This window comes from Rhinoderma darwinii, chromosome 2 (assembly GCF_050947455.1).
Source record: "Rhinoderma darwinii isolate aRhiDar2 chromosome 2, aRhiDar2.hap1, whole genome shotgun sequence".
NCBI lineage: Eukaryota > Metazoa > Chordata > Amphibia > Anura > Rhinodermatidae > Rhinoderma > Rhinoderma darwinii.
In genome coordinates, this window is record NC_134688.1 from 37,190,403 (window position 1) to 37,334,581 (window position 144,179).

The 144,179-nt window shown below is 43.3% G+C and overlaps 2 protein-coding genes across 2 annotated transcripts; both read right to left on the minus strand.

The window, feature by feature from the left end:
• Positions 1-10,949: 10,949 nt before the first annotated feature.
• LOC142741701 (interstitial collagenase-like) lies at positions 10,950-64,411 on the minus strand. The gene is given in 14 exon segments (XM_075851044.1): positions 10,950-11,050; positions 34,294-34,656; positions 35,272-35,431; positions 35,474-35,594; positions 41,555-41,589; positions 41,995-42,014; positions 42,017-42,115; positions 45,579-45,712; positions 46,833-46,959; positions 47,226-47,387; positions 47,478-47,603; positions 50,085-50,233; positions 51,647-51,891; positions 63,923-64,411. Coding segments are annotated over 14 exon segments (2,331 nt in total).
• A 32,836-nt stretch (positions 64,412-97,247) lies between these two features.
• On the minus strand, positions 97,248-103,014 carry LOC142741702 (matrix metalloproteinase-18-like). Its single transcript, XM_075851045.1, has 10 exons — positions 102,881-103,014; positions 101,655-101,896; positions 101,411-101,559; positions 101,197-101,322; positions 100,593-100,754; positions 100,019-100,154; positions 99,780-99,913; positions 99,387-99,546; positions 98,937-99,037; positions 97,248-97,390 (listed from the first exon to the last, which is right to left on the minus strand). Exons 1-10 carry the CDS (start codon positions 102,983-102,985, stop codon positions 97,248-97,250), a joined length of 1,458 nt encoding a protein of 485 aa, XP_075707160.1. The 5' UTR covers positions 102,986-103,014.
• Positions 103,015-144,179: the final 41,165 nt, after the last annotated feature.

Here is a 144,179-nt window from a genome sequence, read left to right on the forward strand (position 1 = left end):
TCCCGGCCGGGCATGAACACCACTTGTTCCAGATGGACTATGTCACAATCTGTGGGTATGTGGACCCACTAGGCTGCACCACCGTAGTGGGGAGGCAGCTGGCCAATTAACAGAGCACCCCAGCAATACAAAGTACCGCACTAGGGTACCTGAATAGTCCAGACAGTGGCCGAGGCTTTGGCATGGATGGAGGTGGGTGGAGCAGGTTATGCCAGATGTGGCGGATGACAGCAGGTGCAGCAGGTTGCGCCAGACGTGGCGGATCACACTGACGTGGAAGATGACACTGGATGTGACAGATGACACTGGACGTGGCAGACGACAGCAGATGCAGTGGGACACGGCTCCAACACTAACAGGCTCAGGAACAAGAACACAGAACGGGATACAGGTAACAGGGCACGGTTAACAACAGGAATCGGATGACACTAAGGGACCATTTGCAAGACTGACATGGGAATACTGACAACGCTCAGGCAAGGATCAGAAGGACAGGGTCCTTTTTATAGTCCAGGGAATCATGGGCAGTTGATGATGATGTTTCTATTTGTGTGCAAGCTCGTACCCGGCCTTAAACGGCCAGCACGCAAACAAATGGAGTCATCATCATCAACTGCCCATGATTCCCTGGACTATAAAAAGGACCCTGCCCTTCTGGTAGGGAGACAGACAGGTGAGCCCTAATCTACCCGCATCCCAGTCCCTGCCTACTTGCACGGCCCGTCCTAGGCGACGGCGTACAACTGGGCGACGGTCCCTACACTCAATATGTGCACTAGAATAAAGAGAGAAAAAACACGGCGCCACCTTGTGCAGATCAGTCGGTAAAAGGTGAGACAAGAGTGCAAGTATCGTGCTCACCTAGGTACGGAGTTAATAGGCGTGTAAATAGAACCACAGTGCTGCTGCCAGATCCGAGTCGGTATCCGGATGGACCGCTTAGGTAGAGAAAATTGCAGGAGAAAAGAGGATCATTCCAGAGGCGCTGCTGTGTGGTAGGAATAATAGGAACGAAATCCGGAGGTATTAATAAATTCAATTTATTCGAATGAGTGGCTACGCGTTTCAACGATGAACAATCGTCTTCATCAGGCCATGTGCACATTACATTGGACACGTCTTATATAACATCTAGGTTCAAAAATGACACGCGTGAGAAAACCGCCAAATCTGTAGGGGTCAAGGTGCGATCGTGACGTCACACCCGGCTTATTTCATTCATTATTCTCACTGCGGAGCAGAGAATAAATAAACATGTTTGATACACCAAATCATTCTCAGTAAATTGTTACACAACGAAAGGGTAATAAATAGGAAGTTTGGAGTGTTCATAAAAAAGCTTTTCTAAGCGGTGTCGGTGTACGACTATGAAAGCAAGGCATCAAACATTAGTCAATAGGTGATTGAATGGAAACAATAGCGGGGAGTTAAAATAGTAATTAAAACGTAGGGCTACACTAGAGACCAATAGGTTGCTAGGTAACAGTGAAGGACGCCAGGACGCGAACTTCGTCACCAAGGCAACCAAGCCGGGAACAGCGCAACAGAGCATAGGGAGATCTGCGTATGCTGTAAATAGATTATAAAGACTGCTTTAGAGCAAGTATAAAGTATAAATATATAAAATAGGATGTTAGACATATAATATTCTTTTTACACAGGTAAAGTCTATTTTGCAAGATTCTGTGCAGTTATAATTAAGGAGTTGCTGGGTTCGCGTCCCGGCGTCCTTCTCGTTTACCCAGCAACTCTCTAGTGTAGCCCTACGTTTTAATTACTATTTTAACTCCCCGCTATTGTTTCCATTCAATCACCTATTGACTAATGTTTGATGCCTTGCTTTCATAGTCGTACACCGACACCGCTTAGAAAAGCTTTTTTATGAACACTCCAAACTTCCTATTTATTACCCTTTCATTGTGTAACAATTTACTGAGAATGATTTGGTGTATCAAACATGTTTATTTATTCTCTGCTCCGCGGTGAGAATAATGAATGAAAAAAGCCGGGTGTGACGTCACGATCGCACCTTGACCCCTACAGATTTGGCGGTTTTCTCACTCGTGTCATTCTTGAACCTAGATGTTATATAAGACGTGTCCAATGTAATGTGCACATGGCCTGATGAAGACGATTGTTCATCGTTGAAACGCGTAGCCACTCATTCGAATAAATTGAATTTATTAATACCTCCGGATTTCGTTCCTATTATTCCTACCACACAGCAGCGCCTCTGGAATGATCATCTTTTCTCCTGCAATTTTCTCAATATGTGCACGACAGACAACACAGGGCAAGGGTACACTGAAGCAGGGAAATGGGGCAGTTGCCCACGGCAACACCGTGAGCAACAGGAGAGTAAACAGAAGAGTAAACAGAAGAAGGGGAAGACCAACGACGAGTTACTGACCCGGTTATTAAGGGAGAATTCGGCGAGGGGAATGAAGGAGAACCAATCATCTTGACAGTCTGAGATAAAACACCTTAAATATTGTTCTAGAGACTGATTAGTCCTCTCAGTTTGGCCATTAGTTTCAGGATGGAAGGCCGAGGAGAAGGACAGATCAATCTCCAACTTCTTACAGAAGGCTCTCCAAAACAATGAAACAAATTGTACAGCTCTGTCAGAAACAATATTGACAGGAACCCCATGGAGACGCAGGATGTGTTTGACAAACAAGGTAGCTAACGTCTTGGCATTGGGTAGTTTCTTGAGGGGTATAAAGTGGGACATCTTGCTGAAGTTGTCTACTACAACCCACACCACCGACTTGCCTTGGGGGGCACTACCAGGGTGGCATCACACTGGTTGCACCTCTGAGCCAGGTCTTGGACTTGAAGGGAGAGACCCTGCATTTGCTGAGCAAGGGCCTCAAGGGGGTCCATAGTTGTGTCAGGGACCAGGGTAGAAAAAGTATTAGGGCCTGTGATTATGTAATGGCGGGGTAGGGAGACAGACAGGTGAGCCCTAATCTACCCGCAACCCAGTCCCTGCCTACTTGCACGGCCCGTCCTAGGCGATGGCGTACAACTGGGCGACGGTCCCTACACTCAATATGTGCACGACAGACAACACAGGGCAAGGGTACACTGAAGCAGGGAAGTGGGCCAGTTGCCCACAGCAACACTGTGAGCAACAGGAGAGTGAACGAGCCGAGTCAAACCAGAAACCAGGAGAGTGCGTGGTAACAAAAGCAGAGCAGAAGAATAGTAGTCGGTCAAGCCAGGGTCGATATGAAGTAGAGGTCAATTGTATATAGCAGGAACAGCAGAGCCAGGAAACAGGAGAATCACAGGCAAAGGACAAGCAGCAAATGAAGGTATACATAGACCAAGGGCGGGAGCTAGAACCGTCTGGCAAGGCTGTGATAGGTCCTCCCACTTCTCAACCTACCAGCCTGAGTGGTAGCAGATCGAGTCACTCCAGCAGACCTAGGCACAGATGCAAGCTGATTAACCACGGGCGTCGACACAGAAGCTGTGTCTGGCAAATCCTTTACACACGCAAGTCTAATTTTTAAAAAATCCTGGATCCTCGTATACGGTCAAACAGTTCGGATATAAGTGGCAACGGGTATTTGTTCTTGACCGTGATCTGGTTGAGACCATGGTAGTCAATACAGGGTCGAAGAGATCCGTCTTTCTTTTTAACAAAGAAGAACCCGGCTCCGGTGGGGAGGAAGACTTTCGTATGAAACCCCTCTCCAAATTCTAATTGATATAGGCCGACATGGATAGAGTCTCTGGCAAGGAGAGATGATATACCCATCCATGGGGGAGAGAGGAATTTGGAACCAGTTCAATGGGGCAGTCATAAGTCCGATGTGGAGGCAGCGTCTCAGCCTCGCTTTTGCTGAAGACATCCGCAAACTGTGTAAAATGGGGGGGCAATGCCACCAATGACTGAGGCAGAGGAGGCTGCACAGGATGGATCTGCAACAGACAGTGACCGAAGCACTTGGAGCCCCATTGGAGAACCTCTCCGGAACTCCAGTCCAGGACTGGGGCATGCAGTTGAAGCCAAGGTAGGCCCAGCAGAACGGGATTGATGGCCTTGGGCAAAACAAGAAACTAAATTAGTTCCGAATGAAGGGCTCCTACTTGGAGCTTCAGCGGCTTGGTCTTAGATACAATCGGATCGGGCAGAGGCAGTCCATTCATTGAGGCAACAGTCAAAGATGTCTCCAGGGGAACTGTGGGCAACTGGAGATGATCTACTAGCTCCTTTTGGATGAAGTTTGCCGTGGACCCGGAGTCCAGATAGGCAGAAACCTGATGCGTCTTCTCGCCAGATGCTATGGTCACAGGAATGGTCAACTTGGAACTGAATGCTTTATTTGGTACTGTACCGCCTAGGGTTGTCTCTCCTACCAATCCTACAGCACACAAGAAAATGGCGACAGCACACTGCGAACACTAAGCCACTAAATATAAATAAATATGCATTACTGCTAAATCTACTTACAATAGGGAGGTTCTTAGCGCACATTTTGATCAAATTGTGTGTTTACCTGCCACGACAAGGCGATCTGTATGAGGTGGGAACCTACGCTGCACATACAACCAATCCTAGACAAATTCCAGAAGTATGTCTGCGTTGTCTCCCCAGGGTAGACAATTTGGCTCGTTCCATCTGCATAGGATCCTCTGGTAGGATGACTGGAGATGATAGTAGGGATTGCTGGAAAGTAGAAGCCAGCTTAGGAAATCCTCTCTCCCGGAGAACCTCTTGGGAATGCTCCCGGATCCTCATGTCAACCCGGGAGGCTAGTAGGATTAGATCGTCCTGGGTAGGTGGCAGATCGCGACCGGCCAGCTCATCTTTAATCTCAGAAGACCGTCCCTGCCAGAATGTGGCAACCAAAGCGTCATGGTTCCAAGTTAATTCAGCAGCCAGGGTACAGAACTGTATGGAAAACTCGCCCACGGAGAGGTCTCCCTGGTGTATGGTGAGCAAGGATGCAGCAGCAAAAGAAACTGTCCCAGGTCTGCCGATGTGCAATGGCATTCACCATCAGGAGCAGTTGGCCTTACCGTGACTGAAGGTCTTGCATCTCGGCCAGAGCATGGCTTGTTTCGTCAAGGTCTCAGGTTGATCAGCGGGGTCCATGGCCTGAGCGTACTGTCACGATCTGTGGGTATGTGAAGCCACTAGGCTGTACCGCCGTAGCGGGGAGGCAGCTGGCAAAACAACAGAGCACCCCAGCAATACAAGGTCCCGCACTAGGGTACCTGAATAGTCCAGACAGTGGCCGAGGCTTTAGCACGGATGGAGTGGGTGCAGCAGGTTACGCCAGGCATGGCGGATGACAGCAGGTGCAGCAGGTTGCGCCAGACGTGGCGGATCACACTGGACGTGGCAGATTACACTGGACGTGGCAGGAGACACTGGACTTGCCAGGAGACACAGGACTTTGCAGACGACAGCAGATGCAGTGGGACACAGCTCCAACACTAACAGGCTCAGGAACAAGAACACAGCACGGGATACAGGATACAGGTAACAGGGCATGGGTAACAACAGGAACGGGATAACACTAAGGCACCATTTGCAAGACTGACATGGGAATACTAACAATGCTCAGGCAAGGATTAGAAGGTCAGGGTCCTTTTTATAGTCCAGGGAATCATGAGCAGTTGATGATGATGATTCCATTTGTGCTACGGGACACAGCGGACAGGAGCGGAACTGAGCGCTGGAATCTCCTGGGAAGGAGATGTGAGCCAGCGCTCACAGATCCATGGCTGCGGCCGCCGGGGGGTGAGTAAACCCGACGGTCCGCGGCCATTGAGGCTACCGACTAGATTACGTAAATGCCTGTTCAATCTGTTAGCTAGTAATTTAGTGTCGATTTTGAGTTCTACATTGAGCAATGAGATGGGTAGATAACTGGAGCACAACTGGGGGTCTTTGCCTGGTTTGGGGAGTAGAGCGACATGCACCAAAGTAGAGCTAGATGGAAAGGGAACTTCAGGTGAAATGGAATTGAACGCCTTGAGCAGAAGGGGCGCCAGACAGTCAACTAACGATTTATAAAATTTGTCAGTGTAATCATCTGGTCCAAGACTCTTTCGCCCCGGAAGGTCTGTTATGACTACAGTGATCTCTGAAGTAGTGAAATCCTGCTACATCTGCACATAAGACTCTCTGGATAGATGGGTAAATGGGGAGGTGAAAGGGTCCTGGTTCGCACATGGTGGGGGGGGGGGGGGGGTTGGAGGCTAAAGGTTATAGAGGCCAGAGTAAAAATCATGAAAGCAGTCTGCGATTTCAGGTGTCGTATGAACTACAGGGCCAGTCGAGGATCTAATATTTGGTATATGAGATTGTGCAATCTGACTTTTTAGGGCTCTGGCTAACATACGTCCACTTTTGTTATCAAACTCATAGAATTTGCTACGGCAGACCTGCAAGGCACGCTTTTGGGCTAAGTCCAGTAAACCCCTGGCCTCTTGGTGGGCAATTTGCTGCTCCCGTTGTATCGAGTTAGAAAGCGCACGTTTATGAGCTAGTTCAAGAGATCTAATTTTTTGAAGGACATTTTTGAGGGAGTGCGTCCTCTCTCTTTTAAGATGAGCTCCTTGTTTTTTGAGGACCCCTCTGAGAAAACTTTTAAGTGCCTCCCACTGCGTCACAGTAGAGGTGGTATCATGGGCATGGTCAGTAGTGAAATGTTTCAATTATTTTTAGCAGGTCAGCGCTGCAGACCCCAACTTGGAGTAGGGACTCATTAAGTTTCCAGGACCAGGTGCCCTTAGTGAGAATGGGGAGATGTCTGGTGCAACATACATGGTCCAACCACAAAATATTACCAATGGATGTGGAGGCCACCCAGTGGAGAGCATGGTGTTGGAGAAGTATGAAGTGGAGGCGACTGTAGGTACCATGTGGATGGGGGTAAAAACTGTAATCTCTATCAGAAGGATGGTGAGGACGCCATGTGTCACAGAGCTGAAGCTGTAAAAGAGCGCGCTTTACTTTTTTGATAGCACTGTAAGCTATACTGGAGTGGCCAGTAGAATTGTCCACTGTCGAATCCAAAGTGAGGTTAAAGTCTCTACATAGCACTGCAGTCCCCCATGTCACAGGAAGGGCAGTGTCTATAAGTTGCAGGAGGAAGGGAACATGGCCTTAGTTGGGTGCATATGCTTTAATCACAGTGAACTCGTGTACACCAATATTTAGAACAAGAATAATATATCGAGCATCAGGGTCCATTGTACCACTTACAACCTGGTGAGTGAGGGATTTGTGGAGCACTATGGCAACTCCGCAAGACCATATTTATGTGCCAGTGTGTGTAAAATTTATGATTAATGGTAGGGGCATGACCCTCTTTAAAGTGTGTCTCTTGAAAACAGGCAATGTGTACCTTACGTTTGTGAAAGTGGTGTAGAATTTGCGCACGCTTTTTCGCATTGAAGGAGGCTATAGTGATGTCAGCCATGGGTATAGACTGAACCGCTTGCTAAAGTCCAGTCCAGGGTCACCACGAGTGGAAGATGGGAAGTTCTAGGAATAGAAATCACTGCATCATAAAAGACCAGATACACCAAAAATAAGGCAGTAAAAGGAAAACTGACGCACAGACTAAGTACAGGTGCGTGAGGGAGCAAGAGACACCTATGGCGCTCCAGATAGGTCCTTTACCTATTGGGGGGATGTGACAGATACGCTCAAGTGGTATCCGCGGTCCCTAGAACATGATATGGTAAATATGAACAGCTAACAATATAGTGTTTAAAACTAAAATAAGGGGAAAAAAGCAAATGTTAAATAGATTAAACACATCACTGATAACAGAAAGTCAGGGTAGTCATTCAAGATCCATCCAGACCATAGGAGGAATTTCAAATTGTCGACAGGACGTATATAGATTGCCGCATAGGTCCTGCGAGGTATACGTTAGACTTAGTGTATTACATCAAGCATATACCATCATGCAGAACGGGCCGTCTCCATGGGTGGTAGGGGGTCTTTTTCTTGTCAGTATCTATACCTTCTTCTGGAAACCCTTTGGGGAGGACCCCCATTAGGATCCAGGGGTAAGCGGGAAGGGCGACCCATTTGAGAGCCCCTGCCTGCAGAGGACAACAACGAGGGCCATTCCTGTAGTGAATTGTGAGGAAGGTCTAAGTCCCGAAGGAAGTCAGGCAGGTCAGTTGGTGATCGTAGAGGGTATGTTTAACAGTCTAACCAGTAGGGCAAAAGGGAAACCACATCTGTAGGAAAGGCCCCGGTCCCGAAGTATTTCCAGGAGTGGTTTAAGAGCTCACCTTTACGCCAAGATGTGCCTAGATAGGTCTGGCAGGACACGTAATAATGTGCCTTGGTGAAAGATAGTGGGTTGCCGTCTGGTCTTTTGTGAGATCGAGTCCTTAATAGCATAAAAGTGGATCCGGCATATAACATCTCGTGGACGATGTTCATCTAGACTTGGCGGAAGTAGGGCCCGATGAGCTCGGTCAAAATTATTATGGGTATTCGGTGGACGGCCCAATAGGTTATTGAAGATATTGGATATCGTAGAGAAGAGATCAGATGAAGGGACTGATTCAGGGAGTCCACTGGTGCTGTTGAAGAGTGAACAGTTGAGCAGAGTGTTGTTGTATAGTGGATTGCATAGATGCAAGGGTTACTCCATCAGCCTTGCAATTATGATCAAGGTTATCCAGCCTTGTAGAGAGTGAGGAAGTTCAGCTCAGAATTTGGTAAACTCCAGTTTACATTCGTCCACAATCTGTTTGACAAAGGAGGACATATCAGCTCTTGTGGGCAACATTTGAACCATCAAGCGAATATCAGAGAGAGTAGCCGGTCTGTTCTCCCCAGCATATGGCACGTCACATACAGACATAGATGCAGAATCCGGTTGACTTAATCTGAAAATGGCCGGAATGTCGTCTGGATGTTGGGAAAGATCCAGATTAGGAGGTCCGGCGGAGGAAATAGGAGGACCATAGTTCTGGGGGATTGATGTGGGTAAAGACCATTGAGAAAGAGGAGACCCTTGGTGGGGTGGTTGAAGGTGGATGTGGGGAGCTGCCCCATGAGGAACCAGAGGACCAGAAAGGGGATACCCCTAGTTGCATAGGACCTTGTTGGAACTGAAGGGGTGCTTGAATAGGCATTTGGGACGGCCCTGTAGAGGGAAGAGCTGGTGCGTGATGTTCACGGCCTCTGTACTCACAGTTCTGGATGTCCAGCTGTGGAGTTGCAGGTTGCAGGGCGATGGCTGGCGGGTCTGTTTGTACTGGCATCCTGGAGACAAGGGCCGCCTCATCTGCCCCGATCCTGCGGGCATTCAAGGAAGGCTTGCCAGGCCGTAGAGGGAGGTTGCTGGGGGGTGCAGCCTCTGGAGGGTTCGTTATGTGGGGACTTGCTTGCAATCTCGATGCAGGAGACCAACAGCCATTTTGTAATGCCACGTGGTGGGAGCTTCAACCTCAAGAGGAACCGAGGAGCCATCAGCGCTACTGCACTCATGAGGCCCCCAGTAGGTGAAGCCGGCAAAGGCTGTTGAAGGGCCTGTGAAGTCTCAGGGTCGGCCTCGGCATGATCTCGGCGGCCATCTTGAATGGTGGCAGCCTGCGTTACTTGGGAGTTGTCGCCAGCGGCGAGTGGATGGTGAGGTACGAGGCATACCAACACAGGAGCTGTTAAGCCAACGGCAGCAGGCTGTGTGGTAGTGCTGCCAGTCGGTTGTGCCATGGAGGGAAGAGAAGCCGAGCGGCCATCCTGGATTTGTGCCTCCGTCAAGAGAGAAGCCGGCGACTGTACAGGGTCCATCCTGCCAAAAAATGTCCCAATATCATCCTGGGGAGACGAGGGACGAGTAGAGGATCTGGTCTTGATCTTTTTAGATGCTTTCCCATAGTGTGAGCTGGATGCTAGATGATTTGAGTCAAGCTGATGGAAGGGCTCAGGAAGGCACGTCTTCACTCTTCCATAGCTGGCCACGCCCCAGCTACTGAGATATTCTGATGATAATATTTTCTCTTCCCAAAGTACAGCTGCAAGATATAAATCAGGCAAGGAAGGGCAAATTGCTCAATTCTCAATTGTTAGATCCAAAACAAACCAAGGATCAGATTATCTGCTACTAAAGGGGCTTTCCAGTCCTAAAATATTGATGGCCTATCCTAAGCCGATCAGCTGTTTTAAGGGTGCCACGTTGCTTATGCAGAGCTGCTTCTCCTTCATTACTGTCACTGCTCGTACTGTGAATCGCCGACACACTTGTAGTGGCGGTTCACAGTATTACAGCCTTCTCCCATTCACTTGATATAATATACCCTTGTATTAGTAAGTATGGCCCTTTTCTATGATTTTAAGTAAATTGGATCCCATTTTCAATGATTTGTTGGATTGGCTACTCCTTGCCAGGCCTGTCTAGGAATGTCAGCAACTACCACACCCACTTTTTACCTGTCTTAGGGTGTATTTATTTACATATACCAGTTTTGTGGTGTTTTTGACACAATTTTCCAAAAATTGCAGCAAACAATGCCACAAAATAGGCCAAAAACCTGGTCTGTATTTTTTGGTGTGAAAGGTGGCAACATCTATGTATCACCTATCAAAGGAATAGGCCATGAATATTAGTTCAATGGGGGTCAATCCACTGCAATATGTCACCAATTGAAGCACCAATGATAAGATGAACTTTTCAGGAAATAGTTTGTCTTATAACAGTGGAATTATAATGGTACAGCTTCTCTTTAATCGCCATGGAAAGTAATTACAACATATGCAAAAACATTTCAAAAACCTTAGGGTAATCTTTAAAAGAACAAGGTTATTGCTGCAATATTTTAGGTATTTACAAATTGGGGCTTTGCTTAAAATGCTTCCAGTTATGGGCATTTGCAATGTTACGGCTTTGCACAATTTTCAGAGCCACATTGGTAGTTTTTTTTTCTAAAGGATTCCGCAATGTTTTTTTTTCTTAACAGCCAATCCAGGTGCCTGATTTCACAACATTAACCACATCTTCTTTGTCTGGGTCGTATTTGTAAGCCTTTGGTCCTGAAAAAAAGTAAATTAATCCTAAAAGGGATAAAAATGACACGGCAGTTAATAAACCTCAAATCATCTGTATATCATGTTACTGATTACAATTAACACATAGTATTTTATTTATTTTTTAAAAACCCGAAAATGTATGTATTGTATTGATTGCAATTAAATATTCTAATATTTATTATGTTTATATTTTCATAAGCAATAGACCTTTTTTTTGTTTTACATATATATGTATATATATATATATATATATGTATATATATATATATATATATATATATATATATATATATATATATATATATGTATATATAAATATTGCATAACACGTACAGTACAGTACAGACAGATAGATAGTGTAACGGCAGATAGTGTAAGTGCATCGTTGGATGGCCGCAACCGCAGACTCTTGGCCTCCTGCCAGCATCCCCCTCCTTGGAGACGCCAGCTCACGCCCCGGACTGTGTGTTAGGGTGCCCACGTGCTCGTCCCCGGTCTTAAAGGGCCAGCCCGCATGCTTACTAAAAGTTACTATCCCTAGCTCACCCTGGACTATAAAATGGGCTCTGCCCTTCCACTCCTTGCCTGAGCGTTGTTGTTGTCTACCCATGTTCGTATTGCAAACAGTCCCTTAGTTGTACCCTGCTCCTCTCACGATCTGTGGGTATGTGGACCCACTAGGCCGCACCGCCGTAGCAGCTGGCCAAACAACAGTGTACCAAGTCTATACAAAGTCCAAGCAGAAGGGTACCTGCAATAGTCCAGACAGTACCAGCGGCTTAGGCACAGATGGTACTTTGACGTGGCAGGAGGTACCAGGCATGGCAGATGACACCAAACGTGGTGTAAGATAGCAGACGTAACAGAGGGGGCACAGGAACAAATACAGCAAGGGATACAGATAGCAGGGCACGGGAACAGGATACGACTAAGGGACCATTTGCAAGACTGACATAGGAATACAAACAACGCTCAGGCAAGGAGTGAAAGGTTTTATAGTTCAGGGTGACTAGATAATTCTTTACACACACAATCCAAAAGAAGAGGCAGCACTCCAGTGATAAAAAAATCCAAAATTTATTCACCCAGCGTATAGGCAACATTTCACCTTCCCACTGAAGGCATTTTCAAGCTTGAAAATGCCTTCAATGGGAAGGTGAAACGTTGCCTGTACGCTGGGTGAATACATTTTTTTTTATCACTGGAGTGCTGCCTCTTCTTTTGGATTGTGGTTGTACTTATTTGGGGTCTCACGTCAAGTTTCCCCTGAGGATAGCACCCACACTGTCAGGCTACGGTGCAGCTCCTATACTTTGTTTTTTCCTAGATAATTTTTTACATGTGTGCGCTTGGCCCTTTAAGGCCCGGGAACGAGCTTGCGCGTGCACCCTAGTGGCCACTGCAGGGCAGGACGGCCGGCAGGATGAGAGGGGTCTACAGTCGCGGCCGTCAGCAGGTATGGAGAGGCGGTGGTCCTCGACCACGGGCGTTACAGTAGCCCCCTCCTTATGCCCCCTCTTCTTGAGTCCAGAGAGAGAGAGGAATTTCTTAATGAGGGTAGGGACATTAAGATTTTCTTCTGGCTCCCAGGACCTCTCCTCAGGACCAAAGTCCTTCCTCCTACCCTCTTGCAGTCCAGGATCTCCTTTACTTCGAACACATCGGAAGAACCGCTGGGAGCAACCACAGGACTAGGAGTCTTACTGCAGCGGTTCAGCAGCACAGGTTTCAGGAGGGACACATGAAAGGAGTTGAGGATTTTGAGGGTAGGAAGCAGCCGAAGCTTATAGGAGACAGGGTTAATCTGTTGTAGGATCTCAAAAGGACCGAGGAACCTGGGAGCAAATTTGTATGAAGGAACCTTTAGGCGAATATTTCTTGAGGACAGCCAGACTTTGGTACCTGGAAGAAACTGAGGTGGCTCCCTACTTCTTGTATCTGCTTTTCGCTTCATGCGATCGACTGCCAGCAGAATAGAGGACCGGGTCTACTGCCAGATTTGTAAAAAGTCCCCAAATGCAGAGTCAGCTGCAGGTACCTGAGATGTAGCTGAAACAGGAAGAGGGATGCTTGGATGTTGATTGTACAAAATGTAGAATGGAGTGGAAGTAGTGTGTGGTTGTTATAAGAGAACAAGGCCCTTGGAAGAAGCTGTACCCAGTTATCATGCTGCATGGAAATTAAGTTACGAAGATAATCCTCCAAGATCTGGTTAATCCTCTCGACTTGGCCTTTGGACTGGGGCTGGTAGGCTGAGGAAAAGTCCAATTTCACTCCAGGAGGGCTTTCCAGAATTTTGAGGTGAACTGAGCTCCCCGATCAGACACAATACGAAGGGGCAAGCCATGCAAGCAGAAGATGTGCTGAATGAAGAGATTTGCCAGTCGAGGAGCAGAAGGTAGGCCGGTCAGTGGGATAAAATGTGCCATCTTCGAGAACCGGTCCACCATCACCCAGACAGTATGGCATACTGCTGAGGGAGAAATGTCCGTGACAAAGTCCATTGCAATGTGCTGCCAGGGGGCATTGGGTACAGGCAGAAGTTGGAGCAGACGGCAGGCTTGGAGTGAGCAACCTTGTTGGAAGCACACACAGTACAGGTATAGACCAAGTCCACAATATTTTTGGGCACCGTGGGTCACCAGAAATGATGAGTTATCAGGTCTCGAGTCTTACGAACACCAGCGTGCCCAGCCAGTTGGGAGCTGTGTCCCCAGTGAAGAATTCTTCTCCTGTCTGCCAACCGAACGAAAGTCCTTCCCGGAGGACTGTCTCTAGCATGCAGAGGATTGGCAGTGACAATGCAGGATGGGTCTATGACACATTGAGGGGTCTCCACAGTGTCCTCTGTTCTAAACGTCCTGGACAGGGCATCGGCCCTCACATTTTTGTCAGTGGGATGGTAGTGGAGCACAAATTGGAAACGAGTGAAGAACAGTGACTACCTGGCTTGACGGGGGTTTATCAGTTGAGCCGACTGGAAATAGGTAAGGTATTTGTGGTCGGTGTATATAAGGATGGGGTGAGATGCGCCCTCAAGCAAATATCTCCACTCCTCCAGAGACAATTTGATGGCCAATAACTCCTGATCCCCAATAGAGTAATTGCGCTCTGTGGAGGAAAAAAGGCTCGAGTATTAGCCACATACTTCCTTTCCTTTGAAGCTTCTCTGGAACAGTATTGCACCTGCACCAACAGAAGAAGCGTCCACCTCCAACGAGAATTGCCGAGACACGTCAGGATGATGGAGGATCGAGGCTGAAGTGAAGGCACTCTTGAAGCTATTAAATGCTGATTCTGCCTCTGGAGTTCACACCTTGGCGTTCATACCTTTCTTGGTAAGGGTAGAGATGGGAGCCGTCAGTGTCGAGAAGTTAAACTGCCGGTAGAAGTTAGCGAATCCCAAAAAACGCTGTATAGACCGCGGGCCCAGGGGACGTGGCCATTCCAGGACGGACTTTAGTTTCTCAGGATCCATCTTGAGACCCTGATCCGAGATGACGTAACACAGGAAGGGCAGAGAATTTTTTTCAAAAGTTCACTTCTCCAGCTTGGCATACAGACGAATCTCCCTTAATCGCAGCAGGACTTGACGAACATGGCCTCCAATGTGTCGTCGAATCTTGGGAGAAGATCAAAATGTCATCGAGATAGACAACCATAGAGACATAGAGGAGATCTCTGAAGATATCATTCACGAATTCTTGGAAAACTGCATTACACAGGCCGAAGTGTATCACCAGGTATTCATAGTGCCCGTCTCGAGTGTTAAATGCCGTCTTCTACTCGTCACCTCGACGGATACGGATTAAGTTGTAGGCCCCATGGAAGTCTAGTTTAGATAGGATGTTGGCTCCTTGTATACGATTAAATAATTCAGAGATCAGTGGCACAGGGTTTTTATTTTTGACCGTGATCTGGTTGAGTCCACGGTAGTCAATGCAGGGTCGAAGAGATCCGTCTTTTTTCTTTACAAAGAAGAACCCGGCACTGGCCGGGGAGGAGGATTTTCGTATGAAACCCCTCTCCAGATTCTCCTCGATATAGGCTGACAAAGATTGAATCTCTGGCAAGGAGAAGGGGTATACCCGTCTACGGAGAGGTGAAGCATTAGGAACCAGTTCAATCGGACAGTCGTACGCCCGGTGTGGGGGAAGCATCTCAGACTCCTTCTTGCCGAAGACATCTGCAAACTGCGCAAAATGGCCAAACAACAGAGCACCCCAGTAATACAAAGTCCCGCACTAGGGTACCTGGATAGTCTAGATAGTGGCCGCAGCTCTGGCACGGATGGAGTTGGGTGCAGCACGTTACGCCAAATATGGTGGATTACAGCAGGTGCCGCAGGTTGCGCCAGATGTGGCGAATCACACTGGACGTGGAAGATGACACTGGACGTGGCAGATGACACAGGATGTGACGGATGACACAGGACGTGGCAAACGACAGCAGGTGCAGTAGACACGACTCCAAAACTAGTAGGCACAGGAACAAGAACACAGCACGGGATACAGGAACAGGTAACAGGGCACGGGTAACAACTGGAACGGGAAAACACTAAGTGACCATTTGAAAGACAGACTTGGGAAACACTAATAATGCTCAGGCAAGGATCAGAAGGGCAGGGACCTTCTTATAGTCCCAAAAAATCATGTGAGTTGATGATGATGATTGTTTTCATGTGCGCGCGCTGGCCCTTTAAGACCGGGCACGAGCATGTGCGCGCACGCTACGGGACACAGCGGACCGGAGCAGAAGTCAGCGCCGGCGCCTCCTAGGAAGGAGATGGGGGCCAGCGCTCACTGATCCATGGCTGCGGGCGTCGGGAGGTGAGTAACCCGACGGCCCGCGGCCATGGACCTACAGTATCCCCCCACTTCTTGGGGCCAGAGCGAGAGAGGAACTTTATAACGAGAGCAGGGGCATCGAGGTTCTCTTCTGGCTCCCAGGACCTCTCCTCAGGACCAAACCTTCTCCAGTCAACCAAATAGAAAGTCCTTCCTCCTAACCTTTTGCAGTCCAGGATCTCCCTCATCTTGAACACATCAGAAGAACCCCTGGGAGCAACTGTGGAACTGGAAGTCTTGCTGTAGCAGTTCAGGACCACTGGTTTCAGGAGGGACACATGAAAGGAGTTGGGGATTCTGAGGGTAGGAGGCAGCCGCAGCTTATAGGAGACAGGGTTTATCTGTTGCAGAATCTCAAAAGGACTGAGGAACCTGGGAGCAAACTTGTATGAAAGCCCCTTCAAACAAATGTTCCCTGAGGATAGCCAGACTTTGGTACCTGGAAGATACTGAGGCAGCTCTCTTGTTTTTGTATCCTCTTTTGCTTCATGCGATCGTCTGCCAGCAAAATAGAGGGCCGGGTCTGTTGCCAGATTTGCAGAAAGTCCCCAAATGCAGAGTTAGCAGCGGGTACTTGAGATGTAGTTGACACTGGAAGAGGGACTCTAGGATGTTGACTTGTACGGAGTGGAAGTGGTGGACTCCCTTGTGTGGTTGTTGTACGAGAACTCGGCCCATGGAAGAAACTGTACCTAGTTATCATGCTGTAAGGAGATGAAGTGGCGGAGATAATTCTCCATGATCTGGTTGATCCTCTCGACTTGCCCATTGGACTGTGGGTGATAGGTGAGGAAAAGTCCAATCTCACATCCAGGAGTTTACAGAGGGCTCTGCAGAACTTTGAGGTAAACTAAACCCCCCGATCGGACACAATGTGAAGGGGCAAGCCATGCAAGCGAAAGATATGCTGAATGAACAGACTCAAGAAGGTAGGCCGGTCAGCGGTATAAAATGTGCCATCGTCGAGAACCGGTCCACCACCACATAGACAGTGTTGCATCCTGCTGAGGAGGAATGTCTGTGACAAAGTCCATTGCAATGTGCTGCCAGGGGGCATTGGGTACAGGCAGAGGTTGAAGCAGGCCGGCAGGCTTGGAGTGAGTAACCTTGTTAGACGCACACACCGTGCAAGAAGAGACACTGTGTCCACAGCGGAGAATTCTTCTCCTGTCTGCCAACCGAACAAAAGTCTTCCCTGGAGGGATGTCTCTAACCTGCAAAGGATTGGCAGTGACAATGCAGGACGGGTCTATGATACTTTGAAGGAACTCCAACGTATCATCCGTCTCAAATGACCTGGACAGGGCATCGGCCCTCATATTCTTGTCAGCGGGACGGTAGTAGATCACAAATTGGAAACTGGTGAAGAACAGCGACCACCTGGCTTGACGGGGATTTAGTCGTTGAAAGGACTGAAGGTGGGTGAGGTTCTTGTAGTCAGTGTAGATCAGGATGGGATGAGCTGCGCCCTCTAGAAGATGTCTCCACTCCTCCAGAGTGGCTCCCGATCCCCAATAGAGTAATTGCGCTCTGAAGAAAAAAGTCTTGAGAAGTAGCCACATACTACTGCCTTTCCTTTGGAGCTCCTCTGGAACAGAACAGAAGTGCACCTGCACCAACAGAAGAAGCGTCCACCTCCAATGAAAACTGCAGAGATACGTCAGGATGATCGTAGCCCAGGAAGGGCAGAGAACTCTTCTCAAAGACGCACTTCTCCAGCTTGGCATATAAACGATTCTCCCTTAATTGTAGTAGAACTTGACGGACATGTCTCCGATGAATCGTCGGATTTGGGGAGAAAATCAAAATATCATCGAGATAAACTACAATGCAGACATAGAGGAGATCTCGAAAGATATCATTAACGAATATCGGGAAGACCACGGGAGTGTTACACAGTCCGAATGGCATCACCAGGTATTCGTAGTGCCCATTTCGGCTGTTGAACGCAGTCTTCCACTCGTCCCCTTGATGGATTTGGATCAAATTATAAGCCCCACGCAAGTCTAGTTTAGAAAAAATTCTGGCTCCTCGTATACGGTCAAACAGTTCAGATATAAGTGGCAACGGGTATTTGTTCTTGATCGTGATCTGATTGATACCACAGTAGTCAATGCAGGGTTGAAGGAATCCGTCTTTCCTTTTAACGAAGAACCCAGCCCCGGCCGGGGAGGAAGACTTTCGTATGAAACCCCTCTCCAAATTATAGTTGATATAGGCCGACATGGATAGAGACTCTGTCAAGGAGAGAGGATATACCCGCCCACGGGGGAGAGGGGCTTTAAGAACCAGTTCAATGGGGCAGTCATAAATCCGATGTGGAGGCAGCGTCTCAGCCTCCCTTTTGCTGAAGACATATGCAAACTGAGTGAAATGGGGGGGGGGGGGGAGAGTCCCGCTAATGACTGAGGAGGCTGGACAGGATGAATCTGCAACAGACAATGACCGAGACACTTGGAGCCCCATTGGAGAATCTCTCCAGAACTCCAGTCCAGGACTGGGGCATGCAGTCGAAGCAAAGGCAGGCCCAGCAGAGCAGCATTGATGGCCTTTGGCAAAACAAGAAAATAAATTAGTTCAACGGCTTGGTTTTAGAAACGATGAGATCAGGCAGAGGCAGTTCATTCACTGAGGCAACAGCCAAAGATGTCCCCGGGGGAACTGTGGGCAACTAGAGATGATCCACTAGCTACTTTTGGTTGAAGTTTGCAGTGGACCCGGAGTCTAGATAGGCAGAAACCCGATGCGTCCTCTCGCCGGATACTAGGCTCACAGGAATAGTCAACTTGAAACAGAATGCTTTATTTGGTACCGTTCCACCTAGGCTTGTCTCTCCAACTAATCCTAGGCACTGGGGTCTCTCTGGCCTCTGGGGACACAGATGCACAATATGGCCTCCGAGGCCGCAATACAGACAAAGTCCAGAAGTACGTCTGCTCTGTCTCTCCTGGGTAGACTATTTGACACGGTTGATCTGCATAGGATCCTTTGGTGGGACGACTGAGGAGGATAGTAAGGATTGCTGGAAAGTAGAATCTAACTTAGGAAATCTCTCCCAGAGAACCTCTTGAGAATGCTCCTGGATCCTCACGTCAACCCGGGTGGCAAGTAGGATGAGATCTTCCAGGGTAGATGGCAGATATCAAGCGGCCAGCTCGTCCTTAATCCCCGAAGACAGTCCCTGCCAGAATGTGGCCACCAAAGCCTTGTTGTTCCAGGTTAATTCAGCAGCCAGGGTACGGAACTGAATGGCATACCCGCCCACGGAGAGGTCTCCCTGGTGTAGGGTCAGCAGGGATGCAGCAGCCGAAGAAACTCTCCCAGGTTCCTCAAACATAGAGCGGAAATTCCACAAGATGCACTGCAAGTCACGAGTGTCTGGTCCCTGATGTTCCCACAGAGGATTTGCCCATGCCAGGGCTTTGCCAGTAAGGAGAGAGATGATGAAGGCGATCCTGATGTCATCAGAAGAGAAGGCCCTGGCATGTAGTCTGGCACTGATTCAGAAATCCCCTGCAGGTCCTCGTGTCTCCGTCATATCGTGGAGGTAGCGTCAAGAAGCACAGGGGATCGGCCCTGGTACAGGAAGTGTAGCAGGAGGAACAGCACGAATGGGTGCGGTGACAACGGTGGTTGTAGCAACCAACCGGCAATGTGGACCCACTAGGCCGCACTGCCGTAGCAGAGTAGCAGCTGGCCAAACAACAGTGTACCACGTCGATACAAAGTCCAAGCATAAGGGTACCTGCAATAGTCCAGACAGTAGCAGAGGCTTAGGCACAGATGGTACTTTGACGACAGGTGATGGAAAACGTGGCAGGATGTACCAGGTGTGGCAGATGACACCAGACGTGGTGTAAGACAGCAGGCGGAGCAGATGGCACAACACGACTCCAACACTAGAGAGGGCACAAGAACAAATACAGCTTGGGATACAGGACACAGAACACTGGGAACAGGATACGACTAAGGGACTATTTTCAAGACTAACGTAGGAATACTAACAATGCTATGACAAGTAGTACGTAGGAGTACCTAGGTAAGGAATGAGCTTGCACATGCACCCTAGTGGTCACTGCAGGGCAGGATGGCCGCATGTGCTGGAGTCTCCGGGGAGGGAGACGTTGGCAGGAAGTAGAGGGGTCTGCGGTCGCGGCCGCCAGCAGGTAAGGGGAGGCAGTGGTCCGCAACCGCTGCCTTTACAGCTCCCTGTATCCTGTTGCTGTAGTGTTTCCTGTACCTAAGCCTTTAGTCTGAGTCGTGTGTATCATCTACCACACCTGATGTCATCTGCCACATCTGCTGTCATCTGCCACGCCTGGTGTCATCCGCCACGTCTGGTGTCATCCGCCGTGTCTGACTTCATCTGCCACGTCAAGCTCCACCCTTGCAAAGGCTCTGCTTCTGTCTGGACTCTTGCAGGTACTCTTGTGCTAGGACTTTACATAGACTTTATATAGACTGTTATTTAACCAGCTGCCATTCCGCTACCGAGAAGCGGCCTAGTGGATCCACATACCCCTAGATCGTAAAAGATAGATACTGTAGATAGATAGATTGATAGATAGATATGATATAGAGAAGGAATGAGGGATATAAATAGATAGATAAATAGACAGATAGCTATAAAAGGAAGAGATATGAGATAGATAGATAGATAGATAGATAGATAGATAGATAGATAGATAGATAGATAGATAAACAGACATGCCTCCAGCCGTCCCGGATCCAGCGGGACAGTCCTGCCTTCCGGGCAATGTCCCGCAGTCCTGGGAGGCCTGTGGCATTCTCCAGTTTCAACCGTATCTGCATCGCATTAGTTGTCCCTCTTTACGAACATTGAAAGGTGGTAGTTATGGATAGATAGATAGATAGATAGATAGATAGATAGATAGATAGATAGATAGATAGATAGATAGATAGATAGATAGATAGATGATGTCACATAACCACACCACTTTCTCTCCATGGCAGTACAGGAAAGCTTAAAACACCTGTATACATGTGTATGGAGAGGGGAAAGCATGTATAGGTTCATAGCATCCACAGGGAAGGAGGAAGGGCCATCTTGAGTTGGTACATTCCTCTTAATAGGCCACAGGGGCAAAATTCCAATTAATGATGTCCCATAGCAACCCAGCATATTAATCTCATATAATTTTGTTTCCTGCTAAGCAAATCATGCATGACTACCTAGTTAAGAACATATATTGGGGAATTTCCCTTGATATGTTTAAATACTTCTGTTAATAAGAATGATGATGTACTTTTAGTTAATAATTCATTTCATACGTCATTGTTAGTTAGTGATTTTGGTAAGGTATTAATCATACTGTAGTTAAAAGGGCTGTACAGCAGTATACTCAGATGTCTCCCCCTGCTCCAGCACTGAGGTCCTGTTCTCTGCTGCTCCCGTCCTGGCAGCTCAAGGCACGTGATCGCTGCATGAGCTTTCGAGACCAAAGCGTTGGAGAATGGAACCTCAGTGCTGGAGCAGGGGGCACTTCAGTCGGTGGGTATACTGCTCTCAATTTTGTAAAGTCCCAGCTAACCATTTATAGAAGCACTCTACCATTTTTTTTTGCCTAAAGTACAGCATAGGCTATTATTAAAGTATAATGTAGATGCTCCTTCTTGTACTTGTTTAAGTTGATGTGTCCTTTATGGGTTGTCTGCCATCTTAGCTCCTTTTTCATCTTTGATATGGTTCCTTTAATGCAACCTATATTTCCCATCATACTTCATCATACATACATCATCACGGTTATGCAGCTTCAGTCTGTCTCCTCTGCCTCCTACTTGTAATAGATCAGTGACATACTGTAGAACTGCTGTCCCCTAACTCACAATGCAGAGTCTTAGTGTATTCCTATGTGAAACAGCTCAAGCCTGTCTCCCCTGCCACCTGCTAGTAATGGGTTTATCCTTGCAAGCTGGAGGCAGGGAAGCGCAGTGAGCAGCTGCATGTTATAGAAATACACTTGAGATTCTGCACAGCACTCACAAATAGTGTAGACAGTTACTGTGGATCATAGAATATTTATGACTCTGCAGCTAATCATTGGACTCACATATTATATCACTGCAGTCCTGTTCCCATAGATAGGGCAGAAATGATACCTTCAGCAGCACTGTATGCATGGGGGACTTACAGAGGAAAAAGAGTTGAGATGGGTGGGGAAGGGGTCTCAGACCGGCCAAGGGGGACTTTATAGGTGACGATGTAATCCTTAAAGGATATAGGTAAGGAGAAAAGACAAATATCCAGCCAGCGTCTTCAGGCCTTAAGATGTCTCTTGCATTGTTAACTTTTTGGCCTGATGAAGAAACGTGTAGCCCCTAATAAATTGTTATTTTATACAATATCTTGCCTTGTCTTTAAAACAGCAGCGCCGACTTAGGCCCCATGCACGCTACCATACCTGTAATCACTACCCTGGTCTACATTGGTGGTCAGACTGAGATTACATAACCCAGCTGCCAATAATGAAATGGTTCAAAATGTGTAGATGCAACTGAGCTGGGAAGAAACAAATTACACTGCTAGAATATTGCTAGTGATTTAGCATAAGTGCAAAAAAAAATGTAACATTGAAATTGCTTTTGTCATCATCATTTCAGGGTTTGTCCACTTTGGACAACACCTGTTCATGTAACAGGTCTCCCAATGACAACTCACTATGACCAGCTCTTGTCACAACAGTCCTACAGACTTTGCAACTTTTTAATATACTTTGCATCTAAATTCCGCAAACATTTCTCTGATGGTAACATTCATCTTTACATTCAGAGGCTAAAAAAACAATGAAGTTCTATGGGTGTATTCACACGGCTGTTTTTTTTAATCCCTACCCGCACGAGTAAGTAACTATACGTCGTTGCGGGAGGTTACTTCCCGCACGAGGACGTATAGTTACTGAGTTGTTTCCGGTGCACACTGTTGGCGACAGTGTGCACCGGGAACCGGGAGGTCAACTGTCGTCGACAGCTGACACTCCACTCTTGCCGGCCAGCGGTCTTTTGCCGTTGAATTAACCCCTTAAATTCGGCGATCAGTTGCAATCGCTGAATTTTAGGGGTTTCTAGCATACCGGCAGACCCCGGTCCGAAATCGCGGGGTTTGCCGATAGTTAGCATGGCAAACGGAAGCCATACAATGGCTTGCGTGTCTGCCATGGACGGAAGCCCATCAGGACCAACCTTTGGCTGGTCCTGATAGGCTTCCTGTCAGAGTGACAGGAAGTCACTGCGTCGTTCCCGATGCACAATGTCGGCGACACGGTGTGCATCGGGAACTGGGAGATCAGCTGTCCCCGACAGCTGACACTCTAGTGTTGCCGATCAGCGGCTCATCGCCGCTGATTTTGGCAATTAACACGTTAAATGTGGTGCTCGATTGCGATCGTCACATTTAGGGGGTTTGTAGCACATCAGCAGCCCCCATGCAATTGTGGGGGTTGCTGATGCTTCTGCTGGCATCCGGAGGCCAGGCAACGGCCTCCGGGTCTGCCATGTATAGAAGCCTATGAGGACAGCCTCTGGCTGGTCCTCGTAGACTTACTGTCAGAGTGACTGTGACATCACACTGACAGTTGGAATACGTTACACTACCTAGGTAGTGTAATGTATTCTAGCAGAGATCAGAGCTGCAGGTAAAAAAATAAAGTGTAAAAAGTAAAAAAAAAGTTAATAAAAATGTTTTATAAAAGTGTAAAAATAAAAGTTTTTGTTTTCCTATAATAAGTCATTTATTATAAGAAAAAAATGAAAATATTTGGTATCACCGTGTTCGTAACGACCCAAACTATGAAACTATAATGTTATTTTATCCGCACAGTGAACGCCGCAAACAAAATAAATGGAAAACTATGTCAGCATCACTATTTTTTGGTCACCACCCCTCCCAAGATATAGAATAAAAAGTGATCAAAAAGTCGCATTTACCCCAAAATAGTACCAATAAAAACTACAACCCGTCCCACAAAAAACAAGACCTTCGACAGCTTTTTTGACCAAAAAAATAAAAAAGTTACGGCTCAGAATATGGTCTCAGAAAATAAAATATTTTATATAAACGTAATTTTATAGTGCAAACGCTGCAAAACATAAAAAACTATACACATATGGTATTGCCGTAATCGAACCGACCCGCAGAATAAAGTAAAACGTCATTTATTGCGCACGGTGAACGCTGTAAGAAATAAAGAATTTAAAGCGCCAAAATCGCTGTTTTTTGGTCGCCTTAGCCATGAAAATCGGCCATTTTTATTCTCTGTCGTGTGAATATAGCCTTACTTGTTCTCCTCACAAAGCTGCAGTATGTTACAATGTAATATAGAAACAGGGAGGAAACCTCCAGCTCACCGGTCTGCGTCTCCAACAGTCTCGCTCGGATCCCCGCGACGGCCCGCGGTGTAAATGGAAAAATTGGAGGAAAGAATGATCCAGCGCAGAAGTGATTCAAAGGGAAAAGCAGGTCCCATGTTTATTGAGGAAGACATTAAAATCAAATGGGAGACGCAGTCCCAAGGCGTGAGTAGTCAGGGTATATACCCGAGCTTACACGTTTCGAACGCAGTCTGCGTTCTTAATCATGGCAAGAAAGGTAATGAACGTGTGTCTCAGGCTCATCTATATGCTAAGTTGTCAGCTGTTAGAGCTGCTGTGTAGAAAACAATGATTGGAAGGATTCGCCACAAAAGGAGTGGCTAGCCGACCGAAAATAGGTGAGTTGGGATTACGTAAAGTTAGCATAATTTTATGTATTTACTTTGTAAACGATAATTATTGTAAAACAATTCAAAGTTGTAATATATGAGTGTGCATATTACAATAAGGTTGTAATATGCGTCTCTCTCCCAGGAAACGCCAACAATCGCGGCTGCAGTCTCTTGTCTCTAAGGTGCGCAGTTGGGCACGCTCAGCCCTGGCCTTAAAGGGCCAACGCACATACCAACAAAGTGTTTCCTAACCTATCCCCTTACATCCTGCACTATATAAAGGGCTCTTCCCTTCCACTCCTTGCCTGATAGTTGTTGTTATATTCCCATGTTAGTCTAAGCAAATGGTTTCTTAGTTGTATCCTGCTTCCTGTATCCTGTATCCCGTAACTGTGTTTGTTCCTGAGCTGTATCTAATGTTGGAGTCATGTTGTTCCATCTACCACATCCCGTGTCACCTGCCACGTCCCGTGTCACCTGCCACGTCCCGTGTCACCTGCCACGTCCAGTGTCACCTGCCACGTCCAGTGTCATATACCACTCCAAGGAGCAACTGTGCCAAGTGTCTGTTACTGACTGTTATTTGGCCAGCTGCTACTACGCTACGGTGGTGTGGCCTTGTGGGTCCACATAACCCACAGGCATGACAGTACGCTCAGGCCATGGATCCTGCTAGTCAACCTTAAAGAGGCTCTGTCACCACATTATAAGCGCCCTATCTCCCACATAATGTGATCGGCACTGTAATGTAGGTAACAGCAGTGTTTTTTATTTAGAAAAACTATCAATTTTCACCAAGTTATGACCTATTTTAGCTTTATGCTAATAACTTTCTTAAAGCCCAACTGGGCCTGTTTTTACTTTTGACCAAGTGGGCGTTGTAGAGAGAAGTGTATGACGCTGACAAATTAGTGTCATACACTTCTCTCCATTCATGTAATCAGCACAGCGTGTGCTGTCACTTACACCCACATAAACGTTACTAAAGTGTCTTGGGAGTAAATAGACATCGCTTCCAGCCAGAACGCATTGTCTATTAAACACTCCCGATGCTTTGGTAACGTTAATGTGTGTCACTTACTCGAGATCACGCTTGCTGTCATTATGTAGGAGATAGGTCACTTATAATGTGGTGACAGAGCCTCTTTAAGATGGCGATTCCGGTGATGCGAACGGACATGCAAGACCTGCGGGCACGTCAGGATCAGCTCCTACAGGCAATAAATTCGATAATCAACAGTTTGGATCATCCTATTGCACCTCCTCTGGATGCTTCCACTGTTCCAATACCTGTTATCCCTCCTGCCTCCCAAGGATCTACAATTTTGCTGTCCTATACGTCCTCGCTACGACGTGGATCGTAGGGCCTGTAGAAGCTTCATCAATCAATGTACGATCCACTTTAGGTTACGTGCCCATCTCTTACCTTCTGATGAGGCCAATGTAGCATTTATTATTTCTCTCCTCGCTGATAAAGCCCTGGCATGGGCGAACCCTCTCTAGGAACGAGAGGGCCCGGAATTCTTTGAACTATCCCTGTTCCTAGAGGCTTTCCACTGCTGACCCTCAAACAGGGGGAGTCAACTGTAGGGGAGTACGCTATCTCCTTCGGTACACTGGTGGCGGAGCTGGCTTGCAAAAATGAGGCCCTGGTGTCGACCTTTTGGCAGGGTTTTGCTCCTCATATTAAAGGATGAACTGGCGGCTCGAAAACCTCCTGTTACCTTGGATGCCTTAATACTTTTGGTTACCCGGATCAATATGCGGATACAAGAGCGCACTCTGGAAGTCCATCAGGAGAGGAGATCTTGTCAACTGGCACCAAAATGTAAAAGGCTGCTATTACCCTGTCCTATTACACCTTTGGGGGAGCCTATGCAGGTAAATAGAATCCTACCACTAAATTCTCTCCCAAATTGTCTATTCCCGTGTCAATTATCACAGGTGAAGGATTGCACTGTGTGCCTGCTTACTTGGATTCCGGAGCGGCTGCAAATATTGTCCAGCAGGACTTAGTTGATCATCTCCATTTAACCACAGTTCGTCTAGAGAAATCATTGGCGGTCGCCTCTGTAGATGGACAACCTCTGCCTGACCCGATTCTGTCTATCACGAAACCACTGAAGCTACAGATAGGACTCCTTCATTCTGAGCTGATTGCTTTCTATGTCTTGTTCAAAGCTATGAACCCCATCCTACTGGAATTATCCTGGCTTCGCCAACATGCACCACTCCTTGATTGGAACTGCGGAGAGGTCCTCCAGTGGGGACCAAGATGTCTGCACCGCTGCCTGCCTCAAGTTCGTCCCGTTCTTTCTTCACTCCCTAAGTCTCTCTCTGGATTACCCCCACAATATGCCAGCTAAGTGGTTGTCGTCAGCAGGAAGGAGGCAAGGGTCCTTCCTCCTCATCATCGATATGATGTTGCTTCCTGAAGCCTCTCTCACTCGTGGACGGGTCTACTCGCTTTCCTTGCCTGAAACCCAGGCCATGTCAGAGTATGTCAAGGAGAACCCGGTGAGGGGGTTCATCAGGAAGTCTACTTCACAAGCCAGAGATGGATTCTTCTTAGTGGAGAAAAGGGATGGGTCACTCCGACCGTGCATCGACTACCGTGGATTGAACCAAGTCACGGTAAAAAATAAGTACACCTTGCCGTTTATCTCTGAGCTTTTCGACAGGATTCATGGAGCTAACGTGTTCACTAAACTGGATCTACGCGGGGCCTATAACTTGAGTCGTATACGCAAGGGTGACGAATGGAAAACTGCATTTAACACCCGAGACGGTTACTACGAGTATCTTGTCATGCCCTTTGTACTGTGTAATGCTCCAGCGGTGTTCCAGGAGTTTGTGAACAATGTCTTCTGTGAAGTGTATGTCTGTGTGGTGGTATATCTGGAAGACATCTTGATCTACTCATCCGATCTGACGATGCATCGGAAGCATGTACGCCAAGTCTTGCTGCGGCTAAGGGCGAATAAATTTTACGCAAAACTGGACAAGTGCGTATTTGAAAAGCGGTCCTTGCCCTTCCTGGGCTATATTGTCGCTAATCGTGGTCTTCAAATAGACCCGGAGAGGGTGAAGGCCATCTTGGAGTGGCCACGTTCCTCAGGATCTCCGAGCTATACAAATAGTTCAAGATCCAAGTCCGCTATTCTTCAGGCAGTGGATCGCATGAAAACATATGCTGATAAGAAGAGAAGGGTTCTTCCTCAGATTCTCCCCGGAGACAAGGTCTGTCTTTCTTCTAAGAACATTCGTCTGAAGATCCCTTCCCACAAATTCACTCCAAGGTTTCTCGGTCCTTTCAAGGTGTTACAACAAATAAATCCTATCTCCTATTAGCTTCGGCTGCCTCCTACTCCCAAAATCTCCAACTCGTTCCATGTTTACCTCCTAAAGCCTATGGTCCTGAACAGCTACACTAAATCTCCTAGTTCTGCAGTTGCTCCCAGCGGTTCTTCTGATGTCTTTAAGGTGAAGTAGATCCTGGACTACAAGAGAGTAGGAGGAAAGACTTCCTATCTGTTGGACTGGAAAGGGTTTGGTCCTGAGGAGAGGTCCAGGAAGTCAGAAGAGAACATCATAAGGGTGTCATATGCCACGTCCGTCCAGTGTCATTTAGCACGCCAAACACCATCTGTGCCAAGTGTCTGCTACACCACATGCCTGCTTCTCTGAGTATCTGACAGATCATCTTCCCAGGTACTCTTACCCCAGAGACTGTTACTGACTTGTTCCGCTATGGCGGAGCAGCCCAGTGTGTCCACATACCCCACAGGCGTGACAAGGACAACTCACTGTGTAACTCACAAGATAAATGATAGTTACATAAGACCCCATTACTACACAGACCTGATTACAATAAGTAGTATATAAATGTAAAATGGCATGAATGAATGGCTATACAGTACAAAAATAGTTGGTGCATGAATAAAAGCAACAGTAAATTGAAAATTTTAACAAATACAAACGGACATAACATACCCATGACAAGTTCAGGAGTAACAACACAGGAAGCGTCCACCCAACTCATGTTTCAGCGCTAAAGGCCTTCGCATACCCCAAACGAAGGCATTTAGCAGTGAGTTGTCCTTTTTCTCTGTAGGTCCATGTATTCTATTTAATTGGATTTAACTTAGCTTTTATTGGTCATTTCAATAAAGATTTTTAAATTTTCTATACCTTTGCTTTTGGTAGCATAAATTCTTTGTAAATTGCATTGATGAAATTGATGCAGTTAGGGTTTGACCCTAGGAAATGTATTATGTTCTTCTGCACTTGTATTTGGGGTATTGCATCCTTGATGTTTTTTGGTCTGTAAATCCACACATTTTTAAGGACATCTGTTATTCAGTACCAGATCTAAACATCTGGATTTGTATCTGATTTGGCCACTCATTCGGTAATATGCGTTTAAAGCGATGGCATTGGCCTTTAAAGAACATTGCTCCTTTAACTCCTTCAAGGACACAGTCTGTTTTGGCCTTCAGGACGCAGCCAATTTTTTCAAATCTGCCATGTTTCACTTTATGTGGTAATAACTTCGGAATGCTTTTACCTATCCAAGCGATTCTGAGATTGTTTTCTCGTGACACATTGGACTTTATGTTACTGGCAAAATTTGCCCGATACATTAAGTATTTAATTGTGAAAAACACCAAAATGTAGCGAAAAATTGCAAAAATTAGCATTTTTCTAAATTTATATGTATCTGCTTGTAAGACAGATACTAATACCACACAAAATTGTTGCTAATTAACATCACCCATATGTCTACTTTAGATTGGCATCGTTTTTTGAACATCCTTTTATTTTTCTATGACATCACAAGGCTTAGAACTTTAGCAGCAATTTCTCACATTTTCAAGAAAATTTCAAAAGGCTATTTTTACATGGGCCAGTTCAGTTGTGAAGTGGATTTTTGGCCTTATATATTAGAAACCCTCGATAAGTCACCCCATTTTAAAAACTTCACCCCTCAAAGTATTCAAAACAGCATTTAGAAAGTTTCTTAACCCTTTAGATGTTTCACAGGAATTAAGGCAAAGTAGATGGGAAATGTTCAAATTTCTTTTTTGTTTTGCAGAAATTCATTTTTCATCTATTTTTTTTGTAACACAGAAAGTTTTACCAGAGAAATGCAAATCAATATCTATTGCCCAGATTCTGCAGTTTTTAGAAATACCCCACATGTGGCCCTAGTGCACTTATTGACTGAAGCACAGGCCTCAGAAACAAAGAAACACCTAGAGGACCCCATTTTGGAAACTATACCCCTTGAGGAAATTATCTAGGGGTATAGTGAGCATTTTGACCCCGCAGGTTTTTTGCAGAAATTATTGGAAGTAGGCTGTGAAAATGAAAATCTACATTCTTTCAAAGAAAATGTAGGTTTAGCTAATTTTTTCTAATTTCCATAAGGACTAAAAGGAGAAAATGCACCACTACTTTTGTAAAGCAATTTCTCCCGAGTAAAACAATACCCCACATGTGGTCATAAAAGGCTGTTTGGACACACAGCAGGGCTTAGAAGGGAAAGAGCGCCATTTGGCTTTTGGAGCTCAAATTTAGCAGGAATGGTTTGCGGAGACCACGTCGCATTTGCAAAGCCCCTGAGAGACCAAAACAGTGGAAACACCAAAAAAGTGACTCTATTTAGGAAACTACACCCCTTGAAGAATCCATATAGGGGTGTAGTGAGCATTTTGAACCCACAAGGGTTTCATAGATTTTATTAGAATTGGGCAGTGAAGATAAAAAAATCATTTTTTTTCCAATAAGACGTATTTTTAGCTCAAAATTTTTCATTTTCTCAACAAATAAAGGAATAAAAGAACCACAACATTTGTAAAGCAACTTCTCTGGAGTACGGCAATACCCCACACGTGGTCATAAACTGCTGTTTGGGCATACGGCAAGGATCAGAAGGGAAGGAGCGCCATTTGGCTTTTGGAGCACAGATTTTGCTGGATTGGTTTCTCTGCACCATGTCACTATTGCAAAGATCCTATGGTACCAGTACAGTGGAAACTCCCCAAAAGTGACTCGATTCACGAAACTACACCCCTTGAGGAATTCATCTAGGGGTGTAGTGAGCATTTTGACCCCACAGGTGTTTCATAGATTTTATTAGAATTGGGCAGTGTAAATAAAAAAAATCCTTTTTCTTCAATAAGACGTAGTTTTAGCTGAAAATGTTTCATTTTCTCAACAAATAAATGAAAAAAAAGCACCCCAACACTTGTAAAGCAACTTCTCCTGTGTACGGCAATACCTGATATGTGGTCATAAACTGCTGTTTGGGCACAGAGTAGGGCTCAGAAGGGAAGGAGCGCCACTTGGCTTTTGGAGTACAGATTTTGCTGGATTGGTTTCTGGGCGCTATGTCGCATTTGCAAAGTCCCTGTGGGACCAAAACAGTGCATCCCCCCCAGAAGTGACCCCATTTTGGAAACTACACCCCTCAAGGTATTCACCTAGGGGTGTAGTAAGCATATTAACCCTACAGGTGATTGGCAGAAATTGGTGTGCACTCGATGTTGCAGAGTGAAAATGGGAATTATTTCAATAGATATGCCAATATGTGGCGCCCAGCTTGTGCCACTGGAGACACACACCCCAAAAATTGTTAAAAGGGTTCTCCCGGGTATGGCGATGCCATATATGTGGAAGTAAACTGCTGTTTGGGCACACTGTAGGGTTCAGAAGGGAGGTAGCGCCATTTGGCTTTTGGGGAGCGGATTTTGCTTGGTAGTAGATTTGTTTGAGTCTTACTGGTGTTTCCGTTTATAATATGGGGGTACATGTAAGCCGGGCGAAGTATATAAGGGGCCTAGTCAGGTGGTATAATAATGGGGTAAAAAAAACAATAAAATAATCCATAGATGTGTGTCACACTAATAAATGGTCTTTACTTATTCCCCTTTTGGTCCACACTTCGCACCTTTGAAGCTTGGGGAATTTTGCTGGGAAAGTGTTGTCCTGGTATAATACGGGCGCCCTCGCTTCCAGCAGATATGTTTGGGCCCTCCCCTTCCTGGTTCCCTAATTTTAGGGGCCTTGATAATTCGCCACTTGAAACAGAAGAAATGTTCCCCTCGGGCCGGCACAACTGCATATTTTTATTTCCTGGCTTATTGGAGCCTTAACTTATTTTATTTTTTCATAGACGTAGTGGTATGAGGGCTGTTTTTTTTTTGTGGGACGAGCTGTAGTTATTATTGGTACCATTTTGGGGTACATACGACTTTTTGATCACTTGTTATCCTTTTTTTTTGGGAGGCAAGGTGACCTAAAACAGCAATTCTGGCATATTTTTTTAGTTCTTTTTATACAGCGTTCACCACGCATTATAAATTACATGTTACCTTTATTCTGCGGGTCAGTCCGATTCTGGCGATACCTAATTTATAGGACTTTTTATGTTTTACAACTTTTTGCACAATAAAATAACTTTTGTAAAGAGAATGGATTTTTTCTGTCGCCAAGTTGCGAGAGCCATAACGGTTTTACATTTTTCGTCGACGGAGCTGTATGAGGGCTTGTTTTTAGCGAGACGAGTTATAGTTTTTATAGGTTCCATTTTTAGGTACATGCGACTTTTTGAACACTTTTTATTTCAATTTTTGGAAGACAAAGTGACCAAAAAATAGCAATTATGTCAGTATTTTTTAGTTTTTTTTTTACGGTGTTCACTGCGTGGAATAAATAACATAATATTTTTATAGTAGAAAACAAGGGAAGAAGGTAGGATCCAGCGCTGAGGCGTTTAAAATGGAAAACGATTTTCCAAGTTTAATTGTTAAATTCTAAAAGGAAGTCCAGTGGTATGAAGTCCAGGGTGTATAAGAAATTGAGGGAGGGTATCCTCTGTAAGCCTACGCGTTTCGGACAACGCTATGTCCTTAGACTTGGCTGTGATAATTTTGAATAGAGCGTGCTGTCATTTATATCATGTGGGGGTTGAAACAGCTGATAGGGATATATTGATTGCGTGTCATGGTTCTGTTTGTTGTGGAACGCAACCTCGTAGTTAAATATCAGGTTAGCATGGTTTGTGTGAATATATAGAATAATCAAAAAACTTCTGCATACTGGTGTGTATCATGGAATTACCAGAGTTTAATGTGTATTTACTTAGCGATTTGTACGATTGTGTTTAAAACAAGTCTGTTTAACATATTGTCTGTTTTAATAAAGTTTTGTTTGCTTTGGTTGCATTCCAGGACTCGTTCTGAGATCAGCTTCGGAGGCGATTGTCTGCCTGATTCCCGTTCCTTTTAAAGTCTATCTTGAGATATAGGTAAGTATTATTGAATTATGTTGAATTCTAAATTCAAATATATCATACATAATAGTAAAGGAAATATTACTGACTAACTTTGATCAATCGAACGAGTATTTGTGTTTTATGGAAATGTCCGTTTTTCGTGACTTTTTTTTATTTTTAATTCTTAAAAACAATCACTTGGGGCTTTCCAACTTAGGTATTTCTGTAAGCAGTAGTTATTAGTATATCTCTCTTTTTTTTGTGTTTTTTTTTTGTGTAAAGAGTCTTATTGATAAACTTTTTTTACGCAGAAAATTTTGTTGTTTTTTCCCGATTTTGTCATTTGAACCATATTATCTGATTTGCTTATTGAACACAGCATGGCTCTATATTAAAGTTGTCGAGGATATAGTGTGGGGGGGGGGGGGGAAAGGTGTGGGTAGGACCACAACTGAACTGGTGAAGTGGGGAAAATTGACATTGACAACATTGAGATGGTGATGTGACAGTATTGTGTACAGGACAACTAACAAATATTGTGTCTGTACACAGCGTGAACAAGGATAAAAATTATGAATGCCTCAAATAAAGTTTGGAAATGTATTGGCTTAATCTCTTTATTGGTCATGAGACGTTTTATCATGATTTAAGGTCTTACATGATTGTGTATGGGTTAATATAAATACATTAGTTCTTTTCTTAAATTAAGACCTTCTGGAAATCTTGTATTAAGCCTATAAATCCAATACGCTTCTCTTAGATGGGTTTTGCGTTTAATGTCTCCACCTCGCTTTGGTGGTTGGATTTTTTCAATAGCATAACACCGGAAAGTTTTTGTAGATTTGTTATGGTGGGATATGAAGTGTTTGGCTGCATTTGATATGTTCAAGATATTGGTATTTCTTATATAACTAAGATGTTCTAGCATTCTTGTCTTGAATTTCCGATTAGTACAACCAACATATTTAAGATGACACTCTGTACATTCAATTATATAAATAACCGACTCTGAATTGCAGTTAATATAATTTTGGATTGTGAAATTATCCGTTCCTGTGGAGTTGCTGAAGTTTTTGGTTGGGTGTACGTAGGAACAGGTTTTGCAGGGATGCTGGCCACATCTATAAAAGCCTTTGGTCTCTAGCCATGTAGTTGTTATGTTATCATTGGATGTGTATAACGAAGGAGATAGAGTATTTCCTAAAGAGGGGGCTTTTTTTGCAACTATCCTGCAACCTCCTGACAGAATTGTACGAAGTGTGTCATCTTCCATAAGAATGGGTAGATAATTAGTCACTATATTTTTTATTTTTGTGAATTGATTACTTTGTTGTAAAATGAGTGTAGGTTGATTGGCAACAGGTAGTAATTTTTGTTTGTCATTTTTGTGTTGGCCAAGGAGCTGATTTCTTGATTTCTTACTTATGATGTTACTGGCTCTGGTCAACATCCATTTAGGATAACCTCTTTCTTGTAATCTTGTTTGTATTAAGTTGTGTTCAAGTTCAAACTGAGTTTGGTTAGTACAATTTCTTTTTGCTCTGTGCAATTCACCCAGAGGTATGGCTCTGATAGTATGTTTTGTGTGATCACTCTTTGCATGAAGAATATTGTTGGTAGCTGTAGGTTTACGATGGGTTTTAGTAGAGATGACGAGACCTTCATTTCCTTTTAATTCCAAGTCTAGGAATGTAATTTGTGACGAGTCATGATGGTGAGTGAATTTTAAATTACACTGGTTGTGATTGAGGGCTGTCACAAATTCAGGGATGATGTCCATTTTACCTTTCCAAATAATGAGAATATCGTCAATATATCTACCGTACCATTCTATGCAATTACTGTGGATGTTATCAGGCGAGAAAATGAAGAAATGTTCCCACCATGACATTACTATGTTGGCTATTGATGGGGAGAATTTTGCCCCCATGGACACACCTTTAAGTTGCAGATAATATTTTGTGTCAAATTGGAAATAATTATTGGTTAATAGAAACATGAGTACTTCTAGTATGAAGGCTTGGAAATTTGTATCATATGTACTGTATTTTGTTAGATGAAAATTGAGAGCAGTATATGCTATTTCATGCGGAATTGACGTATATAGTGATACTACATCGCATGTGAGCCAAGTAAAATGTTTTTCCCAAATTTTGTTATGAAATATGTTTAAAACATGTTTGGTGTCTTTGAGGAAGCCCGGTGTGTTTTGTGCCAAGGGCTGTAAAAGTGTGTCTAGCCATTCCGATAGCTTTTCCAGGACTGATCCTATGCCAGAGACTATTGGTCTCATTGGTGGAGGTATGGTCTGTTTGTGTATTTTCGGTAACGCATGGATTATGGGGGTAATTGGTTGTTCAATGTAGATATACTCTTTTTGTTTTTGAGTAATGTATCCACCTTGTAGTCCATCCTCCAATAGTTTCTTCATACGCTGTTTGATTGTATCCACAGGATTTTTGATCAAGATTTTGTAGGTGGTTGTGTCAGATAGCATATTGATGATTGATTGTTCATAATCTTTCTTATTTAGAACTGTGACATTTCCACCTTTGTCTGACTGTTTGATAATTATATTTTTATTTTCATGCAGGGATTTTACTGCTTTTTTTTGTTTGATGGACATATTTGTTTTAGGATGTTGTTTTTTGAGACTGTCTGCAAGACTATGAAGTTCTTTTTCTATAACAGTTTGTAAGCGATCCATCGAATCTGTACGAGAACTAATGGGGTAGAATTTCGGATTAGATGTTGTAAAATTGTCTGCTGTAGTGACAATTTGGTTTACAGTTTCATTGCGTAGATGGTCTAAGGAAACCATAGTCGATAATTCCAGGAAAGTGAAATCCGTTGGTATTGATGTAATTGTCGCTCCTGGTTTTATGTCATCTGGCAGTGTGGTTATTGAAGTAATTGTTGCTTCTGGTTTTATGTCGTCTGGCAGTATGGTTATTGATGTAGTCTCAGTAGATGTAATATCTGGATATACTTCATTATTGAAAAAATGTTTTTTAACCGTTAAGTTGCGGATAAATTTGTTAATGTCCAATAATGTATTGAATAAGTTGAAATTTTTCTTGGGAGCATAATTGAGACCTAACGTTAGTACTTCGTTTTGTTCTGGAGTCAGCACGGTAGAGGATATATTGGTTACATTTGTTAACGGTATTGTTGGTATTTTCTTGGGCGGAGGCGGCGGTTTTGTTCTTGATTTGCCCGACTTGTGTTTCCTGCCGCCCCTCCTTCCCCGTTTTTTGAAAAATAAGATAGGTTTTCTGATCTTTGGTTAAGACGGGGGCATGTTTGGTTATTATCATCTTCTGAGGTGCCATCCGCAGATTCTATTTCAGTCGAACTAAAACTGACTCTATTAGGTAGATCTCTGTAATGTTTAAATTGTGGATTCCTTTTCTTTAGGATAGGTCTTGGTCTAGTATAATTCCTTGTTTTGTTAAGGTCGTTACGGTCGCAGCGATACCAAATATGTATGGCTTTAATATTTTTTTTTAAATAATAAATTACTTGATAAGGGAAAAAGGGCAATTGTTTTTTGTGTTATTATTTGAAACTTTTATTGTATTTTTTACAACTTTTATTTTTACTTTTTTACACTTTTTTTCACACATTTCTTTAGTCCCACTAGGGGACTTGAAGGTCCAACTGTTTGTTTGATGTTGTAATACATTGCACTACCTATGTAGTGCAATGTATTAGAACTGTCAGTTGTTCACTGACAGCAAGCCGATCAGGCTCCGCCTCCGGGCGGGGCCTAATGGGCTAATGTAATGGCAAATAGGAAGCCATTGTTAGGCATCCTGTTGCCATAGTAACAGTCGCCAGCCTTGTCATCGCATGGCAGGCTGCCGATTTCCTACAAACCGCTTTGATGCAGCGATTGCATTGAATCGCTGCATTGAAGGGGTTAATGGCAGGAATCGGAGTTAGCTCCGGTTCCTGCCGATAGATCGGGGTGTCCGCTGTAACATACAGCGGACACCCACTGCTGATGACGCCGGCTCAGCATCTGAGCCGGAAGCTGAGCCGGCGCCATCTTGCCGATAGTACCGGAAGCCTCCTGGGCTCCGCCGACGACGGGGCATAGGAGGATTCCGTTACTGGCAGACCGGGGGGTAAGTATTAGCCCTCTGATCGCCTTTGCAGCCACTGGCATCCCAGCGATCACGTTGCTGGGGTGCCGGTGCCTATAAACTCCTCACATGCTGCGATCTCTATTGAACGCAGCATGTGAGAAGTTAATCGGTCGGATCGGAGGATAGCTCCGGTCCTGCCCTATAGCTGAGGGTGCCAGCTGTAACATAGAGCTGTCACCCGGCGGTGATGTCGCTGGCTCAGCTCCATCTGTTTCACGTACAGTTACGTGGAATTGCGGGAAAACACCAGCTCCCATCACGTAACTGTACGTGAAACGTGAAATTGCGGGAAGGGGTTAAGAGATCATTTCCTCTTTAAGAAAGATATTCCTGCTTTAAAAATAATATGCAATGTGTTATTTTCAGGACTCTGCCCCTGTAGGACAATGATGGACTGTTATGTGTGCTTTTAGCCCATCCTTTATTTTTAGCTGGCGACTGTTAGGGTATGTTCACACGGCCTATTTACGGACGTAAATCGGGCGTTTTTGCCCCGAATTACGCCCGAAAATAGCGCCTCAATAGCGCTGACAAACATCTGCCCATTGAAAGCAATGGGCAGACGTTTGTCTGTTCACACGAGGCGTATATTTACGCTCCGCTGTCAAAAGACTGCGCGTAAATAGACGCTCGCGTCAAAGAAGTGACCTGTCACTTCTTTGGCCGTAATTAGAGCCGTTATTCATTGACTCCAATGAATAGCAGCGCTAATTACGCCCGTAATTGACGCGGCGTTCAAGCGCCTGCACATGCCGGTACGGCTGAAATTACGGGGATGTTTTCAGGCTGAAACATCCCCGTAATTTCAGCCGTTACGGACGCCCTCGTGTGAACATACCCTTAGGTGTTGTTGCATTGCATGTATTGCATGTGTGTAGGACGTGTGATCACATGATTAGGTCCAGTGGCGTAGCTATAGGGGTCGCAACGGTCGCACTTGCAAGCGGGCCCCTAAGCCCCTGTTGCTACACAGCGCGGACCGCGCTGGTCGTGCTTCCAACTGTATTTGCGTCCTGAGGACCCACATTCAGTTGGATTCAATGCTGGCATTCACTGAGCCGTGAGCTGCTTGGCACAGGCAGGTGCGATGTAGTGACGTCATCGCGCCTGTTTGCGCCGAGTCACTCACAGCACAGTGCAGAGGAGTAGAAGGATCCTCCACACGTCGTGGGAACGGGGATAGGTAAGTAATTATGTTATTAGTTTTCTATTAGGAGCGTACATATGGGGGCATTATACTAGGTATGGGAGAGGGGCTCATATGGTAGCTGCTGAGGGGGCATTATACTGAATGGGGGGCATTATACTGTATAGGACAGCTAAGGGGGGCATTATACTGTATGGAGGGTATTATACTGTATGGGGGCATTATACTGTATAAGGGGGCATTATACTGTATGAGGGGAACTATACTGTATGGGGCAGCTATGGGGGCATTATACTGTATGGGACAGCTATGGGGGGCATTATACTGTATGGGGCATTATACTGTATGTGGCAGCTATGGAGGGCATTATACTGTATGAGGGACATTATACTGTATAGGGGCACTATACTGTATGGGAGCACTATACTGCATTGGGGGAACTGTGTGGAGCAGCTATAGGGGGCAAAATACTGTATGGGGGGATTATACTGTATGGGGCAGCTATGGGTGGCAATATACTGTGGGGGCAGCTATGGGTGCATTATACTGTGTAGGCAGCTATGGGGGTCATTATACTGTGTGGGGGCAGCTATGGGGCATTATACTGTGGAGGCATTCATGGGGTCTGTCGGGTGAGGCGGCTGGGCATAGCCGTGCGCACAGGTTTGGTAGTGTTGGGGAGGGGTAGGGGGGCCCAAGCTGAAGTCTTGCAGCAGTGCCCATGAGCCATTAGATACGCCCCTGATTTGGTCTATGCAGGTACTTAAGTCAGTGACATGTAATGCACATGGCAGGACACCTTGGACATCTTACATGCCTATTAGAGATTGATCACATGAATCTCCTTGTCAAAGTCGGGCAGGGTAAGGTTTCAGTAGTGCAATCATAATATCTTTGTCACTGTGGTAGTGAAGAACAAAGTGAGAAAAATGACCTAAGGACACCAGTGGCTTGGACATTAATGGTATATTCAGATGGAACTCTTGTACTGCGGTTGTTGCTGCGCATCCAACAACCACGCTGCAAAAACCGTGTGTGGTTTTATGGTTTTATTGAGCCTGTCCTGTGCTAGCTTTAAAACCACAATTTTGTCACGTGGCTCTTCTACACACAGCGACAACCGCAGTACAACCAACCCATCTGAATATACCCTAAAGGGGTTGTACAGGATCAGAAAAATATGTCTGCTTTGTTCCAAAACATCGTCACACCTCTACACAATTTGTGTCTGGTATTGCCACTAATCCCTATTAATTTCAATACAGGGTGGGCCATTTATATGGATACACCTAAATAAAATGGGAATGGTTGGTGATATTAACTTCCTGTTTGTGGCACATTAGTATATGGGAGGGGGGAAACTTTTCAAGCTGGGTGTTGACCATGGTGGCCATTTTGAAGTCGGCCATTTTGTATCCAACTTTAGTTTTTTCAATGGGAAGAGGGTCATGTGACACATCAAACTTATCGAGAATTTCACAAGCAAAACAATGGTATGCTTGATTTTAACGTTACTTTATTCTTTCATGAGTTATTTACATGTTTCTGACCACTTATAAAATGTGTTCAAAGTGCTGCCCATTGTGTTGGATTGTCAATGCAACCCTCTTCTCCCACTCTTCATACACTTATAGCAACACCGCAGAAGAAACGCTAGCACAGGCTTCCAGTATCCGTAGTTTCAGTTGCTGCACATCTTGTATCTTCACAGCATAGACATTTGCCTTCAGATGACCCCAAAGATAAAAGTCTAAGGGGGTCAGATCGGGAGACCTAGGGGGCCATTCAACTGGCCCACGACGACCAATCCACTTTCCAGGAAACTGTTCATCTAGGAATGCTCGGACCTGACACTCATAATGTGGTGGTGCACCATCTTGCTGGAAAAACTCAGGGAACGTGCCAGCTTCAGTGTATAAAGAGGGAAACACATCATCATGTGGCAATTTCAGATATCCCGTGGCCTTGAGGTTTCCATTGATGAAGAATGGCCCCACTATCTTTGTACCCCATATACCACACCATACCATCAATTTTTGTGTTCCAACAGTCTTGGAGGGATCTATCCAATGTGGGTTAGTGTCAGACCAATAGCGGTGGTTTTGTTTGTTAACTTCACCATTCACATAAACGTTTGCCTCATCACTGAACAAAATGTTCTGTGTAAACTGAGGGTCCTGTTCCAATTTTTGTTTTGCCCATTCTGCAAATTCAGTGCGCCGATCTGGGTCATCCTCGTTGAGATGCTGCAGCAGCTGGAGTTTGTAAGGGTGCAATTTGTGAGTAGCTAACATCCGCCGAAGGGATGTTCGACTGATTCCACTCTCCAGTGACATGCGGCGAGTGCTACGCTGTGGGCTCTTGCTGAATGAAGCTAGGACAGCCACTGATGTTTCTTCATTAGTGACAGTTTTCATGCGTCCACATTTGGGCAAATCCAACACTGAACCAGTTTCACGAAACTTGGCAAGCAGTTTGCAAACTGTAGCATGGGAGATGGGTGGTCTCGTAGGGTGTCTTGCATTGAAATCTTCTGTAATGACCCGGGTACTGCGTTCACCAGACATCAACACAATTTCTATCCGCTCCTCACGTGTTAACCTCTGCGACATGTCAATGGCTGTAAACAAAGAGAAGCTTGTAAATAACTCATGAAAGAATAAAGTAACGTTAAAACCAAGCACACCATTGTTTTTCTTGTGAAATTCTCGATAAGTTTGATGTGTCACATGACCCTCTTCCCATTGAAAAAACTAAAGTTGAATACAAAATGGCCGACTTCAAAATGGCCGCAATGGTCAACACCCAGCTTGAAAAGTTTCCCCCCTCCCATATACTAATGTACCACAAACAGGAAGTTAATATCACCAACCATGCCCATATAAATGGCCCACCCTGTAGAGTTGGGCTGCAATACCATACACATCCAATGGACCGTTGTGTTGCAGAAAATTTCCGCAGGAAATCCACAAAAATTCTTCAGGAAATCTGCAATGGCAAATCCACATCAAATCGTGCAGATTTTGGTGCGGATTTGTTGTGGATGTACTGCTGCAGATTTTTCTGCAGATTTTTAAAAGAAGAAAAAACACAATTGTGTATTTTACTACTATTCTGCATGTAATTTGCAGCAAAACTTGCAATAATAATTTTAATTGTGCATTTATCGCTGATTTTTACTTCCCCATTTAAGTCAGTGGGGAAAATCCACCGAAAATCTGTGACAAAGCTGCATCCTATATTTAAATGCTGCAAATTAACAAATCCACACTGCATATCAATTTCCGCACAGAAACATTCTGCAGAGTGTATTCCGCTGCAGAATTTCCATGCGGATTTCCTTGTGGAAATGTGCAGCAAATCCGTTCATTTACTCTAAGTCTACCTGTAGAAATCTTCCCCGACAAAGAACAACGTCTTCTTAGGGTATGTGCACAGGCTTTTACGGCTGAAATGACAGACTGTTTACAGGAGAAAACAGCTGCCTCGTTTCAGACGTAAATGTTCCTCCTTGCATTTTGCGAGACTTCTCTGACAGCCGTAAATTTTGAGCTGTGTTTCATTGAGTTCAATGAAGTACGGCTCAAATTACGTCTGAAAGAAGTGTCCTGCATATAATGTATATGTGTCCTGCACTTCTTTGACAAGGCTGTATTTTTACGCGTCGTCGTTTAACAGCTGTCAAACGACGACGCGTAAATGACAGGTTGTCTGCACAGTACGTCGGCAGCCCATTAAAATGAATGGGCAGATGTTTGCTGACGTATTGTAGCCCTATTTCCAGACGCCTCGTTTACGTCTGAAAATAGGTCGTGTGAACCCAGCCTTAGAGCTCTTCAGGTGACAGCAGCATCGATCTTCTGCACAGCGCTTGGTAGTCCAAATTCATAAATAAGACGGGGAGGTTCTTGAATCTGGAGACCTCTCGTTGCCCAGTAATGGGGACCTGTTAGAGAAACACAAATTCTGCTGAATATCATATCACCCTAGAATTGCAGAAAAGGGATTTCTTCTGTAAAACATGTTCACATCTTCTTTAGGCTGGGTTCACACAACCTATTTTCAGGCGTAAACGAGGCGTATTATGCCTCGTTTTACGCCTGAAAATAGGGCTACAATACGTCGGCAAACATCTTCCCATTCATTTGAATGGGTTTGCCGACGTACTGTGCAGACGTATTGTTGCATTTCTTGGGTAAAACCTTCTGTGTTACAGAAAAAATGTATTACAAATGAATTTTCGAAAAAAAATAAATGAAATTAGTAAATTTCACCTCTACTTTGCTTTCATTCCTGTGAAACGTCTAAAAGTTTAAAACACTTTCTGAATGCTGTTTTGAATACTTTGAGGGGTGCAGTTTTCAAAATGGGGTGATTTATGGGGAGTTTCTAATATATAAGGCCCTCAAAGCCACTTCAGAACTGAACTGGTCCCTGAAAAAATAGGCTTTTGAAATTTTCTTGAAAATATGAGAAATTGCTGCTAAAGTTCTAAGCCTTGTAACGTCCTATAAAAATAAAAGGATGTTCAAAAAACGATACAAACATAAAGTAGACATATGGGAAATATAAACTAGTAAGTATTTTGTGTGGTATTACTATCTGTCTTACAAGCAAATACATTTAAATTTAAAAAAATGCACATTTTTGCAAATTTTCTCTAAATCTTGGTGTTTTTTACAAATAAATATTGACTTTATCGACCAAATTTTTTCCCTAACATAAAGTACAATATGTCACGAGAAAACAATCTCAGAATCACTTGGATAGGTAAAAGCATTCCGGAGTTATTACCACATAAAGTGACACATGTCATATTTGAAAAATAGGCTTCGTCCTGAAGGCCAAAACAGGCTCAGTCCTGACGGGGTTAATACATGAAACTATATACATTTGCTAATGGTGATTATGACAACCTGGTCGATACCAGCCCTTGACGGCTTGTGCCCCGCATGGCAATCCAGCACTTAGGCTTAGTCAGCGGCTCCCGCCCCGCTTGGCAATCCAGCACTTAGGCCTATTCATATACACATATATATGATAAAAATATATAATGATAATGAAAAATAAAAATAAATAATAATGATAATAATAATAAAATGAAAAAATAATAAAAATAAATGAAAACAAAAACACAATATACCGATACTAATCTAATGCAGAATCAGTTATGTCATTCAAGCCATTGGGGTGCAGGGTCCCAAGTTTGCATATCCAGAAATTTTCCCTCTGTTTTAATCTGATTAATCTATTAGGTGTATCTTCAGGAATGCTTTCTATTGGAGTAACTAAAATGTTATCAAAATTACAACCATGTTTATACGCACAATGCCTGGAAACACTCTGCTTTAGGAATCCCGTCTTAACGTTGAATCTATGTTTGTTTAATCTGTTCCTTAATGTTTGGGTTTTTTCATTTTATTATTAGTATCATTATTATTTCTTTTTCATTATCATTATATATTTTTATCATATATGTGTGTATATATGTATATATATATATCTTTCATTTGTGCATTTATTTATTTCCCAATTTCATTTTTCATCATTACCATCATCATCACCTTCTATTTATTCTTTTGTGCAAATATGCATTATTCATTATTATTGTTTTCCATCATTATTTTTATCATTTTCATCAATTTCGCTGTCTCAGACCTCGTATATGTACATTTCCATTACAATCCTGTACAGTTTATTACTTTACCCCTTTATATAATTGATCCCCTCTTTACCTTTCCGAGTGGTCCGCCGCTTCTTTTTGATCATCATCTACACATCACGTTATCATACATGATTAGTCTCTTTATCTTTGTTTGCGGGTCCTCCCGCATCTGATGAGTCCTTTTGGCCCTTCTCGGCCAACGTAACTCTGCGGTTGCCATAACACCAGGGACGCCACTTTGAGTGGCTATGTACAGCGTGTTTTTGTCCCCTACCATTGCGATGAGTTTTTGAATGACTATATTACATCAGCATATATACTTTTCATGCATATACGTCTGTTTTACACTACTGTATTTAATGCTTTTAAGAATCGTTATCGTTGTTTAATTGCTACGAAAAATCTTTTTTTAATTCTTGATTCGCATCGATACTTTGAATTACATTTAGTTATATAATTTATGTCAGTGTTTTTTAAAAAAAGAATGTCAGTGGTTTTAAATATTTTTTTATCCATCCCCTTTTTTTCCCCAAGTGTAATCTCATTGTCTTTTGCCAGTGGTTGTGTGTCACCTAACCTTTGATCTTTGACCCGCCATTTTGGCAGTCTTTTTTTACGTTTTAGAAAAAATTTAATTGTATTAAGCTGTGTATATATATATATATATCCCTGTCATTTGCTTATATTTTATAAGCCTCATGAAGACGCCGGTCCGGCGTTGAAACGCGAAACTTGTATATCTATTTATATATTAAACCAGGCACATTGTTCATTCCAATCTACATTAACAGCAGCAACAGTGTGGTCATTTTTTCTACTCCCTTTTTCAATTAATTTTAGAGACTGACTCCTTTTAGCAAAATGTCCAAGCTGGCCACTCCTCCAGCCACTACGAGGGCTGACTGTTTCCCCTCTGGGGTCATGGACACAACCTCCACTGCTGTACTTGGGGCGCTTGGCAATATGGCTGTTTACAGCCCTTGATGGCTCCCGCCCTGTCTGGCATACAGTTCAAGCAGTACTCCGCGGCTTATGCCGTGTTTAGCAATCCGGGTATTTACCGTCCTTGGCAGCTCCCGCCCCACCTGGCATATCTAGGCACTGCACACACACCCGTATCCGTGATCCGGGTGGCCATCTATTGTGGTCACTTACTTCACTCGTGTCCTCAGGAGAACAGTCCTTGGCTATCAAAAGGGGAGGACAAGTCTTTACTGTGCATCATTCCATATGTTCCATAAACTGGCTTGAATCTCCGTGTCATTATTTGGACCTAGCGGTACAGCACCACTCAGTACTCAGGGTTTTCAGGTCCCTCACTCAAGCCCTTGCCAGGTGTGTCTATTACAGCTCACCCACTTACTCAATGATGTCAGTGTTTGGGCCTCCTTGCTCACACATTCAGGGCAGAGCCCTCTCAGTCTTTCTCCAGTCACAATCACCAACTGTCACTATAAAAAAAAAAAAATCGTTATTATTTTTTTTAAAGACTAGGCTCCTCAAATTTTTTTAAAGGCCTCTGACGCTAATGTACCTTCACAGAGTCCCGTCCATACAAAATATATAGTACTCTATGGAAAATAACCTTTTCTCCTAATAAAAATACAGTTGCATTACATAACATAACATTAGGTGCTTAACATATATACATGAGTGGGTTCGGGGCACACCCTACATATAGGCAGCTTTGCCAAAAACAAAATCTATTGCTACAAAAAATTTTTTATACAGTTTTATGTCTTACCTTTAAAAAAATATGCGGTCCCTCTTTCAGCAATCTCATAAGCAGCATCCACATTTGACATGAGCTGTGGGAAAGAAGCTGCAATGGAGCTGAGTCTTACAGTGGCAAGTTGGGTCTGTCTTCTCCAGAAAGATCTTTTTAAAAAAAAAAAAAAAAAACATATTTATAATGTTATATACATATCTGTATTTAGCACATACTACATAAAGACTGCGAGACTGACAAATTAAAGGAGACCTAACAAAATAATAAAAAGTGATCATAAAAATGTGAAAACTTTTAATATTTCACTTCTGTTTTGAGATATGCTTCAAATTACAGGTCAAAAGCAAGACATTCTGATAATAACCTTTCCAATTCGGATTTCTGTCTAGTGCATTCATTCTTACATTTGAATGTCTATTAGAAGGACATGTATAAGCCCCACCCCCCGAGGAGCCCAGAAACACGCACAAAACCTCCCAGAGCACTCACATTTGGGCAGTTTACATAAGCACTGACTCCTTTGATGTCTGTTACACCGGACAAACGAGAAAGTTAGTAGGTATAGTCGAGTGTAGTGTTGTCAAGAAGACCTTGTATGAATCCATATCACTAAATACATGGATGTCCCAACATACACTGTGTATACACATAACTATCACTATTCTTGACAGGTTGGAAGCAAATATTGTTGTATTGGATGATAACAATCCATACCAGGTCTCTATGAAAACATGTTGCCTGTATACATAGTGGTAGTGTTTCACCACGTTTCCAAGAACCACAAATTGTAGCGGTTTTATGAAGCAGTTTTTGAACAGCGAAAAAAAACCTCATCACAAAACCACCGCAATTTTCTGTACTTGGCAGCTCGCCTCACTACCAGCAGATGAACCCATATTACAGGCAGCCTAACCACATATTTCAACTTTTGCAAATAGTCGTGATTAAAAATTTCCTAACGTTTTTGTGCCTACAGCTCCTTTGCAGACCTACACAGTATTTCTCCATAGTTACAAACTAACGATAAAGCCTGTGTAGTCTTTCCTGAAACCCTACTGTCTCCTACCTGTCGTCTACTTCTTCCTAATCTGCTGAATGTATGTTAGTAAGAAGTAGGGGACAGATAGAAGAAAGTATAACTGAAGGATCAGACTACACAAAGCTTGTTTGTAGTCTGATACCATAGAGACACATATATCTGCGTAGCGCCTATAGACACAAAACAATACAAAATTTGGTTGCGATGGTAGACTGATAAATTATATTCACCTATCTTTGAAAAATAGAAGTTCATTCTCTAAAGCTGTAACAGCATCAAAAGACAGATTTGGATGACAATGATCTGGATTCGGTGCCCCAGGTATTACAGAAGTTTTTTGTCCAGAGTGTTTCGTCCCTAAAGCAAACAGAAAATGTAAAATACAAAATCACTCTCAGCAGTTTAGTTCTGCGGTAATATCGAAATATGCCTATTGCTGGTTTTGTCACTTATTGGCACAAGGTCGATATCTAGAGAAATACAGTCAATGAGTAGAGAAGCACACAGTAATCATAGGGCCTAATAGAAAAAGCCCAGAATGTGGAAAAAAAAGTGAAGAAGAAATTTTTTGGGGTGTGTGTATGTGAGATACGAAAATGCCTCATTATTTGAATATACTGTACCATATAGTGCTTGTATCCCTTTCACATCATCCTTGGGCAGGCGAAATCCAATAGGATGCTGATATTTGTATGTTGGATACATCAAAGCTGATGGGTCACTGGACTGTTCAAGCCCTAAGGCATGTCCAAATTTATGAGCAGCTACCGTGAAGAGGTTAAATCCTAAAACAAGATAAAAAAAAATCAAGTTATCTTACGTATCACTAGTATACACGGTGTATAGTGATATCCAGTTAGAAGCCGTACATTTACCATTTGCTCCTGTGATCCACCTTTCCGCATTGCCAAAGTGGGTATCTCCTCCCAGACCTTCGCCTGGTGCAAATGCATGAGCCAAAGTACCCCGAGGTCCATCAAATGGATACGAATCTCCATGGTCTAAATAACCCAACATTATATTAAATTATTTATCAATAGACAAGGACCTCATCAGATCCATACACACTGTGGAAATGGCTCCATACGGTATAACCCACTACTGTCTTTAAAACATCAAGCAGAATATTAAAAATGTTGTTCTAACACTAGAAAGATTAAAACATTTTCCTCAGGTGACCATTGCAATGGGAGATGAATACTTTACTACCCTTGAGTACCCTCAAGTCTACTTCCAATCAGACTACCCGAGTGTCAGGATGTCTTCTATCCAAGGTCTTTAATTGTAGAGTGATTTATATTCAAAGGGGTAAAATACTGAATGCCAAAATGTCACATGTTGTTGATACAGCCAGTTTAGCAATAATGGCCATACATTGTAAAGGAAAAATACAAAGGTCACAAAACCAAATGTATATATTTCTGTGTAGTGAAATTCATTACGAACTTGTCGTTGTATATGGACCTGATGATATGACAATAAATTATGAGCAGATTTACTAAGACTGGCGTTTTATTGTGCTAATATTTAAAAAATATATATTTTGTTGAAATGGGTGTGGCTTGCTTAATAGCTGAGGAATCAGTAGTCAAACATCGTCATTGCTGTGCATTAGTAGGGAAGGGAAACAATCTTTTAAGATGGTTCCTAGTACACAAAGTCAGGTTCCAGACAGGTTGCTTTTTGTGGCTGAAAAAAAAACCAAATACATAATTCCAATTTAAAGAGGTTTTCCTATCAGGGACATTTATGACATATCCACAGGATATGTCATAAATGTCAGATAGATGCAGGTCCCAACCCTGGGACCGGCACCTATCGCTAGAACGGGGCCCCGTTCTACCTTCTTCTGCTCTCGCTGCCTCCTGGCCACTACTTGACTATGGTCGGGAGTTCCGAAAACAGCGTAGCTCGCTGAGTCGCGCTGTTTCCATAAGTCCCATAGTAGTTAATGGCAGTTACGGAAGCCTGTAGTATGCGAGCTACGCTGTTTCCGTTACTACTATTCAGTTCTACGGGATTTACAGAAACAGCGTAGCTAAGCAAGCTACACTGTTTCCTTTTGTATGGTCGGAATTTATCAGCTTCAGCCGCAACACAGAGCGGCAGAACGAGGTTTAGGGAGCCCTGTTCTAGAGATAGGTGCAGGTCTCAGAGGTGGGATCCGCATCGATCTGACATTTATGACATATCCTGTGGATATGTCATAAATGTCTCTGATAGGAAAATCCCTATAACCCTCAGTCTCCTTTGTGAAGAGCTGACCTGTAGTACTGAACAACGGGGGAAGGAGTAGTCTGGCACCCATGAGTATTGGGAAAGGAACACTATGAGACAAAGCTGGGGGAGGAGCAGTACAGCATATAGGACAGCTGGGGAAGGAGTGGCCGGGCACACAGATAGGGAGCGGTCTAGCACTCACAGTTTTTATTACTATATGACCACATAGTAATAAAGCCTTTGACATAATGGCAACAACAGATTTGTGATTGTTGCACACCAAGTGTCCAGAGGTTGCAGGTGCTTGCATATCATAGAGCTTAGTGAAAAAAAAAAAAAAGAGACTGTAGATTGAGCTTACCTTCTGAACTTGCAGGGGTTTTCACAAGACTTTACATTAAAGGGGTAACCCGGGTTATAAAAATGTATGGCCTATCCTGAGGATAGGCCATCAATATTAGATCGGTGTGGGTGCGACTGTCGACACGCTCGCAGATCAGCTGTTTGAAGGGGCCATGGCGCTCATACAAGCGCCACAGCCTCTTTATTGTTTACATGTTTCTTCTTTCTGTTCGTACTTGCACGCGCCATTACATTTGTAGTGGCTGTGCAAGGTATTGCACCACTGTCCCATTCAGCACCACTGTCCCATTCTCATGGAAGGTATTGCCCGGCCGCTACTATCGTAACAGCGCGTCCAAGTACGAACAGAAAGATGAACCATGTAAACAATGAAGAGACTGCAGAGCTTGTACATGTGCAAGGTCCCCTTCAAACAGATAATTGGTGGGGGTACCAACAGTCGGACCCCCGCCGATCTAATATTAATAGCCTATCCTGAGTATAGGCCATGAATTTTTATAACCCGGATAACACCTATAATTCATTTATAGATCAATGTGTGATTGGTGGGGTTCACCTCCTGAGCCCCCACCCATAAGCAGAACAAGGGGGCAGAGGTGCTCAACGGAGCGCAGCTGTACCTTCATTGCAGTGCGTGCTGCAGCTGAGTTTATGTAAGTGGAGGGGTCTGAGCTGCAGTACCAGACACAGTGGCATAGATGCATGTGTCGCTGTGTTGGTACTGCAGTGAAGGGACTGCGGTGCCCAGGGAGCACTTATGCCTCTTCATTCTGATTATCGGTGGGGGTCCCAGGACTGTACTGTGTAACTTATCTTTGGCTGCCAACTATAAAGTATTAAGAGACAGTATTGTAACTAGTCAGCACACATAACATGTAGTTCTTTAACATCTCTAATACCTCCGGACTCAAAGGAAATCATAATGTCTGCTTCTTCTTGGTTTCTTTTCACAAAGGATAAAGGTGCAGCATCACTCCAAGCTTTCAGACGCATATCTACGGCTCTATCAACATCTAGCTTGTACATGCTGGTTGTATACTTCACAATCCTAAACTAGAAGTACACTTTAGTACTCAGCAAACCCAACTGATGGTCATCCACCACTTTGTATATTACAGTTTGAGTAAGTTTTCAACAATCACCTTCACAATAATTTCCATTTTGCAGATTTTTCTCCGAATTGCTTGCACAAATGTCGTCAGTTTAAAAATAGCAATTGTAGTAAAATAAATTTTTGCAAGCACGTTTGGTTAACACAAATTGACTTTGAGCATAGTTTCCTAAAGCAGCGTGTCCGTTCATGGAGTCATACAACCAGTTAGGATAAAGCTGGGGATATACAAGAAACAACTTTGTGTGTGCCAGTTGACTGTTAGTGTTGCCTGCACGGTCCGACTGGCCCACTGACAACCCGAGGACACTACTGTCGGCCCAGGTTCTGGAACAATGGCATCCAAAATGATGCCAGCTGCTACAGGAAGCATGAGGTTCAGCAGTGGACTACCATCCTGTATGTAGTATTCATAGAGCACATCTGCTCTTGCCTGAAGTGGGTCTGCCATTTACAATGACTTCAGGTGTTATATACCATAAAGTAAGTAGCCAAGTTAGCCAAAGCTGCTGTGTTTGTGTAATGTCAGGATAGGGAGACAGACAGGTGAGCCCTAATCTACCCGCCACTCAGTCCCTGCCTACTTGCACAGCCCGTCCTAGGCGAAGGCGTACAACTGGGCGACGGTCCCTACGCTCAATATGTGCACGACAGACAAAACATGACAGGGTACACAGAAGCAAGGGAAGTAGAGAGTCACTCTAGCAGACCTAGGAACAGATGCAGGCTGATTAACCACGGGCGTCGACACAGAAGCTGTGTCAGGCAAATCTTTTACAGTTTGTCTTCCAATACTGCCAAAATACTGCCAATCCACTGTTCCCCAATGGCCGATGCCACGGGAATAAGGCAAAAGGCATGTTTGATTTCACTGTTGTTCTCCACTCCCCATGGAAATTAAATATGTATTTTCCAAAACACCAAAGTGTAAGGCTAACTTAAGCTATGTCATTTAACATACTATTTTATCAAAATCCAACTCTAGCAAGACCATTCATATCAAGGCTGGGGATTGGGTATAATGGATAAGCAGGAGAAGAAATAATCCTGTCTTTCTTGCCTAGAAGGTGTATCATTACATGGTTTAGTGATGGCAGTACCTAGGTTTCATTGGAAGAGGGCATTCAGGAAATAGTGTGTGTTGTGTTTATGGCCTGGGATTGTCTAGAAGTTGAGATTATCATCAGAAGATTATTAAATAGTGAGATTAGGAATTTATGTCACAGGAACACCACCAAGATCTCTATATTGACATAAGCCCAAATTGTGTTACCATAAATTACCACAGATATCGTCCTGCTCTGTACAGTATGAACAGTATGCAAGTTGGCACTCACTTAAAATGGTCACCTGTAAGTTAATGTACTATTGTTCCATTTTGGCTCTCCTGGGAAGAGGTGGTAGTTAGCCACATCTGGCATGCCACAGCGTGGTTTATTCATCACAGCCATGGTCGAATAATTCAATTTTCCAGTAACTTGTAGACCAAAGAACTCTTGCATTTTCTTTATTTTCCGTGAAAATGATGTATCACTTGTCACCATTTCAGCCATATTCATCTGTCCTTTGCTACTGTAATATTTATCAAGATATTCCTACAAATGACATAATGACCGGAAAAGTCTTTCTTATGCAATACAGAAAATATGGTTATAATAGGATAAATAAAAATAGAGTGGAACAGTCTCCAAAATATTTTACTCCAATCTCATACTCAACATACTTAAGATGTTTAGACTTGTGTGTATTAAAAGTGAACTCAATAGGGAAAATCCCACAGATAGTGTAAGGAATAGTCAATCCATTGACCTTGTTATGCTTCGACTACAAAGATGATTATTGTCTGGTGCCTGTGGGAATATTTTGTTCTATGAAATTTATGACCCAGTGAAGTGATATGTTGGCAGGAAAAACTTAAAAGAAAATGTCCTGTAACAACAGTACAACACATTAGCATTGATTTCTATGAGAAGGAAACAAAGTAATGTAACAAAGTTGCATTGTTTAAGTTGGGTCACATGACCTGCTTGCATTTCCCAGCACGCAGACGTCTTAAAACAGTGTAAATTTCTTTAAAATTTTTGGCATTTCTTTGTCTTTCTCTGTAGCAATTTTTCACTTAGGCAATTCTGTCTGGAATTTTGAGGCAGATTTTCATCTGCCTGCATGCCGTTTGTCACGAAAAACGCGACAAAATACACTTTCTCTGCCTCCCATTGATGTCAATAGGAGGTCAGAGACGTAAACGCCCAAAGATAGGGCATGTTGCTTCTTTTTCCTGCAAAACGTTTTTTCCGCTCGCGGGAAAAAAACACCCCCACCTTCCATTGAAATCAATGGAAGGCATTTTCGTACATTTTTTGGCGCATTTTGTGACGCGGTTTGCGCTTTAAAAAATGTGTCAAAAAACTCTGTGCGAACTGGCCCTTACGCCAAGACAATAATGAATATTTAATCAAATCTCCACCCACAAGGGTGCTCCATCCATTAGGCGAGATCAGAACTTCTGCATAGAGGGACAAGTAGATAAGTAGTTTTTTGTTTGCACAATATGGTTCTTTATTTTACCATCAGACCTGTTATTTACCATTGAAAACTAAAGTCCAGAAGGATACATATTTATTCTTTAGTCAGTGGGAAATTACTGTGCCTTGGCCTCAACCATGCAAAAATCCTTAAGGTGGCCATACACATTAGATAAATGTTGGCCGAACCCGCCATTTTCGGTGGGACTGACCGACCATCTAAAGCATAGGTGGACATACCATAATGTATGTGCAATCTGTGCAGCTGCACTGGGGCCCAGTAGGTAAGGGTCATACTGCCCCCTTTAAAGTAGGTAGCAGCCACTTCTTTTGTTTTATTAGATTGCATGTAAGGGATTAAACTAATTGATTTCATTGGTCATAATTACTGGTGGAAATAAGGGTGCTTTATGATAAGGTATCAGTAAGCAAGGTTCCCATATACTTTCCTTAGGTGGGGACCCTCTGCTGTCTGTGTCCGCACCTAATCAAATGTGTTTGGTGGTCCACGACAGCAGATTTCAACATGCCCGATCATGTTGTTTTTAATGAAATAAGCGTTGTCTAGCAGTGTCTTACTCCCTTCTTCCTATTGAGCCGTACATGAATGTTTAAAGGGGAGTCGGGAGGAATAGCTATCTGCCAAACAAGCGTTCAACTGACAAGTATCTAAAGTGTATGGCCAGCTTTAGATTAGTCTACTTCAGTTCTCAAAATGGGAGGCAGGTCTTACTGTTGAGGACCCCCCGCCAGTTCTTAAGTTAGGTGTGGCATTACTTCCTAGCGCTCTGGAGTCAGCAGGACAGATCTATTGTGCCAGGACGTGATGCTTCTGTCCCAGCAGTAGTGATCTATCACAGATTGCTTTATACACATATCATTCCCGTGCATATTATCACTGGAACAGAAAGTTAAAAGTTAGCTTCCTTTAATACAGCAGAGGAGACAGAGACGGTAAGTGTTGTGTTCACTGTAATAACAGTGGCTTTTAATGGCAAATATCTAGTTGGTACTGTAGAATCTGAAGATGGTACTGGGGGCACTCGGGCCAGCACTGTTTTCAATATCTAATGTCTCTAATGTCCCTCTTTTGACATGCATGTTGACAGCTGGTGAGGCCCTGGAAGAGACCTGAACGAATTAAATGGAACTTGTCAAGTTGAAAAAATAGTCCTAACTCCGGGCAGCATGTAATAGAGCAGGAGGAGCCGAGCACATTGATATATAATTTAGTAGGAAAAGATTTTGTAGAACTTGTAATTTATTCATCTAAACTTCTGCTCATTCTAGGCTTGGGAGTCCAGTGGGCGGTCCTACTTAGTGATGGATAGTCTTCTCTGCATTCAGAGATAGCTGTCATCATTAAGTGAGGCCGCCCACTGGACTCCTGTCCAGAATAGGCAGAGGTTTAGATAAATAAATTACAAGTTCTAACAAATCTTTTCCCACAAATCTATATATCATTCTGCTCAGCTCTTCCTGCTCTATAACATGCTACCAGTAGATCAGACTGCATTTTCAATGTGTCAGGTTCCCTTTTAATTGTTGTATTTGGTTTACATAATATTGCATGCTGCTTATATACAATACATTAACACACAAATCAAAATAAGTTGACATGGGTTTGAAGTCAGACATTAACAGGGTTAATATAGTCGTGAGTCAATTTTGATCAACTCATCTAACCTCCTGAAGATTGTGAAGAACCTTGTGTTACTAACAATAGATTTTATTTCATAAACAGTTAGATATTAAATATATAGCTTCATACGTGCACACAGCCCCAAAGAATGACTAATGAGGACGTCTGCATTTTTAGTTCCGCTTTAGCTGCTCCAGACAGTATTTCCTCAAGTCCAAATGTTACCTCATATAGTTATATTAAATGGATTTGTATTAGATTAGACAAATAAAGGGTCAGGGTCTTTTTTTTTCCCCAGAAATATCTCCACCGATGGGCTGTGGCTGGTACTGCAATGCCACACACATTATGGACGAGAGTTGTGCTACAGATTCCTTTAACTTTTAGGGTATGTGCACACGGTAGCAGGCTTTTACGTCTGAAAAGACAGACTGTTTTCAGGAGAAAACAGCTGCCTCGTTTCAGCCGTAATTCCTCCTCCTCTAATTTTGCGAGGCTTCTCTGACAGCCGTAAATTTTGAGCTGTGCTTCATTGAGTTCAATGAAGAACGGCTCAAATTACGTCTGAAAGAAGTGTCCTGCACTTCTTTTGACGAGGCTGTATTTTTACGCGTCGTCGTTTGACAGCTGTCAAACGACGACGCGTAAATGACAGGTCGTCTGCACAGTACGTCGGCAAACCCATTCAAATGAATGGGCAGATGTTTGCCGACGTATTGTAGCCCTATTTTCAGACGTAAAACGAGGCATAATACGCCTCGTTTACGTCTGAAAATAGGTCGTGTGAACCCAGCCTAAGGCTCGTTGAGACATTTTTTAGATAAAGTATCGGGAAGGACAGTGAGCAGTCTATATCCTATTTTATAATATCATATCGTCTGCATCCTGATTGAGGATTATAGTCTTAAACAACTGCCTCAGAATCAATAATTGTAAAAAGTCAAAATGGGCCTAGCACTTATCTGACATTCCCTTCCATAGTCTGTATAGAGACCCTTCCCTTCTATAAACACTTGCCTCAACAAGATCAGCAGTGATCAGCTGCCCTGTCGGTTAAAAATGTTACCGATAAAAACTACAGCTCGTCCAACAAAAAATAAACCCTCACACCGTTCAAGTGTTAAAAAAAATGTAAAAAGTTCTGGCTCTCAGAATTTTTTTTTTCTTTAATAAAAAGTTTTTTTTAGCAATAAAAGTAGTAAAATATAAAAAAAACATTATAAACTTGGTATCACCGTAATCGTATTGAGCCACAAAATAAAGATCAGTTGTCGTTTTTACCGCATGGTGAAAGTTGTAAAAACCCAAAAGACAATTGAGGAATCACAGTTTTTTCCATCTTCAGCCCGCAAAGAATTTTTTTTCCGTTTCCCAGTACATTGTACGGAACGATATATGGTACCAAAAGAAACTACTACTCCTCTCGCAAAAAATACGTCCTCACACCACTCTATTGACGGAAAAATTAAAAAGTTATGGCTCTTAGAATGCGGGAAGTGAAAAACGAAAAACAAAAATAAAAACATGGCTCAGTCCCGAAGGGGTTAATGACCAAGCTATTTTTTACGTTTTTCCATCATCGCATTCCAAGAGCTATAACTTTTTTATTTTTGCGTTGGCATGGCTGTACAAGGACTTGTTTATTTGCGGGACAAGTTGCATTTTTTAATAGCACCATTTTGGGTTACATATAATTTATTGATTAACTTTTTTTGGCGGGTAATAGAAAGAAACCCAGCAATTTCTCCACTCTTTTTTTGCGTTCTTAATTTACGGCGTTTACCGTGTGGTATAAATAACATAATAACTTTATTCAGCTGGTCGTTAGGATTGTGACGCAAAAACATTTTTAGATAGATTTTGCATGTTTTAATACTCTTACACAGTAAAAACACAGTTTTTCCAAAATTATTTGTCTTTGTGTCTCTATATTTGAAGAGCCATAACTTTTTTGTTTTTCCGCCGATGCAGCTGTATGAGGACTTTTTTTTTGTGGGACAATTTGTTGTTATTATTGGTACCATTTTGGAGTACATGTGACTTTTTGATCACTTTTAATTCGTTTTTTACGGCAGGATGCACAGAAAACAGCAATTCTGGCATTGTTTTTTATTTTATTTTTTACAGCATTCGCTGGGCGGTTTAAATAACATAATAGCTTTATAGTTGGGGTCATTAAGGACGTGGCGATACCAAATATGTGTAACTTTTTTACTTTTTTTCCGTAATAAAGCATTTTGTAAGGGGAAAAGGTGTTTTTTTTTTCGTTTTCTTTCTTAGGGGTTTTTATTTATTTATTTAACTTTATTAACCTTTTTTATTAGTCCCACTAGGGGACTTTACTATGCGATCGATTTATCACTGTTATAATACACTGCAATACTTCTGTATTGCAGTGTATTATGCCTGTCAGTGTAAAACTGACATGCATCTGCTAGGTCATGTTTCTGGCATGGCCTAACAGGCATCCACTACAGGCAGACCTGGGGGCCTTTGTTAGGCCCCCGGCTGCCATAGAAAGCACTGACTCCCTGCGATCCCATTCAGGTTGCGGGTGGGGTGAGAGAGGGAGCCCTATCCCTCCAAAACGACTTAGATGCGGCGCTCACTATTGAGCGCCGCATCTAAGGGGTTAAATGGGCGGATTCCGTGAAAAGGCATATGCATCAGAATAAAGCCCGTTAGTGGCGACCGTGAAAAGGCGTATTGGCGGTCACTAACGGGTTAAAATCTCGAAGCAGTGCCAAAAGGTTTGGATACATTAGTGCTACACTTTGGTTTAGGAAGCCAAGATCTCAACCAATGTCACCTAATAAAAGACAAGTTCTCCATGTCTGCTCTCCTGGTGCTGTCAGCAGAATACAGGCACCATTTATAGCTCCTTATTATAGTTACATTGTTAATAGTAAAAATGTTTGCCTAAGGCAAAAAAGGTGAAAAATAAATAAATTATTAAATATTTTGCAAATTGTTCCCTTTTCCCTGGCTCTTCTCTTTGTTACTTTATATAGCTGTATTAATATAGAATTTATTATAATATATTGGGGATATCTATCTATCTATCTATCTATCTATCTATCTATCTATCTATCTATCTATCTATCTAATGTTCACACAGCTTATTTTCTGCCGTATTTTGGGCCGTAAACGGCCGAAAAATCGGAAGCAGGACGCCTCCAATCATCTGCCCATTGATTACAATGGGAAAACTGGCGTTCTGTTCCGACGGTAAAAAAAACTGCCGCGAAAAAGAAGTGCAGGTCACTTCTTGGGACGTTTTTGGAGCCGTTTTTCATAGACTATTGAAAACAGCTCCAAAAATGGCCGTAAAAAATGCAGTGAAAAAACGCAACGAAAAAAGCGAGAGGCTTAAAAAAAAGTCTGAAAATCAGGAGCTGTTTTCCCTTGCAAACAGCTCCGTATTTTCAGAAGTTTTTGAGTTTGCGTGTGAACATACCCTAAATGGTACTATGCGTAATTGACCATAATCCACACAGTCCTTTAGATACAGCAACAAAGAAATTATTGCAGCACTCCAGAAGTAGTTTCCTGCTGAGAGGACTGCAACTACTTTTGGACTGCTGCGATCATTTCTTTTTTGCTATATATATATATATATTTTGAAATTGAGATAACTCAAGTTAAGTTTTTATACATTTTAAATAATTTAAAAACATAATATTAGGCTAAATATATATATATATATATATATATTAATATATATAATTTCAAAATCATCGATGTTTCAAAGTGTGCTTAGATATATAACCTAGAAGAAATGGATGCTAAGAGACAACAAGATAATGAAAAATAGAAGAACACTTTATTACCATACATGATACAATACAATGTAATAAAAATGAAAAATCCATAGACCAACAGTAAAAAAGGGACACTGGGCTGTGTATCTACCAGATAATCACGAATTACAAATTTGAATTCTAACATTAAGCCCCGCCTTAGTAATGGAGGTTGTCAATCAGCCAGCGGCCATTACTAAGTCGGTGATAATAAAGTTTAAAAAAATACAAGCACATAGAAAAAATATTTTATTGAAATAAAAAAACACAACCCCCGTTAACCATTTTTTTTTTTTTTATAACATATTTTTATTACATTTTTCCAAAAAAAAACACAAATCATACAGTAATGCATTGCCATAATAATAAACATTACAACAAAAAAATTTTTACAAATGAACATGAGATAGTAAATGCTTCCTAGCAAAATAGGTTTCATCTTGGATGGTATTCCCCAGAGGCTATCAACCCTCCTTCATCTCCTCTGTCCTTCCCATCCTTTAACCCCTCATGTCGGGTAGTCCTATAAACATAGTTACATAACCGCTTGTAACTGCCTAACTAACACATCAAAACAATACTGAAAACAAATAAGAAATGAGAGCATACATAACATTTGGAGCTTCGTGAAGCAGTTCACCCACTCAGGCAGCTAGTCCGCAAGAAGAAAGAAATCCAAGAGGAGATATACGCTTTACTCCCGTGGTATTTTCAGTGCCCCTAAAGTGCCCTTGAGATCCTCAATCAAGTACCATGGCGTTCCCGTGAATGGGCCTATAATGTCCCTTCGTTCTGTATTGGTGAAATATTTTGTGAGGAAAAGCTTCCATTTCTCAAAGAATTTTTTACTCTGCGTGTCTTTATTCTGTAATATACCAATGCGGTCTAGATAAAACAGTTTCCTCAACCCCTGGACCACCATATTCTGGGTCGGTACTTCAGCTACAAGCCAGTTTTGGAGTATGCATCTCTTTGCCACTATCAGTGTGGCATGGGCCATGGGGGATAAATGTGTCGTTTCTGTCTCTTCTAATTCTCCATCATGTTGTATATGGAATAAGACCTCCATTGGCCCTACATTCCCGTGGAACCTGCCCACCTGCTGCAGTAAGGATGTTATCTCCCCCCAGAATGGCTGAATATGTGCACACGCCCAAAGGCCATGGTACATGTCCGTCTTTGAGATATTACATCTAGGGCATGACGTTTTCCTATCTGGTTGTGAGGGGGAGGGGGCCAGGGTAAATGCATATATTGCTTGGTGTATGATCTTCAATTGAGTTTCCCTCCAGTTTTCGTTGTGTACGTGCGCCCTGAAATCCACCAGCCCTTTTTCAATATGCCTTTCAATGCCTGGTAAATTAAACAGTTTTTCCCATCTCCCAAAGGCCTGCTCCGGGGGCCTTTTCAGTAGTAATGGTCTGAGTGTACTATATAATTGGGAAATGGAGTGTCTATGATTGTCTGTGAACCATGAGTCAAACAGGTTGGGGGGGACCTCATCCGCTACATCCGCAAGTTTAGTTTTACAGTGATTAACTATTTGCATGTACTGTAAGTGCTGATGCCGTGCAAAAACGTATTTAGTCTGGAGCTCTTGCAAGGTTAACCACCTCTTATCCTGTGCGTGAAACATATCCCCCAGTGTCGCTACCCCTTTCTCCCTCCATTCTGACATTAGTTTGTTAGATCTTCCTGCTGCAAACTCTGGGTGCTGCCATAAGGGCATATGTTTTGAAATGCGGTAAGAAAGATTATAATGTTTGCGCAGTACCTTCCAGGCAATGATGGTATCTCGTAACAGAGATGATTTCTTGACGATCTTTGGGAGACAAGTGAATGTTGTGTGTACCAGAGCCATGAGATCCCAAGGTTTTGCTAGCTGTCTCTCCAATCTAGTGTTGGAGTGGAACTCTGTGTTGTGTTTCCAGTCTAGCAGGTGTCTACTCAGACAGGCCAAGTTATAACCCCGGATGTTAGGGAAATTGACCCCTCCTTCCGCCTTCCGCATCATGAGTTTCGTGAGCGCTATTCTTGGTTTCTTTCCCCCCCATATGAATTTGGTAAATGATGAGTTGAGTATATTGATATCTGAGTGTTTGACCAGAAGAGGAATAGTCTGGAGTGGGTAGAGTAATTTCGCAAATCCTGACATTTTGACCAAACAGCTCCTTCCCATAAGTGATAGAGGTAGACCGTGCCATCTCAGAAGATCTGCTTGGATATCCTGTATAAGGGGAGGATAATTTAGATCATATAGGGATTTGGGTGCTCGACCCACCTTAATACCCAGATAAGTAATGTTTGGCTTTGCCATCTCAACATCTAGGGTGGCTAGGGACCGCCTATATGCTGGGTCCTGTGTTCCCAAATCTAATAACTGGCATTTTAACGTGTTAACTTTGTATCCTGAATAGCTCCCAAAGTCGTTCAATGCCTGGAAGATACTCGGAACATCTTTAAGGGGGTTTGCGAGAAATAACAAGATGTCATCTGCAAACAACGTTTCCTTGACCTCCATCTCCCCCACCCTTATGCCCGTATATAGATTGGATGACGCCAGATAACGTGCCAGCGGCTCCAAAGCCGGATTGAACAATAGTGGCGATAGCGGACACCCCTGCCTTGTACCTTTACACAGACGGAATGGTTTAGATAGAAAGCCTGGTGTGGAGATTCTAGCCTTAGGGTCTTTGTAAATGTGGTGTAATAAGATCCTGAATGCCCCCGTTATTTCCATCCTATCCAGGACTGCATCCAATCATTTCCATCGGACATTGTCAAAAGCTTTCTCCGCGTCTAGGAAAAGTAAAGCCGAATGTTCCTCCGGAAATGGGTAATGCTGTACTCTATCTAACACTGCCAGAACCGTCCTAATGTTAGTGACCGCCGACCTACCTTTAATAAAACCTACTTGTTCTGGGGCTATGAGGAACGGCATTATATTCGCTAACCTATCAGCTATGATTTTGGAAAGGAGTTTAGCGTCCACGTTTATGAGCGATATGGGCCTGTATGACCCTGGTAGTAGGGGATCCTTTCCAGGTTTTAGCAATAATTTCACATAAGATGTGTCTGCTGATGGTGGTAGTCCCTCCTCTCCCAGAGCATTATTAAACAAGGAGACCAAAGTCTCCGTAATCTGTTCCCGCATTACTTTAAAAAATTCGCCGGTCAGCCCATCTGGGCCAGGTGCCTTACTATTTTTTAGGTTTCTTATTGCCTCATCTACCTCCTCCCTTGTGACCCTGGCATTTAGAAGTTGCAACTGTTCCGCGGAAATGACCGGTAAAGTGACCTTGTCTAACAGTGTGTCTGTCAGCGGAAGGGAAGATGTATCAGAGTACAGCTCCTCATAGAATTTGGCCAGGATGGTGTTAATACTAGATGGATCGCATGTTTCTCGCCCATTATGATCCCTCAATTTCGCTATGTGTTGCACTGAGCGTTTTCCTCGAGCCATATTGGCCAAAAGTTTACCCGCCTTATTTCCAAACTTATGTAAAGTAGCTTCAAAGTCTCGAGTATGCAGTGTTTCTTTCTGAGCTGCCCACTCGTCAAAAGAGTGTTTTGCCTGAATCCAGGCCTGTCTAGCATCCAATGTAGGGTGTGCCAAGTATGCTGTATAGGTTGCCCTCAGTGTAGCACTAGAGGCATTAAATTTTTGCGTTATTTCCCGTTTTTTGCTGACGGTATATGCCATTATCCTCCCCCTCAGCACTGCCTTGGCCATATCCCAGAACAGTGAGGGGTCATCTCTGTGTCCTGAATTCGTCGACGTGTATTCTAACCACCACCCTCTTAGCTGTCTCACAAAGGTGTCATCAGTTGCTAAATGAGCCGGGAATCTCCATATGAAGTCTTATCCTCTGGGATATATTTCCTGGAAATCTACCCGTACCGGGGCGTGATCCGAGATCACTAGGTCCCCTATCTCGGCGACCCCCAGCCTCGGTTGTAATGTTGGGGATATTAAAAGGTAGTCTATCCTGGACCAGGACTGTTGAGCGTGGGAGTAATGCGTAAATTCCCGGGCATCCGGGTTACCCCTTCTCCAGGGATCTATTAAGTGTGTTCTTTCCATCAGGGGTCCTAACACTCGGTCCTGTTTTCTGGGGGCCCTTGTAGGAATGGATTCCGTGCTTTGTGAATTGTGTGTGCGTCTATCCTCCTTGTGATCAGAAACTGAATTAAAATCACCTCCCACTGTTTTGTGCTGGACATTATCTGACAGAAGGGCCCTCTCCAAACCATTGAAAAACGAAATATTATCACTGTTAGGTCCATACACGTTATAAATGCTTAATACCCCGCATGGTGTGCTTAGAGTAATATGGAACAGTCGCCCTTCCTTATCAGCATCAGTATGAATTACCTCATGTACCAGGTTTCTATTTATTAAAATAAGTACCCCCGCTTTACGGCCACAAGCTGAAGAGCCGTATACTTGGCCCACCCACAATTTTTTCATGCGGTGGAAGTCGCTCTCCTCCAAATGTGTCTCCTGACGAAGAGCGATGTCTGTATGGAGTTTTTTTAAGTGACGGAGTACCATCATTCTCTTGTTAGGGGACCTGAGCCCCTTTACATTCCATGAGGTCAGCTGCATAAATTGGGCGTTCCGAAAAGGTTCACTATTGACTGGTCATATATATCTATTTCTAGGCAAGAGTGCTTTGCTGCCTTGGTAGCCGCTCGGCGGCGTCTGCTCCAGATTGCTCCCAAAATTACAATAACAACATTTACATTTGGTGCCTGAGAATTGGCACAACCTTTAACAACAAAATGCCCATCCAGGAATGTCACCAGCATTTCCTGTGAGACAAACTTTAAATTGGCATACATAACTTCACTTTTTTCTGGTCTGTGACCCCTCCCCCCTCCCCTTCCCGCCATCTTTTCGTGACATACTGGATCTTCATATTTCAAATTTTAGAATATTAAAATAAGTTGGACTTCCTATACATCACGGGTACACGTGCTTATGCCTATTATAGCAGGAATTTTGTCGGAATAACATCCCACCAGAACCAATTGCCACATGAATATATAAGGCACAATCAAATGCGCTCATGGAGCCCCTATGAGATACTTATCAGTCCGGGATGGTTGCAAGCCGGTTTTCTGAGCGTTGTCGGTGTGGCGTCTTCGACGATTCTGCCCGTTGTTGCTTGGGTGAGGAAGTGGAATTGCGGGCGATATCTGACCATGTACAGTCCCTCGGTGGAGAAACTGGTGCACGGGGTCCTTCCCCTCCTGTACCTTGACTCGCCGTCTCCTCTCCCGATTTTCTAGGACCCCGAAGTCCAGGGATCTTGTCTACATATAATGCCGCCTCCTCAGGATTGTGGAATACCTTGGTGTCGCCATCCGTCTGCATGATCCTCAAGGTGGCCGGATATTGTAGCTGGAATTTGATTTTGCGTTTGTAAAGGGAGGTGCAGACCCCTCCAAATGCTCTCCGACGCCTTGTGACTTCTGCCGAATAATCTGCAAACAGGATGATTTTTGCACCCCTTATATGCAAAGGGGTATTATGGTTCCGGAAAGTGCGCAGAAGTTCCTCTTTATCATTGTAATCCAAGTAACGCATGATCACCTGGCGCGGTCTGCTTTGCGGCTCTCCTTTGGCGTTGGCGCTCGGACCAGGGGGGCCCACTCGGTGCGCCATTTCCACTCTGCAAGATCTGGTCAGGCCTAGCGCTTCTGGTAGCTCCGTCTCGCAGATGCCCTGGAGAAGCTGCGGTCTAATATGCTCAGGCAGTCCCACTATCCTTAGATTATTCCTTCTGGAACGATTCTCAAGATCTTCTAAGCGGTCCCTGAGTTTTGTGTTATCTCGCATTAGGTCTCTAATGCAGGTATGTGCCCCTGTGGATTCATCTTCCATGAGACCAACCCGCTGTTCCAATTCATCTAGTCGATTGCCATGAGATGTCACCTCATTTTGGAGTTTTTGGAGCGTTGTTGTGACTGTGGCTATTAGGGAGTCTCTGATGTCGGGGGCCAGTTGGGTAGCCACCTCAATTGCCAGCTTCCGATAATCAATCTGAGAGTCAGTCATTACCGACGGCGATAACATTTCCCTCTGTAATTCTGGGCTCTGAGACCGGCTCTGTGAAAGTGATGGCTGCAGCGGCGCCGCCATCTTGGATGGCGCCTCACCTCGTGCGCTGTGTTCGGCCGGGCAGGAGATCTCTCTGCTGCCGCTCCGGAGGAGATATCTCTCCATAAACCGCCCGGTTCTTGTCACCCAACTCTCCTCCAAACGCCGGGGTGGTTATATCCTGCGGGTGTGTGGCATCGATGGGTTAGGGGATCGGGGCTTCAGGAGCTCATGCAGCTCCGTCCTCACATCCCAGCACCGGAACCAGAAGTCCACCCCGTTAACCATTTTATTGAGAATAAAAAAACGCCGTCATTGAATTCCTCGTATCCAAAGTCCAACGACCGAACCTGTAAAAAAACACAAACACACAAAAATAATCAGTAACACATAAAGAAGCAAAATTATTCTTACCTTTCCTGGGTCCAGTGCTGGAGCCGCAATGTCAACGAGCTGACTCCTGTATCTAATCCGATCATGTGTGATACTGTCTGATGGGCCCTATATCTAATCCAATCATGTGTGATACTGTCTGCTGAGCCACTGTATCTAATCCTATCATGTGTGATACGGTCTGCTGAGCCACTGTATCTAATCCTATCATGTGTGATACTATCTGCTGGGCCATTGTATCTAATCCTATCATGTGTGATACTGTCTGCTGAGCCACTATATCTAATCCTATCATGTGTGATACTGTCTGCTGAGCCACTGTATCTAATCCTATCATGTGTGATACTGTCTATTGTACCTAATCCTATCCATAGTTTATAGGGTCGTAGTGCTATAGATATGCTATGCTGTCTCATATACACACATACATTTTTTTTTGGGCGGACATATATGTATTGGGGCTATTCCCCCTGACATTTTAAGTCCTTAGTGACGCCCCTGGCTGCTAGTGCTGCATTGTTGGGTCACTTAGGAGACCCAGCGATGCAGCTGAAAGCTGCGGGCCGTCGGCCATGAGAACTTTGCGGGGGGGGGGGGCCCAATAAGAACTTTTGCATCGGGGCCCATGAGCCTTTAGCTACGCCCCTGGATTCCTCTTTAAAAACATTAGAGATTTGTGACAGCCATGACTGTTCTCTGGCACGAAAATCCATAGTGGAATTGCTGACACTGTCTGTAATAAAACAGAAACAGAACAAATAACCAAACCGAAAAAGCAGCATGAATCAATATGGCCCAATTAATATAGAGAATGAAGAAATGTATTCAAATTACATGGGCTGATTCTAGGGTGTTAAACCCAAAAAGCATCACAACAGGCTTTGACAGCATTTTGCATACACTAACTGTGTCCATGTAGCTTAATGCTACATTTACATGTGGTGATTATACCACCTTTATACTATTTGATGGGCCATATTTGCATGTGCAAATTCATTATTAGATGACTATTAGCATGTTTTACACATCTATTGTGCTCATGTAACATACTGACACATCCACACATGGTCACTCACCATTTATACATATATTCTTTTCTGAAGGGCAAACATGAATTCAAATTTGTAATTCGTGATTATCTGGTAGATACACAGCCCAGTGTCCCTTTTTTACTGTTGGTCTATGGATTTTTCATTTTTAATCATTGTATTGTATCATGTATGGTAATAAAGTGTTTTTCTATTTTTCATTATCTTCTTGTCTCTTAGCATCCATTTCTTCTAGGTTATATATATTCAGTTGTGAGGCTTTTTGGGTTTAACACCCTAGGATCAGCCCATGTAATTTGAATACATTTCTTCATTCCCTATATTAATTGGGCCATATTGATTCATGCTGCTTTTTCGGTTTGGTTGTGTGCTTAGATATGCAGCATAGACAAGTAGGTGAATACACGAAGGCTTCACATGCCCCAGTATAATGACAGACCTTTATGGTGTGCACGTCACTCCAGGTGTCCGGTGTAAAGCATACGAAGCAGGAGCAGCTGATGAGCATGTCCATAAAATAATCCAGGAAAATAACATCCAAAAATGAAGGGAAAGTTATATCCTAAAGAACTACACTGGGCTCTTAGGCCTCATGCATACGAACGTATTTTTGTCCTCCCGTAAATACTGGCGTAAATACGGGTCCTTGGTCACACGTATTCGACCCGTATTGCACCAGTATTTACGGACCCGTGCCCGTAAATACGGGTCCGGTGTCACCAGTATTCCACCTGTATTTACGGGCATTTTTTCGCTGCAAAAATTGCACTGCACTAATCGGCAGCCCCTTCTCTCTATCAGTGCAGGATAGAGAGAAGGGGCAGCCCTTTCCGCAGTAAAAGTACAAGAAATTCATACTTACCCGGCCGTTGTCTTGGTGACGCGTCCCTCTTTCGACATCCAGCCCGACCTCCCTGGATGACGCGGCAGTCCATGTGACCGCTGCAGCCTGTGATTGGCCTGTGATTGGCTTCAGCGGTCACATGGATTGAAATGCCATCCCAGGAGGCTGGACTGGAGGAAGAAGCAGGGAGTTCTGGGTAAGTATGAACGTCTTTTTTTTTTTTTACAGGTTGATCTATATTGTGATCGGAAGTCACTGTCCAGGGTGCTGAAAGAGTTACTGCCGATCGTTTAACTCTTTCAGCACCCTGGACAGTGACTATCCCCTGACGTCGCCTAAAAATGCTCCCGTAATTATGGGTGCACACACGTAGCCACCCGTAATTACGGGAGCCCCACAGACTTCTATGGGCCTGCCCGTGCTGTAATTACGGCCTGAAATAGGACATGTTCTATATTTTTCAACGGCACGGGCACCTTCCCGTAAGCATACGGGGAGGTACCCGTAGCCAATAGAAGTCTATGGGCCCGTAATTACGGGCCGTAATTACGGGCGTTTTTACATTCGTGTGCGTAGGATTGAAAAAAAAGCAACAGCATCTTTCATACTACAGACATGTTTATGAAGACGCAGCCAAGATGATTCATGTCTGATAAAGCAGTATAATTATTGGGCTGTGATTGTGAGGGAGATATAAAAAAATTTATTGCATCAGGTAAAACGATAATGTGTTCTTAAGCGCAATTCCAGTCTTAGTTGACGTTAAGGGGGTATTCCCATCTCAGACATTATATATAACCACAGCTATAATCTACCAAGCATACCTATCTCTAGAATGGGAACCCCGTCCTTCCTTTTGCTGCTGTCGCTCGGTTCCTATGACTGAGGTACAAGGTCGTATTCCAAAAAAAACAAGCACATTTTGATATGTTGTTTTCGTAGGAACTGAATGGGAGTTCCGGAAAAAGCGTATCTCACTGTGCTATGCTGTTTCTGTAACTCCAACTAAATTCTGTATAGGTTCCGGAAACAGCCTAGCAAAACACGTGTGGCTGTTTCTGGAAAACCCTGTTACCTCTTAACTCAGTGGCTGGAGCTTAGCAACAACAGAAGGTTGGACTGAGGTTTGGGGGTCCAAATATAGAGATAGAGGCAGGTCCCGGAGATAGGACCTGCAGCTCTCGGACATTTATGGCATTTCCTGTGGCTATGCCATAATTGTCTGAGATGGGAATCCCTGTTTAAATAGGACCTATGAAATAAACATATAGGAGGATAAAGGTCTAGCAGCAGAGTGAGACTAGACTGTCTTAAACCCACCAGAAGAGACGTGACCACAATCCAGCTATACCGAATTGGTGTAAGACCCATTTAATTGCAGTATAAACTCATATCATTATTTGATTCACTCTTTAGAAAAAGGAATTTAAAGTTCCACAAGCTTTGTGTTAGTGTCTGGATTCAAATCTTGAAACTCCTGTGTTCCAGGCAGTGACTCTTCTCATCGAGCTACGGGTGCTACTGGACAGCTCCAATGCTGAATCTCTGCATTCTTGCTTCTTGAAATTCCTTGTCTTGATTAACTAATTGGTCTCACCCTTTTGGCTTCCTACATTAGTCTGGCACCCTGGCACTTCTTCCTTGCCAGACTATTAGGCTTCCAGTCCGTAGTCTAGGTGTAAAGGATTTGCCTGACACAGCTTATGTGTCGGCGCCGTGGTTAATCAGCCTGCATCTGTTCCTAGGTCTGCTAGAGTGACTCGATCTACTACCACTCAGGCTGGTAGGCTGAGGAGTGGGAGAGCCTATCGCAGCCTGGCCAGACGGTTCTAGCTCCTGCCCTTGGTATACTTATACCTTCATTTGCTGCTGGTCCTTTGCTTGTGATACTCTTGTTTCCTGGCTCTGCTGTTCCTGCTGTTACCACTGACCTCTGCTTCATATTGACCCTGGCTTGACTGACTATTCTCCTTCTCTGCATTTGTTTCCACGTACACTCCTGGTTTGACTCGGCTCGTCCACTACTCTGTTGCTCACAGTGTTGCCGTGGGCAACTGCCCCACTTCCCTTTGATTCTGTGTATCCTTGTCTTGTTTTGTCTGTCGTGCACATATTGAGCGTAGGGACCGTCGCCCAGTTGTACGCCGTCGCCTAGGAGGGACTGTGCAAGTAGGCAGGGACTGAGTGGCGGGTATATTAGGGCTCACCTGTCTTCTCCCTATCCTGATGTTACACTAGGTCCTTGCTGCGGCTTTGTTAACTGTTGCTGATAATTTGTATTCCGAAGGAATGTCTCCTGGCTACGTCTCTGCCTCACATTACAACCTGTTGCTGCTTATCTGTGTACTGAACTTGGATTATTTCCTAACCCCATCTCAGCCTCATGCAACAACCTGTTGCTGCTTATCTGAGTACTGTACCTGTACTTTTACTTGACTACTCTTGCATTTAGCACCCTCCTGCCTGATTTTTTCAGCCACTTGACCCCGAATCTGCTACAGACCTTGACATGTAGACTGTATTCTGTTAAAACACACCTCAGAGAGGTTGTTGCGATGCCCATCCGCACATCTAAACAACTCCATATCCTCTGACATGGCTTGCAGGGCAGCAGTAAATTAAATTCCCTGAAGTCCTGCAATGTTTGTGAATGAACTGCATTTAAAGAGAGTGATTTAATATTAAAAACTAACATTTTGTTGGAAAATTACCTAAACAATTCCCTGAGCCTCCACTAATTAAAATACTAAAAAAAAATATGCGTCTCGATATGGTCGTAACCCAGTAAAATAGTATTGGTGACCCACTGAAAAGTTCATAACTTTTTGAGATTTGGAGTGTAATTTCTGGTGACACCATAAAAAAATTATTTATTCCCTACTGAACCAATAATCCAACAGGTCGGCATTCAGTCCTTGGTAACCTGGTGGTGTTTTGTCCCCTCCCTGATGACTTTGTAATTAATGTCCTGTCATTAGTCTAGTGTAGTGGTCTCCAACCTCAGGCTCCCACTCATATCATGGCCTTTCAAGGCATACTGGGAGTTGTAGTTGCAATAGCTGAAGAGCCACTGGTTGGAGAGCACAAATCTTGTAAATAGTGCACAATTTCTAGGGAATGCTTACCTCTTTCCTGAGCCTCTAGTGTCATATAAGTTCTTGTCTTTCATTTATGCAATCAACTTTTTATAGGAATATCCCAGGATGACTTCTGTTTAACCAAGCATTGCCATAAATTGGTTGCTATACTAAGGCTACATTTACACGAAAGTGAAAAGAAATGGCCATAAAAAATTAATCAACTGTCAGTTTTTCATGGCCATTTTGCATCAGTGTCTCTAAATTCTCATCCATTTCCAGTCTGTCTGTCCATTTTTAATGAAAACACCCCAGTGCCCATGTAGATAGTGCCGCAATGTCCCTGTATATAGTGCCACAGTGCCCACTGTAGATAATGCCCACATTGGGCCAGGGCCCACATAGTACCACAGTGCCCACACGGTGCAACAGTGCCCACTGCAGATAGTGCCACAGTGCCCACATATAAAGTGACATAGTACCCACATACAAAGTGCCAGAGCCCACATAATGCCACGGTGCCCATGTAGATGGCGCCACAGTGTCCCCTGTATATAGTGCCACCCCCATATATTTCCACAGTGCCCATGTAGATAGCGCCAGTGTCCCCTGTAGTTAGTACCACACACCCATATAGCACCACCCCCCTGTAGATAGCACCCCCCTGTAGATAGCTCCCCCTGTCATGCCCATAGCCACGGGCCGTCATGCTCACTCAATTCCTGACGCCCGCAGCCATGGATCTGCGAGCGCTGGCCCCAGGCTCCTTCTCAGGAGACACCAGTGCTCACTTCCGCTCACGTCGGCCAGCTCCCATAGGGTGCGCGCGCACGCTCGTGCCCGCTCTTAAAGGGGCAGCGCGCGCACCAGACTTTTATGTTTAATTAGCCCATAGCACCCTGGACTATAAGAAGGGACCATCCCCTTCCTCCCACGCCTGAGCGTTGTTGTCGTACCCTAAGTTTGTCTATGCAAATGATCTCCTAGTGTTTCCCAGTTCCCAGTGTTCCCTGTTCCTGTATCCTGTTACCTGTATCCTGTGCTATCCTGGTCAATTGCCCTACTGAGCTGAAGTCGTGCTGTGCTGTATACCACGCCTGTCCTGCTACACCACGCCTGACGTCTACCTGCTGCCTAGTCCCAGCCGAGCCTGCCTTGCTACTGTCCGAGCTGCCACAGGTACCCTATACGAACTATAGACTGTAACTTGCGCCCTGTTGGCCAGCTGCCATACCGCCAAGGCAGTACGGCCCACTGGGTCCACAAACCCAACATGACACCCCCCTTGTAGATAGCACCACCCACCTCCCCTGTTTATAGGTCCACTGTAGATGGGGATTCCGCTCATAGACGGAGACCCTGGCGTCTATTTCCATATATGGACAGTGACGTCAGGAGAGCGGAATCCCATGCCAGAGCGGGACAGAGATTACGCTCCAGGAGTAACCCCTTGACGTCTCTGTCCATATATGGATAGTGACGCCGGGGCCTTCTCCAGGAGCGGAATCCGGCCAGAGCGGGGTCTCGCCGCTGGGGATTCTGCTCCTACAGGGAGCTACAATGGCGCTATCTACAGAGGATGGGAGTTGCTATCTACAGACAGGGGGTGTTATCTACCTGGAGGGGTGCTATCTACAAGACAGGAGTCCCCGGCCAGAGATCTTGCGATGGATTCCATTGTTGAAAGCCCTGACTTCACTATCCTCATATGGACAGTAATGTCATGGGCATCCCCCTGCTCAGAGGTCAAAGTAGCGCTGTGTGCTGGGAGTCCTCAACCAGGATCGGTTTTTACTGGCCGTTACAAGGATTGTTTCCTGAAAAACGGCCGGTAAAAACTGATCCATTGACTTCTACGGGAGACGTCTAGCCGTGACATGTCCTATTTTTTGACGGCCTGTGTTCATGGGCCATTAAAAAAAGGCCGTGTGAATTCACCCATAGAACTTCATTATTTTGAAAACAGCCATGTGATGGCAGTTAAAAATACGGCCATCACACAGCCGTTTTTCACTGTCGTGTGAATGTAGCCTAAATCTTTTTGCTCAAAGAGTACAACAAATATAACTTGAATCCAGATAAGTGTCTGCCACCTGTCTCAGGGCTGGTTCCTGAGAATTTATAGGATTTAATCCTAGGCATCTAATTTCAATGTATTTGATCAACTAGTGGCTGAATGCAAATTGGGGCACTTAAATTTACGCTCGTCTAAATGATTCCTAAGTCAACTAATAGGTGGTATAAGGAAGAGAAAAGTGTTTAGTATGTCAATCTAGTTGTGCCAAATTTATCACGGAGCATGCACCACGTTGATAAATTTGGTGCAGTTTCGGACTGCCTTGTCTTAAACTTAGACAGTATTAGTAAATCTGCCCCACTGTTTACTGTTCACATTATTTTCAGATTGCACCTATATATTAAAATGGACTTTAATTATAAAGTGCAGTAAAAATAAGGGTAAAGCAGTACATGATAACATGACTGAAAGTGCTGACATTACAAGTGTAAAACTCTGTAATTATACCAATGGATTTGTTACAGCCCACAGCAGCTATGCCTACTTAGACAGAATATACCGTATACTATGGTTTATTATAAATGTCTGTGTTTATGATTTGCATTATGTGGCCGAAGAGTGTAGACACCCCAGCATCACATCCATATGTACTTGCGAAACATCTTCTTCCAAAACCATGACACTGGGCATTAATATAGAGTTGGTTCCACATTTGTCTCTATAACATGCTCCGCTAGATTCTTGAACATGGTTGTGAGGATGGGCATCCATTGTGAGATCGGGCGCTTACGTTACATGTCCAGTCCATCATAAAGGCATTGGATTCAGGGCCGCCATCAGGGGGGTATTAGGGGTACTACTGTAGGGGGCCCGGCCAAACTTAATTGAAAGGGGGGCCCGGCAACTGCCGCGACTTGCCTTTGTTAGAAAAAAACAGGCCCCTGCAATGGGGCCTGTTCTTTTCACCAAAGCAATGTCGTGAGCTGCGGGCCCCCCTCTCATCAAACACCGCTGTGAGCTGCGGGCCCCCCTCTCATCTAACACTGCCGCGAAACACCGCGCGCGACCGCAAGCGCGAACGACCGCAAGCGCGCGCCGGCGCGCTCGTTACCGCAAACGCGAGCTCACGCGCGAACGACCTGGGGAAGGCTGGAAAGCAACCCGCTCGTGCCCGCCGCCGAGAGGGATGCGGTGCGCACGCACCAAAAGTACAGCGACCAATCAACTGGGAAGAACAGCGGCGCACAGTCTAATTACCTGCTGGCCCGCCTCCGACTCCTCGTCCTCCTCCTCCGCCTCCTCGTCCTCCTCCTCGGCCTCCTCGTCCAGCGCCTCCTCGTCCGACTCCGCCTCCGCCTCCTCCTTCTTCTCCTCCTCCAGAGCGTAGCTGCGTAAGGAGAGGGGGAGGAGTCCAGTTCTTGCGCGACGGCAGGAGTTCTTCGATCCCCGCAATTTTCTGGAGCCTGGAGGTGAAGGACGACATCTGGACCGAAGACATCGCCTGACGAGGACTGGAGAGGGAGCAGCTCTTCTGACACAGTGAGTAAAGTGTCTGAAAGTGCTGTTTATGTATGGCCCTGTTCACACAGAGTATTTTTGCAGGCCAAAAAAATCTGCCTCAAAATTCCTTAAAGAATTTTGAGGCAGATTTTGACCTGCCCACACTATCTTGCCGCGTTTTTTGCTGCGTTTTTTGCCCGCGGCGATTGAGGACAGCAGACAAAAAAGGCAGCGAAAAATGCATTTTCTGCCTCCCATTGATTTAGATGGCAGGTCAGAGGCAGAACCGCGGCAAGAAAGGACGTGCTGCTTTTTCTTTTTTCCGCGACTGGCTCCCATTGATTTCAGATTAAATCAATGGGAGGCGGTTTTGGAAGTTTTTTGGTGCTGATTCTGGCGCAGTGTCCGAGTCAATATCAAGGCCCAAAAACTCTGTGAACTGGGCCTTATTGTTAGGGCTTATTCAGACGAACGTGTAATACGTCCGTGCAACGTGTGTGATTTTCACGCGCCTCGCACGGACCTATGTTAGTCTATGGGGCCGTGCGGACTGCCAGTGATTTTCACGCAGCGTGTGTCCGCGTGTCCGCTGCGTAAAACTCACGACATGTCCTATATTGGTGCATTGTTCGCGCATCACGCACCCATTGAAGTCAATGGGTGCGTGAAAATCACGCCCAGCACTTCCGCAGCCGTATAAACTATGAATGAAAACAGAAAAGCACCGCGTGCTACAAACATCCAAACAGAGTGTCATAATGATGGCGGCTGCGCGAAAATCACGCAGCCACGCATCATACGCTGCTGCCACACGGAGCTGTTATGGACCTTTTGCATGCGCAAAACGCCACGTTTTTTGCGCACGCAAAAATCACACGCTCGTGTAAATCCGGCCTTAGGGTAGGAACACACTAGGCATGAACACTGCGGATTTTATGCAACACATTTTATTGTGGAAAATCCACAGTGTATCACAGTCACAGCCGAGTGGATGAGATTTGAACAAATCTCATCCACACGCTGCAAAAATAATGGACCTGCCGTGTGGCTTTTTAGGCCGCAGCATGTCAATTTATGCTGCAGAATCGCCACTCGTCTGGTGCGGAAATGCTGCGGTTCTGCCGCAAAAATCACAAAAGAGAAAAAAAAAAGGCACTTTTTTAAATTGATAAAAAAGTTTATACTTACCCCGGCCGTAGTCCTGGTGACGCGATCTTCTATTCTTAGCGCAGCTCCTGGAGCTGCTGCCGGTCTCTAAATAGGCAGTTGGTCCAGTAAAATTTGGAATTATTTTTTTTTGTGAACCAGCTTAAAAAAATACAAAACTTTTGTGTTAGGGCCTGTTCACATCACCGTTCGCTTCCGCTCCGGGGTTCCATCTGAGGTTTCTGTCGGGTGAACACCGCAACGGAAAGTGAAAGTGACAGCACAGCTTCCGTTTCAGTCACCATTGATCTCAATGGTGACGGAAACATCGCTAATGGTTTCCGTTCGTCACCATTCCGGCTGGTTTTCGGACGGAATCAATAGTGCAGTCGACTGCGCTAATTGTGACGGAAGCTGTGCTGTCACTTTCACTTTCCGTTGCGGGGTTCACCCGACGGAAACCTCAGATGGAACCCCGGAGCGGAAGCGAACGGTGATGTGAACAGGCCCTAACACAAAAGTTTTGTATTTTTTTAAGCTGGTTCACAAAAAAAAATAATTCCAAATTCTACTGAACCAACTGCCTATTTAGAGACCGGCAGCAGCTCCAGGAGCGACATCATAAGGGACACACTAGGCGGATATGCTGAGTAAAACTACACAGCTTATCCGCCCCGGTAGCCGCAGGGAATTCTGCCCGCAAAACCGCACCAAATAGTGGCGCAGGTTTCGTGAGGCGTGTCCGCTGCGGGAATCCTGCAGGGGAAAAAAAGTTTAGACTTGCCCCGGCCGTAGTCCTGGTGACGCATCTCTCTCTTCTGAACGTAGCCCCGCCTCCTGGGATGACGCTGTAGACCATGTGACCGCTGCAGCGGTCACATGGGATGAAACGTCATGACAGGAGGCGGGGCTGCGCTAAGACTAGAGGATCGCGTCACCAGGACTACGGCCGGGGCAAGTCTAAACTTTTTTATAAATTTAAAAAAGTGCCTTTTTATTTTTTCTCATGTGTGATTTTTGCGGCAGAACCGCAGCATTTCCACAACAGAGGAGCAGCGATTCCACAGAATACATTGACATGCTGCGGATTAAAAAGCCAAAAGCCACACTGCAGGTCAATTTTTTTTGCAGAGTGTGGATGAGATTTGTTCATATCTGACCCCCTCTGCTGCGACTGTGATACGCTGCGGATTATCCACAATAAAATGTGTTGCATAAAATCCGCAGTGTTCATGCCTAGTGTGTTCCTACCCTAAGGCCGGATTCACACGAGCGCGTGCTATTTGCGCGCGCAAAAACATGGCGTTTTGCGCATGCAAAAGGTCCATAACAGCTCCGTGTGTCAGCAGCGTATGATGCGCGGCTGCGTGATTTTCGCGCCATCATTATGACACTCTGTTTGTATGTTTGCACGTGGTGCTTTTCTGTTTTCATTCATAGTTTATACGGTTGCGGAAGTGCTGGGCGTGACTTTCACGCACCCATTGACTTCAATGGGTGCGTGATGCGCGAACAATGCACAAATATAGGACATGTCGTGAGTTTTACGCAGCGGACACACGCTGCGTGAAAATCACGGACAGTCTGCATGGCCCCATAGAGTAACATAGGTCCGTGTGAAAATCACGCGCGTTGCACGGATGTATTACACGTTCGTCTTAATAAGCCCTAACAATAAGGCCCAGTTCACAGAGTTTTTGGGCCTTGATATTGACTCGGACACTGCGTCAGAATCAGCACCAAAAAACTTCCAAAACCGCCTCCCATTGATTTAATCTGAAATCAATGGGAGCCAGTCGCGGAAAAAAGAAAAAGCAGCACGTCCTTTCTTGCCGCGGTTCTGCCTCTGACCTCCCATCGAAATCAATGGGAGGCAGAAAATGCATTTTTCCCTGCGTTTTTTGTCTGCTGTCCTCAATCGCAGCGGGCAAAAAACGCGGCAAGATAGTGTGGGCAGGTCAATATCTGCCTCAAAATTCGGTGCGCGGTTCCAGGCGGTCGCGGGTGCCCATGCGCAGGAGTTTGCGGGTGCGCGCGATCGGTCGCACGGGCGGCGGTGTTTGACGGCCCCATGACGACCCCCATGCTACCCAGGGCCGCCATCAGGGGGGGTATTATGGGTACTGATGTGAGAGGCCCGGCCAAACCTAATTGAAAGGGGGGCCCGCAGCTCACAACATTCTTTTGGTGAAAAAAACGGGCCCCATTGCAGGGGCCTGTTTTTTTTCTACCAAAGGCAAGTCGCGGCAGTTTGCCGGGCCCCCCTTTCAATTAGGTTTGGCCGGGCCTCTCACATCAGTACCCCTAATACCCCCCCTGATGGCCGCCCTGGCTACCATGATATAGTGCTGGACGGAGTACCGTTAACAGGCGGTGCCACGGTAGGGGGGCCCAAAAAATTTAGCTGTAGGGGGCCCTGAAATTCCTGATGGCGGCCCTGATTGGATTGGTTGGAGGTAATGTCTGGATGGATTATTGGCTCGCTGGTGGTATTGTTCTTCTGTATCTTCTAGATACTTTATAGGGATATGTGATGTCTGAGGTCACCAGGGCACATCAGCCATCCCTGCTTAAAGGGGGCACTACAGATGGCCTGACATTCAAGTCTTGAGTCACCCATGAATCTTAAAGGGGTTCTCGGAACACTTTTTATTGATGGCCTATCCTTAGGATAGGTAATCAATATCAGATCGGTGGCGGTCCAACTCCCAACACCCCCACCGATCAGCTGGCTGTGCCTGGGATTGCCGTTCCCTGCTCCGTTTAAGGGAATGGGGCTGAGCTGCAATCTCAGCCACAGCCACAACCGATGTGTATGACGTTGTGCCTAGTAAAGACTGAAGAAGCTGTGGCGATGAAGACTACAGCCCTTTCATTCAGCTGATCGGTGGGGGTACCGGGAGTCGGCTCCTTACTGATCTAATATTGATGACCTATCCTAAGGATAGGCCATCAATAAAAAATATCTGGAGAACCTTCTTTAATATTAATTTGATAGCAGTATTATTTAGCCATGGTATAGCAGTGTTATTAGATTACTTTATGTATGGAGCTGCTATTGGTCAACGTGTGTTAGTATTATTTAGACACTGTATGTTGGTATTATTTGAGCACTATATGGTGGTATCTTCTTAGGCTCTTTACAGTATATTATTTTTTGGCGGCAGAACACTGTATAGTATTGTTATTTCGGGAAGTGTATGGCACTGTTATATGGGCACCATACTGTATGACACTTATTATTGGGCACTGTATAGATGGCCAGATGTGCACTGCATGAGAAAACATTATATTAGGGGGGGGGGGGTTTGTGCCAACAGAAGGTACGGAACAAGGCACCAGCCAACGTAATGCTGGTCCTGGGTGATGGTGTCTGGATATAACCTGCAAGGACCTGGCAGCTTGCCTATTTGGAGAAGATCCCTTTTTTTATCATTTGTTTGGCTGTCATTACTAATTCTTACCTTTGTCGATAGCATTTAAAATGTTAATTCTGTTGTAGTAGCCGTTATAATATTTTGTTTTACTCAATTAGATCACTATTATTTCTTTTCCACTAGATGGCAGTGACGCATTGAAATTTTTCTGGAAAATGTCTAGTCAATAAATTTATGGTGTAGGAGTTTTACAGTATTTCTTTATTAAACTATCCCTTTGGCCCTTTATCACATCAATACAAGTATGTCTCATCTGTTAGGAAATGTATCGGACCATAAAATGTTAGTCTGAACACAGTAAATGGTGATTTTAGAGGCAACTTTGTTAAAGAAGTTGCATGAGATTAAAAAAACATGGCTGATTTTTTTTTTTTTTTTTACATTTTCATGTCATGATCTATAATGAAAAATTTTCCTAAAATCTAGCAGTTTTGACTCTGGCCACTCAGCCTCACAATAGACTGACCCTTCCTGTTCTGTACAGATGTTTTGGAAAAGGGTATGTGCACATGTAAACTGCATTTACATCTGAAATTACAGAGCTGTTTTTAGGAGAAAACAGCTCCGTAATTTCAGACGTAGTTGCTCGTACTCGCATTTTGCGAGGCGTCTTTGACGGCCGTAATTGTGAGCTGTTCTTCATTGGAATCAATGAAAAACGGCTCAAATTACGTCCAAAAAAAGTGTCCTGCACTTCTTTGACGAGGCTGTTATTTTACGCGTCGACGTTTGACAGCTGTCAAACGACGACGCGTAAATTACAGGTCGTTGGCACAGTACATCAGCAAACCCATTCAAATGGATGGGCAGATGTTTGCCGACGTATTGGAGCCGTATTTTCAGGCGTAAATCGAAGCATAATACGCCTCATTTACGCCTGAAAATAGGTTGTGTGAACCCAGCCAAAATGGGGAAGGGGAAAAAAGAGAAAAAGGAACTTCACTCCTCTAAGGTAATAACGTCGGGGTACGGTACAGATCAAAGGAACTTTACGTGCAGGATATTTATCTATGATAACTCACCTTTTTGAGTTGTGCAGGTTCATCGGCACAACTCAATTTTGATTTGTGATGAGTCTTTGAATCTATCGACCAGTTTTCTATTCCCTGGAGTTTATAACGGTTTTGGCTTGGCAGAGCTCCCCCGTCATCAAGATAGATCCAGTGGAAACAGAAAAAGGACTGCCTTTTGGTGCTCCTGTGTTCACATGCCTGATGAAGACCTTGTTGCAAGGTCAAAACGCATTGCATTCCTGAAAATAAAATAAAAAACCTTTTAAAACATAGTTTGTTTCCCATGAAGTACACACTCTTTTCCATCTTTCAAAGAAAAAAAACACACTGGATCATTGTGAACACAGGAGTGCCCAAAATGAGTCCTTATTTCTGTTTCCACTGGATCTGTGCTGTAGAGGTCACTTCACAGCAGTCATCGTATTTTCATCGCATGCAGGTTTACAATGAAAGCTAACACCTCTCTAAGATCCACCATTTCTAATAGTCTGACCCTTCCTGTTCTGTAGAGATCACTTCTCAGCAGTCATCATATCATCATCACAGGCTGGATTACAATGAGTGGTAACACCTCTATATATAGATAACACAGGATCCACCATTCATAATAGACTGACCCTTCCTGTTCTGTAGAGATCACTTCTCAGCAGTCATCATATCATCATCACAGGCTGGATTACAATGAGTGGTAACACCTCTATATATAGATAACACAGGATCCACCATTCATAATAGACTGACCCTTCCTGTTCTGTAGAGATCACTTCTCAGCAGTCATCATATCATCATCACAGGCTGGATTACAATGAGTGGTAACACCTCTATATAGATAACACAGGATCCACCATTCATAATAGACTGACCCTTCCTGTTCTGTAGAGATCAGGTATCACCAGTCATCTCATTATCATCACAGGCAGGATTACAATGATAGGTAACACCTCTATATAGATAACACAGGATCCACCATTCATAATAGACTGACCCTTCCTGTTCTGTAGAGATCACGTCCCACCAGTCATCTCATTATCATCACAGGCAGGATTACAATGACAGGTAACACCTCTATATAGATAACACAGGATCCACCAATGACAATAGGTGATGGACACATCTCCCCTCTACCCCTCCCTGCACAATGACCTCTGCACAGGTCACAGAGCATGCCTAGAAAACTCTCCCATAGATGGCAATGGGACCCCCTCCTGTTCACAGGTTCGTATGGTCCGCGTGGCTGGTCTAAATGCTGTTAACAGCAGCTAAGGCAAGATGGCTGCCCCCATAATCATGTACAGAAAAAGGAAAAATCTACAATAAAAAAAGATTATGTTTCACTATCTGGTCTTAATTTGTAAAAGAAAATTTAATATATAATACATTCATTTTAAGATATAAAAAAATAGTTCCAATCCTAATAAAATATCAACGAGTAAATGCAAGTTTAGCCAAACTGTCCTAATATTGCTAATCAGCTAATGGGAGACCAAAGTGTGTGTAAACAAGCCATACACATAAACTACCACTCCAATAATCGCTCCAACTCTCCAGTAAAAAAGAGATTTACATATAGGGGGAGGGGCATCTACTGCAAGATTACTATAGCAATCAGAATTATTTTCTTGATATGGAAAATCTCCCAATTCGTTACAAATATGGTTTATCTGCATTGCTGCAACAATTATTTTCACATCATATCACGATTGTAGAGATTGTAGAGATTCTCTATTCTTACTAGCAGCCATCACTAGGGGGAGCTTTAGAATTTTCTGAAGACAGATTAATTATTGAGTTCATTGGGAGCAGTGTAAGGTTATATGCAGTAAACTCCCCCTAGTGGCAGCTGTAGGCACACAGAATCTTATCATTCAAAATGGGTTTCCCACTTAGGATAACCACTGCCCATATGCTTTATTTAATGTGCAAGTGATCATTGGAGGTCCAGCAGCTAAAACCTCTATCAGTTGATCAGGGTCAGGTGTCTACATTTGGAAAGTGGGTTGTCCACGCAGGGAAACCTCTTATAATCTATGGCTGTGTGACAGGAAGACTTTGTATTGGAAGAAAGAAGCGCAAACCTATATAAAGATAAATGATTAAATTAATCAGCACATCATTTTGTTAAAATAAAGCAAAATGATCAGTTCCTTTTAAAGCAAACATGTCAATTATCCTATGCTGCAGTTGCAGCATCATATGTAGGTAATTTCTTACCGACATCCGCCATATATATAGGGCGGAAGTCGGGAGGGAAGGTATGGAACAGATACACAGGCTAATCCCTCTCCATAAGATGCGGGTACCGGCTGTATTTTACAGCCAACCTTTTACTGCGACGGGCAGGATCACATATTACTACAATCCCACTAGTTCAACCCCTTAGATGCTATTGAATGCGGCATCTAAGCTGTGAGAAAGAGGGGGCAGCACCCTCCGACAGTCCATCGTTCCCCAAGCCTACCATCTTTGTGCTCCTTTTAAGCTGTGTCATAGGAAAGAATTAATAGGAGCTGGTTAAAAACATGTCCCATAAAGAAAGTAATAAAAAAGTAAAAAAAGTTAAAAAAAAAGTTGTTTTTTTATAAATACAAAAACAATATTAAACGTTTCAAAAACCGCCCTTGTCCCATTTTCCCTCAAATGTATTAAAAAAAATTAACACAACTGCATCTGTAAAAGACCAAACTATCACAATATGATATTATTAAACCCGCATGGTAAACGTCGTAAAAATCACTGATTTTTGGTCACCTCGTCTCCCACAAAAAATGGAATAAAAAGAGCTCAATAAGTACCCAAAAATGATACCTATAGAAACTACAGCTCACCCCACTAATCAACGAAAAATGTAAAAGTTATGGCGATACAAACATATAAATATATATTATTTTTTTTTTAAAACAAAACAATTTTCTCCGAAAAATAGTGAAACCTAAAAAGAACGATATAAATGTTGTATTGCCATAATCGTATTGACCCGCAGAATACAGTTAACATGATGTTCTTACCACGCGGTAAGCGGCATAAAATCAAAATCTAAAACAATGTAGGAATCACCGTTTTTTTTAATTCAATCCACAAATATTTTTTTTTACAGTTTCCCAGGACATTATGCGCTACAATAAATGCTACCTTGAAGAACTACAACTTGTCCCGCATAAAATAATCCCTCATATGGCTATATCGATGGAAAAAGAAAAAAGTTATGGCTTTTGTAAAGTATAGAGGAAAACTCAAAAATGAAAAAAAGGAAAAATGGCTGTGGTGGGAAAGGGTTAAAAAGATAGGGCAACACAGAACCAGTAAGCCTTGTAAAGAAAAAAAGTTTCAGTTGTTATTAAACTTTCCGTTAGGTGGCAGAAGTGCACTTTATACATTTAATTACAAGTTCAATTGGAAGTTTACATGGCTTCAAGCTAAGCCAGAAACAAAATAACTAGCCAGTAGCTAATAATATATAGTTCTCAGTTAGGCCGTGTTCAGACGGGGTGGATACGTAAGAGAACTCAGCGTATCTGCCCTGTGCGCCGCAGGGAATTCCGGGTGAAAAAAACGCACCAGACATCAGCTCCAGCCGTGCCAGGATGATTATCCTCAGCAGCAGCAGTCCTAGCACGGCTGGAGGCGATGTCTGGTCATTCTCCCGTCGTTCCGGTGTAGGAACTGCGGGAGTAAGTGACATCACAGCGTGATCTCGCGAGATCACACTCTGCTGTAAATAAAGCTGGGAATGAATGAAGAGAAGTGTATGAGGCTGATTGGTCAGCCTCATACACCTTTCTTTACAACGCCCACTTGGTAAAACGAAAAAAAAAACAAACGCTCAGGCTTAGTTCACATCTGCGTTGGGGGTCCCGTCCTGACGTTCCGTCAGAGGTTTCCGTCAGAACGGGACCCTGAGCAGACACCTGACACCGACGGAAACCAGAGCTATTGCTTCCGGAAAAACGACGGATCCGGTGCACAAAGGAGACAAACGGAAACCACGGGGGCACCGGCTCCGTCACCATTGAAAACAAGAGTGATGGAAACGTCAACCTCTGGCTTCCGTCGGTGTCAGTTTGTGTCTGATCAGGGTCCCGTTCTGACGGAAACCTCCTACGGAACGTCAGAACGGGACCCCAACGCAGATGTGAACAGAGCCTTAAACTGGGTTCACATCAGCGTTGGTTTTCTGTTCATGGGTTCCTTTGCAACTTTCTGTTGGAGGAACCCATGAATGAAAAGCCGAACAGAATTTCAATGATAATGCTTCCAATTGCCTTGGTTTCCGTTTGTTTTCGATCCGTAAGATTTCCGTTTTTTTCACAGAAACAATAGAATAGTCGTCTGCGCTATTGTTTCAGTGAAAAAAACGGAAACCTTATGGAAAGGAAACAAACGGAACCAAGGCAAATGGAGGCATTACCATTGAAATCAATGGTAATGCAAACGGAAGCTTTAGTTTCCCTTTGGCTTTTCATTCATGGGTTCCTCCGACTGAAAGTTGCAACAGAACCCATGAACAGAAAACCAACTCTGATGTGAACAGGCCCTAAGGATTTGCGTTAGTTTTCGGGTATGTTCACATGGCAGAGTTTTTGCTTCGGAATCTGCTGTGGATTCCGACGCCAAATTCTGCATCTCATTCATTTCAATGGGAGCCAGATGCTTCTGTTTCCCGCTAGCTGTTGTTTTCAGCTAGCGGGAAAAATAATCTTCCTGTCCGATATTTGGGCAGATTCCGCCCAAACCTCCTATTGAAGTGAATGGGAGGAGAAATCTTCCTGCCGCCAAATAATTCTGTGGCGGATTTTCCGGCGGGACCCGCCAAGCAAAATCCGCTGTTTGAACTGACCCTTTCTATTCAATCACAGGAAATGAAAAACAAAAAAACAAAAACAAACTAAAACAAAACTAAAAAAATGCCGGATCCATTGCATGATTCCCACCAACAGTAACAACTTTAACCTGTTAGTGACCGCCAATACGCCTTTTCACGTCGGCCACTAATGGGCTTTATTCTGATGCATAAGCCTTTTTACAGCACTGCATCAGGATAAATAAACAGAGCAGGGAGCCGTCAAATCTCCCTGCTCTCAGCTGCCAGATGCCAAACGTCCCTGATTGAACGTGTGAGATCGATATAAGTATTGATCTCATCCGTTTAACCCTTCAGATGCGCCGCTCAATAGCTTGCACCGCATCTGAGTGGTTTTTGAGGGAGGGAGGGAGCTCCCTCTCTCCCCCACCGACACCCGGTCATAAGATCGCCGAGTCTCTGTGTCTCCAATGGCAGCCGGGGGCCTAATAAAGGCCCCCAGGTCTGTCTGTAATGAATGCCTGCTAGGTCATGCCGGAGGCATGACATAGCAGATGCCTGTCCGTTTTAAATGGACAGGCAGTAATACACTGCAATACAAAAGTATTGCAGTGTATTATAATAGCGATCGGATGATCTCATAATAAAGTCCCCTAGTGGGACTAGTAAAATAGTTTAAAAAAAGTTTAATAAAGTTAATAAAAAAAAATTTGAAAAAAAATGAAAAACCCAGCTTTTCCCCTTACAAAATGCTTTACTATTAAAAAACCAGAATAAAGTAAAAAAGTTACGCATATTTGGTATCACAGCATCCGTAATGACCCCGACTATAAAGGGAATCTATTACATTATTTAAACTGCACGGTGAACACCATGAAAAAATTAAATAAAAAACTATGGAAAAATTGCTGTTTTCTGTGAATCCTGACTTAACAAAATGTGATAAAAAGTGATCAAAAAGTCGCATCTACTCCAAAATGGTACATATAAAAACTACAAGTCTTCCCGCAATATAAAAGCCCTCATACAACCGCATCGGCGGAACAATAAAAAAGTTACAGCTCTTCAAATATGGAGACACAAAAACAAATAATTTTGAAAAAAAAGCGTTTTTACTGTGTAAAAGTAGTAAAACATACAAAAACTATACAAATTTGGTATCGTTGCAATCGTAACAACCCGCTGAATAAAGTTATTGTGTTATTTATACCACACAGTAAACAGCGTAGATTTAGGACGCAAAAAAGAGTGGCGAAATGTCAGTTTTTTTTCTATTCCCCCCCAAAAAAAGTTAATAAAAGTTAATCAATAAATAATATGTCCCCCAAAATGGTGCTATTAAATAATACAACTTGTCCCACAAAAAACAAGACCTTATACAGCTATGTCGACGCAAAAATAAAAAAAGTTATAGCTCTTGGAATGCGCCGATGGAAAAACGTAAAAAATAGCCTGGTCATTAAGGTTTAAAGTAGGCTGGTCATTAAGGGGTTAATGGACTCTGTCGGGTTTCCATGTTTTTTGTCGTTTCACAGGATAAAATACTGCAGCATGCTGCGCTACTTTGTATGGCATTTTTGACTGCACCTGCGACTGAGTCTCCCAAAGGATCATCCAACGCAGATATGAAAACAGTCTAAAGCTATGTTCATATCTGTGTCGTGCCTTCCATTTATAACGGAAACCGTTCCGGTGGCACAGCATGACAAATACCTGCAGCGCCTCATTGACCCGGTGGACTTACAATGGTTCCGTCGGGCACCGCCGGGGTGTCAGTCATTTGAGGGTAAAAATAGCGCTACATTTTCTATTTTTTCCCGTCAAATGTTACGGAATATGCGACTGAGGCTTTGAACGCAGCTTCTGATGCAGATGTGAACAGAGACAGTGTCTATCTTGTTGGGGTTTCTTTTCTATCAGAATTTGTATCCTTTATGACAGGTGATTCACATCGGAAGTAGGTTTGACTCCAATAAAAGATTCGGTGCTTTTCTCTGCACACATTATAAATGGAGGAATTATCTAGTGTATTATTTACACAGCATGAGTGAACACAAATCAAAAAATATTTACACAGCAAACTGTGACTTATCGGATGTGATAAAGTCTACGTTTTATTACAGTATTTCCGCTAGATATCACATCCAGACATTTAACCCCTAGTTCACTCACAAGCTAAGACGAGAGCGGTATAAACTTATAGCCAGCTGTGTATACAATTCAAATAGACGTTATATATAACCATTATGTCGTCTATGTGGGAGCAATAAGTGAGAATAGCTTTATAATATGACATCTGATGTCTCTATTTGAAATTGGTACAGTAGGGCTCCATAGACTTAGATAGGTACCATATAATGTCTCAGTACATTTCTGTAGTGATCAGATAAAGGCAATCCGTATCATTATTACCACAGTAAATCTATTATCTTTAATTATTTTAAAATAGTTTGGATCATATCTATAATTGTTATTTATGGCCAGCTTAAAGTTATTATCCACATTTAACACGTGCAAAGTTCTGAGCTGATTTATTTCTTTATCTCTTTTTTAAAGCTCCCCCTAGTGGTGACTGCAGGCAGACAGAATTTTATAATTTGCAGGCGCAAAAATCCACAGTATATTACAGTAGCAGCAAAGTGTATCAGACTTTAACAATCTCATCCACATGCTGCAGAAAATTTTCATGCAGAAATTTACCTGCAGTGCAAATTTTTAAATTCACAGCAAAAATCGCAGGTAGGAAAATACAAACTAAGATATTTCCTCTGTAAAATAAAAAAAAGACTATACTCCCCTTCCCTGGTCTCCCATTGTGATGCCTCACTGATTCCCCACCTGTTCTCTGTTCACCTGGCCTCCTGCGAGGTTGTAATAGCAGGGGGCCAGCAGCACAGAAACCAACCAAGAGAGCAGGTACGCTTTGCTAAGGAAGACCAGGGTAGGTGAGTATGGTCTTTTTTTTTATCCCCTCTTCTGTTGTCCCCAGCGGAAAATCCGTCTGGGAATCTGCACCAAATCAAAGACGATTTGTTGCAGTCTTTCGGTCAGAATTCCCAGTGGAATCTGGTCCAGATTTGCTGCGGAATTTTCTGCAGCAATGGGAAACCACATTGTGATAACACATGTAAAAAGAGGAATCGCACATCAAAACCCATAACATGCATTATCTGTAATGACACCTACACACAATCAAGACTATAGGGCGGCCCATATATGAAAACTAGTACAGACAACAACTAGAGGGGTTGCCCATAGCAACCTATCAGAATTTAGCATCTATTTTGTTTAAAGCAAGTCTGAAAATAAATGCAGTGATCAGATTGGTTGCTATGGGCCCCTGACAGCACACCTCCCTAGCAGCGGAGCAGAATTAGTGGTAGTACTAGACAGATGGAGGCCCTGTGCATCCTTATCTAACTTTAGCCTTAAAGGGTAATTAAACGATCAACAAACTACTGACATGTTGTAGTGACATGTCAGAAGTTTTGATTGGTGGAGGGTCCAAACACTGAGACCCCCACCAATAGCTAAAACGAAGCGGCAGAAGTGCTTGTGTGAGTGCTCAGCCACTGCGTTTCTTTTTGGCTGTTTCCGAAAATCAATGTATCGGAGTACGGGCTCAATAGAAAGTCTATGAGCCCATACACCACTACATTGGCTTTCCGGAAAAAGCCGAACAGAAACGAAGCAGCTGAGCACTCACACAAGCACTTCTGCCGCTTTGTTTCAGCGATTGGTGGGGGGTCTTAGTGCTCGGACCCCCACCAATCAAAACTTCTGACATGTCACTATGACATGTCAGAAGTTTGTTGAATGTTTAGTTACACTTTAACCACTTAAAGACGTGGCCTAGTTTGGGCCTTAAGACTCAGAGCCCATTTTTCAAATCTGACATGTGTTACTTTATGTGGTAATAACTTCGGAATGCTTACACCTATACAAGCGATTCTGAGATTGTTTTCTCGTGACAAATTGGACTTTATGTTAGTGGTCAAATTTGGTCGATATATTCAGTGTTTATTTATAAAAAAAATAGCACAATTTTGAGAAAATTTGGAAAAATTTGCATTTCTCTGAATTTAAACGTATCTGTTTGTAAGATAGATAGCAATACCACACAAAAGTTACTAGTTAATATTTCCCATATGTGTACTTTATGTTTGAATAATTTTTTTGAATATTCTTTTTCTTTTCCTACGTCGTTACAAGGCTTAGAACATAAGCATCAATTTCTCATATTTTGAATAAAATTTCAAAAGCCTTTTTTTTTAGGTACCAGTTCAGTTCTGAAGTGGTTTTGAGTGTCTTATATATTGGAAGCCCTCATAAAATACCCCATTTTAAAAAATAGACCCCTCAAAGTATTAAAAACAGCATTCATAAAGTTTCTTAACCCTTTAGGCGTTTCAGAGTAATTTAAAGCAAAGTAGAGGTGACATTTACAAATTTATTTTTTTTGGGCAGAAAATCCTATTTATTAAAAAAAATTCTGTAAAACAGAAGGTTTTACCAGAGAAATGCAACTCAATACTTATTGCCCAGATTCTGAAGTCTATAAAAATACCCCACATGTGGCCCTAGTGCGGTAATGAACTGAAGCACCAGCCTCAGAAGCAGGGGCGTAACTAGGAAAGACTGGGCCCCATAGCGAACTTTTGACTGGGGCCCCCCCTCTGCTGGGTATCACACAAACCCCCCCCTTGTAGATAGTGCCTCCCTATAGATTCCACCACACAGCGCCCCCCTATAGATAGCACCATACACAGCCCCCTGTAGATAACGGCATACAGACCCCCTCTGTAGATAACGCCATACAGACCCCCTGTAGATAACACCATACAGCCCCCTCTGTAGATAACACCATACAGACCCCCTCTGTAGATAACGCCATATAGCCCCCCCCCCCCAAAAAAAAAACGGCCTATAGTTTGTCCTACAAAAGACATGCATCCCCTATCCACAGGATAGGGGATACATGTGTGATCGCTGGCAGCGATAAGGAGAACGGGGGACCGAAAGTCCCCCGAAGTTCTCCATGACTAACCTCGGACTTTTGGCGTCTGCGCAATTCAATAAAAATGAAAGGAGCGCTGGTCACGCATGCGCACAAGCGCGACCGGCGCTCCATTCATTTCTACGGAGCTGCCGACACAGACCCCGGAAGTCCGAGGTTTGTCATGGAGAACTTAGGGGGGACTTTCGGTCCCCCGTTCTCCTCATCGCTGGGCGTCCCAGCGATCCCACATGTATCCCCTATCCTGTGGATAGGGGATGCATGTCTTTTGTAGGAACAACCCCTTCAGTGGCGTCGCGCTGTAGCAGCCATAGCGGCTGCAAGCAGCGCCTGCGGCCATGGGAGGGGGCCGTGCCGGCGGGTGCCACGGGCCCCCTCATGCTGCAGGCCCCGTAGAAGTCGCTACGGCTGCTATAGCGGTAGTTACGCCACTGCGTATAGGTTTGTACGGCGTAAAACTACAGCTCCCAGCATGGCCGGAACAATGGTAAGGATATGCTGGGAGATGCGGTTTCACAAAAAAAAATCATACCACCCATCATCTCGCTGCAGATCACACAGTGACTACAATACTGATTAGAGGCAGAATAAACATTTACATTAAGTGACTCACCGGTGACGTCTCAGATTCTAGTTCTTTTCTTCTCCCTCCGGTTCGGACATCTATGATGGATTTCTCCCGGCCATGACCCATTTCTGCAGTTTTCTGCTCAGATGTCTTCAGCTTCTCACTTTTAAAACATTTCTGCACCTATAAACAAAGTTAAAATTCTCAACACATCTAAATATAACTGTCACACACACACACACACACACACACACACACACACACACACACACACACACACACACACACACACCGTGCCCCCTGTAGATAGTGACCTACATAGAAGCCCCTGTAGATAGTGCCCACATATGGACTCCAGAGCTGCAAGGCAATAGTGATAACCACTGAGCCACCATGCTGCCCTACATATAGCTTCCCCTATAGTTAGTGCTCCACGTATAGCCCACCTCTGTAGATAGTGTCTCACATATAGCCCACCTCTGTAGATAGTGTCTCACATATAGCCCACCTCTGTAGATAGTGTCTCACATATAGCTCCCCCTGTATATAGTGTCCCACATATAGCCCACCCCTGTAGACTGTGCACTACATATAGCCACCCTGTTGCTAGTGCCCCACAGGTAACCCACCCCTGTATATAGTGTCCCACACATAGCCCACCCCTATAGAAAGTACCCTAAAAAATAGCTCCCCTATAGATAGTGCTCTACATATAACCCACCCTTGTATGGTGTCTCACATATACTGCCCCACATATAGACCCCCCTGTAGATAGTGGCCCACATCCCCACATACAGACCTCCCCTGTAGCTAGTGCCCCACATATAGACCCCCCCTGTATATAGTGCCCCACATATAGACCCCACCTGTATATAGTGGCCCACATATAGACCCCCCCCTGTATATAATGGCCCACATATAGAGCCCCCTGTATATAGTGGCCCACACCCCCACATATAAACCCCCCTGTAGCTACTGCCCCACATATAGACCCCCTATATATAATAGCCCACATAAAGACGACCCCCCCATTATAGATAATGCCATTCACATTTTTGAGGAAAAAAAATAATAAACTTGACATACTCACATGATCTTGTTCCCACGCTGTTCACTGGCGATGCAGACATGCTCTCTTCTGAGCATGTCTGCAGGAGCTGAACGAGCGTCCTCCAATGACGCTGATTGGCGGGGCAGAATGACTTGCCCCGCCAATCAGCACCTTCCAAGCATGGAAGCGGCGCGATGATGTCATCGCGCCGCTAGCCAATCAGTGTCATTGTAAGGCACTGGATGGTCAGGCACGGAACATGCCCGGCCATTCAGTGCTAATACATGTATTTGGCTGCCGCTAGCACTGGGGCCCCCTCCGGTGCTAGCGACACCTACAGGCATGATGAGAGGGCCTGTGTAAGGCTCGGCGGCGCGGGCCCCACAGTAGCGGCGCTACCGCTGTAGCAGCCATAACGGCTGCTAGCGCCGCCACCGGGCATTTGGGTGGGCGTGTCGGCTGGCGGCACGGGCCCCCTCAAGCCCCGGGCCCCGTAGCAGCCGCTACTGCTGCTACCGCGGTAGTTACGCCACTGCTCAGAAGCAAAAGAGCCCCTAATGGATTTTGGGGCCTCCTTTTTATTAGAATACATTTTAGGCACCATGTCAGGTTTGAAGAGGTCTTATGGTACCAAAACAGTGGAAAACCCCCAAAAGTGACCCCATTTGGCAAACTACACCCCTCATGGAATTTATTGAGGGCTATAGTGAGCATTTAGACCTCACAGGTTTTTTGCTGAATTTTGTGGAATTAGGCTGTGCAATTGAAAATCACATATTTTTCTGATAAAAGGTACAAATTTTACATTTTTACAAGGAATAAAGGAGAAAAAGCACCCCAACATTTTAAAAGCATTTTTTCCTGATTACGGTAATACCCCACATGTGGTCATACACTGTTGGTTGGACAAACGGCAGGGCTCCATGTAGATTTTGCGGGATTGGTTTCTTGGCGCCATGTCGCATTTGCAGAGGTTCTGAGGTACCAGAACAGGGGAAACCCCTTAAAAGTTACCCCATTTTGGAAACTAGATCCCTTGAGGAATTCATTGTAGTTTTCATGGGATGCATGTGACTTTTTGATCAGTTTTTATTCTATTTTCTATGAGCCGTGGTGACTAAAAAACAGCAATTCTACTATTGTTTTTTTTATTCCTTTTTTTTACAGTGTTCACCGTGCGCTATACATGATATATTCACTTTATTCTGCGGGGTGATACGATTACGGCGATACCATATATTTATAGTTTTTTTTATGTCTTATGCCGTTTGCACGATAAAAAACTTTTTATAAAAAAATCCTTTACTTTTTGTGTTGCCATATTCTAAGAGCCATAACTTAGTTATGATCAGAACCATTTTTAGGTACATGCGACTTTTTGATCTCTTTTTATTCTATTTTTTGGAGACGAAGTGACCAAAAAATTGTGATTCTGGTATGGTTTATTATTTTTTTCTTTTACGTTGTTCACCGTGCGGGATAAATAACAAAATAGTTTAGTAGTTCAGGCCGTTACAGATGCGGCGATACAAATTATGTGTAGTTTATTTTTATTTTTTTTAATAATAAAGGACTGATAAGGGAAAAAGGGGGATTTTTACTTTTATACTTGTATTTGTGTCTCACTAGGGAACTTGAGGGCAGGAGGCCCTGATCGCAATTCTAATACACTGCACAACATGCGTAGTGCAGTGTATTAGAGATGTCAGCCACTCACTGACAGCAAGCATAAAGTCAGGACCCACTAGGCTTCCGTAGATGGCTTAGCCGGAGGCCATTGTTAGGATTCCGGTTACCTTAGCGACCATCGGCACCCGAGATAATGTTGCGGGACGTCAATGATGCTTTAACCCCTAAAAAGCCGCGACCGCTATTGAACGCGTCTTATAAGGAGTTAATCGGAGGGGACCACCGCATCGGTCCCTGCACTCTGATATGTGATAGCCTGCTGTAGGAAACAGCAGGTATCACAGCTCAAACACATGCCGGGGAAAGATGGCGCTATGTGAAATCAGGTCTGTAATAGTACTGAGCTGAGCGGGAAGGGGTTTTAAGCTTGATCCACATATCGTGGTCAATTTGTGTTTTTTTTGCAGTGATTTTTGTGAAATCGCAGCAAAATGGCGTGGGTTTGACAGCAAAATGTGGACACAGCCTTAAGCAAGATAGCACCGGACATTACTAATGAGCAGTGTTTGCCATCATTTATGATATGGAAGTAGTGTAGTGAGCTTGCATTTCCTATGGGCTTCCTATACATGTGGGTTCCTTTCCTAGGTGCAAATACCACAGAAGTGATGGGCCCTTTTGCCTTTTGGGCCCTGTGCAGTTGAATATGCCGCCCTTGCCCTCCCATTCTTGTCTGTACTGGTTTTCGTACACGTGGTCTTATAATAATACTCCAGGCAAAATTGATAAGCTGTGTAATGCCCAGTCCAGGGCCTGAAGAACCGGTGCATGGCATTCGAGGAACATTTGAAGCGGTTCTCCAGGGGCTTTAAGATTGATGGCTTCTTCTTATGTTTGATTGTGGGAATATGACCCCCTGGGACACACCAACCAGCACAATGAAGGGGCCGCAGCACTCCTGCAAACCCCAAGGCCCTATATTTTATTCACAGGAATAACAGGCTTGGCCATACGAGCGGCTGTGTTTGGTATTTCAGCTCGTCCCATTTCATGCTCATACAGAAGAGCTGCTGTGCCAATCTAAACAATAAGGATACACGGTTCTGCACTAATCATAACACAGTGTATTCATTTTACCTGGGGTGTTCCTTTAATCTGCAGTTAATATGAACCATAAACGTACAATTTTGTACCAAAGCTTGACATCAGAACTGAACTTTTACTCCCCTGATCATCAATGTTTCTAAAAAAAAAAAAATAGCGGCTGTGGGATCCAGTAATTTCAGCATTTCCGGCAGTCTTGATGTCTGAACATGCTTAGAAATTCTGAGAAACCCATACAGTCTCATAGTTTGGAATAAATGTGACTCACGAAGCTTATGACCTTGGAGCAACAGGTAGAAATTGAGTGCAACATGCTGAGTTCTGGCCTGTCTGTTCCGAGAAGTGTCGCGATCAATTTCCAACTTGATGATCACTATTTATTGGAGAATTAGCGCTGGCATATTATACTGTTATTCATAGCTGGGATGTTTGCTTTACCTTTTCAGTGTTTCTTTACAGATTATAGGATATAATGCTATGATTACGAAATCTCTGCTTAATAATAACTGAGAATGTGGAAAACGCTTGGCTAGACCCATCTCTCTGAATCATAATTTCTTATGATGGGAAGGGAATACGTATGCTGTGACCCCATACCGACCAGCACCCAAAAACTGAGATGACAGAATGCCCTGGTGGAACAGCCACAACAGCCCACTTTAACTGAAAAAAAAAATCATCATTAATACACATATATAACTTCAACAAAATATATCTTTAATGTACATATATATATTAAGATTATCAACCATACCATCAACTATTTTAAAGCAAGGGGGTATTTGAAGATGCGACCCATTCTATTAACTGCAAACCCATTTTACAAGACTCAAACTTAGATCTCTCCTTTGTCCTCAGCTGTGACCACCTGAACCAAGAACAACGTCTGGAGGGACCAATATCCATTGTCCCCTGGGATTCTACCCAACAGGAACCCAATCACAATAGCTGAATTTGTGCCCCCCATCCTTTTAATACTGTTAATCAATTTTTGTTCAGCATTCAAAGACTCCCTTTCCTTTTACCTGCCCACTACGGTGATAACTTACCAACGACAAGTTTATTGTTTTGTCTTTAACTAAAAGAATGGCGGATGGGAAGATTAATCCTCAGTGCTTCCAGCTGGAATGTCTCTTGACTCCTATCCTCCTGACTCCTCCCACCCACCTAAACAAATCTATTGCCTAAACACCAACTACACTATATTACTTGTCATGGCGCCCCTACCCTATTCCTCTAGCTCGCTCTAGGACTTACTCGAGATTAAATTGTATAGTTAAAAATGGTTTCACATTCCCCACCAATAGCGACCACAGTATCTAAGCCGTTATAAAGAGTGGGGCGGACCTCTTGCGATGTGAACGGGGGAAACTGATGGTTGTCATTGCAGCCTGGGGGCCTAATGAAGAACCCACGGTCTGGCATCTTTGTAAAAATCACAATATACTGCAATACATTAGCTAAAGACTCCTAGGGGGACCCATAAATAAGTTAAATACTGTTGCATAAAGGTTATATATATATATATATATATATATATATATATATTAGAAAAATATATTTATATATATATATACACTACCGTTCAAAAGTTTAGGGTCACTTAGAAATTTCCTTATTTTTGCAAGAAAAGCACAGTTTTTTTCAATGAAGATAACATTCAATTAATCAGGAATACACTCTATACATTGCTAATGTGGTAAATGACTATTCTAGCTGCAAACGTCTGTTTTTTAATGCAATATCTACATAGGTGTATAGAGGCCCATTTCCAGCAACCATCACTCCAGTGTTCTAATGGTACATTGTGTTTGCTAACTGTGTTAGAAGGCTAATGGATGATTAGAAAACACTTGAAAACCCTTGTGCAATTATGTTAGCACCGCTGTAAACAGTTTAGAGGAGCTATAAAACTGACCTTCCTTTGAGCTAGTTGAGAATCTGGAGCATTACATTTGTGGGTTCGATTAAACTCTCAAAATGGCTAGAAAAAGAGACCTTTCATGTGAAACTCGACAGTCTATTCTTGTTCTTAGAAATTAAGGCTATTCCATGCGAGAAATTGCCAAGAAACTGAAGATTTCCTACAACGGTGTGTAATACTCCCTTCAGAGGACAGCACACACAGGCTCTAACCAGAGTAGAAAGAGAAGTGGGAGGCCCCGCTGCACAACTGAGCAACAAGACAAGTACATTAGAGTCTCTAGTTTGAGAAATAGACGCCTCACAGGTCCTCAACTGGCAGCTTCATTAAATAGTACCCGCAAAACGCCAGTCTCAACGTCTACAGTGAAGAGGAGACTCCGGGATGCTGGCCTTCAGGGCAGAGTGGCAAAGAAAAAGCCATATCTGAGACTGGCTAATAAAAGGAAAAGATTAATATGTGCAAAAGCACACAGACATTGGACAGAGGAAGACTGGAAAAAGGTGTTATGGACAGACGAATCGAAGTTTGAGGTGTTTGGATCACACAGAAGAACATTTTTGAGATGCAGAACAACTGAAAAGATGCTGGAAGAGTGCCTGACGCCATCTGTCAAGCATGGTGGAGGTAATGTGATGGTCTGGGGTTGCTTTGGTGCTGGTAAAGTGGGAGATTTGTACAAGGTAAAAGGGATTTTGAATAAGGAAGGCTACCACTCGATTTTGCAACGCCATGCCATACCCTGTGGACAGCGCTTGATTGGAGCAAATTCCATCCTACAACAGGACAATGACCCAAAGCACACCTCCAAAATATGCAAGAACTATTTAGGGAAGAAGCAGGCAGCTGGTATTCTATCTGTAATGGAGTGGCCAGCGCAGTCACCAGATCTCAACCCCATAGAGCTGTTGTGGGAGCAGCTTGACCGTATGGTACGCAAGAAGTGCCCATCAAGCCAATCCAACTTGTGGGAGGGGCTTCTGGAAGCATGGGGTGAAATTTCTCCCGATTACCTCAGCAAATTAACAGCTAGAATGCCAAAGGTCTGCAATGCTGTAATTGCTGCAAATGGAGCATTCTTTGACGAAAGCAAAGTTTGAACGAGAAAATTATAATTTCAAATAAAAATCATTATTTCTAACCTTGTCAATGTCTTATATATAGATAGACATACAGACAGACAGACAGACAGACAGACAGACAGACAGCTAGATAGATAGATCCTTAGGACCTTAAGGTGGTGGTAGCCTTGGACACATGTGTGTCCTCCCTATATTGTGGCCCAAATTAGCTAGAGGATCTTACGATATCCATGAATCCTAATGGATACTTGCTATAGCTTCTCTATTTTGCATCATTATGCTTGGAAATTCAGATAATATACAACCCATTACTTTTTACATGTTCCCTAATGATGAGCTTATCATGAGGGACCTAGTGCCAGGACTCCTCATAATCAGGGATGTTATGCCAGGGAGAAGCAGACAACATTATATAGCACCCATAAAATCAAGCAGGGATCTCCAGAAAGAGACACTTTTTGCATGTCCCTGTTATATCCATAGACCCTAATAAGGCATATAGAATAAAAAAGAAAATAGATTTAATGCTTAAAGCTCCAATTCAAAATCTGTGACTGGGCCCTAACCTGTCATGTGCCATTTATAATACTGGTTTCTTCTTATGTTAGCACCCATTGGGCACGCCCAGACGCACTGTCACCTAAGCAGCCCCTACAGTAACACCCCTGGGGCTTAGGCTTTATCTCTGACTGGGGGACAGGAGAAACCAGTCTGCAATGGAGACCAAGCAAAACAAAGCAGAAGAGTTACTTAGACTGGCATTTCTATCGCCAGTCTAAAACCAAAACACATTGGAGTTAGATGCGCCAAATCTTTCAGGCCGATGGTGGCGCTGCCCCTCCTGATAAACTCTGCCCCTTTTCTCACCACTTCTGAAATGTGGCAAGAGAAGCGTAATACAGCAAGAAGTCGCAAAGGTGGCATGCGTGATAATTGCAACTTTTTAACACATTGCAATAATAATTCCCCCCTAAGCCTTTTAGTTCGACCACACACCTTGCGAAAATCCCCCCAAAACACTTGCCATTCATTAGATTAGTGTCCCAGTAAAGCAGCGACTATGCTGTGTACAGTTCAATGCAAAACAATGTTTAATGTATTTCACAGATTCTGAACAACAGAAAATAAATATCACAATACAAAGTTTATTTATTTTTAAACAAATAATATATAATATATTAATAAAGATAGAAATATTTAAATTAAAAAAAATCTATGTAAACAATACTTTAAAATTTAAAAAGTTTTTTCAATTTATTGGCTTTATTACTGCCACATTTTATCCAGCTGTCATTCTTTAGTAGACGGGTGACTCTCTTTTTAGCGGTGCTGAATTCATATTGGCGATTTCCATCAAAGAGGTACAGAAAACCTAAACATGAGAAAATATGATATTAATAATACATATATTTTTATCCATTTTTTTTACAGAAATACCAATTTAAATATCACTATAATTTTTTGTCCCTTACAACCTCTAGGCTACTACTTATCCTTTTTAGCTCTGTTCCATTAGGGCACAACTATACCGTCATGCCACTGACATCTATGCGAGCATGCTTCCGTGGAGTACAGCAGAATACCTGCTGCTGAACTAAATATCGCTGGCATCCCTGGCCAGAGTGACCAAGCTACAGACCCCTGATGATGAGTATTGAAACGCGTTGGGTCGGTTGTGAATAGGAATTTTTTAGCATTGGGAACACTAGCATTGTTTGTATACCTCAACACTAGGAGCTTCCGGTGCGGTTATCACGGACTCTAGTGTGAATTAGGGTCAAGACTATTGTTATGCCCATTTTTCAAATGCTGATTCCGTATTGATATTCTTGTTGAACACTGAGCTATAGTAGGTTCACAATTGAATTAGAACTCAGAGTTTATTATTTAATACGTTTTTATACACACGGTGGGGCTTCTTCACAGTGGTGATTGTACCCCTGTTTTTAGAGAGTTATAAATAAATGTTATATTTTACTCATATATCACACCAGTGAATCCCACAACTATACCGTACTTTGTGACTGTAACGGTCTATTGGAATCTCAGATACTCTGAAATACACCACCTGCTGCTTTCTTCCTTCCCTATGCTTTACACTGCAGCTCTTCATGTTCAGATTGGCTACTATGTAATAACACAAGCCCTCCACAAGCTCACTAAGAAGTCAGTTCATGGAGAAATAATTTAAATTACAGCCAGGGCAGTGAAACAGTAAATATGGTGAAATAGATTTTCCAGGTTTGAGATTTGCAGTCAATCAGTGCAATTTACAGTTTTGGGAATCAATAAAAAACAAAGTTTTGAAAAAAATAAATGTTTCTGTAATTTTTTCAAAAAAGCACATCAAAACTGAAACAAAACACATAGAATGTGTGAATCAGTTCATATATGTGATCCAGCAACGGGAGAACAACTTTAAAGTTATTCCATATGAGTTATTTAAGCAGTTGTATAAATCTTTTGAGATAAGCCTGAAGGTAACTGGTACAAAAATTGTGAGTAATTAAAAAATGTAAGCTAGCCAGGCGATCAGCTGATAAGCCATTTATACATTTTATCGACTTTTTGTCAGTGGTTTTTAATTCTGGTTAATTGAAGGGGGTCTCAAGCAGCAAAGCCCTTTCTATGATGTCCATAAAGTTTAATAGGGCATGAGACAACCCCTTTAATTAAAAAACGTAAATGCTTATTAGTGGTTGTATTGTATATTCTTCTTCAAATTGATCTAACACTACAGCTTATATTACTACTACTGTTAATCATAAAATGGTTATTATTATTACTATTATTATTACTATTATTATTATTATTACTACTATTATTATTACTATTACTACTACTATTAGATATGTAATAATATAATGATAAACTGTCAAAATCACCTAAAATTCAAAAATATTTATTTTATGCCTTACCATCTTTCTGAAAAGCAGCAAGAACTTTGGTTAGTCCAGGAAAGTTGTCTACAATCTTTTTAGGGAATCCACTGTCCATGCTCTGTTTTTGCTCATCATAACTGCAGAAAAAAAAATTAGGATTAGGGTCAACATCATATAATGACTTGAAAAAAAAATCTCCATTCATATACAGAAGATGTAACTTGAAGCTCTTGGGACCCAATGCAAAATCTGTAACAGGGCCCCCCATCTACCATGTGCCATTTATGATACTGGTGTCTTCTTATGTGGTAGAGGATCCTTTGGACCCCGTCAGGAACAAGGGCCCAGGTGCCCCCCTATAGTGATGCCCCTTATTAAATGATAGCATTGCTAATATTACTATTATTCAATGGTTCTATAACATGGTTCTAGTATTACTATTATCCAATGGTTCTATAATAAAACAAGTGTTTTAGGACTGATTACCTCCAATATTTATCATTCACGAAGAAATATGTTTTTTTGGATTTTCCATCGTAGACAGCAGCATCAATTTTTCTGACAGTTCGTGGAAATCCCAACTCATAAATACTCTTAGGAGAATCTTGTGTGATTTCAAAACCACTCATGACCCAATATTTTGCACCTAGGAAAAATATATAAAGTGTTTCGTTATTATTAAGCATATTTAAGCATCTATCTATCTATCTATCTATCTATCTATCTATCTATCTATCTATCTATCTATCTATCTATCTATCTATCTATCTATCTATCTAGCTATCTATCTAGCTATCTATCAATTTATATGTCTATCGACCTAATGCAGATTTAACTGTAAAAAAATGTAAATCCTTATAAGTATAAAATAAGTAATACCTTTGAAGGCAAGAACTTGGTCCCTGCCCTGGTCCTCATAAGCAGCCTGAATGTGATTTGGCAGAGTTGGCCAGAAAGTGCTGATTAAATGATGCTCAACTTCAGAGTCCTGGGAAATTTGGCGCCAGAAAGCTCTATGAAAAAAAAAACATACATTGAAGCATTGGGATGACCCTCTTTATAATCTTTTCAACATTTAAGAGGTTAAATCAAACTGTTTAAATGCATAAATCACTTACTTCTCTTTAAAGAATAAGATTTCTCCACGCAGAGTTGTCACAGCATCGAAATTGATGTTTGGTACACAACTTGATGGGTTGATTGGTTTACTTGGCTCTTCAGGAACAGTTGGCTCTTCAGGGACCATATTTGCTCCTGTATAGATATAACAATATGTTATGAATTGGATATTGTTAATTGAATCACCCCTAAATGCTTTGCCAAGGTCTTCATTCTAAACACAAAATTCTCCTAGCTCTCCACTAAAACTTTCTAACGCCTATGCAGGTCTTCCTGGACCAGTTTTGGACCCACCAGTAAATGATTCTCCATCTGTACAGAACATGACCACTTTTAATAGCATTGTAAACTCTGCTGTTATTACTGTACACACAGGATATACAGTATTATCAATAAGGCCCATTTTAATGTCACAGCCTGGGCCCACTGAAGGTTCCTCTGGTACCGTGGTGGGAAACTGACCCTGTCCAAGAATATGAAATCTCTATTGCCTCCAACCTTCTAAAAATTCCAGATCTATATCTTAAATGTCCCCCCTGCCTGCCAGTGATAGTCATCGTCTGTTTGTCTTACCATAGAGAGATTGAATCCCAGTAACGTCATCTTCAGGAAGTCGGAATTCACTAGGCTCAATAAAATGATAGGTGGGATACATCAGAGCACTGGGGTCACTGGAATGTAAGAGACCAAGGGAATGGCCAAACTCATGAGCAGCCACAATGAATAAATTGTAACCTGCGAAGAAAGAGAGTCCATACATGAGAATATGTCTTTATTCATATGCTCTGGCAAGTAAGTCAATTAGGTGAAAAAGTTCTCCACTTTAATTTCTTCGCCAAAAAAACTGATTAGTGTGACCATAAATTATGGGGAAGTGACAAAGAGTGTGGTATGGGTAATGCTAAGCCTCCAATCTCCAACATGAGCTGAGTAAATTAGTAGTCTGAGATAGACTGGTTGCTAGGGAGATGACAACAGCCTCAAATAAAAGAGTTTGGTTGTTAGGCAGTGTATCCCTAGCAACTAGTTTGTCTCGAATTAGTCGGCTGCTCAGCCTAAAGCTGGATTAGCTCTGTTCTGGCAGCAGGGCAGGAGAAAATCTATTTGACAGCAGTCATTTCTTATCTTTACATTTAAATTTAGGTGGAAATTGGATAAAAAGAAAAAAGTGACCTACCATTAGAGCCACTTGTCCATGTTTCATCTTCATCAAAGTGGGCATCTCCACCAATTCCATTGGAAGGGGCAAAAGCATGAGCAAGTGTTCCATGTGGACCATCAAATGGATAAAAGTCATTATGAACTGTGGAAAGACAATAAAACACATTTTACTATATGAGACCATGTTTTTGGAGTCCACTCTATGATATGGAACATGTGTGGAATCCTACCTTGTGCAGCAAAGGAGATCTCAATATCAGAAATCCCATCATAGACTCTTGTAAAAGTCAAGGGTGTCACATCACTCCAAACCTTAAATGCTCTCTGAATAGCAGAGTCTACTTCAGACCTGGGCATATCCGGTGTATAATTTAATATTCTAGAAGCAAAGGAATGAGATCATTAGATTATTGATACTTAACTGTAAATATGTTGGGTGGACTAGAAGGAGGCCTTGAAGCCATTCAATTATACCTGTAAGTCAGTTCTTTCTTGTTCCATCCTTTGTTACCGGGAAATGTGCTGTATTCACCTACGTCAACAAACCCGCATCTGGGTTGGTGCATGACTTCCATGGTGTCTGTGTCCAGTTTTCCTGTCACTGTTAGGCCAAGAAACTGCTGCATTTCCTTGATTTTTCGGATCAATTGATTGTCGCCTTTTATTCTTGGCTGTCGTACATTTGTCTGAAGGTTATAGTATCTTTTCAAATATTCCTAAAATGCAAATAAAGGGATTTTTAAAAAAAAATAAATAAAAAGATCAAATCTCACCAGCTAGGCAATACAAATGTTATAAAGTGAGCATAAATGAATAATAGTGTAAACAAAATAAGTAAATTACATTTTTCCATGCTGATTGTGTGATTGAGTAAATAAAGGGACATACGTACTGCATCTCATAAGAAACATCCACCTTAGTACATCCTATTACATCTGAGATTTTAAAGGGGCTACAGCACTCCGTAAAATATTACACCCTTTCCAACTAGTTCAATGTTTCTATCACTTATATAAACCTTGTGCTATAATATCAGGCAGGTTTCGCCTTTAAATATATTAGTAAAGACTCTCTTAATGGTATTGTCCCCCTTGAAATGCAATATTATGTGAAGTCAGCTATTAAAGACAGTGCCAACCCATTGATCTTGCCATGCTTCATTGGCATTATAGAGAAAATTAACAGTAACATTGTTTGCCTTTGGCTATCAATTTATCTTTAAAGGGATTCTTCGTTTTGGATTTTCCATTTTTGTCACAGTGTGTCCTGCTCCAGGGACCCTCAGCGATCAGCTGTAATCTGCAAGTGTTTGCTTTCCCTACAGTGCCACCACAGGGGAAATGAATCATTACCAGGACTGAGGCTGTAGCCACTCCTCTCTCTGACTAATAGATGAGCCCTGAATAGGGGACCCCCTTCTTATAACCCAGAATTTCAGAATAATGAGGACAACCCCTTTAAGGCTCATAGCACCATCCATACTCCCAGTCCAATTTAAAGCAACAAGTAACACATTCTTATGTCAAGATCTGTTGTTATAAAGGGTAAACTTAAATCTGTTATATCTGTAGACCCTCTTTGTGGTGTTAAATATCTCTAATACTAGTACTAACTTCACAGCAATAACATAAACTCCTGCTAATACTATAAAAAGGTCAATAAACAGTCATGTTATAATTACCGGGATGTAATAAACTTACTTCAGCAAACTTGGCATCATTCTCCTCGTTCTCTCTGGCAGGTTCAGCAGGGAAAGCCGAGCAGTAGGCTACAGAAAGTAGCAGGACAAGAACCAAATTCTTCATGGCTTGATTTTCTTAGGTCTATAGGGCTTAAGACTTTCTCCTATTCTGAGTTTCTGAATGCAGAACAGGCCCCTTTTATACTGTACCTGGATGCCTCATCCAGACTGCAGAACGTGACTCACTGTTTACGACTTCCTACAATCACAGCAAAAAGTTTAAATGTTTTCTTTGCCAACATGTTATGACAAAGTGCGAACTAAGTAAAGCCCACACTTGTGCAACATTTTTTCATGATTAATGATCAGGAAGAGGTTTTCGAGAGAAATAAAAAAGACACTTTAATACCAAAAAACAAATGCCCTAATTAGTTTTCTTGAGATCATTTCTTCTTTGGCAAATTAAATAGGCTGAAAATAAATAAATAAATATGTAAAGTTATAGTAAGGAACTCCATATACTGTACAGCCATTCTCTTATATACTATAGGTGTATATTCAGAATTGAGTAGAAGCAATACAGTTACCGAGCATTCATTGCCCACCATCGCGCTGTGAGCCTTTCAGAAACCTTTAATGACAACCCTTTATGTTGTGCTCGTGGTCGCTGACCCCCGGCACGTCATACTCATCGGCAGCCGCTACCGCAGGACACTTGGAGCTTGCCAGCGTCTTCCTCCCCGGAGACGCCAGCACACGCGGCTGCAGTTCTCCGCTGGTTCGCCTAGGGTGCACGCACGCTCATTCCCGGCCTTAAAGGGCCAGCACGCATCAGTAAAATGGTCCCTATCCTATCCCAACGCACCCTGGACTATTAAAAGGACCCTGCCCTCTTCCGCCTTGCCTGAGCGTTGTTGTGTCTACCCATGATCGTTTTGAAAATGGTCCCTTAGCTGTATCCCGTATCCTGTGTTCCCCGTATCCTGTGTCCCGTTTCCAGTAATTGTGTTTGCTCCAGTGCATAATCTAGTGTCCGAGTCTAGTACACCATCTGTGACCGATGCACGTGCCGGACCATGGGCCCAGACAACTACTCTTCATCAGTGCCAAGTGTCTGCCACGCCAAGTGTCTGACAAGCCAAGTGTTCTAAAGACTATCATCGTTGGAGGGCGCGGTGTGTGGACACGGCAGGAGGCTCTTCTACAACATGACCAAATTGGGTCTGTATTATCTACTTTTTGTATAATATGTATTTTCAGATGCCTAGAAATTTTGGCCTAATACCATTTTCCCGAGATTTGGGATTATAAATACATGGATAGCGAGTGGTTTTAGCTTGTTTTTATATTTTTTTGTAATCCAGTTTTTCCACCTAGCACAGGAATCATGTATGTGGCTATTGGTATATTATGGATTAGTCCATGACCTATGGATTATTTATGTGCATTGCAATTTGATGTGCTACCTATAATTGATTGACCTAACCCTTTACATGTCAGTATTTACTGCTTATTTGTATTTTATTCTTATGTATTACATTGCTCATATGCACATTCACACCTCGCATCTGTAGCTATTGTGTTTTTTGCATATCATTTCCACCTGCTGTGTCCTCCATTGCTCAACCACACTTTGTTTTTAACATTTTATATGTCTTTTGGGTATATGTTGTATGTTTACAGTTGTGGTCAACTGTTTTTGTATGATATGGATTAATAAAGTCAATTTTGTATTTTCAACAATGATTATCTGTAATGGCAGGGGGTAGGGAGACGGACAAGTGAGCCCTAATCTACCCACCACTCTGTCCCTGCCTACTTGCAACGACCCGCCCTAGGCGACGGGGTACAACTGGGCGGCGGTCCCTGCGCTCAGTAAGTGCACGACAAACACACAAAGGAACACAAGCAAGGAAAAGGGGCCGTTGCCCACGGCAACACCGTGAGCAACCAGAGTGGTGAACGAGCCGAGTCAAGCCAGGAGTGTGCGAGGTACAAAACGAAAAGCAGAAGAGTAGTCGGTAAGCCAGTGTCTGTATGGAGCAGGATCAAAAATAGCAGGAGCTGTAGCTGGGCCAGGAAACCACAAAGAAAGAATCACAAGCACCGAGGGACAGGAAGTGCAGGCTTAAATAGACCGAGGGCGGGAGCTAGCTGAGTCTGGCCAGGTTACGATAGGCTCTCCCACTCCTAAGCCTGCCAGCCTGAATGGTGGAAGCAGGAGTCAGTCTCAGGGATGTATTCTCAGGTGCTGACTGATTAGTTCTGGGAGTTAACCCCGAAGCTGTGACTGGCAGATCCTTTACATTATCAATATATTATAGAAAATAGCTTACATTTTTTGTTTTATATTCTAATAGTGCCAGGTATTCAGCTTATTTGGTTGCTTAGTATTTCAGGGTATGTACCTTCTTATATTTATAGGTTGTCGCTATCATTTACTATTGTTTGGCCAGCTGTTACTCCGCTATGGTGAAGCTGCCTAGTCGGTCCACATACCCCACAGCAGTGACCGTACACTCAGGCCATGGATCCCGCTGGTCAACCCAAATCTTCGGCCCAATTAATTCAAGCAGACATGCTTGATCCACTCGCTGTTAATGCCATTGCTACCCATTTGGATACTCCACCCGTGGCTACTCCCTCTACCCCACCTCTTGTTAACCTGGCTGCCTGTCCTGGATCTGGAATTTTGCTGCCTCTAACGCTTCATTACGACGGGGATGCAAAGACCTGTAGGGGCTTCATTAATCAGTGCAAGATCCACTTCAAATTACGGATTCATCTTTTCCTCTCTGAGGAGGCCAAGGTCGCTTTGTTATCTCTCTCCTCTATGGCAAAGCCCTGGCATGGGCGAACCCCATTTTGGAACTAGAGGGTCCAGAATCCTTTAATTTATGGCTATTTCTAGGGACTTTCCGCACTGTGTTTGAGGAACCTGGCCGTACATCTTCTGCAGATGCCACACTATTGACTCGCAGTCAAGGGGAATCTACTGTAAGGGAGCACACCATCCACTTCCATACGTTGGCAGCGGAGCTAGCATGTAATAACAAGGCTCTAGTGGCAACTTTCTGGCAGGGACTAGCCTCACGTATAAAAGATGAGCTGGCAGCTCGAGAGCTTCCATCTACTTTGGATGCCTTAATACTCCTGGCAACCCGGATCGATAAGAGAAAACAAGAGCACACTCTGAAAGTTCGCCAGGACAAGAGATCTTAGTAATTGTTACTAAAATTTAAAAGACAACTACTGCCCTCTCCTGTTGTACCCCCGGAGGAGCCAATGCAAATAGACAGAATCAGACTGTCTGACCAAGAGCGGCAGCGCAGATGTACAACAAGGTTCTGTGTGTACTGTGGTCACAAGGGACATTTTGTGCTCGAATGCCCTCTGAAACTGAGAAACTCCAGCAGCTTGAGAGACAATCTTAGGTGAATCGACTTCGACTACTTAATTCTCTACCACACGTTCTATTCCTGTGTCTATCATCACCGGTGGAGGATCGCACTCTATTCCTGCTTATTTGGATTCGGGAGCGGCAGAAAACTTTATCTAGCAGGACTTAGTAGATCATCTCCACTTGGCCACGGTTCCTCTGGAGAAACTTCTGGTGTTCGCTTCTGTTAATGGACAACCTCTGCCGGACCCTATCCTGTCTATCAACAAAACTCTGGGACTACAGAGAGGAGTCCTCCATTCAGAACTAATAACTTTCTATGTCCTATCCAAAGCTATTAACCCCCTCCTGCTGGGATTGCCATGGCTTCGCGAGCACGCTCTAGTCCTTGATTGGAATTCCTCCAATGGGGACCCCAATGTCTTCACCGCTGTCTGCCCCAGGTTTGTCCTGTTCTTTCACCACTGCCTCAGTCTATCTCTGGACTGCCTCCACAATATGCTAGTTACACAGATGTTTTCAGATGTCCTTCCTCCTCACCGTCCCCATGACTGTCCTTTCAAGTTGCTCCCTGAACCCTCACCCCCTCGCAGACGGGTTTATCCTCTCTCCTTGCCGGAAACCCAGGCCATGTGGGGGTATGTCAAGGAGAACGTAGGGAGGGGATTCATCAGGAAGTCTACTTCGCCAGCCGGTGCCGGATTCTTCTTTGGGTAGAAAAAAGATGGATCACTTCAATCATGCATTGACTACCGTGGGTTAAACCAAATCACTGTCAAAAACAAGTATCCCATGCCGCTTATCTGCTCTTAAATGGGGCCAAGGATTCGTGGAGCCAAGGGTTTCACTAAGCTGGATCAACGCGGGGCCTATAACCTGATCCGCATCCGCAAAGTTGACGAATGAAAAACCGCATTTAACACCCGAGACAGTCACTACGAGTATCTCGTAATTCCCTTTAGACTGCGTAATGCTCCAGCAGTGTTTCAAGAATTTGTAAACGACATCTTCCGTAATCTTCTGTATGTCTGTGTGGTGGTTTATCTGGACGACATCTTGATCTGCTAACCTGATCTGACATCGCATCGGAACCATGTATGCCAAGTCTTGTTGCAGTTAAGGGGGAATAGCTTATACACGAAACTCGAGAAGTGCGTATTTGAAAATAAATCCTTGCCCTTCCTAGATTATATTATTTTTGATCGTGGTCTTCAAATTGATCTGGAAAAGGTGAAGTTCGTCTAGAAGTGGCCACGTCCTCAACGTCTCCGAGCTATACAGAGGTTTATTGGTTTATTGGATTCACAAATTTTTATCGAAAGTTCATCCCAAAATCTCGTCTCTTACTGCTCCCATCTCAGCTCTTACCAAGGGAGTGAGCGCTAAGGCCTGGACCCCTGAGGCAGAGTCGGCATTCTCCAACCTCAAGAGCGCCTTCACTTCTGCCTCTGTTCTTTATCATCCTGATGTGACTCAACAGTTTTCCTTGGAGGTTGATGCCTCTTCCATTGGTGCTGGAGCACTCCTGTTTCAAAAGAATTCCAAGGGTAAGGCAGTATCATGTGGATTTTTCTGCAAACTCTTCTCTCCTACTGAGCACAACTACTCCATTGGGGACCGAGTATTACTCCCTGTCAAGCTGGCCTTGGAAGAGTGGGGACACCTGCTGGAGGGGGCTGCTCATCTCATCATCAGCTACACAGATCACAAGAATCTTACATATTTGCTTTCTGCACAGTGACTAAATCCTCATCAAGCCAGATGGTCGCTTTTCTTCACCAGCTTTCGATTCCTTCTTCACTGCCGCCCTGCAGACAAAAACATTAAGGCCAATGCCCTGTCCCGGTCATTCGAGACAGAAGACTCTGAAGAAAATCCACAACACATTATTGATCCTTATTGATCCTCCTGGAAAAATTTTTGTCGGTCCTGCTGACAGGAAAATAATTCTCCGCTGGGGACATAATTCCAAACTGGTTGGGTACTCTGATGTCCATAATACATGGGAATTTATTGCTCATCACCTATGGTGGCCCAGGCTACCTAGAGATGTTTTGGACTATGTTTCCTCCTGTACTAACTGTGCCTTAAACAAATCTACCAATTACAAACCTTCTGGTCTGCTCTAACCTCTGGTAGGGCCTGATGCTCCCTGGAAACACATCGCCATGGATTTTGTTAAAGACCTTCCTCCTTCTGCTGGATGTATTACGGTCTGGGTAGTGGTGGTCCATTTATCCAACATGGCACATTTTATTCCTTTAACCGATCTTCCCTCAGCTCCTCGTCTAGGAAACCTGTTCATCCAGCACATTTTTTGTCTGCACGGATTACCCCTCCATATTGTGTGTGACCAAGGTGTACAGTTCATGTCTAAATTCTGGAGAGCCCTATGTAGTCTGTTAGATGTGAAACTGGACTTTTCTTCTGCTTATTACCCAGTCTAATGGTCAAGTGGAAAGGATCAACAAAATGCTAGAAAATTATCTTCATTATTTTGTTTCTGTTCAACATGACAATTTGGTACACCTTCTGCCATGGGCGGAATTCTCATACAATAACCATACAAGTGAGTCCACTGCTTCCTCTCCATTCTTCATTGTATACAGTCAGCATCTACGAGTTCCTCTTCCTGTGCCAGCTATGTCTCAAGTACCTGCAGACAATTCTTCCTTTGGGACTTTTCTTCACATCTGGCAGCAAACCAATTCTGCCATTTTTCAGGCGGATGAGCACATGAAAAAATATCCCGATAGGAAAAGAAAAGTTCCTCCTCAGTTTTCTCCCGGAGTTAAGGTCTGGCTGTCTTCAAAAAACATTCATCTTAAGATTCCTTCCCACAAATTCCCAAGTTCCTCTGACCCTTTGACGTTTTACAACAAATAAACCCTGTGTCCTATAAGCTTAGACTGCCTCCTACTTTCAAAATTCCCAACTCGTTCCATGTGTCCCTCCTAAAACCTGTGTCCTCAACCATTATCGCAAATACCCTGGTTCTACAGTTGCTCCCAGCGGGTCTTCTGACGTCTTTGAGGTAAAGGATATCCTGGACTACAAGAGGGAGGAGGGAAGACTTTATATCTGGTGGAATGGAAAGGGTTTGGTCCTGAGGAGAGGTCTTGGGAGCCAGAAGAGAACGTTAATGCCCCAACACTTATCAAGAAGTTCCTCCTACGCTCTGGACCTAAGAAGAGGGGGCTTAAGGGGGGTACTGTTTTGCCCGCGGTCAATGCCCGCCGGCATGTCATACTCACCTGCAGCCACTGCAGGACACTTGGAGCTTGCCGACGTCACTCTCCCCGGAGACACAAGCACACGCAGCTGCAGTGGTTTTCCCCATTGAATTAAAAACCCGGAACAAATAGCAGATGTTGAGATTTTTGCAGCGGAAAAGCTGCGATTCTGCCGCAAAAAATCACAACAAAAAAACTTACACTTACAAAAAATTCTGTGCTGCTTCGTCCGGGCCGGCCTCATGGAATGAGGTTTCATCCAATGTGACCGCTGCAGCCAATCACAAGTATGTGATTTATTTTACTTGCAGTTTGCCGCAGCGAACATTCCAGCCGAAAAACTGCACCACAATTTGGTGCGGTTTTTTGGCCGGAATTCTCTGCGACGACCAGAACGGATTGGCTGTGTGCTTTTTCGCAACGTATCCTCTCTGTGCAGAGACGTAGCTAGCAGGGGGGTAGGGAGTGGGTCCCAAGTGTGGGCTGGGACGGTACCCCAGCGGTGGCATGTCTTAGTTTCAACTGTATCTACATCCTCAGGACATAGATACAGTTGAATCCAAAGCAGGAGCAGGGAGCTGTCAGCTCACTGCTCGAGCATTCACTGTGTAGCACCGACCGTGAGCGGCTCGGCAGAGATAGGCGCGATGCAGTCACGTCATCGCGCCTGTTTGTGCTGAGCTAAACAGAGCACAGACCGAATTAGCTGATGGATCTCCTCCACTTGATGCGTGGATGGGGTTAGGTCAACATTTATTTTATAATTTTTATTAGGCACTGTGGGGGGCATTACGATTGCTGTAGGGGCATTATACTGGCTGTGGGGGCAGCTGTGGGGGCAGCTGTGGGGGCATTATACTGTGTGGGGGAAGCTTTGGTGGCATTATACTTGTGGGGGCAGTTATGGGGGCATTATACTGTGTGGGGGCATTATGGGGCATTATATTATGTTGGGCTGCTATAGGGGAATTATACTGTGTGGGGGACACTATGGGGGCATAATAGCCGCATTATATTGTGTGTGGAGAAGCAGTATAGGGGCATTATACTGTGTGTGGGCCACTGAGGGGGCATTATACTGTGTGGGGAGGCACTATAGGGGCATTATACTGTGTGGGGAGGCACTATACCGTGAATCGAAGTTATGTAAAAAGTGTAGACGTTACGGAAACACCCATTCACTTCTATAGAAGTTTACAGAAACAGTTACACAGAAAGCAACGCTGTTTACGTACGCCTCTGCAGTTGTAAACATGCGTTGGGGCCCACTGGGTGGGGGTCTACTCAAATGGGTTTAGTGTCAGCGGGTCACACAGGATCGAGCTGTTAACGACCACATCTAAGTTCATAACTTAGATGTGATCGATAATAGGACCTGCTGACACTGAACCCGTCAGTCCCGCTCACCTGATGGATACAGGTCTCAGCGCAAGATACAGCTGCAATGTATAGAGGATACAAAGCAGCTGTATCCCAAAAAGTAAAACATTTTTTTTTAAATAAAATGTAATTATAAAGTTGCACCAAATACACTAATACACATTTCTATATATAAAATAAATAAATAATGTTTTCAGAGGTGTACATAGCCTTTAAGTATTAAGCAATTCAAGAATTTTTCTTCCACTCCCAGGAACGTGCTGCTGTATTAGGTATATTAGTGCAGGCTGCCAGCTGTAACCCTACTGATCGTATAGTCACTAAAGTGTCAGCTGAGAAATCAGTGAGTCATTTGGTTAAGGAATCCTGTTCCCATGGATGTCGCTTTCCTTATTTTCTGAGTAAAGTTAGTGTTTGGTCTCTCTTAATTTCTCCTAATTTAGCCGATCAAAATTTCCTTCATCATTACACTTCAAAGGGATGGTAAAGTTAATGGGGTATTTTTAAATAACATTTTATTCAACTCTAAGTTAAGTGGGTCCCCCTTTCAGGACACTCATCTTTATCTAGAGTAGAGTGGCTAAAAATGAACATATGCATTAGATACATTATATGTAAAGTGGAGAGTAGCTAATAGATGATGGTATGTGCATTATACCAACAATGCAAGAATTTAAATCATAACTGTGTAATGCTTTATTTCCCCAGTGGTGGCGCTGCAGGGATATTGAACATTTGTTTCCTGGTTTCCCAACATATTACAACAGATCTCTGGGGGTTATCAGTTTATCGTCGGGAAAATATTCTGTCTCTGTTCTGAGCTGGCTGAATTAAGTGGCTTGTGATATAAGTGGAGTTATAAAACCGGATTGTGTTGCTGTGTTCCTGCGTGTGAATCTGTGCGAGATAACTGAATTGAGTGCTGTCTAAAAAATATGTTTATGTCAGATGTATCATAAAAATCACATTGGTGGAAATCCAACAGCTAGTTCCCCCACTACATCTGAAAACATCCCAGCACCAGCGTCAGCTATCAATGGAGAAGTTGACCACAGTCGTTTTCCATTACTTCCAATGGAATGAGTGGGGATTGCTGAAACATTTGAGTGCTCTCAGAGACAACTCCCATTCATTCAAGGGAGCAGCCAACACAACATTGAAAATAGGTCATGGGAACCACTTGTTCTTGAGATTGGTGGGGTGTCAGCGGCTGGACCACCATCAACATGACCTTTTATGACATTTCTTATTGATCTTTCAAAGAAGTGTTTTTGGGATAGTCCTATTAAAGAAAATCTCCAGTAACCTAATTCTACTAAGGCACATTCACATTTACCGATAATCTTGCTTTCACACTGATGGTTTATTAGTTTGTACTATATAAAATTTTGCCACCTGTCCTTTAACCCTTACCCGACATCCGCCGTATATATACGGCGCTGTCGGGCAAGGGTTCCCACAAAGTGCAGTACCATTATGTTGCGGTGAGCTGAGCCCGCACCATCACCGCCGGGTGCCAGCTGTATGTTACAATTGACCTCCGATCCCTGTCATTAACCCCTTAGATGCAGCGATCGGAAGCGATCGCTGCATCTTAGTGGTTTGTAGCAAATCGGCAGCCCTATTTTCACTGCCCTATTCTAATAAAAACTATGAAAAACCTGTGGGGTCAAAATGCTCACTACACCCCTAGATGAATTCTTCAAGGTGTGTAGTTTCCCAAATGGAGTCACTTTTGGGGAGTTTCCACTGTTTTGGTCCCACAGGGGCTTTGCAAAAGCGACATGGTGCGAAGAAACCAATCCAGCAAAATCTGCGCTCTGAAAGCAAAATGGCTCTCCTTCCCTTCTAAGCCTTGCTGTGTGCCCAAACAGCAGTTTATGACAACATATGTGGTATTCACATACTCTGGAGAAGTTGCTTTACAAATCTTGGGGGGACATTTTCTTCTTTATTCCTTGTAGAAATTTATACTTTTATTTTCACGTCCAAATTCTAATAAAATCTATGAAACACCGGTGGGGTCAAAATGCTCACTACACCCCTAGATTAATTCCTTGTGGGTGCAGTTTCAAAACTGGGGTATTTTTTGGGGTGTTTCATTTGTTTTGGCATCACAAGACCTCTTCAAACCTGATATGGGGCCTAAAATATAATCTAATAAAAAGAAGACTGCAAAATCCACTAGGTGCTCCTTTGCTTCGGAGGGTCGGTGCTTCTTTCCATTAACACACTAAGGCCACATGTAGGGTATTTTTTTTAAAAACTGCAGAATATGGGCAATAAAGTTGCGTTTCTCTGGTAAAACCTTCTGTCTTACAGAAAAAAAATTAAATTTGTAAATTTCACCTCTACTTTGCTTTAATTCCTGTGAAACATCTAAAGGATTAAGAAACTTTCTGAATGCTGTATTGAATACTTTGAGGTGTGCAATTTTTAAAATGGGGTGATTTATGTGGGTTTCTAATATATAAGGCCCTCAAAGACACTTCAGAACTGAACTGGTCCATAAAAAATAGCCTTTTAAAATTTTCTTGAAAATGTGAGAAATTGCTGCTTAAGTTCTAAGCCTTGTAACGTCTTAGAAAAATAAAAGGACGTTCAAAAAACTATGCCAACATAAAGTGGACATATGGGAAATGTTAACTATGCAAATATTTGCTAATTTTCTCAAAATGTTGGTGTTTTTCACAAATAAACATTGAATTTATCGACTAAATTTTTTCACTAACATAAAGTCCAATATGTCACAAGAAAACAATCTCAGAATCGCTTGGAAAGGTAAAAGCATTCCAAAGTTATTACCACATAAAGCGATACATGTCAGATTTGTAAAATAAGAGATTGTGATGGGCTTGTGTTACCCAGCAACCAATCTGATAAAGCAGAGCTGCAGTGAAGAGGGAAATAGCAGCAGGCGTAAACCAATGATGAGACAGGGGGTGTGTCTCAGACTACTACAGACTCAGACCTGTAGGCACTGTGACTAAACTGTAGCCACAGATTACAACTCTGCAGGTAAGCAGCACCCAGAGGTACTGACTTGCATATAAATCTCACAACTTTAAGTGTTATTACACCAAACTGTAGATGCACACAAGTATTGTATATTTTAGTAGTCATTGACCAATAGACAATTTTATGTATATTGCGGTGACAATCTTAGTAGTCACTCCTCTTCCGCTGATATAATATACCATATCCTCTTACCTCCTCTTACACAATCCACGTTATTCATGGTGTTTCATCATCTTCCCCCTCAAGCTGTTTAAAAAATGCTATTTTAATTGCGAGGCTTATTTGTTGTATATATTCTCAGTTCTGTTTTTTAGACGATGCCGGCATGACAAGACTCATTATTCATACAAGAGTATAAAGGAAGTCCGGTGTTAAAACCACAAAAAACGTTGCTTATAATAAATTTGTATTTATTTACAAAAGTGTCCATGAATTTATTCATTTTCCTATTATAGTAGATTTGTTACAAGCCATCAAAAACAAATCAATGCTATACTGTATGTTGATTTGATGTTCTCTTTTAACCCCTTAAAAACAACTTTTTTTTTTAGTTTCTGCTAAACCATTCTGACTGCCATAACTTTTATGATGATGTAGTTAAGTGAGGTTTTGTTTTTTTTGTTTTTTTGTGGAAGGAGTTGCATCTTTTATGCCATAATTTTTGTGATACATATAACTTAAAGGGGTATTCTAATTTCGAACATTTATGGCATATCCACAGGATATTCCATAAATGTCCAATAGATTCAGGTCTCAGCTCCAGAACCCGCATGTTAAGGAATTGCAAATTGAGCGATTCCCCCAAGGCTGCTGGAGACTGCCGGGAGAGAGTGCAAATAATACTGCAACCTCAAATCCGTCACAACTCTGATCGACAGAGTTTAAGGCTACACTAAGGTTTTCGCCAGAGCCGACCACAAGGTGGGATGGTCTTTGCTGCATAGAACCCAGGTTGTCTTAGCAGATTTCAGTGTTGGATAAGAGGTGCAATACAAGCAAACCAACATAGTCCAAAACAGAGCAAGTGGAAATCAGGTACAGCAGAGGTCAAAACCAGCCGGGAGCAGATAATAAAAATCGATAAACAAGGGCTTAACGAGAGACAAGCCGAGGTCAGTTTCCAAGAAGTCCAGAAGTCAGAAGTAGAGGGAGTGTCAGAGCTTGAGCAGAACATCAGAAGACTAGGAAAATCACAAGCAAAGACCGCAAAGACAGGTGGAGTTAGTAGATATAAATACAACCCCACACCTAATTGGCAGAAAGACAGAGAACAGAGATAGGCTCAAAATAAAACAGAACCACCAGAACAGTAGTAATAGTGATCTTAAGGGAACAGGCGTTTTCCTAACACTGCAACTATTTATAGAATGGGGCCCGGACCCCAGTCCTACCTTGTCCCTCTGTTGCTGATCTCCGACCACTTGGTTATGAGCTGGCCAGGAGTACGGAAACTGCCGAGCTTGCTGAGCAACGCTGTTTCTCTAACTCCCATAGAAGTTAATGGGAGTTTTGGAAACAGCATAGCACAGCAAGTTACACTGTTTCCGGAACTCAGGAGCGACAAAACCAGTGTAGCTCATTGTGGTATGCTGTTTCAGTAACTGGCATTCACTTCTATGGGAATTACGAAAACAGTGGTACTCCCGGCCACCTCATAACACAGTGGCCGGAGAGTGGTGACAAAGGGAAAAGGTAAGATGGGGGTCAGTGGGCCCTGTTCTAGAGATAGGTGTGCATGCCAAAGGTGTGACCCATCCCATAGATATGCTATAAACATTTGAAATGGAAATATCCATATAATGTGAGTCCAATGGTCCGGACAGCTGGCACCCAGAGTCAGGATACGGACCATAGTTCGCCAGTTAAGTACCCTTGTGTTAGAGCATATGCAAGTCATAGAGAGCAGTCCCCCGCCCGTGACTTCTCTCTGTGAGCCAGAATGGAGACTTGCTTTGTAAAACCAGCTCCCAGTCTAGCAGAAATGAGCTGCCCATATATTGCATAGACGACCTTCAAACTGAATGGCTGCCATGTAAGACAACATGTAGTGGCCACTGCAGGGAAAGGGGAATATTTTAGTGAATTTTATAGAAACATACATTTCTGGGCTCACATAGCATTGTGACGTAGGCAATCCCTTACCAGCAATAATAATAACAACAACAATATGTACTATATTTGGTTACCTGAAGCCTTAGTATAGAATTTGCAATGCTCAGTTCAAGGGCATATAAACCATAAGGGCAGCCCACACGGCTACTATGGGACTCCATTGTCAAAGGGACTTCACTCAGGTTTTACCCAATGTTTGTAGGGAACATAAATAGGGCTGACTCTCTTCAATGAATCTGCAACATTAGCAGACAACCTTCTAACCCACCAAACTTCTATCCTACAAAGGTAGAGTATTCGGATGGGTAAACAAACATTTGAAACTCTTGAGGGGCATGTTATGAGCCAACGCATAGAAAGGATTCCATTTTTATTTTTGCTATAGGCCCCTGTCTTCTCTATATACAGGACACCTCTGACTCAGGGTGTAAAGCCCATATGGAATCCCTTACCTTACACAAAATGGTGGTGTGCTAACAGTGACCTCAAACAGGAGATTGTCCCACATTTAAAAAATACACTTTTGTATTTTATAGCAGATAATACGTTCTAAGAATTTATATTTATTGTATGAACACAATAAAAAAATATGGAACATAATTCAATAAGGAACATATTCAATTTAGCAAATGTTTGTAATAAAAAAAATGGCAAAGGACATAATGGGAATAGCTACATCATAAAACTCTAAAACTTGTATTATTTATAAAAACGTAAAAGAACATTTTGTAAGTAAAAATTTGAAAAACTTGTGGGAATTTTTTGGTAAATGGTTTCCACTTTATCCTTCCCATTTTCTGCAAAATTCTGTGGTGTAGTGAAAGGATGTTGTATACCACACTCAGAATCATGATTTAAAGACTTTGGAGTGTTAACGTTATCTGAACTACTGTTTATATGAATGGAGGACGACTGATCTGAAAACAGAACTAGGACACAGGATACATTATATGGGTCGATACGTCAACAAAATAAGGGAAAAGCTGTTCTGTATAGGGGGCACCATCCATGAGGTAAGGTGAGAATAACACCTCACACAACACCCATCATTGACAGGGGAAGCATTTGAGTATATTTACAGTCCATCCCTTTACTTTCTCAGCTCGATTTTGCGATGGGGGAGGGGGGGGGGGTCATCGAGTTTTAATATCCAAACTAATGACCACGTTCAGCGTAGTAAATTCTATACTGATTCTAGGCTAATAGATCATGTAGTCTAATAGCCTGGAATTGCTCTTAAAGTGAGCCCAATCTGATGATTATATTATGGAATTGTATATATGGCAATAAGTGTAATAATCATGCAGTGCTATAGGGAATATCTAATTTTACACATTTGTCAGGTGAATACAGTCATAGTTTAAAGTCCCACTATGACCGCTGCTGCAGTGGCGTAACTATAGGGGCCGCAGCGGTCGCAATTGCGACCGGGACCCGAAGTCAGGGGTGCCCACGGCCCCCCGCACCACATCAATGAAAAGTTACTATAGTAACTGGGCCCATGTAATAAACTACACGGGGCCCCGTCACTATAGTAACTGACAGTACTTACATTCCTCCTTCCGGAGCGCAGCTGTGGTCCTGACATCACAGTGCTGTGCGCAGCGCATGACGTCACAACGCTATGCGCTGCACACAACATCCCGACCCTGGATGGAGTCAGGACCTTCGCTGCGGCCGAAGAGGAGGGTAAGATTAATGCCACTGTCTGCTGGAGCTGATGGGTCGGGGGTCCAACTCCCGGGACCCCCGCAGTCGACTGCGCTATTGATTCCGTCAAAACAACAGAACTCTGTCACAAGGGTGACAAGCGGAAACCTTTAGCAACGTTTCCTTCACCATGGAGATCAATGGCGAGGGAAACGGAAGCTGAGGTTTGCCTTTCCGTTGAGGAGATAGTGGAAGGGCAGCGATGATGTGAGCAGGCCCTTACTAATGTGTTTTTTTTTTGTGTTTGTGTCTTTTTAAAGGTTTGGTGGTTGGACTACGTCGGATTCGAGGACTACTTCGATGACGCCCTTTTTTTTATTATCAATAAAATGGTTAATGAGTGTTGTGTGAGGGGTTTTTATTTCAATAAACCAGTTTTTTCTATGTCTTTGTATTTTTTAAAAAAATGTGCTACTACCGCCTTAGTAATGGCCGCTGGCTGATTGACAGCATCCATTACTAAGGCAGGGCTTAGTGTTAGACGGTGCAGAGGCTAACACTAACCCTCATTATTAACTCGGTACCCACCGCCACCAGGGGTGCCGGGAAGAGCCGGGTACGATCCAGTACCCGGCCATCTGTAGTGATGGTCGGGCTCTGGAGCGGCCGCTGGCTGGTATTATTAGGCTGGGAAAGGCCAAACACAGTGGCCCTTCCCACCCTGGTGATGCTAGGCTGCTGCTGCTGTGTTGTATCTGGCTGATTATGAATAATGGGGGGGACCCCACGTCATTTAAAAAAAAATATATTTTTTTTGGAAAGAAGGAGGTGGGGTTCCCCCATTTTTATGACCAGCCAGACACAACATAGCAGCAGCTGGCCAGCATTAGCAGGGTGGGAAGGGCCACTGTTTTTGGGCTTTTCCAGCCTAATAATACCAGCCTGCGGCCGTTCACCCCTCAAGGTGGTGGGTACCGGGGTAATAATAGGGGTTAGTGTTAGCCTCTTTCTGTCTAACATTAAGTCTCGCCTTAGTAATGGATGTTGTCAATCACCCAGCGGACATTACTAAGGTGGTAGTATTAAAGTTTAGAAAAATACAAAGACATAGGAAAAATATTTTACTGAAATAAAAATCCCACACACAACCCTCGTTATCCATTCTATTGAGAATAAAAAAAAACGCTGTCATTGAAGTAGTCCTCGAATCCGAAGTAGTCCAACCTGTAAAAAGCACAAACATATAAAAATAATTAGTAACACATAAAAAAGCAAAACAATTATTATCTTACCTGGGTCCAGCTCTGAAGCCGCAATGTCAGTGAGCTGGGTCCTATATCTAATCCTATAATGTGTGATACTGTCTGCTGAGCCACTGTATCTAAGCCCATCATGTGTGATACTGTCTGCTCAACCAATGTATCTAATCCAATAATGTGTGATACTCTTCTGCTGAGCCACTGTATCTAATCCTATGATGTGTGATATTGTCTGCTGAGCTACTTTAGCTAATCCCATCATGTGGGGACCCAGAGATGCAGCTGAATGCTGCGGGCCGTCGGCCATGAGAAGTTTTGGGGGGGGGGCAAGAAGAACCTTTGCATCTTGACACATAAGCCTTTAGCTATGCCCCTGCGCTGCTGCCTTCCCAGGTTATTATCAAATCGTACCCACTACTGATTGGAGTAATTTCAATAATTATCTATTTTTATTTTCTATAGATTATATGCTACCAGAGCAGGACTGACCCACTAAAATCCAGAGGATCCTCCGTTGGGCCCAGGCTCTGACACAATAATGGGCCCAAAGGTCCAGCAGAAGACAACCCCATTTGGATGATACGTCCTGTGTGTACAATGATAACACCAAAAATTACAATGCTGTTAAAAGTGGATGTAGAGATAGAATGACGTCATTTTGTGGGCCCAAGGAGAGATAGCCCTACTATGAGCAGGGCTATCTCTCTCCCAATATATCCAGTTAACACACTAGCTTGACTTGTTCTGTTAGGCCTCATTCACACGGCAGGGTTTCCCGGCCGGGTGCCGGCCGTTCATAAATCGGCCGGCACTCGGCTGCATTAGGAATAATAGACCCCTAATGGGGCTATTCACACGACCAATTTTTTGACGGCCGGGAAAACCGGCCGTCAAAAAATAGGACGTGCTCTATTTTCGGCCGGGTGCCCGGCTCCCATAGAAGTCTATGGGGCCGGGTAATACACGGTCATCACCGCGATGTGTCCCGAGTGATGGCCGGGTTTTCCGGCGCTTGCGCTCTATCTCCTCCTCCTCACAGCGCAGAGTGCATGTGAGGAGGAGGAGTTGATGCCATTCGGACGAATGGCTGTACACTGTGTGGCAGGGCCGGGGTGTACAGCAGGTGGAAGGGAGCGCTGCGCTGGCTCCTTTCCCCTGCTTGTTTTAAAAGCGCCCTGGCCCGGCGACACCTTCGATGGCGCCGCTAGCAGCTGCTGCTGCTGCGGCTGCTACTACTGTAGCGACGCCACTATAGCAGAGCGGGGAGGTATCTCCCCGCTCTGCTATGTGCTAGCCGCACTTTAGCTCCTTGAAGGAGCGGAATCCCTGTGTTTTCGGGGATTCCGCTCCTGGACAGAGCGCTTGATGTCTCTGTCCATATCTGGGCAGTGACATCAGGGGAAACTCCTGAAGCGGAATCCCCGAACACATGGGGATTCCCCTTCAGGAGTTGCCGCTGATGTCACTGTCCAGATCTGCCCGGCCCGGAACGGATGCAAAACTTTATGCAAACCGGCCGGGCAAAATGGCCGATTTTACTGGCCGATTTTACTGGCCGACACTCGGGCTCGGGCGGGACCCGGTCGTGTGAATCCCGCCTTAGACTACTCACTTTATACTGCATTATTTTCAGGTGAGATTACATAGTACATAGCTCTATAGATGGTGCTACATAAATATAAACAGAATCACTAGTTAGAAAATTCTCCAATATAATTTCTACAGTATGTCTTGATGGGACAATTCCCTTTCCTAATGTAGCTTCCCTGGTGGAGCTGATCAACAAGTATCCAGCCGCTGGAAGCCCCCTGCGGTCAGGAAGAACAGCCAGTACCAGAAGAATAGCTATAGGAAGTGCAGATGTAGTAGTCACCTCCAGGCCCTAGTGCCTCGGGTGGGGGGGTGAGGGGGCAAAATGCCTCTCTGCCACATAAAAAGATACCAGGCTAATACATAGTACAATGGCGGTAGGGGGCCTGTTACAGGTTTTGCATTGGGGTTTCAAGTTATGCCCCTTCCCAACACTTACACATTCCCCCTCTACTATTACATGGAACCAGAGACTGACTGACAATTTGAGCATTAACCCCTTCCCGCCGCAGCCATTTTTCAGATTTTCAATTTCATTTTTTCCTCCCCACCTTCCAAAAGCCATAACTTTTTAATTTTTTCGTCGATATAGACCTATGAGGGCTTGATTTATGCGGGATGAGTTGTAATTTTTCGTAGCACCATTTATTGTAGCATATACTGTACTAGGAAACGGGAAAAAAACTATTTGTGGGGTAGAAAATGAAAAAAAACAGCGATTCCTCCAGAGGCAGGGCTTAATAGGTGCACAACTACATTAGGCCCCTAGGCTGCCATAGCAACCATCGCCACCCTTGCATCACAGGGGGGTGATGAGTTGTTTGAGGGGGTCATCCCCTCCTTTCTAACGATTTAAAAGCCGCGATCGCTATTGACTATGGCATATAATGGGTTAAAAGAGTGGGAACACGCTCGAGCATGATACCGCTCGTTACTGTGAAGTGTCGGCTGCAACATACAGCCGACATCCGCATTGTATGGAGTGGGCTCAGCCCGTGAGCCTACTTCAAACTACCCCTACCCAGCTATGACGTAACTATACGTAAAATGTCGGGAAGGGGTTAAGCACCAAAGGGGTCTCACAGACCCTTAATCAGTTATAACCTCCTTAGCTTTTAAGTACAGGACCTGAAAAAAAAATGCAAGTGGTAAGTGCTCCTCAAATGCAACTTATTAACCCAAACCCAATTTATCTAGGCTGTAGTAGTTGGTAAGGTGCCAATAAGCTGTAATGGCCAGGCCTAAATTACTCTAAGGGCCCTATTACACCGGCCCATTATTTTGCAGACGAGCGTTCTCAGATGAACGATCAGCCGATGAATGAGCAAACGCTTGCTCATCGGCTGATTGTATCGTTTTAAATGCCGAAAATATTAGCGTTGTCTACAGCACATCTCCCTGTGTAAACAGGGAGATGTGCTGCCAACATGATAGTAATGTTTGGGGACGAGCGATCGTAATAACGATCGCTCGTCCCCATACTAGCTCCTTGTGAAAGGAGCAAACGAGCGCCGATCAACGAGCTGTTAAGTGTACCTTAAGTCTGCTGCGGCATGGAACTTATTAAAATCAATGGGCCACCATGTTATACATAGTCATGCTGAGTCCTTCAGAACCAGAGCTGTTTTTTACAATGACTATACACTCCGGCTAACAGTGGGGGGTACTCCTTCCATGACGTTCATATCCCCTAGTAGAACATATGGATAGCAGTTGTTCTGATGGAGATAACCACATAAAGATGTCTCCAGAGTGGAGCTTCGCATTCGTTAGTGGTTTTGCCTTGAACGTATTTGCATGGATTTGTCTGTTTTAGGTGACTGAGTTTGTATATTTCATCATCATTTCCAATCTTCCATCACAAGTGTTAGTGTTTGCATCCTTTCCTGTTACAGTTGAGTAACTTGCAGTATATACAGTGACAAAGACAAGTCCAGAGGCTATATACTGACTAGATCCTTTCTACTCACCCTGTAGGGATTTCGTGGAGAACTTGTATACCTTCAAGCAAGAAATGGATAGTGTTACAGGCAATGAGTCTTAGCTATGAGGAAAGTGGGAAATTTCCCTACTAAAAGTTTACAGAAATGTCTCGCTTGCCATTGCCAAATACAATAGTGCGTTTTCTGCTGTGAATTAACAGCGTACATTACTGCTCATTTATCCACGGGAAACCACCACTGGAATTTACAAGGCAACTTAACAAAATTTAGGTTGTACAGAAAAGCATAGTTTTTTTTTTCTATATTCTGTAGATCAAAGCTCCAGTTGCACATTTTGGATGCTGAGAAATTTTGGAAATAGCAGAAGTGTAACTTGAAGTTCCTGGCCCCCAAATACAAAATCTGTAACATGGTGCCCTACACTTTATGTGTCAAATATAATACTGGTGTCTTGTTATGTGGCAGAGGGGTCAATGGGCCACCTCAGGCATCAGGGCCGAGGTGCGACTGCTACATCTGCACCCCCTGGAAATAACCAACTTCTATTTGGTTACTGGGTTTAGTAATCAGCAATGGTGTTCAATATTGAAAACTATTTTTGCACTTCTACCCTTTTTATAAAATATTTCATGTTGTTAAAGGCTATGTAAACCTTTTTGTATCACTGTTTTTTTTAATGTATGTAATTTCGGCTAAAAACATTTATCTAATAGATGTTCATTACAATTTTTGTTTTGTATTTGAGATGCAGCTTCTATGCATCCAGTATTACAATTCAAGTGTCTATATATACAGTGGATATAAAAAGTCTACACACCCCTATTAAAATGCCAGTTTTTGTCATGTTACAAAATCAGTACAAGATGAATCATTTCAGAACTTTTTCCAACTTTAATGTGACCCATAATCTGGGGTGGAAAAACAAATATAAAAAACAAAAATATTGTGGTTGCATAAATATGCACACCCTTAACCCCTTCCTGCTTTGGCCACTTTTGACCTTCCTGACAGAGCCTAATTTTTCAAATCTGACATGTTTCACTTTATGTGGTAATAATTTCGGAATGCTTTTACCTATCCAAGCGATTCTGAGATTGTTTTCTCATGACACATTGGACTTTAAGTTAGTGGTAAAATTTGGTCGATACATTCAGTATTTAATTGTGAAAAACACCAAAATTTATTGAAAAATTGCAAAAATTAGCATTTTTCTAAATTTAAATTTATCAGCTTCTAAGACAGATAGTAATACCACATAAAATAGTTACTATTTCCCATATCCCATATGTCTACTTTATGTTTGCATTGTTTTTTGAACATTGTTTTATTTTTCTAGGTTGTTACAAGGCTTAGAACTTTAGCAGCAATTTCTCACATTTTCAAGAAAATTTCAAAAGGCTATTTTTACAGGGGCAAGTTCAGTTGTGAAGTGGCTTTTAGAACCTTATGTATCAGAAACCCACAATAAATCACCCCATTTTAAAAACTGCACCCCTCAAACTATTCAAAACAGCATTTAGAAAGTTTCTTAACCCTTTAGACATTTCACAGGAATTAAAGCAAAGTACAGGTGAAATTTACAAAGTTAATTTTTTTTTGTTGCAGAAATTCATTTTGAATCCATTTTTTATGTACCACAGAATATTTTACCATAGAAACGCAACTCAATATTTATTGCCCAGGTTCTGCAGTTTTAGGAAATATCCCACATGTGGCTCTAGTGCACAACTGGACTGAAGCACAGGCCTCCGAAGCAAAGGAGCACCTAGTGGATTTTGGGGCCTCCTTTTTATTAGAATATATTTTAGGCACCATGTCAGCTTTGAAGAGGTCTTGTGGTACCAAAACAGTGGAAACCCCCCAAAGATGACCCCATTTAGGAAACTACACCCCTCGAGGAATTTATTTAGGGGTGTAGTAAGAATTTTGACCCAACAGTTTTTTTGCATACATTTTTGGAACTAGGCCATGAAAATGAAAATCTACATTTTTTCAAATAAAATGTAGGTTTAGTTAATTTTTTTTAATTTCCAAAAGGACTAAAGGAGAAAAAGCACCACAACATTTGTAGAGCAATTTCTCCCGAGTAAAACAATACCCCACATGTTATCATAAACAGCTGTTTGGACACATGGCGGGGCTGAGAAGGGAAAAAGCGCCATTTGGCTCGTGGAGCTCAAATTTAGCAGGAATGGTTTGCGGTTGCCATGTCGCATTTGCAAAGCCCCTGAGGGGACAAGACAGTGGAAACCCCCAACAAGTGACCCCATTTTGGAAACTATACCCCTTGAGGAAATTATCTAGGGGTATAGTAAGCATTTTGACCCCACAGTTTTTTTGCAGAAATTATTGGAATTAGGCTGTGAAAATGAAAATCTACATTTTTTCAAATAATAATGTAGATTTAGCTAATTTTTTTCATTTCCACAAGGACTAAAGGAGAAAAAGCACCATAAAATTTGTCAAAAAATTTCTCCCGAGTAAAACAATACCCCATATGTGGTCATAAACGGCTGTTTGGACACACGGCAGGGTTTAGAAGGGAAAGAGCGCCATTTTGCTTTTGGAACTTAAATTTAGCAGAAATGGTTTGTGGTGGCCATGTCGCATTTACAGAGCCCCTGAGCAGTGGCGGATCATCATTAGGACGGTTCGGGCGGCCGCCCGGGGCCCAATGTTCCCAGGGGGCCCATGGCCGCCCGAACCCCCTCATGCCCGGTGGCGTCGCTAGCACCGGAGGGAGCCCGGTGCCAGGACCGCACCTGTCATGAGGCGAGGTGAGCTTCTGTCCTACTTAGCAGCCGTGGTCTGTGCTGAAACGCCCCATCCAGCCCCCCTTCCCTGCACTACACATCTCTGCTCCTGCTGCTAGCAGTCGGGAAATGGGGACAAAACAGTGGAAACCCCCCAACCAGTTACCCCATTTTGTAAACTACACCCCTTGAGGAAATTATCTAGGGGGTATAGTGAGCATTTTGACCCCACAGGTGTTTTACAGAACTTATTGGAAGTAGGCCGTAAAAATGAAAATCTAAATTTTTTCAAAGAAAATGTAGGTTTAGCTAATTTTTTTTTATTTCCTCAAAGACTGAAGGAGAAAAAGCACCGCAACATATGTAAAGCAATTTCTCCCGAGTAAAACAATACCCGATATGTGGTCATAAACTGCTATTTGGACACACGGTAGGGCTCAGAACGGAAGGAGCACCATTTGGATTTTGGAATGGTTTCTGGGTGCCATGTCACATTTGCTGAGCCCCTGTAGTACTAGTACAGTGGAAATACCCCAAAAGTGACTCCATTTGGGAAACTGCACCCCCTGAGGAATCGAGCTAGGGGTATAATGAAAATTTTGATCCCAAAGGATTTTTGCTGAATTAATTAGAATTAAGCCATGAAAATGAAAAATATTTTTTTTTGCAATAAGATGTAGTTTTATATCAACATTTTTCATTTTTACAAGGAATAAAGAAGAAAAAGCACCCCAACATTTGTAAAGCAATTTGTCCCGAGTACAGTGACACCCCATATGTGGTTATAAACGGCTGTTTACATATATGGGAGCATTCAGAAGAAAAGGAGCGGTATTTAACTTTTGGTGCGTAGATTTTGCTGGAATGGATTGCGGACAGCATGTTGCATTTGCAAAACCCCTGATGTACCAAACAAAAGTGACCCCGTTTTAGAAACTACACCCCTAAAGGCATTTATCAAGAATTTAGACTCCACAGGTGTTTTTCAGAAATTAATACGCAGTGGATGGTGCAAAGTGAAAATTGCAATTTTTCCACTGATATGCCTATTCACCGCATAATATGTTGTGCCCAGCTTGTGCCACAGGAGAATTTTACCCCATAAATTGTTAAGCAGGTTCTTCTTGATTTGGCAATTGTTGCCCACTCTCTTTTGCAAAAGCGCTCCAGATCTGTCAGATTGCGAGGGCATCTCCTGTGTACAGGAGCCCTCTTCAGCTCACCCCACAGATTTTCAATGGGATTCAGGTCTGGGTTCTGGCTGGGCCATTCCAAATCTTTGATCTTCTTCTGGTGAAGCCATTCTTTTATTGATTTGGAGGTTCTGCTTTGGGTCATTGTCATGCTGAAAGGTGAAATTCCTCTTCGTCTTCAGCTTTTTAGCAGAGGCCTGCATGTTTTGTGCTAATATTGCCTGATATTTGGAACTGTTCATAATTCCCTTCACCTTGACTAAAGTCCCAGTTCCAGCTGCAGAAAACAGCCCCAAAGCATAATGCTGCCTCCACCATGCTCCATAATGCTGCCTCCACCATGCTCCATAATGCTGCCTCTACCATGCTCCATAATGCTGCTTCCATCATGCTCCATAATGCTGCCTCCACCATGCTTCACTGTGGGGATTGTGTTCTTTTGGTGATGTGCAGTGTTGGCTTTGAGCAAAACAAACCTTTTGGAATTATGGGCAAAAAGTTCAACCTTGGTCTCATCATACCATAACACGTTTTCCCACATGCTGTTGGGAGACTTTATGTAGGTCTTTGCAAAACATAGCCAGGCTTGGATGTTTCTCTTAGAAAGTGAAAGTGTTTTTCTTTGTTAGAAAACGCTTCCGTCTTGCCACCCTACCCCACAGCCCAGACATATGAAGAATACGGGAGATTGTTGTCACATGCACTACACAACCAGTACCTGCCAGAAAGTCCTTCAGCTCCTTTAATGTTGCTGTAGGCCTCTTGGTAGCCTCCCGGACCAATTTTTGTCTTGTCTTTTCATCAAGTTTTGAGGGACGTCCAGTTCTTGGTAATGTCACTGTTGTGCCAAATGTAATCCACTTCTTGATGACTGTCTCCACTGTGTTCCATGGTATATCTAATGCCTTGGAAATTCTTACGTACCCTTCTCCTGACTGATGCCTTTCAACAATCAGATCCCTTTGATATGTTGTAAGGTCTTTACTTACAATGGCTTTTGCTGTCACATGCAACAAAGAAAATGTCAGGAAAATCCTAATAGAACAGCTGAACTTTATATGGGGTTACTCAGAATCACTTTACATAATGGCAGCTGTGTAGTGACTACTATTTAACATGAGTTTAAATCTGATTGGCTAATTCTGTACACAACCACATCCCCAATTATAAAAGGGTTTCACACTTATGCAACCACATTATTTTTGTTTTTTATTTTTTATTTTCCCCTATAAGTGATTTCCGTTGGTTTTTCAATGGAATTGTACAGATTACGGGTCACATTAAAGGTGGAAAAAGTTTTGAAATGATTCATCTTGTACTGACTTTGTAACATGACAAAAAGTGGCGTGTAGACTTATTATATCCACTGTGTATATATATATATATATATATATATATATATATATATATATATATATATATATATATATATATATATAATATCCAGAAATGACGACAGCACTCTGAGAACACTGATGCCACCTAAACACTATAAATAAATGTGCATTGCTGCTGAAACTACTTATAATAGTTTGGTTCTTAGCGCACATTTTGATCAAATTGTGTGAGCCCAACTGCCACGACAAGGCGTCCTCTATAAGGTGGGTCCCTATGCTGCTTGTACCCCCAGAACTGGGACTAAGCCTACATATACCTTGGGATGGTAGGAATAGATATATTTCTTGAAAAAAAATTGCATTTCCTTTTTGCTACTACGTTTCTTTTTTTCTCTTTTTATGTCACATTGTTATTCTATTTATATGATGTGGTTTATACACTAGACACTTTACTCATAGCCCCGTAGGACTTGTTCACTTTTGAACGGTCTATATAAGTGACTCACTTTATTATACATATATATTTACATATTGCTTCTTTTACAGGGAAGATTGTTATTGTTTTTGATCACAAATATTTGGGTATATATTACTATATTGTCTATTGATATATTGTTAGGGTATATTTCTTGGATATATATTTCTATACATTTTATATTATAATACATATCTTCTATTTTTTTTCTTGACTCATTATTTTTTGACCCTTGCATATTGTATACCTTATCACCAATGTTCCCTCAAGTCTTGGCAGCTCCTGAGCGGGGCAGTTATGGAGCAGGGCAAGTCTCCATCAATGGTGGGCGATCTGATGACCAAAAGTAATACCCCCAGTAAAAGCTAAAATAGCGACTAAATAAGAGAATCAGAAAAATTATTTTAAATTAGTTTTAATGACTTTTTTAAATACTATAATATTACAAGTCCAGCAGTAAAATAGACAACTTATAAACACCAATTATAGGCATCAATGAAAGAATCCCTCATTACACCACTGTCCCTATAGATAGCGCCACACCGAACCCTATAGATAGCGCCACACAGACCCCCTGTAGATAGCGCCACACAGACCGCCGGTAGATAGCGATGCACACACACAAACACCGTGTAGATAGTGTCACAGACCCCATGTAGAGAGCGCCACACATCACACAGCCCACAGTAGACAGCGCTACTCCCTGTAGATAGCATCACACACAGCCCGCTGTAGATCGTGCCACACGCAGACCCCTTGTAGATACTGCCACACAGCCCCCTATAGATAGTGCCACACAGCCCCCTGTAGATAGTGCCACACAGACCCCCCTGTAGATACTGCCACACTGCCCCCCTATAAATTGTGACCACACAGCCCCCCTATAGATAGTGCCACACAGTCCCCTGTAGATAGTGCCACACAGCCCCTTGTAAATAATGCCACACAGACCCCTGTAGATAGTGCCACACAGAGCCCTGTAGATAGTGTCACACAGACCCCTGTAAATAGTGCCACACAGACCCCTGTAGATAGTGCCACACAGATCCCCTGTAGATAGTGCCACACAGACCCCCCCTGTAGATAGTGCCACACAGACCCCTGTAGATAGGGCCACACAGACCCCTGTAGATAGTGCCATACAGACCCCTGTAGATAGTGCCACACAGCAGTCCTCCCTGTATACAGTGCTACACAGCAATTCCCCCTGTATATAGTGCTACACAGCCCCCTTTCCCCTTGTATATAGTGCTACACAGCCCCTCTCCCCTTGCATATAGTGCTACACAGCCCCCCTCTCCCCTTGTATATAACGCTACACAGCCCCACTCCTCCACTTGTATATAGCGCTACATTGCCCCCCTCCCCCACAGCTCCTTAAAAAAAAAAACAACGTTTGTACTTACCGTGCCCCGTTCCCACGACAGACGGAGTGCTACACTGCCTCTCCAGCATGCGCAGACCGGCGTGAAGTGACGTCATCGCACTGGCCTCCGTGACTCCCAGCGCCTTATAGGCTGCAGGCCTAACGTGGCCTGCAGCCTATAGTATTCATTTGTATGTGTGTCCTGAGGATGCAGATACAAGTGAATGTGGCTGTCGCTAGCACCGGAGCTACCACTGCATCCACCCGCCGCCCGTGACAGTGCACGGGCTTTAAAATTTAGTGGGCGGGCGGACTGTGGAAGGTGCGTGGCCATGCAGCCGCGCACCTTATAGGGAAAACTGTTTATCATGGGTTTATACTGCAGCGGATCCATTTTGATTAATCATGGATTTTGAGACCGTGATAGTTTTTAAGTGTTTGTTAATTGTTTGTGAAATAATGCATCAAATAAAAGTCAAAATATCATGACATAGGGTGTGCACATTTTTCTAAATGTGTTCTTTACCTCCATTGGGATTTAGTAGTTTTCAAATTTTTTGCTGCACCCCAAGTCAGTTTTTCATTGAGCGGTGCCCGTTCAATACATATCTTTATTTATTAGAAGCTGCATCTCGGCAGTTCAGGGTTGAAGCGCCGAGATGCAGCTTCTAAGAAAAGTGGATGCATATTCCCATTTTCCTGTCCATAGTACATAGTGCATAACATGAACACTGATGCAAAGAAATGATCCTAACAAAGGATAAATTTAGTAATCAAGGGTCTTGGACTTCGCACCTAAATCAATAACGGCACCTATAGAGATTTTACGTGCTCGACCCAAATACGGTAACAAATATATGAACTTTATTGGTATACATTAAAAACATACAAAATGCTTAAAACTGAGAAGGTACAGACCACATAAAAACAGCGGGTGAGTATGATGGACAAATATCTGGTCACAAGAAAAAGTGGAAAAAATTTATTTTTGCAATCCACCAGACCTAAAGATCAAGCAATGAAAGTAGGGACAAGATGACTGAATAATAGAGCCTATGAAGTAAAAAGTTAAACAGTATCAAGGCAACACATGAAAATAGCCTGGAAATACTGCCAGCAAAACAGTGGTTTAAAAGGCGAATGCCTAGGACCAGTAACCATGCATACCCACCACACCCGACACACGTTTTGCTTAGAAAAGGAGGAGCCTCTGACGTCACTGTCCATTTTTGGACAGGGATGTCAGTGGCTCCCTCTAGGAGCGGAATACCCAGCCAAAGCATCGGCAACGCTCTGGTTAGGGATTCCTCTCCTGGAGGAGCTCCCGACGTCACTGTCCATATATGGATAGTGACGTCAGTGGCTTGTTCAGGAACGGAATTCCCGGCTAGAGCATCGGCAACCCCCTGGCCGGGCATTCCGATTTAATAGAAGCCCCTGACATCACTGTCCATATATGGCTTGAATTCACCACTCTTTTGTATTATCTTTACCCGTTAATCAATATTGGGAAATAAATGATTAATTAATTTTTCCTATTTCCTTAGCAATACGAAAAAAGGGCATTAGAAAGAAAAATCAAACTATTAATTTCCTTATTAAATAGAAATTAAAAAAAAATGGGTGACACATTCCCTTTAAGGGAAGTTTCATAACCTGTCCTCCTTCCGTTTCCTATACAATGTGTACAAGGGCTTGTCTTCAGTGCGGTGATATCATTTCCCCTTTGTGCTCACTACATTGGCTCATTAATGCTCATGCAACTGAGGAAATGATACTGACCAAATACAATTTTTATTTTATTTAGTGACATCAGGCGTGGAATAGGCTTTTTTCACGGTCAGACTGGCCGACAAGAGTAACACAATAATGGGTTCCCAAAACGACAGAGCCCCAAAGGTCTAGCAGAACACAGCCCCATTTGGAGCAACTAGGGTCTATTTCTGACAGGTTGATTCACAAATAATCTTTTTATGATGAAATTCAAAGTGGATGCATTGCATGTGTTCTGTATAGATGGAGGGTGGGCCTTCAGCAATTTTCTTTGGTGGGTTCAAGGAACTACAGTCCAGCACTCGCTTTCTTGGTGTCCGTGGCATAGGCTTCAGAAAGTGCACCACCACGTTTGTTTTGGATGGAGCTCATTCCCTACCAATCCTGTTCTTTATAATATTCCTCTCCAGTCCCATCCCCTCTACGCATGTGCCATTCTCAATGCATGGTCCTCCATACCATGTATATGTTGTAGGGTCCTCTAACTCGACAGGTCCTCTTCCGGCTTCATGCCTGACCTTAAGGCCCCATGCATACGACCGTGCAGGACTTACCGTCAGTAAATAATGCACGGATGGGCCGTGGAGTGTCATCCGCATATGCGGACCATGCTCACAGAAATAAATATAGGCGCACGGTCCGTAAATGCTGAAAATAGGACATGTCCTATTATTTTGTGGCTTATTTCTATGGCCCGCAAACACACACGTAAATATACGGGAAGGTGTCCGTGGCCGATAGAAATGAATGTGTCAGCATTTTATCCGCAATTACGGATCCTTAATTGTGGATAAAAACTACGATCATGTGCATAAGGCCTTACTATAATGATCATTGTTTTTACTGGTTCCGTCATGATATTGTCTTGGCTCTGTTTACATTGGTGTTTTCTTTCCTTTTGTTTGAGTTCCAATGTTTTTGACAGCAAAAAGTGTAGTCAATCACAAACAGCAGAACACATTATAGATTAATGAGATCTGTCAGGATTTGTCCATTTTGAAAAAACATCCACTATAGCTGTCATGGCTTCATTAACAGAAGCAATGACACTTATGTAAGCAAAGCCTTACCAATGAGGTCAACAGGGGATGGACTGAAAGAACAAAAAGAAAACCTGATGCAAGCTGATGTCAATTAGTCAGAAGTTTCGCAATCAGTATTTTCAGACCAAAAAAAATATTCTTCAAGTGTTTTAGGCCTTGTACACACTGTGCTAAAAAAAAAAAGACGTGTAAACGTGTCAAAAACACTGGCGTTTTTGTAAAGCGTTTTTTACAATTCAGCCGTTTTTGTTGCTTTTTGATGTCAATGGGAAGCTTAAAGCATGCGTTTTGTACACTTTTTTGGTGCATAAAACGCATCAAAAACGTGTCTAATACACGCTGTGTTAAGAAGGCCTAAACGCAGCCAGTAGTTTCTTGGCACCTTAGTTGTGGTTGTGTCTGTTGCTCTTTGGTTGGACTGTGTTGACACTACTATTTTAATTTTCCATCAGGGGTTCTGGTATTTTTTTTTTAAAGGAAGGATAGTACAGTCTGCTGTACTATTTTTGCCATCCAAAATATTGGAACCCCACTGAAACCTGATGGACCCCATTATAAGTTATTACCCATAATTCGGGTAAACTGTCATGGCTCTGTTATGAATTGATGCCATGACACTAATGGGAAAAGAGCCTTAAAGGTTGACAGGGCCGGCCTTAGGGGTGTACTTTCTGTGTGGTCGCATCAGCCACCCCTGCTGAAAGGGGCGCCATAGACGGCCTGACACATGAGGCTTGCAACCAATGTCAGTATTAATTTCATTGCAGTTTAAGAGGCTGTTCACGACATGTTTTTGGCCGACGTTGGACGTATAAGCTGGGAAAAGGTCCTAATGTATACGTTAAACGTAGGCTATGACGGCTGACTAACAGTGGCGTCCGTAACACATGAACTATAATAGGCTCCGTTTAAAGGTGTTGTCCCATGAAATATCCCCCGCGATCATGAGAACAACGGTCCCATTTACTTGTTTGAATGAAGTGACAAACTCTTGTGCGCATTACCACTCCATTCATTCTCTTTGAAACTAACGGAGATAGCCAAGCGCTGTAAAACCCTTTTAGCGGATACGTCGTGAACTCTCATGACCCTTTTCATGATGTTTTCGTTAAAAAGATACCATTATAAACTATGGATGACTGATTCATTTAACAGGTAGGTAATGTAAAGCTCATGCAAAGCTTATGACAAATCTGTTTAACAGATGCCTCTGACACCTATAGGCTACAACCTTAAAAAAGTGTATATGTTCAATACATTTTTTTACTCAACTCAGCTATATAGAATAGCATAGTCTACCATAATTTGTAAACAAGAAAAAAAAGGGGAGGGGGAATCCTCCAGCTCACCAATCTGCGCACGGATCCTCGTGGCGGCACGCGATGAGGTAACAGGCAGGGAAAAGAAAACTTGGATCCAGCACAATTTAAAGAAGAAAGTGTCTTCAAACTTTGTCAGCATTTAAAATCCAAACTGCATTTGGGGGTGAATGCATCAACAAGTAACTTACGCGTTTCAGACGTATCACACGTCCTTACTCATGGCAAGTCGCTATGGCTCTGCTCACATCTGCATGAGGCTCCATTCAATTTCCGGTACAATAACAGACATCAGCACAGAAATCTAACGGAATCCATTAACGTCAATGAGGTCCGTCAGGTGCCGTTGGTGCCGTTGGTGCCATGTGGTGTCATGTGACGGTTCCGGCACTGCTGTTATTTTTGTTTTTTTCCTATTCTAATGAAGGAACACAAATACGCAAATAGCAACGCAGGTGTGAACATAGCCTATTCCATACCTTTTTTTGCGGCATACTGACGTACTCCAGCAAGTGTAGGCCAAAAGGACACTTGTCTGACAATTGAGCCCTATGGACACGCTAAAAGTAAACAAGAAACGGGATTTGAACCGCCCTGTTGTTATTGTATGGCACTGTTATTAGATTAGCTGGTATGGAGCTGTTATTTAGTTACTGTATGTTGGTATCACTGAAAGATTGTAGTAACTTTGTGTTGCTCTGCCACTTGGGCACTGTATAGTATATTATTTTCCAGTGTATGGTGGTAGCAGTTCTGTATAGCATTGTTCTTTAGTTTACTGTATGGCTATGTTATTTGGCCAATGTATGTTGATATTTGACCACTATAATGACTGGTATGGTTATTTGTACACTCTATGACATGGCACCATATGGGAGGGTGCCAACAAAAGTTACCACACATGGCACCATCAAACTTAAGGCCAGCCCTGCAGGTTGCAGTGATGGAAGGATATGTGGTGGGACTTTCCCTCTTGACATTGGTGGCGCGTAACCTGCTGCCAGACATGTCAATAACAATTATTATACTGTAGAAGGGGGAAACAGCCTCAATGTGTTTAATTCATCGCTGTTTATTACAATGAGCATCTTTCATTGTAGGTTTTTGCTTTGCTAGGCTTTTTATTTTCGTTCTAGTATTGACAAGTTTTATCACTTAGGGTATGTTCACACGCAGTAGCAAAATACGTCTGATATTACGGAGCTGTTTTCAGGCGAAAACAGCTCCTGATTTTCAGATGTTTTTGTAACTACTCTGGTTTTTCGCGGCGTATTTTACGGACGTTATTGGAGCTGTTTTTCAGATGGAGTCAATGAAAAACGGCTCCAAAAACGTCCCAAGAAGGGACATGCACTTCTTTGACGCGGGCGTCTTTTTACGCGCCGTCTTTTTACAGCGACGCGTAAAATTACACCTTGTGGGAACAGAACATCGTAAAACCCATTGAAAGCAAATGGCAGATGTTTGTAGGTGTAATCGAGCCGTTTTTTCAGCCGTAATTAGAGGCGTAAAACGCCCAAATTACATCTGAAAACAGTGCGTGTGAACAAACCCTAACAGGAACAATATGACTGCGAAGAGAAGATTAAGATCCTAAAGACAAACTTTAGCAATTTCAACCAAACATTGTTGCAGCATAGACCACACACCGATAATGCAATATATTTTTTTTATTGAAAAAAATTTCCTAGGACTTTGACGTGTTTTTAGTGACGCAACGTCCATTACCGGGCATGTTAGGAATGTAGAGGAACGATATAATAACTAGGCTGAGCCTTTGCTAAGAAATATATAGTTGATACTTGTCTGTTTTCATGTATGTACCTGTATTATATTGAAAAAGGTAGATGGGTCAAAAAGCCATATTTTAAGGGGCTCTATAGGTTGTAGCTAAAAAGACTAAATTACAAGTGCTTAGTATATACTGTGTTAAGATTTGGACCCAATTATTCATTCTACGGACCAAAATTGCTTGAGGTATAGATGTAGAGGGCCAGAAGCTGAGAGGGCACACGATGGTACAGCTATTGTAAATTGTTCCTTTCAGTAGAAAGTCGGGTTAGCTTTTTGCTCTCTAGCACTACTGTGAGCGTTCTCCTTTGTGCAGATGATGCTCTATATGGCAATACTATTTATCTCAGTAAAAACGGACATGCACCTGCACATTTATTTCACTTTGTTAGTAGGTGCCGACTAATTTTGCTTTTTGTCACTGCTGATGATGACATTATCAGGGGGTTGTCAGAGACATGGACTGGTGGGTCTCCTATAGAACACCAGTGCATGTGATGATGTCTTAGGGTATGTTCACACGTACACATCCGTAATGGCTGAAATCACGGAGCTGTTTTCAGGAGAAAACAGTTCCGCAATTTCAGACGTAATGGCATGTGCAGGCGCTTTTCGCTGCGTCCATTACGGACGTCATTGGAGCTGTTTTTCCATTGTGACAATGGAAAACGGCTCCAATTACGTCTCAAGAAGTGACAGGCACTTCTTTGACGTGGGCGTCTTTTTTAAGAAATGACCGTCGGCACAGAACATCGTAAAACCCATTCAAATGAATGAGCAGATGTGTGCCGACGCTTTGGAGCCGTATTTTTGGACGTAATTCGGAGCTAAAATGCCCGAATTACGTCCGTAAATAGGGTGTGTGAACCCAGCCATAAGGTTAATGGTGTCAGAGGCAGGGGCGTAGCTAAAGGCTCATGGGCCCCAATGCCAAAGTTCTTCTTGGGGCCCCCACCCCCCAAACTTCTCATGGCCGACGGCCCGCAGCTTTCAGCTTCATTGCTGGGTCGCCTAAGTGACCCAATGATCTAGCACTAGGAGTCAGGGGCGTCACTAAGGTCTTAAAACGTCAGAGGGAAATAGCCCCAATACGTGTCCTCCCCAAAAAATAATGTGTGTGCGTGTATGTATATTTGTATATGTGTATATAGGGGACAGCATATCTATAGCACTATGACCCTACAGCTATGGATAGGATTAGATACAGTGGCTCAGCAGACTGTATCACATATGGTGGGCTTAGATATAGGGTCCAGCTCACTGGTATTGCGGCTCCAGCACTGGATCAGGAAAGGTAAGATAATAATTGTTTTGCTTTTTTATGTTACAAATTTTTTTTGTGTGTTTATGTTTTTTTACAAGTTCGGTTATTGGATTACTTCGGATTTGAGGACTACTTCAATGATGGTGTTTGTTTTATTCTCAATAAAATGGTTAATGAGGGTTGTGTGTTTTTTTTATTTCAATAAAATATTTTTTCTATGTCCTTGTATTTTTTTAAATTGAGATAGAAAAGACCCTAGAAGCTGGCAGGGATGTGTAATTCAAATAGACAAATGCAATGTGCTTGAGCACAGATATCCCAATTTCCCAGCTACTACTTGAATAGTGGCTTTAAATAAAACGTAACTTTTAATATTGAACTTTAGAATTGAGGTGCCATGAGAGACGGTAAACGTACAACATTGAATTGGAATAAAAATATACTGAGTCGGTTAGCGTGGTATTAGAGATGTGAGAGGTATTAACATCTCATGGACGTAATGGGGCTCGTATGTACGGCAGCTGCAGACTGCCTGAAGAGCCTGTGTCCTCCGTAGGATAGAGTGCAAAAGCTAAACAGCGACTGAGTTAGATTTAAAAGAGCACTAGCCCCCCCCGACATGTTTCACTGCTGAGCAGCGTCTTCAGGGGATAATTCGGGGCTATTACCGGCGCGTGCAGAAAATGCTTCCTGTTATAGTAGGGGAAACACCCATCGTGGGGTTCGTCATCCCCAGTGATAGCCAATAAGATTCACAGAGATGGACGAGCCCTCATATTGTGTGAATGGCATGTCGGCTAGCCTATGTTGTAAGGCTGCCGTTCATCCAGGCACCAGCTGTTTCCAGCGCATGCGCACTGTGGTGAAATCGGATGATAATGTTTTTTCCCCTTTTCTACTGAAAGTGGGGACGGCTGTCATTATGTGGTGTCCGCAAATGCTGGGTAGAACACCACATGTGCAGATATATAACTTAGTGGCATAACGACATGGTTTGCCATACTAAATTTAGATGTAATCCTGATGTTCATAGTCTCGATGGGGAAGATGAGACTAAATCAAGACAGTAAGTTAGATAAGATGGCATATATAAAAGGAAGCAAAGGTTATGATCTATGTTGTACTGTGAGGCTATTATAAAGCTCCTAAAAGTGAGGCTGCAGTAATAAGTTAACTGTATATACAGGTAAGGTTTGTTGCATACAGTATATAAAAGATTGCATCACATCATAGTGTATTGTATACATATAGTTATCAAGGTTGAAGACTTGATATAATCCATGTTTTTGGATAGTTAGAATGGAAATTCATGGAGAATATTTATAAAAGATCCTATAAAGACATTTTTATTAAAACCTCTATAAGAAGGCGGCGTAAGTGAAGCCCTCATTTAGACCAATGGGGCTGAGAGATCCCAACCTATGTATCCAGCGTGCTTCTTCTTGTAACAGTTTTTTGTCTAAATTGCCAGCTCTAGGGCCCAATTTGACTTGGGTGATGCCCCAAAATTTCAGGACATTGGCATTTCCCTGGTGACAAGATCTAATATGTCTGGAGAGAGGGGTATCTTCTTGTGTGTTAATGGTACTCACATGCTTGGAGATTCTTCTCCTAAATTGTTGAATTGTCTTGCCAATATATAGTTTAGGGCATGGGCACTTGGCGGCGTATATAACACCGCTACTCTGGCAATTTATGAATTGTCTGATGGTGTACTGTTTGCCATCTACAGGGTTGTTAAAAACTTTGGTTTTTGGCATAAATGGACAGAATGTACATCTGCCGCATGGAAAAGAGCCCATAATGGGCGGTGGGAGCCAGGTGTTACGAGGATTAGACGTTTTGGTATAATGACTGTGTGTTAAGTATTCCCGAAGATTCTTCCCTCGTCGGTAAGTGATGCTGGGGTGGTCAGAGATAACCTCAGCCAAATCAGGATCAGCCCGTAAGATGGGCCAATGCTTCTGTAAGATGTTTGATATTGAAGAGAAACAGGTATCGAAATTACCTATACATCTGATGGTGGAAGGATATTTGTCCTTGTTGGTAACTGAATGTGTGTTGCCGTATAGAAGATCGTCCCTAGAGGCGGCTTTTGCTCGTGCATATGCCCTATGTAAGGTCTTTTTAGGTTAGCCGCGTGCTGTGAATTTTTGAAAGAGAGTGTGGCATTCTTGCTGAAAAGTTTGTTCGTCAGAGCAATTCCTCCTAGCTCTCAGGTATTGTCCTATAGGTATACCTTTTTTGAGTGCTGGTGGATGGAAGCTGCCCCAGTGAAGAAAGCTATTTGTGGCAGTTTCCTTGCGGTAAATGTTGGTATGGATACCTCCATCAGAATCCAGAGAGATCTGAAGATCAAGAAAATTAATTTGTTTGGTGTGTATTTGGTGAGTGAATTTCATCCCTATTGTGTTGTGGTTGAGAATGTCCATGAAGTCAAGAAAAAGTGTTTCATCCCCGTCCCAAAAAACCAAAATATCATCTATATATCTTCCCCAGAATGAAATGTGACTAGTGAAAAAAAGTAGATCCTCGTTGAAAATTAACGTGTCTTCCCACCATCCCAAAAATAAATTGGCATAAGTGGGTGCACAAATTGTGCCCATGGCTGTGCCCTTAATTTGATGGTAGAATTTGCCATCAAAAAGAAAATAATTGTGTGTGAGTAAGAAATGAAGAAGTGATATTGTGAACTCATTGTGAGCATAGAATTGTGTGCCTTTTGTATTCAGAAAGTGTCTGACTGCTTTTAATCCAAGTTCGTGCTTTATATTAGTGTAGAGTGACTCTACATCTATGGTGGCTATTAACGTGGTGGTGGAGACATTGATCTCCTTGATTCTGGTGAGGGTATCTTTGGTATCTTTCAAGAAGGATGGTAATGCTCTGACAAATGGTGACAAGATTTCATCAACATATTCGCTTATTCCCTGTGTCAGGTTGTCGTTACCCGATACAATGGGTCTGCCGGGAACGGGGATAGTATTTTTGTGAACCTTGGGCACTGCATAAAATGTAGATAAGGTTGGAGTGGGGTTGAATAGAAATTTATATTCGTCTTGAGTAATCAGTTCTTCAGATTTGGCCTTGTTCAGAAGCTGTCTTAGTTCTGCAAGGAAACGTTCTGTGGGATTTTTTTCTAAGATGATATAAGTGGATGCATCATTTAGAAGTCTATAGACCATGGAAACATAGTCATCTCTGTCAAGAACGACAATATTGCCACCTTTATCAGATGATTTTAATACAATTTCGTTGTTTTTGCTAAGTGCATCTAAAGCAGTCTGCTCCATTTGGCTAAGGTTATCCCTGACACCAGCTTTTTGTGTCTTAAGTTTACCAAGCTCAGCACTCACCAACTTGACAAAAATGTCAATATGTGCAAACTGGGTGAAAGGAGGGGTCATGCGTGATCTAGGTCGCAAAGTTGAAAATGGGCCAGTGGCTGTGCTCACTCTACATTCATTTTCATTCGCTAGATCCTCAAGAGCGTGCAATGTTCTGAGCTCTGTGGGGTCAAGCTGGTGGGTATTGGTGTTGGTTTTAAAATATTTGTGCAAGGCGAGTTTCCTTGCAAAGAGATGGATGTCTTTTGTCCATGTGAACTCATCGAAAGCAAAGGTAGGGGTGTAAGAAAGGCCCTTGCATAAGAGTGTTTTCTGATGGGTATTTAGCTGTACGGACGACAAATTGCATATCTGCATGTTATCAGAGATTTGGTTCCCTACGTTGGTTGCTTCCATGGTGTTTGCTGTACTCCTAAAAAAGGAAACGTATTTGGAGGACATGTAAGGAAAGAGTTTGTATTCATTGCCGTAGCTATGATTCTCCCACTGCCATCTGCTATGGATGGAGTTGATGGTATATTCATTGTCGATGGTACATTTTTTGTCTTGGGTACGGACGAAGAGCGTGTAAAAGAGGATACTGAAAAGGGTGTAGGAGCAATCGTATGTTGTCCACTGGGGCCAAAGCATTGTGTATTCGTTTTATTAGAAATAGTATATATTCTCTTAGAGGGGTTGAATTTGTTGGTTCTAATCTTACGTTTTGCCCCTAATCTGTTATCCCCATTAGGTGGCCTCGGTTCATCAGTACCCGAGACGTCTCGGGTACTGATGAACCGAGGCCACCTAATGGGGATTATATCAAGTCTTCAACCTTGATAACTATATGTATACAATACACTATGATGTGATGCAATCTTTTATATACTGTATGCAACAAACCTTACCTGTATATACAGTTAACTTATTACTGCAGCCTCACTTTTAGGAGCTTTATAATAGCCTCACAGTACAACATAGATCATAACCTTTGCTTCCTTTTATATATGCCATCTTATCTAACTTACTGTCTTGATTTAGTCTCATCTTCCCCATCGAGACTATGAACATCAGGATTACATCTAAATTTAGTATGGCAAACCATGTCGTTATGCCACTAAGTTATATATCTGCACATGTGGTGTTCTACCCAGCATTTGCGGACACCACATAATGACAGCCGTCCCCACTTTCAGTAGAAAAGGGGAAAAAACATTATCATCCGATTTCACCACAGTGCGCATGCGCTGGAAACAGCTGGTGCCTGGATGAACGGCAGCCTTACAACATAGGCTAGCCGACATGCCATTCACACAATATGAGGGCTCGTCCATCTCTGTGAATCTTATTGGCTATCACTGGGGATGACGAACCCCACGATGGGTGTTTCCCCTACTATAACAGGAAGCATTTTCTGCACGCGCCGGTAATAGCCCCGAATTATCCCCTGAAGACGCTGCTCAGCAGTGAAACATGTCGGGGGGGGGGGCTAGTGCTCTTTTAAATCTAACTCAGTCGCTGTTTAGCTTTTGCACTCTATCCTACGGAGGACACAGGCTCTTCAGGCAGTCTGCAGCTGCCGTACATACGAGCCCCATTACGTCCATGAGATGTTAATACCTCTCACATCTCTAATACCACGCTAACCGACTCAGTATATTTTTATTCCAATTCAATGTTGTACGTTTACCGTCTCTCATGGCACCTCAATTCTAAAGTTCAATATTAAAAGTTACGTTTTATTTAAAGCCACTATTCAAGTAGTAGCTGGGAAATTGGGATATCTGTGCTCCAGCACATTGCATTTGTCTACTTGTATTTTTTTAAACCTTATTGCTACTAACTTATTAATAGCTTCTGGCTGATTGACAGCGTCCATTAATAAGGCCGGGCTTAATGTTAGCTGTTAAAACCCTAACAGTACCCCATTATTACCCTGGTACCCACCGCCACCACGGGGGGCCGGAAAGAGCCGTGTACGATCCAGTACCCGACCATCTGCAGTGATCGACGGGTACTGGGGCAGCCGCAGGCTGGTATTATTATGCTGGGAAAGGCCAGAAACAGTGTCGGCGATTCACAGTGTGAGCAAGTGACCAGAATGAAGGAGTAGTAGCGCTCGTACGGGCGCTGCGGCCCCTTTAAAACAGCTGATTGGCGGGGGTCCCAGGAGTCGGATCCCGACATATCATCTTCAGCAGACAGTAACATTAAACTTACCCACTTCTTCGGCTGGAGCGGAGGTCCTCACTCCATCCAACATCGGGATGTTGTGGCAGCGCACAGCATTGTGACGTCAGGACCTCTGCTGCGCTTCGGAATGAGGAGGGTAAGTATACTGTCAATTATTATAGTAACAGGGGCCCACGTAGTTTATTACATAGGCCCCAGTTACTTTAGTAACATTTTACAGATGTGGTGCTGGGAGCGGTGGGCCCCCCTGCCTTTGGGGCCCGGTCGCAATTGTGACCGCAGTGACCCCTATAGTTATGCCACTGGTCAGAGGGGGTGATGAAATTTGTAATTGGGGGGAAGAATGGCGGGGCGGTGACATCACAAGGGTTGTCAGCTATATAAAATGAGCACCTAAGAAGTAGGGGGCACATGCTAGAGGCGGGGTTTGTCCCCTTTATTGCGGGTGTTGACGCTCCTAGGGAAGCTTAGTAACAAAAATGTTTTATGCAGTATACTGAGGAACATTTCCAAATAAACTTTTATAGCCATAACTCTACTTTGAATTTATTTGGTTTTATGGGTTATCATTTCTACTAATACTCTCAAGTCTACTATTAAAAATGACTGCTCAGAATTTCGTTTAAATTACCAGGATGTTAATAGTAGTTTTATTTTTATTTTGGAGACTCAAACTAGACCAACCATTGGAACAAATCTGTCACTTCTTTTATCCTGCCCTCTCTGAGAGCAGCATTAAAGGGATTTTCCCATGAGTGACATTTATGACTTATCCACGGGATATGTCATAAATGTCAGATAGATGCGGGTCCCACCTCTGAGACCCGCACCTATCTCTAGAACGGGGCTCCCTAAAACCTGTTCTAGCTTTTTCTGATCTCGCTGCCTCCCGGCCACTTCCTGGTTATATGGTCGGAAGTTATGAAAACAGCGTAAGTCGCTGAGCTATGCTGTTTCTGTAACTCCTATAGAATGGCAGTTACAGAAGCAGCGTAGCATGCGAGCTACGCTGTTTCCGTAACTACCATTCAGTTCTATGGTACTTACGGAAAGAGGGTAGCTCAGCGAACTACGCTGATTTCGTAACTCATGACCATATAACCTTTTCTATGGTCGGAATTCACCTGATTCAGCCGCAACACAGAGCAGCAGAATGGGGTTTAGGGGCCCCGTTCTGGAGATAGGTGTGGATTCCAGAGGTGGGACCCGCATCTATCTGACATTTATGACATATCCTATGGATATGAAGCAAAGTAAAAGATTTTGAAGCAGCACAAGTCCCGAGTCCGGTGCGGTGCACGCTGTCAAGCCAGGCAAACCCACTCCGGCATAATGCAAAATTCCAAGAAAGATAGTAGAACAACAGCACACGTCTCCAGATTATCAAAGTGGTTTTATTGTCAGAACATCCACGACAAACAGGCAACGTTTCGACCCATAGTGAGTGTGGGGTCTTTGTCAAGCCTTGTTCTACTATCTAGTTCTAGTTGTTCTACTATCTTTCTTGAAATATCCTATGGATATGTCATAAATGTCTCTCATGGGAAAACCTCTTTAAGCAGTGACAGGCACGTTGACTTCAGCGTCATCTTAGGGTCTGGCTAATTCATGAGTTGCGGTCTGCCCCAGGCCACCCGCTCCTAATTGATAGCTGCCAATCAACAGTGGGTATATGGGGGATATTTGATCGACGTTCTTCCTTAGGCTGAAGATGGGCTCACAGCTGCCAATCAACAGTGGGTATATGGGGGATATGTGATCGACGTTCTTCCTTAGGCTGAAGATGGGCTCACATCTAAGAGTCCGTCTTCAGCCTATGGAGGAACACCGATCATAGACAAAGGCCCAGAGCGTGCGGCTAAGGGCTTCACCGTCTTTGTTTCAGCGATGGTGGGATCTA

Excerpts from the sequence above, each read along its gene's own strand:
- LOC142741702 (XM_075851045.1), bottom strand. The coding sequence starts at position 102,985 with ATGAAGAATTTGGTTCTTGTCCTGCTACTTTCTGTAGCCTACTGCTCG. Across the intron at positions 101,897-102,880 it reads ATGATGCCAAGTTTGCTGAA|GAATATTTGAAAAGATACTA; the intron begins GTAAGTTTATTA and ends TTTGCATTTTAG. Across the intron at positions 99,914-100,018 it reads ATCTTATTCTTTAAAGAGAA|AGCTTTCTGGCGCCAAATTT; the intron begins GTAAGTGATTTA and ends TTTTTTTCATAG.